The following is a 130,533-nucleotide window of genomic DNA, read 5'->3' as shown; positions in this document are numbered from 1 at the left end:
CTTGCCTTTCACCGTAATAAAAGCTGATGTGTATCACACATCAAAATCCACCTTTAAGCTCCTGAATGGTATTTTTTAAAAGGGCACTTTTCAGATTTGACCACTATGTGGAATATATGGCAAGTCACTAATACATCTTTCCGAGTTATCAACCCCAGAACTTCCTTTCCTATAATCCTCTGCAAGGGAAAAAATCCTTGTGTTTATCCATTGATACTACTTCTAAGGATTTCTCTCTTCCTCTAATAATCACTACCCAAGCATTTGTCTCTAGAATCTTTCCAGCATTCCCCAGGTCCCAGACCGTTCCCGAACTTCCACTAATACCATACTCACTGTCTGCCTGCTGTTGAGTAACAGCAGGTTTTTTATGTCCTTGGAGATTCAAAATGGGTCAAGAATCAGACTGTGAGCCCTTTGAGGGAAAGGACTGTGTCTTGTTTATTGTTAGAACCTCTCAACATTAGGCAGAGTACCTGGCACCCAGGAGGTGCTCAATAAATATTCTTGCCCACAATTAAGCTAATGGCCATTCACACACACACACACACACACACACACACACACACTAGCCAGCAATAGCCAAGTAACCAGATTATTCTTATGCATAACTGTATTTAGGAGAAAGAAGTTGAAGCTCAACTTTCAGTATCGAAGTCCAAATCAGTCTGTCTTCACAATAACTATAAGGTGACTTTAAAACAGATTGTGATGACTGAAGCCCAAAACCTTACAATTGAAAAATCACAGTATCTTTTTTTTCTCTCACAAATTATCTTGGTGGAAAAAAGCAGACCCAAAGTCCAAGAGCAATTTAGTATCCAGTCAGTCTCTAGTGAACCCGCCTACAATTAGGCAGCTCAAGGATGGACTCTTCACCACAGTGAAAGGGGGAGGACCGGCTATACAAAGTAACTAGAAATGTTTACAGATCTTTATCTCTCCATGTGCAAATGACTCTGATACTTCTTAGTAGGCACCTTATTCATACGTTAGAGATCTACAATGCTTAAAGAAAATTACCAGGTTTAGAGACATTCCAGTTCTTAAATCTGGGGCTGGAAAGACAGGGGTCCCAGAAATTGTTTCATGCAAACTCCTCATTTCATGGTTGAAGAAACTGATCATATACCTTATATTTGTAGAGAAAGTCACAAGTTACAAAAAGCTTTCCTATTAAATTCAATCCCCACAATAGCTATAAGAGATGCAGGGCAGGCATAATTAACCCACTTACAGATGAGGAAACTGAAGTACAGAGAGGTTAAAGACTTGCCCAAGGTCACACAGTAAGTGGAAAAGGCCTGGGGCTAGAATCCAGTTCTCTTGTTGGGGGGTCCAGATCTCTTTTCTCTGTAACATGCTGCAATTTGGGCCATGTGCTTACTTGGGTCACATTTGGAAGTAATGATTTTAGAAACCTAAATGGGGATTCTGTTGCAAATGTGAACTTCAAAAGTTAAGGCCATTCTGTTAACTGTAATTAGGAGTAATTAATAGCTGGCAAAACACCTACCTACACATGAGTTACAGTATAAAATGCCATGATTACACATATTAACAAAGGGTACCACATACTGCCCAAGACAAATTTTCAGAACAGTCTTCAAAGGGACAGTTCTCCAAAACATGCCAGTCAGAGATTTCCAGACCCAGAGAATACTGGTGTCAGTATTACAAAGAAAAGGATGCCCCTTCCCGTAAATTAAACCCAGAAGGAAATGGCTCGTCCCAGCGAATGGTGAAGACGTGGAGCCTAACAAGGCTCTAAGGGATTACACGCAGGTTGCAAACTCCCAGCGATAAATGAGTCCGGACCATCCCAACCGGTGAATCAGCTCGCCTTGATCCATCCGGCTGCACCATCCCCAGGGGCTCACCACCCCAGGGCAGCAATCTGAAACCGGGCAGCTAAAGGTGACAATCGGCTGGCGACCGTTTGCAGCATTCCAAATAATCTCACCGAAAGGTTGGCGGGCGGTAGAAGTGGCACCGCATACCAACACGAGACGTTATTTTAAGCGCGCGTTCCCAAGGGAGGGACCATCTGCTCCATCCGAGAAGCATCTCCCATCAGCCAGGATTTTACCTACATAGAGCCAGAGGGCTGGGCAATCCTGACCCAGGCCCACCCTACTCAATCCTCATGGGACCCCTTGCTAGACACACGCTCTGCTCCGAGCCCGAGAAGCCTGGCAGGGCCAGAGAGCCCCCCGAAGCCGGCCTCCCTCCGCCGCCTTCATCATCATCACCGCCCAAAAGAGGAAGGCACCTCTGCGGGCGACAGGCGGGCAGGGCCGGTGATTTGGAAACGCTCGGGAAGGGGGTGGTGCCGCCGGCGCCCTGCGCGCCCCCGCCCCCTCCCTGACAGCCTGACAGCCCTCGGCGCGGCCCCGCGGCCCCTTCCCACTGCCCGCCGGGCGTCCTACCTTTGTGTAGAGCTCGGACGCGGCCATGGCGGGCCCGTGGCGCCGACGCCCCCCGCCCGTGCGGAGGCCGCACCTCGCCTGGGCCGCCGCCCGCGCCGACTAGGAAGCGCCCAGGCTGCCGCGGGCGGGGAGTCGGGCACGACCGGGCGGGGCGGGGCGGGGCGGGGCGGCTCAGGCTCGGGCGGCCCGCGGGGGCCTCGCCATCACTCCCGGGCTCGCCGCGAGCAGCCGCGAGCAATCCGCGTGCCCGGGATCGTAGGAGTCGCCGCCACAGCCCCCTCCGTGGCCGGTGATGCTGCTGCCGCCGCCGCCGCCGCCGCAGCCGCCCTGTGCATTGTGGGAGCGGGAGGAGGCTGCGCTCCAGCGCGGTCACCGCGGCTGCTCGGGGCACTCTCGGGCTCACGCTGCCTCCCATCGGCTGCGGGCTCCGAGCATCAGCAGCCTGCCAGCCCGCGCTGCCCCAGGACCGCCGCCCGTGGCACGCCTGCCCCGGGGGCGCGTCGCACCCTGGACGACCCCTACCCTAAGCGAGCCCTGGACCTTGCAGAATGGCCCAGCCCCCTGGAGGGGCGGCGATGGCTGGTGTCACTGAGGGTGTCCAGGTAAACGATTCGGAGTCTCCAGTCTGCTTCTCCTATCCTAACGAGAATTTCTAGGGAAAAGATGGGTTTGTTTTTTTGGGGGGTGGGGGCGGGAAGAGAGACTTCTTGGAAGGCCATAGAATAACCTAGAATTCCAGAAGAGCCATGTGAGCAGCAGAGGTCTGGGAGTGAGGATCAGGAATCAGAGATAAAGGATCACCAGTCACCCGAACACCTCAGCATCTGCAGCAGGGTTGTTTCCTGATGCCAGAGCATAGCAGCCTGTTTGAAGCTACAAAAACTTCAGTGAACCTTGAAACAAGATGCTTGCAGGGAGCGGCCCAGAAACCTGCCTGGGTACGAGGCCTGTATGTTTGTAGAGGTGTTGCTACCCTTCTGCCCAGCACTCTTCCTCCTCCTGTTCCCCCAGTGATTATCCACACCATATATAATCATGCTGAAGCTGATGCAGATGCCACCTGAGGTCTGGACCTGCAATGTAGCTCTGTATCAGGACAGAGAAATCTCAGCAGCAGCATTTAATCTGCTCACTGTTCTCCTTGCCCATCAAGCACAGGAATGTGGCCTTTGCGCACCCACCCCGTGATGTCTTCACCCTCCTTCCCACTCACTCTTTCACTCCTGGTTAATTATTCTCTGTATTTTTTCATCCCAGCTTCTTTTTAATGTGCTCATCTTTCTTATTTCTTTTAAATCTAAGTGGTGCCCAGTGCCTGTCATGGGAATCTGGGATGGTTTCTATCAAGATCATCTCTCAAGGTTGGAGCCCATGATTGTGTGTATCCTGCATGTATAGCTGAAGACCACTGACCCAGGGGGATATTTGGGTCCAGTCCTCACTCCCTGGAATTCTGGCCTTTCCTGTCCTTGCTCACGGCCCACAGTCTCCTCAGAGATGCCAGAGGTAAAGGCTACCAAATACAAAATCCTGCAGAATTCTATGTTCTTTCCAATTCTCAAACCCAATCTCTTTTCATGTTTTGGGGGCCTACTCTTAGTTGCCCAGACACAAAAAGAGAAAACATGTGCAGTTATGACCAGTACAACAGAAAGGGCACTGGATTGAGATTTAAAAGGCCTGAGTTCTACCCCTTGCAGTTCCTGCCTGCCTCGTGTAAGGTGCTAACCAGTCTATTTTCTTGCCTTTAAGAGAATACCTTCTCCCAGAAATGCTGCGTGTGCTAAAGAACGAGTTTAGGGCACGTCACCCCAGAGTATGCTGCTTTGGCATCGTGTCTATTTCAAGGGGCACTGGAGAAACAGCAAATATAAGAAAAACACTCTGGCCTTCCTTCTTTTTCTTAACAGCAGATGAAATTCCTGTATAAGAGATGTCCTCCCTATACCAGAGGGAATGTTATCATCAAGGATGAGAAGTTGAAACTGAGAGTTCTATACAAACAGACCTTGTTAGCATAACTCTTATCTTCCTTTAGCCCTCCCCACACAATTTAACCACTTTTCCACAAGAGCTTCTCTTTGTTCAGCCTAATATAAAAGCAAGTAGGTTTTGCCGTTTCTTTGGATCTTCGTTTCCTTGTGAAGACTTTCATGCCACGAAAAACTTAATATAAATCTGTATGCCTTTCTGCTGCTCATTTGTCTTTGTCAGTTTATTTTAAATTGATAAAGTTCTCAATTATTCCTTTATAATTGGGAACATATTCATGTAGGTTATTTCCAAATAAAAACAATGTAAAAATTAATATGAAAAACTCCTCTCCTCCAAAACATTCGTGAATGACTTTTTTGAACAAATATTGAGACCACAGACTGTTCTACATGCTAAGGATTCATGAGTGAACAAAACAGACAAAATGGCTGACGTCATGGAGCTTACATTCTAGTCAGGGAGACTGACAATTAGAAAGGTAGACGGAGATCAGTGTATTAGTTTGCTAGGACTGCTGAATAAAGTACCATAAACTGGGGGGCATACAGTACCATACTGTATGAGCTGGAAGCTAGAAGTCCCAGATGAATCTGCTGGCAGAGTTGGTGCCTTCTGCGAGCTGAGGGGAAATCTGTTCCATGCCCCTCTCCTACATCCCAGTGGTTTGCTAGCAATCTTTGGCATTCATTGGCTTCTACTTCATCACCCGTGTCTTCATCTTCACGTGGTGTCCTCCGTGTGTGTGCATGTCTCTGAGTCCAAACTTACCCGTTTTATAAGGACATAGTCATATTGGATTAGGACCCACCCTAATGACCTCATCTGAACTAGATCATATGCAAAGACCGTATTTCCAAATAGGCCTCATTCACAGGTACTGGGAGTTAGGACTTCAACATCGTTTAGGGGGTTGGGGGGGGACACAATTTAACCCATAACAGTGTGCAAAGGTGAAATTAAACAGAGAAGGGAGAATGTGGGAGATCAGCAATTGTAGTAGGGTGGTTGGTCATTGCTTTATTCAAATTTAAAAGCAAATTTTATTGAGGGCCTATTATGTAACAGCTCTTGCAGTTAATAGACATGAATGAAATATGGTTCCTGGCCTGGGGAGCTCACTGCAATAGGTACCCACAGGGGTAGAGGAAGGGGCAGTCCATGCTGCATCGTCATATGAGGTTGGACAATTAAGTCTGCAAACTTGTTGAAATGATGTTGCAAACCTGTTTTTGATGTCAGAGGGATTATTCATTATGAATTAGTATCAATTGGACAGTTAACCAAGTTTACTCTTTGGAAGTGCTGAAAAGACTGCGTGAAAAAGGCGACCTGAACTTTTTGCCAACAATTCACGGCTCTTGCATCACCACAATGCACCAGCTCACACGGCACTGTGAAGGAGTTTTTAGCCAGTGAACAAATTACTGTATTAGAACACCCTCCCCTCCCTACTCACCTGATCTGGCCCCCAGTGACTTCTTTACCCAAAGATAAAATATTGAAAGGAAGACATTTTGATGACATTCAGGCCATCAAGGGTAATATGATGACAGCTCTGATGGCCATTCTAGGAAGTTACAAAATTGCTTTAAAGGGTAGACCAGGCACTGGTATCAGGTACACAGCTTCCTAAGGGGAGTACTTGGAAGATGACCGTAGTGATATTCAGCAATGAGGTATGTAGTAGCACTTTTTCTAGGATGAGTTTCTGAACTTGTCAGACCTCATATAGAGGGTGCCAAAAAAATGTATACACATTTTAAGAAAAACTATATTAAAATTGTAATATTACATACCGATAACAAAAGATGAAGAAGAGTCACGTTTGACTTCTGCAATTATAGGAGGTGCTCAAAGTGGTTCCTATCAGCATCCAGACACTTCTGATTACAGCGAACTACTGCTTGAGCAGTGTTGACCAAATTGTCCCCTTGTATACATTTTTTTGGCGCCCCAGTATATCTATTTCTCTGAATGTAAGCTCATTGTTTCATCCATCTTTCTATTTCTGACAGCACTGTACTAGTGTCTTACCGTGTCATGGAAACTTACAATCTGCAAACGTTTAATGTTATTGTAATCACAAGCCTTTACAAATAATAAAAGTTAATTGCTAGGATCTCATTAACGCACATTAAAACTGAAGACTACAAAATCAAATTACTTCTGCATATAGTAGCAGCCAAAATCTGAAGAGATCAACTTCAGAAAATATTCTGAAAAATACAGCATTTAAATAAAAAAACTGCAAATTAAATCAATACAAATTAAGTAGATCAATTTATTTTTCTGTATATTTCACAAGTATATTTCTGGAAGGGCTACTTGACAAATTTCAGCATTAACTGCCAACTCTATATAGACATGTTCAACAAAAAAGGCATTTACTCTTGGCCCTTTTAATACAGGCAAAGTGTCCTATTGCATCACAAGAGATAGATACGTGGTAACAGATTTGAGGGCAAATTAGAGAAATTAGATGTTTTCTTTCAAATGCTATTTAGTTGATAAATAACATAATACAAACACACATTAATGGTTATCATGACCACCAGTAATATGCAGAATAAAACCCACAGGCCTATTTAAAAGGCTGAAACAAGCCAAACAATGTTGAAATCAGTGTTTTTATTCTTAAGCTTAACAATCCCAGAAAGAGATTTCTTTCATCTCAATTTTACAAGGTATGGTGGGGAAGACTGGCAGTGGATGCTGAGTTGCAGAGTTGGGACAGTGGCTCAAATTAGTCATTGTCCAGATAAGGAGTGAATTTTAGAAAATGAAAAATGTGTCCTTATTTGTCACTTATTGGGACGGATATTAAGGATAGGTAATTCATCAGTCCTAAACACTATTTAATGAATGCCATTGGGCGCTTAAATAAGCCAGGAAGGGGCAATGAATAATTTTTTTTGTAATGTCTTTGTCTGGTTTTGGAATTAGCATAATGAATAAGGAAAATTAAGAGTGAAAATGTGTTTCAATGTTGGGGAATGTGAAAACGCCACCAGAAAAACTGCTTTAGTTGCCACTCAGATGTGCTCTTTCTATGGGCTACCTGCCCCTGATTCACCAAACACCAAGTTTAGACCACAATTTAAGTGGAGATTACATTTCAGCTTTGATAAAATTTCACTAATTTGGATTGAGAAAGAATACATGTCTGATTTAGTAAAAAGTATCAATAAATATTTAGAGGTATAGTCCTGTTACATCAAGTAAAAACAGCAATTCCACCTATTGTAATAACAAGTGGAAGCCTTACTAGGCCTTCCGTGATGAAGAGTTAAGACCTATTGTTAAGTCAGCAGCACAAGAGGATTGAGTAATCTGTAAATAGACTGCAAACAGGCTCCTTCCAGTGTATCAAAACAATCCAAGAATCCTTATTTTCCCAACATGCCAAGAACTAGAACTATTTTAGTCAGCTGTAGCTTTCAAAAATGAAACGTTTCTCTAAACTTGTACTATCAAGTAGGAGCTACATGAAACAGGTTATTTCAGATGTTAGCCAATTTTCATGAAGTATTTGTTATCTCCAACTTCGGTTTTACTTCAGCATTCATTTATAACAAACAGGACAATGATTAAAATTAGTCATTTCTCAAGCCACAACTCTGAAATCATAAAAATTTACGATTAAGCTATCTGGCCAAAATCATCGTTTCAGCAACGGTGAAATAGCCTGCAAATGTGATTTCAATAAACTGAGCTATGAGGCGGAACAAAAAATAGAAAAATTTAAAGCCTCTCTATCCCAAGCACCAATAATGGAGGCTAAGCAATTATACCTACAAATCCTTAATGACAGGTCTTTCCTAATGGAAAAATCCTGAGATTTTTAAGCACTGTAACTTTATAGAAGGCAGATTGGTTTAATGAGGAAATTTACTTTTAACAAAGACAATCAACAATATTTTATTTTGGGCACTTACTCAGTATTTCACAGATCCTCAACAAGTTTTGAGGTAGGTTAAATATTAGCATTGTATTTTACAAACTAAAACTCAGGCAGAGGTTACATCACTTGATGCAAACCACAGCAGGAGTCCTATCACGGTCAACAATAACTGGTTTCTCTTTCAGATCAATCTTCTCTGATGTGCAGATTTAATTTTGATAGCGTGCACATCTTCATTACAAAAGACCAGATATCACAGAAAATTCTACTTTGGGTATTTTCTAATTCTTAAATAGATCCTACAATGATTATACATATTGTGGAATAACCTACTTGCTCCTATGACAAATATATCTATTAACTGATTCTTAAAATTACAAATTAGCACATTACTGATACTGTTGCTTTTCTGCTTTTTGGGGCACGTGGAGCAGAAAGATAATCAACAAGCTTTCCTCAGAATGTTAGGCAGTCTTTAAGTGCAGGTGCTGTGCTCAAGGCACCATCTATGATGATTTGGGTCATAGGAAAGCAGGTATACAAAGAGCCAAGATCCAGCAAAGATGCTTGGATCCCAAAGAAGGGAGGCCCTGTGCAAGTCAAAGATGAAGAGAAAAACAGTATCATCTCCAATTACTGATTCTTATTATCATGCTACAGCATCACAACACCTTACGGGAAGAGCTCCTAAAAGAGCAGTCAATTTGTCCCAATAAAGTGTGTTCAAGTTCTTACTAACCAGATAAAAAACAAGTAAATTAAATTGCTATTTTATTAAAATGACATTTATAGAAGCAAAATACCTAAATATTTTAATATGAGTATGTTCCACTTATGTAAATTACTCTAATTGTCACAAGCCTAATTCACTTAGCTTGTCATAATTACTTAAAATTATTTACCAGAATTTAGCTCATCCTGACATGGTTCCTGGGCCAGTCTTCTCAAGTATTTGTTTCATTATAAAGTTCCTTTTATTTAAATATTTGTAAAGTATTAGTAATACAGGATTAAGAATGGTTAAGAACAGAAATTATAAGGAAAACATCCTTAGTATGTTATAAAATACAGCATTTAGCACAGCAAATTTCAAGGGTAAGGACAGACACCTATGCTTCCGAACAGACTGAACAGCACAGCCCAACATGATTTGAGTCAAAGCAGCAAGAAAAAAAGGAGGGAGGGGCCACAGGAGGCAGAGTATTGAAGCCTTTTATTCTAGTGTCCCCAAAACTGACTGCGGAAGTAAAAAGTTTCTACATTTAAAAAGTTTATATAAATTACATGAATTGTAATTTTCATAAAAGTCAAAATGAAACGTTCTGCATAGGACAAAAGATATGCCCAAGCAACATATCATATTTGCACAAGGCCACTGAATGTCATGGATATTAGTAACAAATGAAAAAGCTTAAGTCTATGGCAGACTGAGCAAAGATTTCAGTTTGGTATTCTGTAAGCCCAAGATTGTAAACTACTCTTACTATACAAAAGCTCTAATGACATACAGAGTTTTGTGTGTGAACTTTGTGCTTCTGGTTGGCACATCATCTACTTAATATGTGAAATTAATACAGACATTTTTGAGAGGTTGTGCAAAACTTGTATTTACAAAAATGGCACAAAAGTGAATTCAACAGTCGATGCACATGCATACTTCATTCACATCTTTAACAACAAAAGGTATTCTAACTATAGAACTGAATGTTAGCATCAAGGGCAGCTGTTAAGCAATAGGGTCACATAAGTTACACCAGAACGGGCAAATATTGCCCAAGTAAACTTCTATTGTTAAAGCTGAAACAGGTTTAAGGCCATTCAAGTTCAAGCACAGAAATACAAATTTTTTTGGAGCCCGATCTTTTTGTGTTTGAAATATGTGACCTTTCTTCCAACTTGTGGTCTTAAACTTCTGTTTTATAAAATCCGAAAGGATAACACAGAAGAAAAACAATATAGTAGAGGTTATATTAAATAAGAGTAACACACAAAGCTATAATTAAGATGAAATAAAGAAAGCCAAAACATTAAAATTGTAAAACTTGCTTGGTAGTTGTTAGGACCAGTTCTACACTAAAGAGTTAGGTAATATATACAATTATTTTCAAGTAGATTACTTTATGTTGCTCTAACATGTTTTCATCAGTGCACTGTAAAACTAATCAAAAACTCTACACATGTATCTTCCCTTACAATAGCAGCACACACTACCGCTACCTGCAAAGCTGTCACTCTCAAATGACTTAGTGAATGAAAGGAAATAAAAAGCGGGGAAGTAACATAGTACAGAAAAATAATGGGAATTAGAAGATTCATGCAGTTCAGCTCTTTTAATCAGCCAGCCAGCTTGCTAGCGACAAGGGATGGTTTCCGCTGGGGAAGGTCCTGTGGAGTGGGAATGTGGTCACCAGTGACCTCTGTCTTATCCGGGGCTGCAGTAGGAAGTTGCTTGTTCTTCATTTTTGCTTTAGCCATGTTGTAATCCCCAGAATCAAAATATTTTTGCTACAAGAAAAATTGAAAAAAAAAAAAAAGAATTCAGATGAGTTTCAAGGCTTTCATATGCAATTACAATGGCTTAAGATGTAGATGTGACCCTATATAGTCAGTACAAAATAAGTTAGTCTAACAAAATTTAAACAAAAACATTAATGAGATGAAAATAGCTATGTCTCTGTAATGAGTTCCAGCACCAGTCAACTATGAGAAGTCAGGCAAAAATCCCCTCCTCTTCAGGCTTACTTGTATCATTCTGGTTTCAGTACGGAACCCTTAAGACCGACATCAGCTTCCTCATCAACCTATCTGAGAATGAACAGTCCTGGACTGAAAGCGTAAAATGCTAAACTTGCATTTACTAACAGAAAAAGCAGGCTGATATTCTTGCTTAAACGATTTTGAAAATAAAAATACGTAATTCACCAACTTGCATTTATAATGTGCCACCCACTTTTAATCAACCTTAGTTATTAAAACTATTATTTATACTTGCTGGTACTGTCATCTAGGACAAGCATTTCTGCGAGGATTTAAATCATTTACTTGAACCTGAGCAGTTCACTAAAATCAAAATTAAGGTTAAAATATAAATGCTAGGGTAACAGAAGAAATAAACTCACTAGAAATTAATCATCACTTAAAAGGCACAATTCTATCCTACACCACCACTTTTCACTTAAGACACTGAATAAGTACAATTATTACTCTTTTTTAGTTTGAGGGATGAATAAGGTAACAATGATCACTAAAACAGAAATTGTGATGAAAGCTAAAGATCAACCTTAATACGATAATCTATGTGAGTTATCTGTTCCAGAGTGAAAATAGATGAACTTGTCTGGGTTCCAACATTACCTATCATGTTTAGTCAAAAGCACAAAATGAGATATTTAACACACAGTGCAAAATTTAGGCAGACTGTCCCAACATAATCAAGTCAGTTTCTAATGATACTTATTTTATACTAAGCGCAAGTTCATCATAAGGAGTTCTCACTTAACTGTAGATTAGGCTACTCTGCTTGGGGAAAAGGAATTTTCCCCACAACATTTATTTTGTGGGGCTACAGACAAAACTAAAATCAATGCTTAACAATTTTAACTGCCCTAGATAGGAGAGTGAACTAGATCAATGTTTCTCATACTGGGACAGATACAGTCTAAGAAGGCAGTGTTAGTTTTTTTTTTTTTTTTAACAATTTTTAAATTTTGTGTGAAGTGAAAATCTTTAAAATTAACAAAACTATCTGGATCATCTGGATGACAATCTTATAAAAGCCTCTTCCTCTCACCCAAATTCAGGGGCTACAGTTACATCAGTATTTATAATTGCACTGACACTAAGTGATCAGCTAAACTGACAATGTTTAACTTTTAAGACCATGTTTCTTAAAACTGGGTCTTCAGTTTTCTTGGGACTTCACAAACTCCACAAATAAGAAAAACAAATAAACAAACAAAACATGGGCTAGAGCACTGCTTGATATCCCTCCCAGCTCTGAGAGTCTATATAGTCACTATGTACACATCATATTTAAAAGCCTAAAGTAGGAGTCAATCCTTGACATCTTATAATGACATTAACAAGTACAGTGAAACAGAATGGGACCTAATATAAATAATATCTAACCAATTCTTTCAAATGAAAAAGAAACTACTTAAAGATGTCAGCTTGCTATTGTGGCAGAGGAAAACTAAAACCCAGTACTCTGATTCAGACTTCTTAAAAAAAAAAAAAATCAAAACTCTTTTAACATAGAGGAAATATATGGTTGAATATTAGGACTTCATTTCCCTAATATCAAGTGCTTATTCAGTAACATTCGGGTATAATATACAGTAATTCAAGAGAACCCTTCTCAAATTCTGTCTACTTATTTCTTGATTCCGTGGCATAGTCTCATTTGGAACTATTTACACCTATAATACCAATACCAGGATACCATTTGCTGACTTACCATAATTTAACTATTTCTCTGCTCTTGAATAGTGGTGCTGCTTCTAATTATAGTTAAAGCTACAAAGTGTATCTTCAAACTTAAAGACTTTTTCCTTATATTGAATTATACCCTTACATCAATTCACAAGAAAGTATTCATTCAAAGAACATGAACATTTTTATAAATCTTGACCAAAACCCCTTTCCAAAGCAATAGCAAAAACTTTAAACGCTACTCACAGCAAAAAGTGTATTAGCAACATTCAACTTCAACCTCACCAATGGGTATTTAAATATTTTCTAATTTAGTTGGGTGTATACTACGGCATGATTGTTCTTATTTACACTTCATTGATTTCTATCATGGGTAAGTATTTTTCTTTGTGTTTAATATCTGTATTTCCTGTTAAAATCCTTTCTGGGAGTGGGGGTCGGGGGGGGTCCTTATTGTTTTTCTTGTATATTTGAAAGATCCCTTTGTGTATTATAGATACATTTTTGTAGTAATTTCCTCAGTGGAAGTTATTACCTCCCATGGAACGGAAGTTTTACATTTTTATATATTTGGTATAATTCTACCTTGACATCCTATTATTTCAATGTATTATTTCATGTAAGATAAGAAAAATACCATTCTGTATTTTGCCACTTTAAAAATTGTTAAAATATTCTTTTGATAGAAAAGACAAATAGTGGATGATTTCACCTATATGTGGAATCTAAAAACATCAAACTCACAGAAACAGAGAATTGTGGTTGCCAGGGGCTATGGGTATGGAAAATGGCGAGATGCTGGTCAAGGGTACTTTGAATTTTAAGTTCCAGGGGTCTAATATGCAGCAATGTGACTATAGTTAACAATACTGGACTGTACACTTGAAAGCTGCTAATAAGAATGGGGCTTTAATGTTCTCACCACAGCAACAAAATGGTAATTATGTGAGGTAAAGAATGTGTTAACTAACCTTCCTGTGGTAATCATTTCACATATGTACGTGTATCAACTCATCTCATTGTACACCTTAAACTTACACCATATTACATGACAATTGTATCTCAATAGAGCTGGAAAAAATATCCTTTTGGAATTTGGTTTGAGAAAATAATCCATATATAACTATAGCTAATATAAACACATATACACACACATTTTTGTAAGCAAGCTGCAATTACAAGTATATTTAAGGTATTCATTTAAGTAAAAACATGATTTGGCCTCTGATTCAATAAACAACTCTCTTCCATAAACAGTATTTCATCCTTCCCTGCTCCCTGTATGGTAAATAATTTAAATGTGCTTAAACTAAAGATGGAGCCCTTAAATTTTTTTATAAAAAAAGGAAGGGGGTAGAAAAGAAAAACCTAAGGAACAACCATGACATCTCAATTCAGATCTCATTATTGAAAAATAATGGTTTCTACCTCACAAAGTATGGTTAAGATTTCAAAAAAATGTTTTCAGTAATTTAAATTACTAAATATACAATGTATAAATTGTATCAGAGTAACTCTGAAATGTATTATGTAAAGGAGATTGTGAGGTATGCCTCTGTAAGTGAGTATTTAGTCCAAATAACAAGTATTTTAAACTTTTGGATATTGTATGGGAATCACCTTTAAAACAGTCAAAAGTTTAAAAGAATAGATATAGACAGAAGAATAAATACTAGCTTCTGGATAGTGGTGGCTTTTGGAAAAAATGGAGAAAGGTGGTAATATATATACAATATGTACACGGTAGGTTTCAACTATATCTACATTTTCTTTCTGACAAAAATACAACTGAAATAAATATGGCAAAATATTTAAACATTAAATCTGGGCGGTGGGAACATGGGTTCTATTATATTATTATCTGCACCTTTCTACATGCTTGAAATACTTTACAGTTGAAGTGATAAAGAATTGATTCTTATCATACATATTTTATAGAATGAACAGTCTAAAATACTGGGAAAAAACATAATATACATATATATCTGGTAAGGTATATATGCAGAGCCATAGACGTAGATATCCATTTTCAATTTCTATTGGCACGCTGAGTTCATAGAGCTTAAGTACTTCAAGATCACACATAAGAACTTACCCCTTTCTGCAATCGTTTCCTTAAGAAATCTGAACCTCCAGGCTTTTGTCCCAGATGAGGATACCTTGCTTTTAATTTTGCTTCTTCAGCTTTCTCTGGACTAGTCACTTTGTCTTCCATTTCCTGAAATATTTTTAAATAAATTACTTCTCTATTACAATTCAGTTATTTAAAATAATTCACCTTTTAATATCTGGATTCTGACTTTAGTTGTCAAATGCCATATAATGCAGCATCTAAGAAATGGAGCACAGGAGCTTTTAAAACATCTCTATCTTGTTTTTCAAATGATCCATGTGATAGTTCTATTATAGCTGTGATGCATGTGTAACACCCCACACACTGGATAAAAATATCAAGATAGCTCAGCTCTGAAGTCTTGCTTGCCATTACTTTCTAGTCACGTATAATACATTTATAGTTAGTCACCTTCTATGGAACTCATCAGCTCTTTGTCTATATTTAGAGAATCATCTTAACATTGTTAAAATACAAAAAATCTTTCTGATTACTTATTTATCCAAAATCATGCATAATTGGAAGCTCCAGATTCTTTAATAGAAATTAACAGCAGCTTGCTTGCCAGCACATTTTCCCTGAATAACTCAATACAGAAGACCTTGCTATTTGTAAAGGAGAAAAACATCATCAATCTTCACGTCTGTGTATATTATTGCCTAATTATCCCCTATATTTAATGATCTTCATGCTAAAGATTCCGTCTTTAATGTATCAAAAACATGTTTTCTAAACAAGGGCTGTCAATGTCTTAAGGCTATTCACTTTTAACACGACAGCCTTGAGACAGTCTACTTTCTTCCCAACAGCCAAATTTTATAGGGAAGCTGGTTATCGCTTTATGGCAAGTACTGCAGAGGAAAGAATGAATCAAGGAAAACAGAGTTGCCCTAATAGGGAAGGCCGGGCAAAGGCAAGGTGCACTTTCTAGCTAATGAACTCATTTGCGCATATCAGCTCAGCAAAATGACACACCTCTCTGCATATCTCAATTCTCCCAGGTTATTTATGAATAGTCAAAAAGCACGAATGTTAAATACATAAATGCCAAGCCTAATGTTTATGTGCGAATGTACAGCAAATAAATCATTTATCAATCTAGGAAATGAAGAAACAACTTCATACAAGTTTTGCACATATTTTCCTCAAAATTATATTGATACGTTTTATAATCAGCTTTATTCACCTTATATAGTCAGTATCTCCTTCATCTTGAACAGCTTCTTGTGTTGTTACACATCTCATTTTTAGTCTTAAAGGATTTTGAGAATAAAGCTGCTACTGCCAAATACACTTGCTCTATGGGGCTTCTTTTATGTGTATGGTCCCTTCTACTTTCCTCCTTTTATGCTGCAGTTTCATTTATCTATTTTGATTTTGTCTCTTTACAGTGGTCATATCATTCACAAAAAATCCAACTACGTGTGCTCAGCCAGAGACAGAGGCTCTAAAAGAGCATCAGTGATTATGCCAGTCATTCCTTCAGGAAGGATATGACCCAGAGAGCTCAAGTGTGAGGTGCGTGATCCAAACTTGCCGTTCCCATGATAGTCTCGATCCCTGGGTATTCTTCAGAGTGTAAGCATATCACTTGACTGTCTATCACTCCAGTGCTGAAAAACTCAGCCCCTCCAACACAAGCTTACTACCTCAGCTGGCAAACACCTGCAGAATTAGCCCAGACATCGGTTCACACACCAGACAACAAAGTGACTACTTGACCTGAGAATTGACAGGGCAGTTGCCAATATGGCCAATATGGACTTCATTGGGATTTTTCAAGGGGGATTTTAGTTATATGTGCTTTGGCCTTACTAACTTTAGAATCTAACTCCCATGTAAGCTATGACTACACTGTACTGATCACAGAAGCTGGAGAAATAAATTTAAGGTTACCAGTTTTCTGTAGGAGGTGGGCTGGGTCACTGCAGTTTTTCTCTGTGGTTCAGGCTTCACGCAAGCTTCTCCTATGGCCCCGGGGTATTTGTGCGCTACAATTCAGAAGTGGAACTGGGAAGAGTGACCTACTCTTGAGCTCCCCTGTAGAGCTGTTTATTGAATTAGCTGACATTAAATTTGGACGTAGGTAGGAAAGGACTCCAACCTGATTACAGCGTTTCAGTCCCAGAACTTTTAAATTAAAGGGTGTTAACTGAGTTCTACATTTCCACTAAAACCACCCAATTTTCTTGGGCCTAGGAAATGAGGGCTTTCCACCACTTCTTCGTTTGATGTGAATTATCAGTTCTCTGTATCTAAGAAATTCCTTAAATTTTCTGGTATAGGGGTAGTATGCAGTGTTTCTTCAGGTTTTCCCCCATTTTATAAATGAGAGGGGAAAAGTTGTACACAGCATGCCATCATATCTGGCATGCACTTGTTTTCTTATTAAGGAATACATTTATGTATATATTTATATAAAATAGTAAGCATGTTCAATTAAATTAGTTTACTGTAGAAAAATGGGGCAAAACAGCAACTACAGCTGAAGATATCATTTAGGTTTATAATGTGTAAAACAAACTAATTCTTGAACTTTCTTGCCAAATACACTGCACAACGGCAAGTCCCTGCTCAATGCAACTTAACTAGCTGAAGTCAGCATTTCAGCTGCATTGAACACTAAAAGGGGAAACTATGACCAAAGTTACATGTTTTAAACATAGTAAATACCATCAAGATGTCCACAATACTTTTCATGGACCATATGAAAACACTCTTAGCCTTCTGCAGATGTAGACAATTCTAGGCAAGTTCTAAGCAAGTTCAAATGCTTGGACATTCACCAATGTTTCGACACAGCTACAGATTTGCTTGTGAAGTATAAATAACACGTCAGGTGGCAGACTATGTCTACTGGCATTCAGTCCAGTTACCCTTCTCTAAACAATCCCCCGAATCACTACGGTTAGAAGCCTGAAGCTACATTTCCCAGACTGAATTCCTTTTAGGTTCTGCCAATGGTACATACACGAGATTACAAGACATGGGAGAAAGAACCCACTGTTTCTGGTGATGCCACCAACAATGTGCAGACAGCAACAGGCCCTGTGAGCTCCTGTAGGAGGCTCGGAGCAGATAATCTGGGGATACTTAGCAGCTACATGAGAGTGGGTGGAGGACACTGGGTTCAGAATAAAGCTCTCTTGCAGGATCAACAGCATTCTGCAATCCCTCGCCTCTGGAAACATTATCTTCCCCCTTTGCTTGTCTATCTCTTTTAATACTTTGTAACATAATTCCCTAAATCACAGCCCTTTCTGTTTGAAATACCCATAATGGTTTCTATCCTCCAGACAGGACCCTGATAAACTCAGGTAAAATAAGCAATTTAGCCCTACAGTTATGCTTAAAAAATGCAACAGGGGACACAGAATTTGGTGTGACTGCTTATTTCTGAACATCCTTCAGAGGAATCGTAAGCATTTATTTCAGCTAGAATGAAAAAAAGTCCCCCAAAAAGTCTGAGATATAGAAGAAAATAGCAAACAAAGAAATTAGTATATGTTCACGTATACAAACAAGTCACTTTTCCAATTTTCCCCCAGCTTTAGTATTAATATTAACATTAACTTAATATATTAATATTAGTATTAATATTAACATTCACTTTTAATATTAATGTCTTAATATGTGAGGTTAAAAACAGAACAAAAATACTATATAACAGTACAGTATTTTTAGTTTAAATGTTCTGCGGTCCTACATTGTTTAGAAAATGGTTTATGATATTAAGTTTACATTTTAAGGATGTATAAAATTTCAAGGAGAACCAATCAAGTAACAGAAACAAAGTATGTAACTTCCAAACTAATAGTGGGGGGTAAAATGGAAGAAAAGAAAATCAATTTGAAAAAAAGAAGAGGGATAAAGGCAAGGAAAAAAAAATTAAGACCAAAGAGAAGCAAAATGAAAGATGGAACTATGTCAATAACCACAGTAAACATAAATGGACTGATAAACTGTCCATTTAAGTCTAGTAGGTGAATTTAAAATAAAATCTAGCCACCTGCTGAGTACCAAAAAAAAAAAAAAATCTAAACATATAAGGACACAGTTGAAACATATAGAAAAACAAAATAACATACCAGGCAAATGCAAACCAAAATAGAACTAGTACTCCTATATTAATATCAGATAACACAGACTTTGAGACAAAAAAGCATTATTAGGGATATAGAAGATCTAAATATTCATGCTTCTAAATAAAAATTCTCAAAATATATAAAGCAAAAATCGACAGAATTACAGGGAGCAACAAGTCTATCAGCATAGATTTCAACACACCCTCCTCAATTATTGATAGGTAAAAAACAAAGCAGTGGAGATACTTGATTTTAAGTCTCTACCACCCGACAATTAGGAAATGCATATTCTTCCCAAGCAAAAATGGAAAAGTTGACTAAATATTAGGTCACAAAGCAAGCTTTAATCATTTGCATCCAGACCACCATCTATGACTAATTCATGAGGTAAAAAGTCAGTAATAATAATTCACGGTTAAAATAGGAATCACGTGAATTAAAAGAAAATACTCAGAACTCACTGATAATAAAAATTCTACAAATAGCAAACTTGTGGGATACAAGTGTCCCTTAGGGCTTATATTAGAGAGAAAAAACCCTAAAACTTAATGAGCTATGTATCTAATTTAAGAAATTAGACAAAGAACGGAACCCAAAGAGATTAAGAGAAAATAAAAAGCAGAAATTAATGAACAGAAAACAAAGACACAATAGAGAGGGCTCAACAAAGGGGGGAAATGACAAACTTAACTAAGAAGTATTTTCTAAAATTCAAACCTGGTTTTGAAATTTTACTCTCCAAGAAGCCTTTGTGTTTGTTATAGAGCAATTTACGACTTTTTAGAAATAAATGCTGGAGCAGATTCATTTAGCTGATAATACCTTTGGAGGGGAGACGATGGGGATAGGAGAAGAAGCATCATTAGAATTCTGGAACTTCTGACTACAGGCTAGAAACTGGGAAAGCAGAAACCCAGGATATCCTAACAGAGATATATGCTTATGATATACAAAAGACATTTTAAACTATATTTTAAATTATATTTATCCTCTTGACAAGTACCTATGCCCCAAAATAATCTTCGTTGTATACTCTGTACCTAGCATAGGGACTAACATTTATTAATGTTAGGCAATTGCATTTTTGTGAACTATTCCATTGACATACATTAGTTATCCTTTCTCTAAGTAGGTAGGGTATAAGGTACAAGTACATACATATAAAAAGGACATTTTATCACATGATTAAGGATTATTTTGTAGTCTGTCATGGACTGGTATTAAGCATGAATTACTGTTATGCCTTTTCAGCATTCAGCAGAGAAATTACACAGCAACAATAGCAATACAAACCTGACCACTCTAAGCAAATTCTCCTCTATCTGCTAAGCAAGCGATACGTTCATGGATGCAGTGGTTGACAAATAAATAGAAGAGATTAATGAAAGCCAACAAATCCTTTCGGAAATTGCCAGGAAGGTATCAATATAGTCAACCACTATGGAAATATACTGTAGTCCTCTTAAGTCCTTGCTTCTTGCCTAATGCCTGGCATTTAGTTGTTCAATGAAAGTCTACTGAATGAATAAATACAATGTACTCCAAATGTTTCAATAAAGCCAAGGGACCTTTCTAAACACCTGATAGTTTCACCATTAGCTTATCTTTGAAATATTTGGACCTTACAGGTTCAAGAACAGAAATTGATATTCAAGTCCTTCACAAACAACAGACAAGCCTAACTGCTGTATAGCAAACTGGTAAGGTAGCAAGAAGAAACATTTAAAAACTCCTAAGGTTTACTTCTAGAGTGCTAAGAATGAATGGTTGCACACAAACCCAACTAGCACCTTGTGCTCTGAACTGAAAGCACTATTTAGCCTTTCGGTTACCAAAGGTAGTGTCAAAACTAGCCCCAGAAAAACTCCAATATTAACTGCACTTTTTTAAAAACTGGGAAACTAGGAAATCAATTTATATCCACTCTTTACTGATGGTGCATGGAGGTAATTTAAATAGTTGTCTTCCTCTCCCATCATTCAAATAAAGCACCAAGCGTATTTTAAACTGACAGAAATATTTGAAACCTCTACTTGAGTTAGCCTCCTCGAAGACAACATCTTACTAATTTGATGAATCTTGTAATAAAATCTTTAGAAAACCCGCTATTGAGATCTTCTTTTAAAAGCTACAATATACCAGGGGCGCCAAAAAAATGTATGCAAGTGGACACTGTGGACAGCGTTGCTCAAGCAGTAGTTCGCCATAATCAGAGGTGTCTGGACGCTGATGGTAACCACTTTGAAGTCTTGTAATTACGGAAGTCAAAGGCGACTTGTATTCATCTTTTGTTGCCGGTGTATATTGAGTATTACAATTTTAATACAGATTTCCTTTCTTAAAATGTGTATACATTTTTTTAACACCCTCTGTATATACACATCCCTCCACTTTTTTAAAATTTATTTTTAATTGTATTCGACATACAGTATTTTATTAGTTTCAGGTGCACAACATACTGATTCAACTTTTGTATACCTTACAAAGTGATCACAGTAAGTCTTGTAACCATCTGTCACTGTAGTTATTAATATTACAATATTGACTATATTCTCTATGTTGTACATTACATCCCCATTACTTATTTTATAACTTATTTTATATACTTCTTAATCCCCTCCCCTTTTCATTCCTCTACTTTCATGCAGACTTAAGTGGGTCTAAGCTAAGTTATTTATATCACCATGGTCTATCCTATCCGTCTTTTTTTTTTTTTAACTGTAGTACTAGCGTTGTCTTTGTATTGGAATAATACTCTGGCAAGTTTCAACTGAAAAGTTCTGAGAAAAATTCATTCAACCAGCATTTCCTGAATAATGCCAGGTACTATGCTAGATGCTATGAGAGAAAAGATAAAGAAGGGTCCCTGGAGAACCATGATTTCATAGAGACACGTGGGATATAAAACTGTAACAACAAACAACACAAAGAAACAAAAACTCATAGACACAGATGATAGTTTAGTGGTTACCAGAGGATAAAGGGGAAGGGAAGTGGTAGAAAAGGGTAAGGGGGATCAAATATATGTGAAAGAACTGACTCTGGGTGGCGAACACACAATGTGATATATAGATGATGTATTACAGAACTGTACACCTGAAACTTATGTAATTTTACTAACCACTGCTACCCCAATACATTTTAATTAAAAAATGAAGGGTCCCTGAACTTAAGATGCTCACAATGAAAACAGAATTATGTATTTTAAATCTCTGCAAACCTCCTCACCCCCAGGACCAAAGTGCATGCCTGTATTAACTTAGTGGTATTCAAAGTGGAATTCACAGATAATAGACCTGAGGTCTCTGCTAAAATTTTTGTTTTGTTTCGACTTCAGTGATAACCTAAAAGCAAAATAGAAGCATATTCTAGGGCGTCTGAACTGCCATCTCGTATCTAAGCAGTGCTGTGCGACTTCCTTGTCTGAGCTTTCATCTACGATGACAGACTCAGCAGTATTATTCCCATACTCCAGGATAAGAAAAGAACAAACCTGAATTACAATTTCAATGATGTACAAGGTTGGACAATTAAGTTTGTGAACTTGTTGCAACGATGTTGCTAACCTGTTTTAATATGAGGGATTATTTATTATGAATTTGTACCAACTGGACAGTTAACCAAGTTTACTATTTGGAAGTGCTGAAAAGGCTGCGTGAAAAAGTTAAGATGACCTGACTTTTCGCCAACTCATGGCTCTTGTATCACAACAATGCACCAGAGTTTTTAGCCAGTAAACAAATAACTGTATTAGAACACCCTCCTCTCCCTACTCTTTTGATCTGGCCCCCAGTGACTTCTGTCTTTACCAAAAGATAAAGGAAACGCTGAAAGGAAGACATTTTGATGACATTCCGGCCATCAAGGGTAATACGACAACAGCTCTGATGACCATTCCAGGAAAAAAAATTCCAAAATTGCTTTGAAGAGTGGACTAGGCACTGGCGTTGGTGCATACCTTTCCAAGGGAAGTACTTCAAAGGCGATGGTAGTGATATTTTAACAATGAGGTATATAGCACTTTTTCTAGGATGAGTTCGCTAACTTAATTGTCAGACCTCGTATCTATGACTCTACAGTTAAATGACTGTAAAGCTTACTTGTAAAAAGGAGAACTGAGTCATCATATGGTCTTGGGGAGTGTGAACTTGCCATATTCAAAAAGCTCCTGCCCTTTACCGACTGCTGTGGTATTCTCAATACATTGGAAAATTTCACCAAAATACCATGTCACTCTGAATTAATAATTTAAACTGGTTTTGCTTGTACTTGATTTATTGTAGTTTTAGAGTCTATAAAAATAGGAGTTTATACTTATCTTTAAGTTTGTATATATTTAATTAACATCCCAATAAAAAATAGTGGTCTATACAGTTTTTTTCTCTTAACAAGAGTGCACACATTACTCAGGTAGAGAAATAGTGGTCTAGCTCTTACTTCTTACTCTACACAGAGCTCATCTCTTCACCTTAATTTTTCAGAGGCAAGAGGCTAACGTACCATGAAACTGTAGAGGTATTTTAGCTAAATATAAATACTTTGACTTTAATTGAAACGTAAACTAGGTACACAGACAATAATCCAATTTTTTAGGTCATATCACCATTCTTCCAAATAGAAGAAACAGGTGATTTGGCCAATAGAAACACAGAAGTGACTGTGCACATTTTCCTCATGTTTAGGGATGGTATCCATGCTACAGGCACTTAACATCTACAGCCAATCTTTAATTCAAGAAGGGACATTACATTACTAACACTCTTTGGTATTAATGACAGCAGCATCTAAAACCAAAGGACCTGAAATAAATTTTTAATAGACACTCAAGAAAACATTCACGATATCCTTAATACTGTTGAGACATACTATTTATTAGGCTCTTCCAAGTCTTTTATACTATAGAATTCAACACTACACTTTGGCAACATACTAACAAATCTCATTTGAAAAAATTACATCGCTATTGTACATCAGAAGTCAAAACTAAGGTTGATTTCAGTGTTTAGGACAAGACAGCATAGACATGGGTTTGTTTTTCTGGATTCTGAAATCCCAAGCAATAATGAGTATCATGATAAATATTTTACAATAAATATTTAAATAGTTTAACATTACTATAAATATTTTAATCTTTAAACTATAGTTTTTGCCCCCAAAATCCATTACGTTACAAAGTGTGAAAAATATCCAACATTGTTTTCATTGGAATATTCCCAAATAATGTGGTACCTTGGCCTATTATTTACGCAATTGCTATTTTCTTTTTTTTCTCCAGTTACTTCACAATATTACAATAGAACCATCCAACCCAGGAAAAGTTAACGTGGTTTAAGAACCTATGGAATAGGTTTAGAACACTTACCAACTGCCAATCTGATGAAGGGCATGGGTGCAACAGTGAGCAGAAACTCTAACAAAGTACAAGCATTAGACCAAATACTATTTAGGATATGCAGTCTGATTCTGTAAAGAACGTGTTGGCAAATCTCCATAAACAATTTAGGAGACAAGGTATCATGGCCTTTTGTGGGCCAGCCACAAGTACCCAGGAGGGCAGGGCAGCAGAACTAATTATGGTGGGAGGGGCTAGCACCAGCCTAGATCAAATATAAACCCTTTTCGTTTGTAATTTGAATCACACCGAATCGTGGCATATTTCCCTACATTAAAAAGATATTTAAAGTGAGTTACAAAATATTCCTGTTTCCACGAAAAACTTGATCAACCAACTTGGTAAAAAAATTTTATATTCCAACCCTCAGATTTTTAGTCAATTGCCAGATGCGAATCCCACTGGCTCACATTTCTGAGCACACACGGCGCTAACTACTGTAAATTACCTACCTCATAAGCCTCATAACCACCGTAGGAACCAAGAACTGTTCTTCTTATTTTACAGATTAGGAGGCTGAAGCCTGAAGAGTTTAACAATAACTAAGATTACACGGCTAACAGGGATTGGAACTGAAATTCCAACCCAGGGCCGCCCGATACCGCCTTTGGAATGAAGAGTACGCAGACAATAGCAGAGTTAGTTTTTCAAGGGTAAAATAAAATTTCCGAAGCAAAGTGAAGCCGCGGAAAAACTCAGCTTCCACGCGTTAAGGACTGAGTCCCGGGCCCTTATGTATACTGAAGTGATTACGGATAAACGCGACCCACCGAGGCGGTAGAACCGGCACGGTTCAGGAAAGCCGTGGAGAAGGTTCAAACTCTCACCACGTTGGCGCTAATTACCAGAGTTACCGCCGACAGCCGCTTCCCGAGGGTTCCGCCTCCACAGCCGAGGCGCACGGGCGCAACCCACTCCGCAGCCAGCGCCACGGGGCCGGCCGGGCGCGCCCCTCCGCACGCGGCGGCAGCAGGCCGCCCGCCAGGCCCGGTCCCCTGTGGGGGCGGCTCGGGGCCTCCCGGGCCTGCTCCCGGCTCCCACTCACCTTCTGCTCCTCCGCTGAGGCTGCCTCGGGGACTTCCGCGGACATACTGCTCCCTCTGCAGACGAGACACTGGGAAAAGATGCGATTATCGGGTGGCCGAGGCCGCCCGGCCACCTCCAACCCTCCCGTCCCCGCTCGCCGAGCCCCCGCCCGGGCCGCCTCCGCCCACGAAGATGGCCGCCGCCTTATGACGACACGGAGCTCCGCAGCGCGCGGCGATTCCGGCCCGCCGGCGACCCGGGCGTCCCTCCCGCGCCGCGCCCCTGCCTACCTTACCCCTCTTCTCCGGCTCAGCGACGCCGAAGCACTTCCTTTCTTTCTTCAAAGGTCGCGGCTCGCGCCTCGCCTCATTTCCGTCCGCCGGCTGCTTTCTGGGACTTGTAGTTTATAGGTGCAGCCGCATCTCCCCGCCTTTTCCGGCCTATTCTGATCTCTTCTGTTCCAGGAGCTTTACTACTGTTTCCACCTTCTCATACTCGCCTAGTCCCATCGCCTCCTCGTCCTCTGCTCTGCAGCCACCCAGATTTTCTTCTGGGCGCTCCAAAGTTCTGTACTCCTTCCCTCCACTGGTCTTTCCTCCTCAGCTTCACCTCCTTAACCCTGTTCATCTTTCAAGCTCGTCCTGAGCCCCATACACTAGGTCAAATCCACCTCTTAAATGCTATCAGATCTCTGTATTCTTCCTCAACAACACACACTGTATCATTAGACAGTAATTGTTGTGATTACTTTATTAATGTCCCCTTTCCTGCTCAGATAAGCTACATCAGGGCAGGGACCTCACTCAGATTGGGTTATATTTCACTCCCAGAACCCAGCATTTCCTAGATATTCTGGGAATATCTGGGAAATAAATATTCTGGGAATAAATCTGACGAAGGTCCGTTCATTTGTCTACTCCTGGGGATCTAGTAGCACAACTTCACTGAAACTGCTAGTGCCATACTCCTCCAATGACTTTCTTAATTGCTGAATTGTTGGCTTTACATTTAATCCTCAATCTACTTGCCATCTGAATACGTAGCTACTGGCAATACTTGGCTGCTCCAATGAAGTGCTCTCAGAAACCAGCAAATAAGATTGCCCTCTAAGAGTTGAACTAGTGAAAAGAAACAGATAATGAAAGCAGTTCTGTGGAAATTTGGAAACCATCAAAACAATCAGGGTGTCCTAATAGAATCTCAGACAAGAAGACTTGTATTAGGATTGCAATTTAAAAAACGAGAGTTATACTACACTCCTTTAGGAGAAAGGAAGGGATTTGTCTGGCGATAAAGTATTTAAAATACAAGGGTTCAAGAGGCCAACTCTTTGACGAGGATATCGCTTGAGCTGGGTCAGTTAAGAAACTTTGTAAGCTCAACTACATTTGTTCTCAGAAAGGAGAATGCACTAGTTAGGCTAACTGGAGCATCTAACAGTTGTGTTTTTATTAATACACTAGCATTCTGGAATACGGGGGCGGGGGTGTCAAAAAAATGTATACAAGGGGACACTTTGGTCAACGTTGCTCAAGCAGTAGTTCGCCATAATCAGAAGTGTCTGGATGCTGATGGTAACCACTTTGAGCACCTCTTGTAATCGCAGAAGTCAAACGTGACTTGTATTCATCTTTTGTTATCAGTATATACTGAGTATTACAATTTTAATAGTTTTCCTTTCTTAAAATGTGTACACTTTTTTTTGGCACCCTCTTTATATCCCATATTAATGTATTTATTAGCTTGGGTTAAAATCTGATAGTCACATACACATTTAAAAAAAATCATTATACGTGGCTTTGTATAAAGAGACTATGTTCCTGAAAGATAATGACACTTGCATGAGGGTAAGGTTAAATTTCTGGGAGGCTGACTTTGGTCAATGGAGAATTCACAAGGGCCCCCAATGTGGGGACCTGAGTGGGAAGCCATCCTTCCCTAATTAACACCCTTCTGCATCATCAACCATGAACCTTAATGTTTAAAATTGCACACTGATCACCAACATCCTGTTTCTTAAAACTTCTCTTGGTCACTAGGATACCAATGTCTTATTCTCTCCTATTTCTCTGGCCAGTCCTTCTTAATCTCCTTTGTTGAGTCTTTATCTACCTCCTAATAGGAGAATTGTAACAATTCTGTCCTTGGCTCCCCTTCTCTTCTAGTTCTACCCTCTCCAAAAGATCATTTCCACCCTCACAGGTTTAACTGCCATCTATGTATTCTAGACCAGTACTGTCCAATAGAACTTTCTGTGATGATGGAAATATTCTGTCTGTGCTGTCTAATATAGTAGTCACAGCCATATAGTACTATTGAGCAGTTTAAATGTAAGTGAGGAACTGAATCTTAAATGTTATTTAAATTTAATTAACTAAATTAGCCACAGGGATTAGAATCAGAGAAAACCTATTGAGATTCTCATTAGGTCTGAAGCAAGGTGCAAACACTGATGTTTAACTAAAGCTCCCCCTGGTGATTCTGATGCACAGTGCATCAAAGAATTTTGGGGCTTAGAACTTGGTAGGTGTTGTAAAATCTTTTAAAAAGATCAGAGGTCTTTTTGAAGTTTAGGTGCCCTTAGCTCAAGAGTTTGTAGGAGTGAGTAGATGAGATAATGTCCCACCACATCCATTCCGCAAACATCTGAGAAAGGAAGTCCACTTACATCATTGCTAATATTGTAGCAAACACCGAGAACAGAAGCCATTTTTAATAAAAGTAAGAGACAGGAAGAGACTGGGAGATCAACTAAGGGAAACCGAGTGAGACACGGAGTGCCAAAAACCCTGAGGATAAATGGTGACTTCTGTGAGCAAAGCCTAGGGAAACTTACCAAATAAGCAGTCCAGATAACTATAAAGAGAGCAGTTTCCGCAACTTGAGTGTTGGAAGTAGAACCTAGAAAGTGGAGGATACCACTTCTTTAGGAATTTAGTGAGATGGGAGACTTTATATAAACTGGGAAGGTTGAAACATAAAAGTGTTGAACGAATTAAAAAGAACGATGAACAGTGGGGTTTGGAAGACTTTAAAAACTTTAAACCTTTAAAATCTCGTAAAATATTTGCCACAGTGTGTTTCTAAAACTTCCCTCAACTGTATTTCCATGTCTCCTGACATTATAAGAAGTTGAATGGCCCCTGAATTGTTTTAGGATATTCCTTTCTAAAGTCTATTGTTTTAATCAGTCTTTTGTTTTTTTGCCCCTAATGATTAACAAGCATTGCCTTATTATATCACACAGCAAATTATAAACTTGGTTGCCAAGAATATTGACGAAAAGTATATTTTAGTGCTAGGCCATAATTACTAGTGGAAAAAAAGGAAAAAGAAAAAAGAGGCAAAATTCCAGTGTAGTAGAATGGAAAAATCGTAAGCTTTAACTTAGATTTGAATCCTGGCTCTTCTACTTACTGTGTGACCTTGGGCAAGCTCTTCAAGCCTCCCTTTCTTTCACTGTAAAATATATTCATACTGTCTCTGAAGTATGGCTTTAAGTGTTACATAAATTGCTTACAGCGCCTGGCACATAGTAGGCATTCATATTATTTTCCTCCTCCCACAGTGTCCAAGTTTAATACACGTATCTCTCACAGATAATCCATGATGGAGTAGAATGGGCTGATGCTAATAGGGATTGAGTGAATTCCTACTATGATGAAAAGACCACTTCCTCTCTAGACCAATACTGTGTTCCTAAGTCTAGTAGACCATACAAGTGACATATACCAAAATTTTAACAGTGACCATCTCTGTAAAGTGGTAGCCAGCAGGGCAGACAGAGGGATTTTCACTTTTAGTTTATATAATTATGTAGTATGAAAAAAAATTTTTATAATAAACATTGCATAAATTTTAAAAATTAAAAAGAATCACTGCTTCACTCACAAAACAAATTAGGGAAGAGTGGGGATCCCAAGGATCAAGTTTTTGAAGGAGAAATTTTTTCCTTTCTTTAACCCTCTGGGAATGACAGATACTGTACCTAGTGGGGAAAATGACAAGAGAGAACCTTCTGTTGGGTGCCTTCCAGCCAACCGCCATTTTATAACTTATTAATATTTTTCCTTCTCATCTGATAAGAAAACTTCCAAAGATATTTTTCCTTCTCATCTGATAAGAAAATTTTCAAAGACTTTCTGCATGTTATTTGTGACCTAGAGTTCCATTTTAAAGGTAGTTATCAGCTATGACTCATTTTGTTAGTCTGTAAAACTGCCAAGTGAACCTGCAGCAAGTGTGGAAATCTCTATTATCTACCATAGGTAGTATCACTGTTGATTGTCTGCTGGTATGTTTACCTGCATGCCAACACTCAATCTAGTGACACAATTTGTGACTACAAAGAGGAGCCACGTAGGAGGTGTGGTAAAGTTTTAGCCTATGAAAAAAAAGGGTGAAAAAAGAATCATTATGATAGAGTACAAGGCAAGCGACAGCAGACAGGTCCTGGGTGACGCTATCTCACTGGGAAAAACAACATGGGTAAAAAAGTTTCTAAGAGGTAGAGGGACAAAATGTTTCTCTTGCACAAACTTGCCAGGAAGAGCACAAGATGCACCCAGATGCTTCAATCATCTTGACATTTTCTTAAAAAAATGCCCAGTAAAGTGGAAAACCATGTGCTAGAAAGAATTCTGGAAAGATTACAATGTGGTAGCCATGTAAAAAGACACCTACATACAATATACATTACTAATTTTTGGATTACTGGAGAGGTCAAAGAAGCAATAACTTTAAAAAAATTTGAAAAGCACAAGTGTTTTAACTACTTGGTGGTTTTCAAGTTTTATATAAAATTACCCATATTGACTTTGCTCAAATATGTAAGTCTAGATACGTGTATTGAAATCCTTATCCCAAGAATTAGATGACAGAATTTAGGAAGAAAAGGCCCATTAATGATACTCTCACCCCATTTCCTTAATCACACAGACCTAGAAAGGTCAGCGGATTCTTGGAGTCAGTCCCATCAGATACCATTAGAGCTAGGACTACAATCCAAAGCTTTTGGGGCCCAATCCCATGTTGTTTTCACACAGCCTGAAGATTGAGAACAATCTTCATAAATTTGTGCCAATCAAAACTTTTCTTTTTCAGTTTTATAAAATATAAATAGCCTTTTCTCTTTTAGCTGGTATTTTAAAATAAATTTGTAAGAGACTTCTTGCTGACCATCCCACAGCCTACAGTCCCACACTCATCACCTGTCCAGATTCTTTTGAATAGTCTACTCATTAGCCAGGCCCCCAAATAAAGACCTTCCCGTCTCCCAAATTCCACATTGCTCATCTGGTTCTAGCTCCCAGGTCTCCCGGGTCTGGCCTACCTGAGTGGTACATGTTTTCTAACCCGCACTTGCAGCTTTGTCCCATTGTTCCCAGTCTCTGTGCCTTGTTACCTGATCTGCTGTTGCCCACTGTCCCTGCACAAACATCTAACACCACTCTTCTTTCTAAGGGGGATGGAGGGAAGGCTTTCGATGCATTCAGTCAAGTTCCCTTGCTCAGTGGTTTTCTCAGGGGCCGAGTGCCTTCCATTGTGACCCAGAATAAGAAAGTAAATTGGGACAAGGCTCAAGACATCTCCCCCACTCCTCCATTCAGTGGTAAAGCTAGAGTGGAAACAGTCTGATGGCTACCAGAAATCTACTCAATCACATAAATGTCTCATTTGAAAATAAAAGCCAAATACACGTTTCTTTGTTTTTTGCATATATTTACAATATAAATACTAATTTGTTTTCAAAGTACATATTCTTTTAACAATTTGCAAAAGTTATCTAGCATGAGACAGCAATTTAATGTAAAGCTTCTGTAGTAGTGATTAAGGAAAAATAGAACTGTTTGGGGCATAAGGGATTCTAGGAGGAATACGAATGGGCATGATGATCTGAACTTGCAAAGGGAACGGGAAGCAGCTGAGCCCGCATTGCACCGCTAATACAGAATGTTCAAGAACTACTGTGTGAGCCAGCAATCTGGAAGGGGTGTTGTAAAAATTAAACTTGAGAGATATAAAAAGTACACATGCTTGCATAGTGCGTTAATCTTAAAGAAGCTCAACATTTCATTCTCATTTTCAATAACTTAAAATGTATAGTACTTAAAACACATCACACAAAATTAAAGACTTGTGCATATATTTCAGATTTCAACATTAATGTCAAAAATACATAGTATGATTTTACATAGGATTTGTGCTACATTAGAACACTAGAGACAAACATTACTTGAGTATTAAGGAAAACATTAAATATTAAATAACTGAGAAATAAAATGTGTAAACACTAATCTAACCGGGGGTTTTGCTATTGCAACATGTCCAATGAAGTGGTTTCAACAGTACAAAAAGGCTTAGGACATGAGTGTTTCCAGTCTACTTGGAATATGTGGATCTCATTCCAGGAATCCTTTAATGAAGACTGGTCCAGGATAACAGGAGAGGATCCACTCTCCTGGTTGTTAATTTGGTACACTCTGTTCTACACTAATTTTTACTTTCAAACTTGGGTACTGAGCAAATACTTTAAAATGTCACTCCTTATCAACATCTTGGTGAATATTGAGGGTTTGTTGGCGATTCAGTGTAAGATTTGAGTTCGTATGCAGCACCGCTATCAACTTCCATTGACTTTCTAGAGAACAGGAGTCGTACATCTCTATGGAGGTAGATCTTTCCAGATTTAGAACTCTGGAACCTAAACAAACAAACAAACAAAAAGATGCATCATTTCAGGGAATGAGTCTTTAAAACAACAACAAAAACACCCCATGAATAATTAAAATTTAAAGGAAGGAAGAATTAGTCTTGCCACAATGTTAATAGTAACTTTTTAACAAGATATTTGAAGCCTTATATTGCCAAAGCACATGCAGCTATTTAAGTGTCTCTCCCTTGCTGTTCCCTAAACACTTCATACTTCTTTTCCCTCTCACAATGCCAGACATGCTTCCTTCTGTAAATCTGGGTTTCACATACAATTCTACTTTTCATCCCTGACACCACAGCACATACACCTTTCCTCATCTACAGTGTCAAGTTTCAGTTCACATGAGCCAATTATACTACATTTGGACTTTGCAAGCCTAGCATCTTCTAGCCACGCAGATTGATCCTTTTCACACAACTCACCCTCCGACAATTGGAGTACATTAAAATAGATTCCACACTTGAAAAGTCACCACAGAAAATAATCAAGTTTTGAGGACAATCACAGAAAGAGAAAGGACTGCTACCAACAGCAGTGGCTAGCTAAATAAAGCCTAATCATCATTAAAAATGAAAAAAGTTAGTAATAAAATAAAATGGTTACCAAAACTGTACATGGAACAGCTTCTATGCCCTGCTAATATCTATAGCGTAATAGAGGGGGCTGGAATCCTGCATCAGATAAACTTTTCTGGCAGATAGTCCAACATACCATTTAGTGCTAATTTCTCTAGTTTTCCCTTTGCATAACAGAAGTACTCTCTGGGTTTGTGGATTTTATTCCTATATTGGCTGGAAATTTTGGCTGTCAGTTGTGTATATTAAAGCAGACCTCTCTGTCTCACCCTTTTCTTCTTTCTGAAATTTTTCACCGTCTCAGTCTGAAGGAGAATATGGTGAGCTTTGGGAATTATGCCATACTTGGCAAAGACGTTTCTTTAGCGCATTTAAAGTATCTAATCATTAGGTGGGGATTAAAAAAGCTGGGGTAGTTGATTTTTACTTTGGTAAATCTTGGTTCCATATGGTTAAGGTTGTTCGACTTGAAGAGAGAGGAATGATATCAAATGGAAGTTTAGAGAGTTGAATCTTTTCCTGGATTAGGCTGGGAGTTATTTTTTCAGCCTGCTATTTTCTACCATTTCTCTTTTAAAAAGTCTTCCTAGTCTGTTTTGGTAGATTGTTTTTTCATTCCCGCAATCTGTGTAACATTTCCCATGAGGCTCATGTCCGGTGTCATAAAACTGGGTTTAAACACACGGTGCTGGTTCAACATGTCCTTAGGTGCAGAGCACCAGGCAGAGACCTCAAGGTAAGAGTACAATGGGGGGAACCAATGAACTTAACAGACTTTTTCAAGTGTGGGACTTCAGTGTACAGCTCACTCCTTCTTCACTCCACGTCACCACAAGGCATATCTATTGAAAGATAGCTGGGGGTCACCCTCAGGAACAGATTAAAGAGGTCCTCTGCCTGGGCCCTGAATAGAAGGTGCCTTCTCCAGAGGAATAGGGCTCCTCGCAGTAAGGAGTTAGGATAAGACAAATTACTCTCACTGACATGATGGATGGCTTACAATGAACGGCATCACAAAATTATTAGGAACAGAGTTACAGGCAAAAGGCTATCGAGCTCTATCTTCTTATCCAACAGACTTGCTCATTGATCATGAGCGCTATACTCGGATTTCAGGTTGGAAAACCTTACCTTAGGGATGCTGGCAACTTGAACCTCAAGGGCATACAAATGGTTTCTCACAACATAGAGCTGTGTGACGTGGGTAGTAAAAGTTAGAGGAAAAAATATTTCTGAACACAGTGCCTTAGACTGCTTGACCATCCTGACTAAGAAAAGATATTGCTAATGGAATCACTAGAATATAAGCTCTGTGAGAACAGAGATTTTTGTCACAGCTGTTTCACAGTGCTTAGAAGGATGCCTACACATTATTTGTGGAATGAAGGAATGAAGTTTAAGAACTTCCCTGTCTCATACAGGAGCCACTAACCACCGTGGCCATTGAGCACTTGAAATGTGGCTAGTTCAAGTTGAGTTGTGCTGTTAATATAAAATACATACTTGATTTTAAGTATTTAGTATAACAAAAGAATGTAAAATGCCATTCATAATTTTTATGTTGATTATATATTCAAATTATAACATTTGGATATATTGGGTTAAATAAAATATATTAATCTTTCCTGTTTGCTATGACTTTTTTAATGTGGCTGCTAGAAAAAAACAGAACTACATATATAACATATATCACATTATAGTTCTATTGGACAGCAGTGGTTTAGAAAATGTGTTTTAGGGCCCCAGATTTATCAGCATTTCTTTTTATATAAAATGCTTTATATTACACAGCTATAAATGAAAAGTCCCCTAATGAACAAGTAATAATGACTGCAGGAAGATATTCCCTGTGTTTGCTGCATCTTGGCATATCATCAGGAGTTTCCAAGTTAAGCAAATTCCAAGGGGCAGTGGTCTAGTTAAAGCGAGTTTTTAAAATAAACTGAAAATTAATTTAGAGTTGTTCTTCTAAAGTAACATATTTTCATATATACTTGAAATATTACCTCAGATGTATGAGGTAGCGTAATAACCGTTCTTCTGTATGTCGGATGTTCTCTTTATGAACACTTCTCTTCATTTCTTGTTTAACCGGCACAGAAAAAGTTCGTTGTCGTAGGAATGTCTGATGATTGGCTGGCATATCTCGTAAGTCATATATCACAACAAACATCTTCACCACCGTCTTATTAGGATTAAATAAGGTCTATAGAAAACAATATAGAAATTATTCTTTAAAAGTGGTGATCTGTTGATTTGATTCAAAATGATTATGCCAATAATAGATTTTTAAAATAATAAATTAATCCTAGTATATATAATTCAGTTTTGAAGACTAAAGTTAATGAAATTTCAGAAGTTTATGAGATAATATTCAGTACTTTTAAAAAATGGTTCAATTTATTTTTATTTCACGATAATGTAAAATCCTGTAACAAATCAAAACTTTTAGTCACAAATTTCATATTAATAGACAATACATAACTTTTGCTCCTTGTTCAGATTTCAAGAAATGGCTCCACTAGATTAAGCAAAATATACCCTCTGGATTAAAACATTCCAGTTCATTTATTTCAAACATTAGCTTCATTAATGTGTACCAACTGCAAATTTCTCAAAACAGAATTTTAATTTTCCTCACATTTTAATAGTAAGTAAATAGAATTTTCAAAAAACAAATTCATGGTAAAACACTTTTTGGTGTGCTAGGTTGATATGGTTATTACAAAACTTAAAATATAAAAATATATTCTCAAAAGGGAGATTATTTTCCTACTTGGAAATGTATCTAAGTTTAAAAAATAAACATTATTATTAGTTACAAAGTAGGCTAAATAATACTTCATGTTCTCACAGTTGGATTGATTTCAAACACTGCAGCAACACTTTTTTTTTAATCATCAATATCATAATATACCAAAATACGTATCCTCAGTGAAGACTGAATTAAATTTAATTGATACTTGGTTATTAATAATCAAACACATATACTTTTAAAAATACTGGTTTATAAACAAAATCCCAAGCTGCTGATCTGACTTTAACCAAATTACCAACACATCAATAGGTAACTTGGTGCCCATGCTTTCAGAAGCTCATCCGTGGCACTGGACATCACTCACTGAATCAAAATGAGAAATATATCAATATTATGATCCAATTTTTTTAAAATCTAGTGAGTCTTAAGATTAAGGCTAATACATTCAACAACCACACAACTAGCAAGCCAGGAGTTCAAACCATGTTTATACATAATTAAACTATATAAGGAACAAAATACCTAAATTTCAGATTTAAAATTAACCATTAAAGCTGGCAGTCCTCAAACAGATGACCTGCTGCCTTTGTGTTTATGCCTCATTATCATGACAACTGATAACTAGCCTTCCAGCAACTCAAACTTTCACCTGAGCTACATAGCCAGAGGCAAGAGAACAGATCACTGTTTTAGAGCAAGAGGTCCACTCAACATAAAAATCTTACTTTAATATGCAGTGCTGCTTCTTCAGTAAAATGTATATATGTATATATTGCAACACACAAACACATAGTGCTGTGTTTCATTCCTGTGTGATATAATATAAGCAAATGTATAGGCTCCTTTGCTGTACTGGAACAAAGGTGATGAGTAAAAGTGGTCTGGTGAAGGAAGTACTGATAGCACTGAGGCCAAAGGTCATACGAAGTCTTGTTGAATTATACCAGATCCTGAGTATGAGGAACTCTGTTCGACTTTTTTTCTCCCCCTCTTTTAATTTCAGCTTTACTGAGGTGTAATTGAGCTAGACAATTTTCAGTCTGCAAGAGCCAACTCTGTAATAGATTTCTGGGCTTTCAATATTATCCTGGATCTGACTTGGAGAAGAACTCAGTGGTAAAGGGGCCTTGATATCAAATTACTCTTCTGAGAACCCTAGACCAAGGATGATGAAGGATTGCTCTGGGCTAGAAGAGTTCTCCTGAACCCAAGCTAGATCGACACAAAAGGAAAGATGGTTTCTCTGCCCTGCCATCTGTCAGACTACATTTCTGCTTTGTGTAACTATTTCATTAGATCAATTTAGAAATTATTACACTAGGGATAATGTAATTTTGTTTCCCAAGTTTTCCTGCTAAAGCAATACTAATATTTAGGGTCTCCTTTTAAATAGGTCAATCTCAATCTGGCAATAGAAGGCACTGGTTATGCTACGTTCTAATTATATTGAAAATTGCTCTATTTAAGTCATGTAAACTGTCATATACTATTTTTCTAAAGCATTCACCTTGATTAGCTTATTAATGCTTCCTTTTATGGAGTCCCCAAATGGTCATTCCTGGGGCAGAGCAGGGAAACTCCAAAGAAAGCTGCAGCCCCACTGTTACTTACCAAAGTTGTTGCAGCAGCAGTAGCAGGAGAAAGGGCTAAGTTCTATATGTATGTGAGAGAATGATTATTGCAATTGTAGGCTATAAAACACATACCACTTGTATTGTTCCTGAAGGAGGTACTCGATAACCCCTTTTACCAAGGGACTCTAAAGTAATCACACCCTTGAAATGAAAGAAGACAAATTGATTACAAACTGATGCATAGGTATATACAAGACTTAAATAATATTAATCATGTAATTACTAAAATTTCAGCATCTATTTGTATGGAAAACCATTCACATCGAATGAATAGAGATACATTCTATGAGTGTGAAACAGTGAGGGTCCCACTGGTATGGAAACAATTAATTTACTGTTTTTCCTGGAGATGTTGCAATAAATAATATATAACTAAGTAATATATAACATCAACTATATAATAAATAACAAATATATCAAATACATGACAAACATATAACACCATATTGCTTGAAATTTCTATTAAGATATAAGATATAGAAGTAAGGACTTCCTTAACTAAAAAGGATAAAGGGAGATGACAGGGTATACCCTTGTGTTATGTGGGAAGAGGGAAATTAACAAGCAAAACAATTTATTGATCTTTGGACATATAAAAAAATCAGGAATGTGGAAGGGTCTAAGTCTTGGCCAAAAATGAAGTCAATTCTCCAGTCAGTCATATATATATGAATATATATATTCATATATATGAATTTGGTCATATATATGGATTTTTGAGTAGAGACGGACTAGCATTATCAGTATCATCTGCGAACTTGTTAGAAATGCAGAACTTCTGGCTTCTCCCCAGACCTACCAAATAAAATCTGCATTTTAACAAAGATTCCCCATATGATATCATACATACATTAAAGTTTGAGAAGCACTGCTGTACAGTAGTTTTCTGAGGAGGACGTTCTAATCACTTCAGGAGCCAAAACAATGGGAAATGAGTATATATTAAAACAAGGGAACCTGAGATTGAATGCGTGAAAATCTTTAGATAACCAGGACGACAAAAGGACTAAAGGCAATGAACGTGATACTTAATTCATAGATAGCTTTAAGAAATAACTGCTGATTCATTTGTTTTAACTGGACTAACGGTTTTCTTTTAAATAGTTAATGCAGTTATTAAGCAGAATACTTGCATGCTCTACATTTCATATCCCATCATTTTATATTGTACGTACCAAAACATGTCAACCTTATGTAAAAGAAAATATAAAACAGGACTGTTCCATCAGGCAACACCGCTGTTGGGTTTGAGAGACAGGCCAGGTTTGTGGGGGTAAAAAGGAATGGACAAAGGTAAAACGGAAGACCAGACTCCAATATGCGAATGCCTCAACTCCAAGTGAACAGCACAAAATCAGATTATTAAATTACCATGTTACTGTTGGGAAATGTTCAGAGAAATGGGCAATGGGAAGACGTTCGTGGCTCTTAACAAATCTGATTTATCACATGGTCATTGAGAATATGAAAATAGCATATCAACAAATTGTACCCCTAACAAAAACAGCAATGAAATTTTAAACAATTTCTCTCTTACAATTTGCTCTAAATTAAAAATGCTATGGTATGTAATGCCCCTCTTCTTCCTAGTTCCAGAAAGCAAAAGTAAAATATATCTAAATAGTAGCTACCTTTATAATCACATTGCTACAGGCAGTATATTACTGTTCTTCCTTGCCACCCCCTAAATAAATAAAGAAAAACTGGGGAGGCAAAAACTACTATCAATTCGATACTTACTTCCTTTAATACATACAATCCTAATAGTTTTTAGAACATGATAATAGTAACTAAATCAATTTATGAAGAAATAGCAGGTTGGTGCAAAAGTAACTGTGGTTTAAAAGGTTAAAAATAATTGCAAAAACCTCAATTACTTTTTGCATTAACCTAATAATACAGATTTTTTTTAAACCTTAAAGATTAAGGCAACACTTTACAACAATTACTAAGCAATGTAAGGTAAGTAATGGCATTGGCAAATTAGGAATTTTAGAAAGGAACTGAGAAATTATTTGGAATTTTATTAATATTATTAACTTCGTTATTTATTATTTTAATAGGTCAGCGTATTAATATTTCTACCTAGAAAAAGTTACTGTATTGAACATAAATAAGAAAAATACACTTTCTTCTGGCCGTTTAGGATGGAATAGAAAGGTTAAGAAACTAAACTGGGTTAAATCATATACAAAAGCTCATCCTCAAATTATTATGGAATAGAGAAAATACAAAGCTAAGTAAAACTGAAAGAAGTTTATCTTAATTTGGTTAATTACAAATAGAAGAAAATAATATATAGCCCTGATAATATGATGTTAATGCAAGTCATTCCATGAATTTGCTGCTGGTATACTTGCTTTAGACCTTTCTGCCTGGTTCCACCATGTTCTAGTTTATAAACCGTGAAATGTTATCATATAACACTTGGAGAACATTTTTACCACTGACAGCCAATTGGAGACAGATATTATGTAGCTTCGAGTTAATCTTCAAGGAATTCTTTAATGAGAAGTCCTTGCCCACTTCTACATCATTAAGACAGAATTTTCTGTGCTAAAATTTTACTTTGGTAAGTTATTTGTATAAGTTGTGATGAGAGGTCCCAAAGTTATTGTTAGAGTAACAGGAGTTTGGTGTCTCAGCTCTGCTGGTCTGTAATATGTATTATCATATCAAATCGTGATCAGTCCTTTGAAAACAGACTAAACTACCAATATATAAATAAGATTCCCTGAAAGAACGTTAATTTTATTAATTTACAGTACGAAAGATCTGTGGTCTAAGATTTGGACAGAGTCATTTGCAAAGGGTACCCATTCCTGAGTAAAACTGACTTAGGAAAAAAATTACACGATGGAAAATTTATTCAAAAATATTATCAGAGAAAAGTAAATCAGGATTCTTACTTAAGGTACAGACTAACTCAACTCAATAACCTGATTTAAATTCTTTCCAGTATCTATTCAAAATCTGTAATCATTTGTGTGTACCTTATGGAGACAGAGTGACAAAATCCTTTATCTCTTAATTCTTTGTTTTTCACATGTCAACCAAGGTCAAGGATTAACACTGTTTTGCTTTTTTAAAGCATAGTTCAAATGACCTCTTGCTCATGAATTTCTCACAAAGATATTTATTTGAGCTGAATTTCAGCGAATTCACTCTTTCACCTTGTTTCTAAGCCATCCTAATGGTCATCAGAACAGAACTCTGTTCACTAATGACAGATTGCAGTATTTTAGATCTTATTTTTCAATTCTCTATCACTATGTGCCAGTAGAATATGTGAACCTGATGAGACTTCTTGACATCCTGGTAAAGCAAAATGGGCATCTTTACAGTTATATCCTAATATTGTCAGCATTCCAACATGATACATTTCTATTCTGACACTGAATTTATACCAATGGTGCTTTCCATTTTATTAATTATCAAAAATCAGCGGTTACTTTTTCAAAATTTTACTGGATAAGTGGATCCATCCTTCTATGGCAAATGAAGAACAGGTGGCTTATGTGATAACTGGGCAGGTTTATGAAGGAGTAGGCCTCTGTTTTTTATAATAACCAATGTTGTGCATCTGTATGATTATGATCCACAAGTGTAAACAGTATTGGAAAAAGAAAACTTTGAGTAAATGAGCAGACACCAGTATGCTTTTTCTATCAAAGTATGAAACACTGATCATGCTCTTGACTAAAATTTTCACCCTTAGAATGGAATAAGGCTTCCTTGAGCAAACTGTGCCAATAATGAGTAGGCTATACTTAGATCCCTATAAAAGATTAACTTCCCTTACTGTTTCTCGATTATGTAGAATTCCCTTTTCATAACTTTTATTAATAACAAAGACACTGTTATTAATGTCCTTGAAAATACAGAAGATAAGGGCAAGGAAGTAATTGTGCCATGTGGTAGCTGGGACATTCAAGTAGCAAGACCAGTGCTGTATATTTCTATACCTATAGCAATATGTATTTCTCAAAGTAAGACCTAACCTGAAAACCCAGATCTGACTCCATATTTGACACTGTCGCTGTAAACTTTTTATAGACTTGCATTGCTACCCACTTCTCCCTCTTTGTCTTTTGCAAAAGGGCTGATACTAATCATACTCCAGGACTTGGTATCATTTTCGCAGTTGAAGGCTTATTTTATCCTCAATCTATTGGAATGAAAAAAAAAAAAGGCAAAGATGAAATCATAGGATCGTAAGGCTCAAAACTGCTCTGATTCCCCTAAGCTATTTTACTCTCCACTAAAACATTAGAATAGAGTCAGAAATACCTAATATTCTAAAAAACCCTAGGATTAGAAAGAAATGGTCCAAAGACAAACCAAACAGGAGAAAGGGGGAAAAAGGGCTCAAAAGGCCTTAGGTTACCAAATCTTTTCCTAATTTCTACTGAGATGAGATCACATGTGAAGGCAACCCTCATGGGACTAGAGTGCACAGTAAGCACTTTAGAATTTGTGGGAACTCAGTAAGATATGGAATTATAGTATCACTAATCAAATGTTTATCATTTTTTTCAAATCACATTGAATAAATTTTCAGCACCATCCTCAAATGCAAGAGGATATCTACCGTGTTTCCCCGAAAATAAGAGCTACCCTGAAAATAAGCCCCAGTTAAGATCGTCAGCCAAACGGATACATTTAGTACGTTATAGCAATGTACCAGAAGACGATAACATGACTATATTTGAATAAATGTAGATTGTTGTACATGAAAAAATAAGACATCCCCTGAAAATACGCCCTAATGAATCTTTGGGAGCAAAAATTAATATAAGATCCAGTCTTATTTTGGGGGAAGTACAGTATAAGACCCGGTCTTATTTTTGGGGAAATATGGTATTGTTAGCTAGCTCAGTTGTGGAGTAATATTTTGGTATATTAGTGTCTATTCAGCTTTCAATTTTCTCTTAGGAAATGCTTTGTATTTTCAAACATTGCACAAAAGCAATCCTCAATCTTTTTAAAGACATTTGTCAGTAAGTTAGTTGGTTGATTTTAGCAGAAAAAGACAATTTAAAAACTACTTGCCATATAAGGAGAGGGAGCATTATCATCGGAAACACTGTAGAATGACACTTCAACTGGAAGAATCAAATGTGTGGGGCAGAAAACACCACTTGCCCCTACCTCGGCAGTAAAACCATCAACAATACCGAGAGGATCTAAACGATAGTTCAAGACAGATTCCTGAAAGACAAAATAATTTTTAAGAAATAAATTTAAAGTTAACACAATCATTTCATTTTCTATTTAAAGAAATACATTACTATGCCTTCTAGCACTAGAAAAGTGGTTGCTACCAATGCCATGCCCTCATTTCAGATGTTATCTGATCTGAAATCAACCCCTCCCCCATCACTCTTCTACCATCCTGTAAAGTTTGGCCTCCTCTCACTATCCCATACTGAACTATCCCTGAACTTCACCATTAGACCTAATCGTTTAATATGTTATTCTTATCTCTGTAAATAAAAATATACTCTACCAGAGCAGGTACAATATCAGAAATTTTCTTATCCTTCACATGGTGCTAGCTACAGAGAAGCACCTGGCAACTTGTTAGCAGGTCATGTACACAAGTTCCATCAAAAAAGAAAACCAAGTACTTACAACTTTAACCAAGAAATAACTGCGTCTTAACAACAACAACAACAAAAATCGGTTGTATGTAACATATGTCTTATTGTCTAACTTAAAAAACAGTTAAATGCTCATTAGGAAAAAACTTAAAAGTCCAGAAATACAAACAGAAGAAAAGACCCTTATCCATCTTTCCCAAGCTCACTCGCTGAGCTAACCACTTTTAACAATTTCGTGTTTAGCTTTGCAGGTATAGAAACGTTTCCGGAAACATTTTAAATCTTTCACAAGCTCTCTTTTATACATATAGTCGTATATCAACACATATATGTATATATCATAAAATATGAGTAGCGTTTCTTTGATTCAGTAATTCTTTGAAAAAGAACTCTGTAAGCTCTTACGAATCTAATAGTCTGTGTACTCTAAAGTTGAAAGACTGAATAAACATTCTAAAGTCCCCTTGTCAAAAAGATAAGAAGACCAAGAGCTCCTGTTCCAGCAGCCTTCTCTGTCTGCCACCTGTCCTGCAATCAATCCAGTCCATAACCTGGTGATTTGACTGCTCAGTCTCATGGCCTCAGCTCTCTCCCCCACCACCGCTAACCTTGCTCAGACCCTCACAGCCTCTTCTCCAAACAAATGCAACATCTTCTAAGTCTTTCCTTCTCTAGTGTATCCTTTGTATTACTGCCAGAGTTGTTTTTCTTTTTTTAAAAAATTATATCACTCACCAGGTTAAAAACTTTTGTGTTTCTGGTATTTATGAGATGAAGTCAAATCTTCACAGCATGGCATGTAAGGCCCCTGTACCTTTCTTGCCTCATTCCTCCCCACTTGCAGAGTCTCATGCTTCAGTTCCAGTTGATGCTTTCCCATAGCTCCATGCTCTTCTATTACTTTGCACATGCGCCTTTGTACACATAGTTCCTTCTGTCTAGAATCCCTTGTTATACCCCATATGGATTTACTTGGCAAATTCCTACTCAACTTTTATAACCAAGCTCAAGTGACAGTTCTTCAGTAAAGCTTTCCCCAATCCCTTTAGCAGAGAGAGTGGATCTATGAGCACTGAGGAAACTTCTATTACAGTACTAATTACTTGGGTTTATAAATTATTTACATTTCCATCTTTTCCAGTAGACCACAAACTTCTCCAAGGCAGGAACTTGATCATTTGGCTTTGTATTCCTAGCATACATCACAACACATAGTAGGTATTCAATAAATGTTTCTTTAAGAAAAATATTGCAGAGATGTATAAAATTTTCATAGGAAGAGCATATGCAAAAATGCTGTGGAAAAGGACAATGACCCATATTGATTTTTTACTTTATTCATATTTTTGTGGCTTTAAATTAATATACTAACCTGGATACTAGGCCATACTCAGTGCAAAACAGCAGGAACAGGAATTAAAAAGCATACAGATAACAAAGGAAGAAATAAAACTGTCCCTGATGATATGTAGAGGATATGAGCGTGTACCTAAAATATCCCTAAGAATCTAAAAAAAAAAATCAATAAAATTAATAAACTAGTTGAGCAAGGTCATAGGTGATTATGTATATGTACACACATATATACACATATATGTATATATACACACATACAAAATCACTTATATTTTAATATACAGCAATGAAAAATTGAGAATTAAAAACTTTTAAAGTATAACTTACAATATCACCAGAAAACATGAAATACTTACATATAAATTTACAAAAATACGTCTAAGATCTATCTGCTGGAAAGTACAAAATACTGATGAAAGAAATCAAAGAATAGCTAAATAAATGTAGAGATATACTGTGTTTGTGTATCAAAAGATTTAATATTCTTAAGATGTCAATTTTCCAAACAAAATCCAGCAAGCTGTTTGGTAAAAATAGACAAGCTAATTCTAAACTCTATATAAAGAAGGGAAGGAACTGTTAAAGTAATTTTTAGAAAGAACAACACATGAAAGGATTCACATTACCTGATTTCAAAACTAGAATAAATGGACATTAATATTCATAAAAATGAACCTTGACCACATACTTCATATCACATATAAAAATTAACTCAAAATAGATCACAGATATAAATTTAAGGGCTAAAATAACAAAACTTTTAGAAGAAAATGCTGAAGAAAATTTTTGTGACCTTAGGTTAAGCCAGTGATTTTCAACTATGGGACATATGTCAATGTTTAGGGATATCTTTGGTTGCTACAAGTGGTAATCCAGCAGGCAGAGGCGAAATATTCTGCTAAACTTCCCACAATGCACGAGACAGATCCTATAACAAAGAATTATCTGGCTCAAATATCCATAGTGCTAAGGTTGAGAAGCTTTGAGTTAGGCAAACATTTTTTAGATGAAACATCAAAGTCAAGATCCAGAAAGGAAAATAATAAATTGGACATGAACAAAATTAAAATATTTTGCTCTTCAAAAGACTGTTATAAAGATGTAAATCTAAGCCTTACACTTGGAGAAAATATTTGGAAAAAGGTGCTTATTTGGGAATCCAATGCTAAATGATAAAGCACAGAAAGGAAGCTCTAACAGTATTAATCATAGGGAAATACAAATTAAAACCACAGTACGATAGCACTACACACCTTCTAGACTGGCTAAAATTAAAAAGACTGACCATTGCCAACACTGGCAAGGATGCAAAGGTACCAGAACGCTCATATACTGCTGGTGGGAATTAAAAATGGTATAACTACTTTGGAAAAAAGAGTTTGGCAGTTTTTTAAAAAGTTAAACATATACCTACCATACTACTTAATATACTAACATGGATGCTAGGCCCTACCCAGACATTGCATTCCTAGGTCATTACCTAACCCAAATGAAAACTTATGTCCACACAAAATCTCATACATGAATATTTATAGGAGCTTTATTTCTAATAGCCCCACACTGGAAACGACCCAAATATCTAGAATCAGGTGAATTAATAAACAACCTTTTATTGCCATATAACAATAAAAAGGAATGAACTCTTGATACACAGGACAACACAGATAACCTCAAAATAATAATGGTACATGAAAGAAGCCCCTGACTCCAAAAAAAGAGTAAATACTGAATGAGTCTACTTATGTAAAATTTTAGAAAATGCAAGCTATTTTATAGTGATAGAAATTACTGTGATTCCCTCATGTAGGAAAAATAACCCACTTCTGAAAGTTGTCTGTATTGTGCTGGACTGAACTGATGGAAGAAGAAAATCACAGGACAGATGAGTGAAATAATGAATGAGAGAAAGGTTTTTGGAATAGAAAACTCTAATTGGATTTTTTTTTGCTATTGAGTTGTATGAGTTCTTTATATATTTTGGATATTAACCCCTTATCAGAGGGAAAGCTCTAATAACTAGCCTTAGAAATCAGATAGACAGCCTTCGACCTGGGTGTTACTCTGTGTCAATGTGTTTCCAGACTTCACCTAAAGCCCCACAAATGATGTCAAAATATCCTGATTCTCCTCAACAAATTTGCAGGGTTGGGCTTTGCTGTTTCATGAAACAAGACCACAATGTCAGTTTAGTAATTCAAGTCTATCCCCTCCCCATTTTCAAATTGCCAAAGAGAGTTATATTCACAAAGCAGAATAAATGTCTTCTGTGATTTACTGGAAAGAGAATCAAATTCATTATAAATTAAAGAGGACAGACTCAGAACTTCTCTATTTTTCTACTTAAGTCACATGGCAATGTACACATATCTGCATGAATAATCATGTGAAGAGAATAATCATGTGAAGAGAACACTATATTGATCTTTTACCTGTCTTCCCTTTCCTACGGTTTTTGCATATCAAAGCTCTTCCCCTCCCCTTATATTAATAGATGTTCTTGTAATACAAAGGTTGCAGAGAATCTGACCCTCACAAAGGCCTTATGTAATTTTAAATCAATGACAAAGAATAGAGAGTTCAACATCTCTGAACTGACAGGTTGACAGTGACATGGAAAAAAGATCAACTTACCATAAAATATATATATTTTTATTTCCACTAAGACTTACAAAGATAGCCTCAATGTTAAAACATTGCCTTAAATAAAGCATACTCGTAACATATCAAACTGTCACAACTCTGATAAAGCTATTTAAGTTAAAAATACAAATTTCAAGTTATTTTCCCATAAATCACCAATTAAAACCACTGCTAAATGTCATCAACAGGTTCATATTTAAGGTTGTTTTCTATTAATAATTAATGACAACTAACCCCATAACAACACACTTGGTCTCAAGCAGAAATAGTCATATTAAATAAAGTAGCACATGCATCAAAGACCTTTAACCATTTGATTTTTTTTAAAAATGATCTTCTTACTTTAGAATAGATTTAGAACTACAGAGAAATTATAAATATAGTACAAAGAACCATTTGATTTTTAAAATCAACCTCCTTGATCATGAAGAGGCTGTTATCAGCATGCCATCATCCTTCCTGGGTGCCAGAGCCAGCTTTACCAGGTAAGAAGGTGAGTCAAGTTTATCCTCTGGCTAGAGTAACAGATACCTTGATCCAGCTTTATTTCATCTAAGTCCTCTGTCTCCTCTATACGCTACCCAATTCTAAGATGTCACCGCCAACAATTCTCCTAATTTCTCTTCTCATGAAAAGGAAAGGAAAAAGGAAAAGGAAACAAAGAAGATGATTTTAAAGCTTTGGAAAAAATACAATCCACTTATTTATTTCCCTTTCATAAATAAATGACACAAATCATACCCTGGATCAAGCTTAAAAAACTTCAACTCTTAAAACAATTTCAAAAAACATTACCTCAAAATTTCCTAGGAGACTAAGACTTGTTATAGGTGGAGCACTAGAACTCAGAAATGGTTTTTCATGAATATCTGGATCATCTTCAATGTTTAAACATGGACGAGGACTAATAAAAAAAACAATCAGTAAATGGACATATTAACCACCATATTTGCTAATTTACTTTTGCAATAAATTAAGATAATCTGATTAATTTTACTTAAACCACCACAATAAAAAATTAACCAAATTTTAAGACATGAAATATCTAGTTTAAAATTCCTGATTAGATTTTATAATACTTGTTATAAAATTTGATAAAGAATATATATAACATCCTAGAAAGTTTCAAGAGGGGAATTTATAACATATCACATAGTGGCATCTACTGGAAACATATAATAATGCAGTCTTTTATGTCTTCATTTTCAGTTAAAAAATGAGAATACAAAGGCAAAATTATGTGACTAAAAAGTATGAAAGTATGTCAACATGGAACAAAATGCCAAGGCTTTTTTGCAAAGGAGTGTAAGGCAAAAGAGCAGGTGAGTGACCAGAAATATACAGACCCACTTAAATGTTAAAACTAAAACTAATGTGTTTGTTTATTATGATGACCAATATATAGAATCTACTCTTCTTAATTTCTCCCTAACTCATCCTTAATAAATTACGCATGTGTGTGTAATCACACTGAAAATGATAACCACCTGGAAAATAAGATTCCTGTTAAATTTCTGATTTTTAGAGCCAACATTATTTATTGTGAAAGATCAGAATTTTGTATAAGAGTTTCAGATAGATAAATGAATTTTAAGATAAATAAATACCTTCTAGATGCTAAGCTTTTCAGATGCAGCAACGAAGAATCCAGATCAAAGCAACCTGATTGTGTCTTTCTTTGAGGAACCTAAAGTGAAAATAATCATTTGTGATATTTATAAAGACTATATTTTTTTTTCTTGAACTGATAGAATACTTTTCAAATGAAAGCTAAGCATATCTTAAAAACAATAAACTTCTCCCATAAGAGCTTCCTTAAAATCGTGCTCTTTATTACACAGTGTTATGTTCCTACTTTATTACGGAAAAACAGATACTAGAAGCACTTTTACTAGGTTTTGGTGGTGTGTTTTTTTAATAGAAGCAGAACCAGGTTTTTTCCTAAAACCAGATCCTACATGGAATCCCAACGTATAATAAGACTTTTTTTACTCTCTATGCTTTTGTATTTTTGAGAGGTGAGTGGGGAATAAAAGATTTATAGCTTTCAAATAAAAAGGAAAAAGAATTAAATGGTGATTGGAGCCTGGGGTCCTGCCAGCTGTGTGGGTTCTTTGCTCATGCCATCACCCTGCACATTTCCAAGAACTCTGGGGCTTCATAGGCAATAGGTTTGAAAAATACTACATTCTGGAGTTTGAAGCACCACTGTAAACCAGATGACATTTAAGACAAACCACCATCTAGCTCAAAATCTCCTGAAAATGAAAGACCCAAGTGTAAATTAAAGGTAAAATCATATACAACATGCAAGTTAGACAGCTTTATTTCTACAATATTAAATATGTATAAGTATCTGAGTGATTAGTCTAATTGGTGACTAAGAAAAAACAGATGATACTGAAAGGCCAAGCATCCTCAATATTTTCTGAGAGTTGCACCAGTGTACCGCGCGATTTTTTTGTAGTCAGTACTTAATGTGAAATTTTCAATCTAAACTCTTAGTCTTCAATTCTGGCAAGTTCTCTACCTTCATTTCTTCTAATATTGCATTTTCCTTACTCCATCTAGTTCTCCTTTTGGAATTTTTACTAGACTTACATTGACCATTGCATTTCACCATCTCTCTTCCTCTCTGTGCTTCATTCTAGGTGCTTTCCTGATGTCTGTCTAATCCATTCACTAAATCTCTATTCGGCTGATTCTAGTCCACTATTTAATCCCACTGTATGTGTACGTACACGTGTGTACTCTTCAATTATAGTATTTTCCATATATAGAATTTCTATTTAGTTCTTTTTCAAATCTGTATGTTCTTTTATCTCAAATCCCCTGCCTTTACCTTCATTTATCTCTTGGCATATTTTAAACAGAATTGTTTTTTTCTCTCTTTCAGGTTGCCCTGATAACAAGATTCCTAAACATGAATTCTCCTACTTCTTGCTCCCGCTGTCTTTTAAGGTGTGCGTATTTTTTTTTCCTCTGAGATAATCTTTAGCAAGAGTTATTTTCCATGAAAAAAATCTTTGGTCATAGATGTGGGATAGTTTCAAGTTTCCTCTGCTGGGACTCCATGTGTTTCACTGGTTCCAATTTAGTTTTACGGTTACCGTATTTCCCCGAAAATAAGACTGGGTCTTATATTAATTTTTGCTCCAAAAGACGCATTAGAGCTTATTTTCAGGGGATGTCTTATTTCTTTCATGTACAAAAATCTACATTTATTCAAATACAGTCATGTCATCTTCTTCTGGAACATTGTCATAACTCTCCAAACCCCAAATTCCGGCTTGAATTTCTTGCGACTCCATTTCCTGTAGAATCATTGGTCCCAATCTCTCATGTCCAGCAATAGAGCTCTCCTTAAATGAGCACTTCTTGTCCATGTAGCCTGTTCATAGTGCATTGGCAACACAGCTGTCAGTGATTTTATCCCATGAATTCTTCACCCAAGTTACGACCTCTTGCAGGCTAGGCTTCACAAAGTTTCCATGCTGATTTCTCTCCATTCTATTTTCAATGTAGTCATTGATTTCCATGCACAAATGGTCCTTGAATGGCTTGTTTATTGCAATATCAAGAGTCTGGAGATAGGCAGTCATTCCTGCGGGAATCATTATTTGATCTATTCTCTCTGCAAGGAAGTTCTTCATGTTTTTAGCACAGTGAGTGCTGGCTGAATCCCAGACTAGCAGACCTCTTTGGCCACCTCGCAAAACAAGTGGCAGCATTAAATCAACCCACTTCCTTATAATTGCTTGTGTGCACCAGGCTTTTTCGGTTTCAAGAACATAAATGCCTGAAACATGTTCAACCTTATCTTTCTTGCCCTTAGTGATGATTAGAGGTGGGGCTTTCTTTCCATCTGGATGGATTGCCAAAATACAGGTAACACATGCACTTGCATAACCAGGAACCCCTCTGATCAATTGTTTGAGATCCTTGGCCCATAAACACTGCAGTTTCATCCATAGCAATCATGTTGGAGAGTTGGTATTTATAAAAGTCGATGCCATCAACAAAGGACTTGAATGCAAGTGCACGTTTAATAACTTCAGTATCATCCAGCGTGAACAGTGTTGTTGATCTTAGAGACAGTTCATATCCTGAAGGAAGCCATCCAGCCAGTGTTGTGAGGCTTTGAATTCTTCTGGGGATATTTCTAACTGTGGTACCATTGCAAGGGCAAATGCTTGAATATCAGCCCTGTGCACAACCAAAGCCTTCGCTCTCCTGTCAGCAATCCGTTCACAGATGATGTCTTCCAGCTCAGGAAATAATGGTTGCTGACCTGATCCACACTTGCGCTTCCTAGCATTTCCCTCGTCCACCTGTTGACCGAGGTTATCGTATTCTGCTCTCCATTTTCAGACCATTAGGAGATTCAACTTCTTCTCTTTGCAGAAAGCCGTAAGATTCTTGCACTGGGAATCCTCCATGATTCTTTTCTTGTACTCGACGGAATAGCTCTTTCTTTTTGCACTCATCTTGTCTGGGGGTCAAAATATTATTCCCTTTAAATCTACCATTAAATCAAGTATTAACTGAAGACTTACGAGACAGGAGTGGCAACAAAAATGATGACAGTTAAGACTGATGGTCCACACAAAAGCGAAGAAAAATTGCAGGCACCAAAATTCAGAAAATGTTTCTTTATTTCACACGAGTGCATTAAGCACATCTGTTACAACACAATGTACTGAATTATGAAGATTCATATTAGACACAACCACATCCGTTCATTATCAAGTGTGCATGTTATTCGTGCGTTGTGTCTGTACTCCAATTGGTCATTCGGCAATAAGTCTCGAGTTCATCTGTTTACATCGGCATTTACCTCTTGTCCAAAGGTGCCCGCTTGGGTATTTACAAATAATTATAATTTATATTATCATTTATTTTAAGTATTAATGTCAATCATATTATTTATATTTAATTATATATTACTATTATTATTTTATAATTCAATACGTCCATTGTGTGTTGCAATGGACATACTAAATGTGTCCATCTGGCTGACGATCTTAACTGGGGTTTATTTTTGGGATAGGGCTTATATTACGAGCATCCTGAAAAATTATGCTAGGGCTTATGTTCTGGTTAGGTCTTATTTTCGGGGAAATACGGTATTTCGTAGCTAGATGTTTCTAAATCTCACATTGCACAAAACCATAAGTGGTTTAAGTTTAGGTCAAAATTCTTTTGGGGGGCTTCTTTTCCCATTCGCTATCCACCTCCCAGTCGTACCCTTAATTAAACAAGTGAATGTTTTCCTCTTCTCCCATCTCTGGTAGGGTAGTCCACCCCTGCTTCTAGTTTTATGAAGAGTTTGGTTTCAGGTCCTAGCTGCAACTGGTGCAGACTTGCAGCCTTGACTCCTGTTCCAGCAGGGGCATTAAACCCTAGAACTATCTTAGGGTCAGGTAGCTTCGAGGGCCATAATTTGCCCAAGTTAATATTAATCGATTTATCTTTCTTGCTCTTACACTATATTATGTATTTATAAGTTGTGTTATATTTTATCCAGGATTTCTGTGTGTGGGAAGGAGGAGGGGGTCTTCCTGTATCAACTAAGTCTACCACAGTGAATAGAAGTTTAGTGCTTTTTATACCAGAATAATACTGATAAATGATTTACAAACATTTTAGGTATTTCAAGTTCTACACATGAAATCAGAGAAAAATACTTACAGGACTTGAAAGAAGAGGCAATCCCGTTCGAGGATGAAAGGCTCTGGTTGAGGTTCCATCCAAGGAATGAAAATTATGTTTCCGCCAGACACTTGACTGTTTCAGTGGTATAGTCCTCTGCTGAGAAAATAATTAGGTTTTAATGGTAATATTTTTTGGTCTTAGACTATCTATATCTCTATACACGCACACGCGCATGCGCGCGCACACACACACACACACACACACACACCAATCAGAAAACAGTACCTAAGACCTTTTTTCTAAGATGCTGAATAAACTCATATTCTAAAGAATGTTCAAATTACTTTATAAACATATGATCATATTTATAAATACTCAGAGTCTTGCATCTATTAATAGTAAGCTAATAGTTGATTCTTTTAATTTATTGAAAAAACTAGTCCAGGTAGAAAAAATTAGCATAATATTCTAAAATATAAAACTGTCAATATCAAAAGGCATTCTCAGAGGACATAATTTGGTGGCACATGATACAGAAACGTAATAAATACGAATTTAAAAATATATCTAATGCAGTCACAGTACCATGCTTTTGAAGCAACACAGGAAATAGGCTAATTCTTAAAAGTTTAGACAAGTTTATACCCAAAGATCAGAAATTCGTAAAAACACATGAATAAAAATCAGGAAAGACTAATTTGGGTTCTGACTCTACCATTTCTAACTTTGTGTCCTTGGGCAAGTTTCTTAATCTCTCCAGTCATAGGGTCCTCATTAGTAAAAACTGGAGTTAATAACAGAACCTAACACCTCGCCGTGTAGTAGTAGGATTAAGTAAGCCAACACACATAAAACACTTAGAAGAGTGCCTGCGCACACAGTAAGTGAAGTATGATTAAATGTATAACAAGTGGATGAAAAAAATGAATCGAAGTGGCTTGAAATAAGTACCATGGCCAAACTAAGCCGCTCTATTAGGTACCAGAAAGGATCGTGAAAAGCTGATATTCTTAAGGCCAGGGTAGGTTTTTGTGACAATTATAGTTTTAAGAAATTGGAAACCACTCTTTGATTAAACCCATATGTCAAAAAGATGAGATTTTTCTGTTAAAAAATAGAAATTGGAAACAAGGCACAATTTTGAAACTCTCATGCCCAGTAAAACTAATCTGAGTGATAAAAAAGATACACCAAGGTCATTCAAATTTGAATCAAGACTGTTAAGAGGTAGTTTTCCATGTATTGGAGATATAAATTTGTAATACTACGTAGAGCTATAAAGAAAAGTTGAGCCTAATAATTTTCTAAGTTAAAAAATGGTTTAGTAGAAAGTTAAATAAAATGGAAATAACTTCAGATATCTTTTCTTTATATAGCGCATTAACGTTTACAAAATATTTTAAAACACTGAGGTAAACAAAAGAGATTTGTCATTTTTATTTTAAAATTGAGGAGACCAAGGGTTTTAGAAATTATGTGACTTATTCAGTGTCACCCAAGGACCAAATGGTGAAGTCAGTACTGACAGCCAGGCATTGTGACCAATGGCCTAATGATATCACTATAGATAGATATTACTAAAATCCTTAGCTGAGCAGGGGCATAACACAGTGGGCACACTGCCATTGTGTGGCACACAGCTAGAGTGACTAATAAACAATACATGACGTTAACATGAGTTTTATTTCTGACTCCTATTTACTCTCCAGCAATTGTTTATACTATTGAAATAAACAAAAATGGCCAACAGGAAGAATTCATCTAGCATTTGCTCTTAAGTGGGTGAGTTATTTGCAAGGATGCTACTACTAGTTCCATAGCAGGTTTATTATACCAGGCTGTGTGTTCTCTAGATAATGGACACAGTGGGCCTTTAGAACTAGATCTCCTGCAAACAAAATTCAAACCATAACGGATGTTTAAGAATTATATTTGAAATATTAGATATTACCTACCAATACCTCTGTATTTTTCAGTCGTTCACACGTAGACACACAGTCTTTTATACTCTTTTTTGGAGAACAATTTTGAGATTTTTCATCAGTTAGATCTTCTTTCTTATCCTGTTCATTTTTTAATTGGTCTGGGTTTTTGCATTTGAAGCCTTCATTATCTTTATTGAGATAATTTTCTATACTATTAAGTTTCATATTTTGCTTACATGTTGGAGGTCTTTTTGAGTCTTTATTTGAGCACTTCTTTTCAAGTTTGTTCAAATATCCAGGCATTTCCAACATAGTAACTTTTACTTTTGAGTCATTTTTTTTTGAATTATCAAATTGGTGATTGTTAAAAGACTCCGGATTACAATTTTCATTTTTTACCATTTTTTCCTTATACTTATTTGTGCAAATCTGTTTGTCGATACCGTTGCAATTTGAGCACCATTTATCAATTCCATTGCTAATTTCTTGCACCTTACATTGACATTCAGAAAGTGTATTTTCCAATCTGATTGTCAAATCCAAGTTATTTTCTTTGCAATGAGACGTATTTGAGAGAGCCAATAAACTAGTGGCTTTGTTCTGTGTCCCTTGAAATGTACTCTGGATGACTTCACTAGGATTGTCCTGATATAGATGTTTCCTTATTTGAGGTTTCAAAGAGGACTTGACTTTACTATTGCATTTAAAAGAACTAAAAGATTTCGTAGGTATTAAGTTTTCCCCTTCACTGACGTCTTCTAACAAAGAAATTTTTGTATTAGAAATGGAAACAGAGGCATCGTTCTTATTTTTCTTCAACAAATTTTTGTCTTCATATGAACTCCTAAACACTTTAGAAGGAACCGAACTGGAGTCATGCATGTTGAATGATTGCCGGGGCACATGTGATGCCGTTGGATCAATATGCTCCAAGTGTTGAGCAATCCTTGCAATAACATCTTGCCGCTCCTGGAGTAAGGAGCCTATTAAAGGATTGGTCTCACCAACAGACTGACGAGAATAAAGACCACTGGAAGTGAAAGTTTCACTTTGAAGAGTTTCTAGTTTTACTTGAATTTTCCCCTCACTGGTGTCTCCTAAAGAGGTAAACTCTGGACTACCAAAAGAAATGGAGAAAGTTTCTTTACATTTTCTCACATTTTCATTTTCTTGTGAAACCCGGAAAACTTTTGAATTAGGTGAACTAGATTCTTGCATATTAAATGCATGTCCAGAAACATGTGAACTGCTCGGATTACAATCAATCAAATGCTGAGCAATCCTTGCAATAACATCTTGTCGCTCCTGAATTAAAGAGCCTATTAAAGGATTAGTCTCACCAGCTGACTGCCAGGAACTCTGGTGGCTAGAGACATCGGAATCAATCATTGAAAATGATTTTAGCGTTCTCACTGATGTTTCATGTGAGTTTTTATTTCCTGGACCACGGAAGCCCAGAATATTGGCTTGACATGTTCCATAGTCAGATTTATTGCCAGTGCCTAGACAGAGTTTGCCATTTTTGACAGCTGCAGTATAGTCTGGAGTTGTGCCATTTTTTGTGTGGAATACGCTTTCAGGTGCCATGGTCCAAGTTTGTTTGCTACACAGACGCTGTGAACTGTTTGTACTACACTGTTCTGCTTCATTAGAAGTGTGGTGCTGATGGGCTTTAAGTTCGTGTTCTTGAATTCTTTTCTCATAAAGGCCAATACTCGTGTGAATACTACAGGTCAAAACTGGGTAATTAGATTGTCTGGGCAAGGACTGAACGCTGACTTTCAAGGCCACGTTGTGAGAAACATTGGGAACAGGAAACACGTGTTCAATTGGAGTCTGTGAAAAATTCCACTGCAGGTCTACGTCAGCAGCGCTGATTCTAGAATCACACAGAAAAATAGGGAATCAATGGGTTAATAAAAAATATACCATGACTGTATATTATTTAAAATTTTTCAAACCGTCATCTAACTGTCTCTGTTTTGCATTAGTTACTATTGAGGTTTTACTATTAGCTACTTTACCGTGAATGTTATTCTAATAAAACCAACATAAGGAGTGTGGTAGGTTATGCTTGGAATAAAGATGATCTTCTTTTTAAGAACACCAAACCACTTAAGCATTCAAGCTCAAGAATATTGTAATTTAAAATATTTGTCAAAACATAAAAAAAGGACTTTGTATTTACCACTAAATAGATGGATTCAGCTAATTCTATTGTGCAAGGGGATTAAGTGGTACTGTCTATCTCATGGCCACCTGCCTAAAGAGACAATTAGACAGTTGTTCAGCAGCCTGCATGTTTCTAGTTTTCAAAATACCAAAAATTAAGTAAGTCTGCCATTATGGAAATTCAGCAGCCCAGAAAGTTCTTCTGTTTTATTTATAATGGCAGCACTAAGTCCATTGTTAGTCTAAAGTAAGCTTAAAAGTTCTCTGAAAACTATTTTGAACCAAATTTAACCCAAGAAATAAAATTCATACTCACTCACATCTACATTTTTCTGAATTGTTTCGAGAAAAACATTAGTAAATTTTATCCACTTATATTTAGAAATGAAGAAAATAACTGAACAATATTTTACCTTTTAAATACCTAACCAATGTCACTGAATACACACTGTATCCTTTTTTTGCCCTGTACATACCTGTAAAGAATATTTCGTGGAATAGCACCGTGAGAAACACTCAGCCAAGCACTTAATTGAGAAAAAAATACAAACGAGCGGACAGCCAACAGAAGAGTCTTCTCTTCTATGAATCGATCACCACTCCTAAGGGAAGTAAGTAAAAAAAGCACCATGTAAATGTCAGCAAGTACAAAATGACTGAATTCAAAGGGATTCAAAGATAGCCTGTCCCCTGGGGATCCAAGGACCCCCTCCACCCCTGGGCCAAGCCAGTCCCACAGATCCCAGCGCAGGGCCAAGCTCAGGATGCATGCTTTCAAAGCATAGGAGTGGATTTACTGGTGTCACTTAAAGTCAATTAAGTACCAAATATCTAAATTTTACTACATAAACAAAGGGATTCAAAGGTAGCTTATATTATTAAAATAATTTATAGAAAGTAGTGGGAACACCTGATTTACCAAAAACAACTTCGAACTCAGTTCTACAACTTACTGTCGAGGAACTGGCTCCAATATCCATCTTTCTAATAATAATGCATCTTGCTTAATTGCAGGATCGTTTAGATCAATTCCTTCTGTGGTGGGCCCATCATCGCTATAGCAGCAGTCTGGCAGTAGCATCACTTCCACCATGATTGGAAGGTTGTTCTTCCACAACAACGCGACCTCAGATCTGGTTCGTCTGGCTTGGCGACACTTAGAGAAAACGAGTATAAGCAAAATGTCTCAGTAACGCACACAGTTTTATATTAAAATTGAAAATTATAATTGCAAAGTTTACATCTGTATGAGAAATGAGTCATCAGTTGTAGAACTTGCTTAGATTTGTCTATTTAGGTTTCCTCATTAAATAATGAATTAACACTCATGAGCTCTAGAGTGCAAGGATTAGTACTGAGCAATATTTATGCTGCAAATTTTCTTGTGGGGGTGGGGGGGATACCTTTGCTCTATCGTGTAGGAAAAGAACTGCCATACACAATGTCTGACAAGCCTCGAGGTGGCCCAGCCTTGCCTAGTTTGTTAATTACATCAGCCTTACAAAGGGAAGATTCATTCTAAGTGAAGACCAAAATATTAAAAACTCATTTTCTTTAAATGCTCAAAATACAAAAGATTTTAAAAGTTTAAAATTTTGGACTACATTTAAGAAACTAACTGGCAGGAAAATCCTTATAGCAAATAATACACTACTTACCAAAATAAATATTTTTAACAGTATTATACAAAAACATTAACAGGACAGTAAAAAGTATACGCCCATTAAAAAGAAAAAGGAATATAAGAGCAAAATTGGTTAATGTGGGAAAATAATCATTAACATCAATCTACTAAATAAATAAGAATATAAAGTCCATGAGCTAGGGCTGATACTCTCAAAAAAGCTGAATCCCAGTAGCAAACATAACCTTAAATGTGGTGTGTGAGAAGGCAGGCCTGAAATTGGCTGCCCCCTTGCCTGCTGACCAGCAAAGTTACCTGCTGTACCTTCAAGAGCCTAAGGTACAGGAGGTAACTGGATCTAAGAGCCACGGTTACTGGCTATGGTGAAGGATTAGGATTTTTTTTTTTATAGTTGTCACCAATTTTATATTTAAATGTGAACATTATAATTGTGATGTGCAAAGGTGATGACCGACTTCAGATAGTTTATATAGGTTATATGAAAAATAAAAATAAAAAACATTCAACACACAATTCTTACCTGGGCCAACTTGTCACTACATTCATGTTTGGTGGTTACTGGGTAACAGGACTGTGCTGGAGGGCAATGGAAACTTTCTGAGCGACCTTTTACAGAACATTCAGGTGTTCGCCCTTCTGTTATTAACAAGGCCAAAGAGACCAGGAATTCCTCTGCATCGTATTCAAAATATTCATCTAGAGTATCTGGTATGAAAAAAAAGAAAGAAAGAAGAGCCCTCGCTTTAATGTACTCTTCATAAGAACTCATCTTTTATGCCTAAAATGACTACTGTCACATTCCATATTCAACAAAATTTAAAAAAAAGAGAAAAAACCCAATCAAACAAAAAAAGGAAAATACAGACATTCCATATTCAAGTATATTCACTAACAAAGAGTGAAAAGAGAATAAAAATGAGGCAATTATAACAGTAAACTTTTGATTCACAAGACACAGCGTCAGGAAACGGTGGATAATTCAACATTCCAGTTAAGAAAAGGCTGGTTAAAATTATGGCATAAAATTGTTTTTATGAAAACTTTAGTTAAAATACCTAAGATTTAGGAATATCTTTTTAATCCTACAGATAACAATGTGTTTGGATGTCAAGTACAATAGTTTTCCCACACAAAACTTCACCAATAGTCAAAGGTTAAAATGTTTCATGTCATACATTTTTAGGTAAGATGTTTTATTACTATTATTAAATAGTAGAAAAAGATAAAGATCCAAATGCATGTTTCTCCTCTTTTTTCCCTTCTCCTTTCCTTAACTTGTTCCTTGTTCTCACAGCCTTAATTCTGTGATGTGGACGTTCCTAGCCACGGGGTCCTCTCTGACTTCCTATACAGTACCAGCAGCTTCAGAGGGAGACAATACTATAGTTACCCAGCAAGAGATGGCAGCCCCAAATTGCAATATATGAAGTGTGGTATTTTTTGGTTACTACACAATTCCAAACAATCCAATCTGCAGGTATTTTCACTTTTCTGTAGTAATTTTTAAATTTCTCACAAGTGCTCTAACGTTTTCAAACACAGTTTTAATCTTCAAAACTGTCAACCTGCTACACACATTGAACGTGCACACACATGCACATGCACAAAATTCAATCCTCTGTGCAGTCCAATTAAGCAACACATATTTGAAGTACCTCCTACACTGTATTAGGTCCCAGGGGGGCACAGTGTTACACTGCACACAGCTCCTAGTCTCAAAGGGTTTATGATTCAGAGATGATAGTAGAAACAAATGGAAGACTGTAGCATTTAACAAATTCCAAAGAAGTTCAGATAACAGTGATAAAATTTTGCAGAAGAGGTAGGTGTTGAGTAGAACCACCATAGAGAACGTGCAACTTGAATGGACAATTTCTATTGAGAAAATGTGAAAAGGGCAGGACTGGAGCTAGACTGTGAACAGTCTTGAAAGGTATGATGAAGAATACCTATTTGTAGCCTCAAGAACACTTATCTGGAAAAGAAGGAGCCCTAAAAGCCAACTTTATTGAGGTGGTATTTTAAGACCATTCAGAAAAGTTTCCCTAAAATGACCATTTGTAATACATAAAATAAGAGCCAACACTTAGTAACATTGCCAATGCATTGCCAGTTTTAAGTACTTCCTATACATCACTCATTCAATCTTCAGAACAGCTCTCGAAGGTGGGGACTATTATCACCATTTTACAGATAACTGAAGCACAGAGAAGGTTAAGTAACCTGAGCAAGATCACTCAGCTAAGGAAGAATTAGCAAAGTTGGAATTTGAACCTACGAAGTCTGGCTCCAGAATCTGGGTTCTTAACTACCCCATACATGCTTTCTTTCATCATGGCTATAAATTTTGCTTTTACATACTTTAATGTATGTTTGTAAAAATGTAAATGAAAAGAACATACATTTAACATATATTTTAATAACATTTTGGAATATTTATGGCATAGAATTAGTTTCCAGGAATAGGACTCTAATTTACAAGAATGTGCCAACTAGGGAAAAAAAAGAGAAGTCCCAACTTTCAACTAACGTTTCTCCAGAAACCAATGAGGTCATAAATCAAGGGTCTCCTGAGACTCATTGAGTTAAATTATGGTGTCCTTCGGAAGTAAGCAAAAGATGTAAAAAGGATTCCATTCAGTCTTTCTCTGGTGGTTCTGCAGGTTTTCAAGGCTAGCTCGGGCTTGCCATGGGCTGCATGGCAAGATTTTAGCTCCCGGGATCCTTCTCTGAGCTCATCCGGTTTCCTCACTCAGTTTGTGAGGTAATCCTGGAGAGCTAAGAATTGTGGCAGAGCAGTGCCTCCGAATCTATGGAATCTGAGGGATGCCAAGATGTCAGCTACTCCATGTGAGAACCAAGGATGGCCCACAGCCTAAGTCATGTCTCCAGGGGTGTATTTCTATTTTAAAAAAACCATCTACAGTATTTCCACTACTGAGAGAAAACTACCAGATCAGATTAGGAAAGGGGGACGGGCATGAGGAGGTGGGAGAGCATTTTTTAGAGTGTTTTTCTTTTGGGTTCCCAGGAGTCCCTGACTTATTATCTTTATGCCCGCAAAACTATAATTCATCTCCAAAGCCCTAGGAGGCAATGGTTTACTTACGCACTAGGAATCATCAAGTTTAATGTGATAAAAACTGAACTGTTATGAAAAAACCCTTTTGAATAATATAACATTTGACTAAAATTTGGGTGCTTTGGTCATTATCTCTTCAGGTAGTAAACTAAAAAAAATTCCAAAACCATGATCTGCAATCCTTTGGATGACTTATTGAACTTAGCCAGAATTATGACTATTTATATGAAAAATTTGAAACAAAGATTAGAGATGACAGTAGTTATCTATGTAACTATTACATAAGCATTGCAGGGAATAGCATGAATTATACAATGGCATTATGAAACACATAAAATACTGTCTAAGTGCATGTGACTATGTGATAACAACCTTTAGGAATTTGTCAGGAAAAAATTTATGGGTAATCTAAATTTTCATAAATGAGAATACTAAATTCCAGTAGTCATTAGAAAAGAGGCAGTTAAAATTTTGATAATGTCACCCTCTAAAACACCAGGGAGCAGAGTTTACTGTCATAAAGAATATGAATAGTAACTAGGAACTTCACGTCATGCTGAAGAAAATTCAACAGATATAACTTGATATTTTGATACATAGCTTACTCCAGAAATAAGTTATGATCTTAGGGCCTCTAAAGACAATTCACCATTACAAAAACAAATAGTCTTGGACTGGACTGGTTGCTTCTTTAGTGGCAGCTGTTCTGGCTTGGGAGTTTAGCCATTTTCTTAAAGTTCCCTATCTATTCCGTCCAACAAAAGAGGTGTACAATTTGGCCATTGGGAAAACTTTGAACAATCAGATTGATCCACAGATGAAATGGACTAACTTGGGAAGTAAATTCTTCATCAGCAGGGGTGTTTAAGGACAGACTGATAACACTTGCCAGGGGTGTCTTTGAAGGGATTTAGACATCCAGTGGTGGCTGGATTAGACTTGCAAGGGTTCTTTCAACCCTGAGAGTCTCTGAATGTCTGCTCTTCAGAAGTAGCTCCGAAAAAACCCAGAGGGAGAAACCAGAACCACTAACCTCCTTCTTGGGAGGCCCTAACGTGGAGCCTCTTAAACCAACACACTTCCTGATTTAGAGCCACACCCAGGATAATGCAGAATTACTTCAAAGCTCTGTCTAAAAGGAATGGAATAAGAATGTCTTACCCATTACTGGGTTGCTGTATGTGCTGTCCAGTTTACTTCTAAAACCTGCCAAGGTAGTAAAAGATTCCACGCCGCTCATGCAATGGAATAAGCAGGAGAACAATCTGGGGAATTGCTAGTAAGAAAGTTTCTCTAAAAATATTGTCCATTTGGAGGATAATCCGGAATATGAATCAAAATTCTCCTTCTATGAATTTATCCCAAGAAAATAACAGAACAAGCACACCAAGCTGAATGTTCGAGGATATTTATTAAAATGTTCATACCAGTTAAAAAAATTGAAATAAACCCAAATGTACAACAATGTGGGACTGGCTAAATACATTGTGTTACAGTTATACCTAAAATAATGATATAGATCTACTTCTAACAAGTATAGGTATTTACAGTGTAAGTGAAAGCACAATGTTTCAAAAGAAAGATGTTATGATTATATGTTTGTGGGGCCTGCATGCGTAGAAAAGTATACGCACAACAAAATATTATCGGTCTTAGAAAGCAAACACACAAACTAAATTTTAAATAAATTACTATTCTCTGACTGGTATTAGATAAATAAGGCCTATTAACTAAAAAACTAACATGTAAATAAAAGCATTACCTAGTGTCAAATATTTTAATTAAATAAGTATTTAATTAAGTATTTTAATTAAATAAATATTTTAATTATTGTTTTGTAGAACCTCTAGTAGGTACATCACAGTTTGGTTATTTAATATAGGAATTTGTGAAGCCACACATATGTAACAGCATACTGACTGGTTCTAGTGTTTTCCTTTCTCTTTCTTTCTCCCTTCCTCCCTTCCATTTTAAAAATAAACTTTAAAATATTAGGTAAAAACTAGAATCTCATACTGATATGAGAAACATATATGTATGGATCTAAGAATGGGTGTCAAGATCAACAGAAGAGGTTACGCAAAAGAATTGGACTCTCAGTTGAGATAGCCAGCATGTAGGTATTAAGACTTCATTTATTCAAAAAATATTTATTATACACCTACTGTGTGCTAGGCACTTTCCTAGTCACTAAGACTTGGAGTTTATATTCTAGTGGTGGCAGAGAAAAACAAAAACAAATTAATAAGAAAAGTATCAGCTGGTGCTAAGAGCTATGCCATAATTATAAAAAGGGTGATGTGAGAGCTACTATGTGAATGCTTTATACCAAGTATTCAGGGAAGGATTTTCTGAGCAGATGATATATAAACTGAGATCTGAGGAACAAGCCATTCGGAAATTAGGGGAAAGAGCATTCTGAGCAGGGGGTCTAAGGAGAGAATGAATGGGTAATGTCCCTGGAACTAAAAGAAGGTAAGTGAGGCTGAAAGGCAGTGGGAGAGAAGGGAAAGTGGTAGATGAAGTTCAGAATGGTGATCAAAGACTAGATTATAAAAAAATTTTGAAACAGTGCGTGGACTTTAAATTTTATCCTAAATGCAATGGGAAGCCATTGGAGGTTTTAACTAGAGAAATGACATCACCTGATTTACATTTTAAAATGATTACCCTGGCTGCTATGTTGATAATAGAACAGGAAAAAGAATCAAAGTATGTATAGTTAGTTTATTGCAGTTGTGCAGGGTTGGGGATACAGTTTTGAGAATCACTGGCATTTGGAGAGTATTTAGGGTCAAGCGTTACCTAGAGGAATTATGTAGGACACTCGTGACAGAGCCCTAGGGCACTCCAATAAGTAGCAATCTGATAGAAGATGACGAACCAGTAAAAGGAGCTGTCATGTAGGGTATCATGGAAGCCACAAGGAAAAAAAATGTTTCAAGGAGGGCGTAGTTAATGGTCTCAAACACTGGTGAGGTTTAATAAAATATAAACAAAGAAGTGACCACTGCATTTGATACTAAGAAGCCATTGGTGACCTTGACAATGATAATCTCAGTTGATGGTGATGATGGAAGATTGGACAGATATGACATACACTGTCAGTTATTCTGAAGGGTATAGATGACAAATACAAAAGTGTACTTTCCTAGTCCTCTCTTAATACAAAAACCATTCATGTTTCACAATAGCCCTTTCTATAAAAGCAAGGTAAGTATTAAATACGCAGTATCATCATTCATATAAAATTGTCTCCAAATCCCCAAAATGAGAAGAAGTTCCCTTCTAAGTCTATGGAACAGGGGCAGGAGATTTTCCTTCTCTTTGGTCCTGAAATCCAGTCACTAAATCTTACTAATTTGTTGTTTTAAATTTGTCTTGCAATGAAACACTTCGTTTCTAACCTCAAGAAAATTACCTAAAATTGAAAAAAAAAAAAAAGGAAATTCTCTAGTTAGGTTCTTATTACTTCATACCTGAATTACCACAACAATCTCCTAGCTATTGATTCCAGTGTAAACTCTCAAGCCTGTCATTAGGGCCAGGGCCACCACACAGAGCATTGCAAGATTCTGAGGTGAATGCTGCCTTTTGGAGCTGTACACTCAGGTGACCCTGCTTTGAAGTCTCAACTGTCTCCACCTTTGCTTCTTCATCTCATCTTTTATTAATCCCTACATGGCCTCTCTGTTTCAGCCAAACTGTTCTCTATACCATGCTCTACTTATTTCGCACCTTGTGCCATTGCTCATTCTTTTTTAGCTAATAAACATCATTGCTTGTCTCCTTTCCACCAATCCTGAGCTTTCTTTCTGAAGAGCTTTCCCGACTCCATTTTCATTCACAAAAGACCCTTTCCTAACTCATTTTCATACTGGTCTTTCACACTTACTGTGTACCCTTCCCCAGAACTTAGCCATCTTAGGCTATGAATGGTTACTTCAAGGTGCTAGCACACAATCTTAAGGGCATGAATTACACCTCCGCATGGGTAAGTTTCACTCTGTTCCACCGACATATTGTACTACTAACCTCCGCCAACCTTCTCCCAAACTTGGGGCACTGATCACAAATGTGACCATGAAAAAGCAAAGGGCAGATCAGTGTAAATCAACCGTCATTTCAGGAAAAACTCAACATTATCTTACCAGCTTCATAGTGACAGCAACCCATCCATGTCTTTATAGTAATATTCTTAATATTTCACAGATGTATACTTCCTAATGGGTTAAATTCTATACACACTGAAATATTTTTGGTTTCTAACCTATACATTCCAATCTCAAAGGTATGTGTTGTGTTTCTGTTTTGAGTGAGAAAAGGATCTTAGAAATCATGTAGTCTCATCTACCTTACTTATAAATGAAGAAAATCAGGTACAAAGACATCTCTTTCTGGCTTACTGTTGTATATTGTTGCAAACTAGAATCTAGTTTTCTTTATTTCTACTACAACTTGACTTATATACCATGAGAAGTCTTTAAGGGGAGAATAAAAGGCAAAGTTGATGTTAGTGACAAGTATAAAAAAATAGTGGCCATGTCTGTAAACAAAAGAGCAATTTTATTTTCCTTTTTTTTAAGGAGGGCACAGCTCACAGTGGCCCATACGGGGATCGAACCGGCAACCTTGGTGTAATTAGCACCACGTTCTAACCAACTAAGCTTAACCGGCCACCCCAAAGAAGCAATTTTATATGTGCACTATTATTTTATGGGTATTAGTTACACATAAATATTTTCGCTTACAGAAGAGTATCTCCAAATACAAAAATATTCTTTAGTTGTTAAGCAACAATAAAATTTAAACTGAATTTTAAAAGGTCCTCGCAGCACCTGTTATGAGAAAAGCAAGTCATCTGTAAACAAACTGATTATGGAAGGACTTTTAAAAGCAACTTTCTGGGTTTGCATGTGGTTTGTGGAATTCAACCAAATATTTCTGTTGTACATTTACATTTTATAATAACCACTGAAGTTAAAACTGTGATTAAAGCATTATAATATTCTGAGGTGCCATCTGAAAAACTAAGTCATATATATGCTTTTTATAATAATCTAGCTCTTTGAAAATTGGCTATACATTTTAATTGCTATATAATCCAAACATTCAATTAAACAAAGATGATCACCATCGTTTTAAGTTGTGAAGTGTTTTATCAAGTGCTTCCTCATTTTAATTCTCATGATGTAACACAGAGTAATAGTTAAGAGCATGAACTCTGAGGTCAGGCAACCAGTTCTTCTACTTGCTAGTTTTCTGGCTTTGTACAGTCACACAACCTCCCTTTGCCTCAGTTTTTCAATCTAGTAAATGGGAATAATAATAGTATCAAGCTTCAGAGGATAGTTACCAGGATGCAGTTATTATTTGTAAAGTTTTTGGAATATTGCCTGGCACTTGGTGGGCACCACATAACTGTTTGTTAAATTTAAAATAAAAATAAATGCAATGATGTAGGTCTTTCTCTCATTTTATAGATGAGAAAACTAAATTTATAAAATCATTTGCCCAAGGTCACATACATTACCAGTAAGTAGAAAATCATCTCTAAGGAACAGTTCTTAACAATTCTCAATTACAGAAGCTCATACTTATTTTTCATTTCACATAAAAATGATTCAAGAGCCTACTTTACCAACTCAGGGCATAGATTCTAGAAAGCTCCTCAGACAGAGGTGTCTTCAAGGATTCTTGGTATTAAAAGAATTTGGACAGCTACTCCTTTCTTTTTTTACATGTCCTCTGTTTAAAGCTCTCCCAATTTAGATATCACGGAAAAGGCCTAGATCAGACAGTTCCAGAAAGAGCAAGAGGATATTTCATTTAGAAACATTATCCTTATAATGCTTAGAAAAGATGTACAATTATATTTCCTTATAAATAAAGTATTTCAATGTTCTGTTTTGTGCATAAAAACACTTAGAGTTAATTAAAATCAAGCCTGGTCCCTTTATCACCAAAGAAAAACAAGTGGCTTCTGTAGGCAAAAAGACATGGAGTAAGATTTAAAAAAGAAAAAAAGAAAAAAGGCCAAGTCCTGACTTTTGTGTAGAATTCATGAATTAAAGAACTCAAAGGAACTTTCAAGAGCATGTATTTTTATTAATTTATAGATGAGAAAATTGGACTACAGAGAGATAAAGTGTTCAGCCACACACAGAAATATAATGGTAAAAGTAAGGCCGAAACCAAGATCTGTGTGTGCAAAATGTTAGAAATTTGAGGACTGATTTACAAATCTCATCCAGTCTGCCTAAATTCTACCACCCTACTAAGTCCAATTCCAATTCTGACTCAGGGGAGAATCATGGAGGGAGAATGATTCTTAGGTATTTGCTGGCTTAGTATCCAGGTCGTTCTTGTTGCTCATCCTGTGTCAGTTAACCAGCCTCTGGACATCAGTTCTGGTCCTTACTGTAAAACATCTCAGTGTCTAATTCCCAATCCCTGTGAATTCTAACTGGGTTTTCCAGTTTACATGGCTACCATGTAATTTAATTCCTAATTAAATTAGCATTCCTACCAGAATGCTCTTTGTCTTTCTGCCCATGCAACCACTCAGGACCCTATTGATGCCTCTGAGAAATAAAGTGCTTACCTACCTAAGGTGTGTTTCTTCAATATCTATTATATCTGGTATGGATTCCTGCATTACATGGGCACCCAAACTAAAATCTCACACTTTGAAAGTTGCAAAAGAAGAGCTGTGAGTTAGAAAACACCAAATAGAGAAGGGAAGCAGGAGTTCAAGTGTGTTAAAAGGAATTAAAGAGTACACTGTTATAAACTCCATATTTTCCAATGGAGGAATTGAAAATCTTCTAACTTCTTTCTAGTTCCCAGTTTCAGTTAAATTTCAAGTCAGGTGGGAAGCAGATGCAAAAAGAAATCCTCTCATAAGCTTTGGTGTTCCCACCGCAATGATCACAGGGCTGTAACGACTGTTAGTCTCAAATCAGACTATAAACTCTAGGCGTGCAGGAGCCAGGTCTAACATATTTATCATTCTATTACCAGTGCCAGGACACTACCTGGCATATACAAGGTGCTCAGTGAATACATAAGCAAATGAATGAGTGCTTATGTGTAGCTATGTAGCTCATGAAAAGACTTTGGCACTTGTATATCAACTTGGAGAATTCAGATATAAAACAAGTAAACTCAGATTATTAGCTCTACAACAAATGGCAGGTTGAAGGTGGTGAGGACCTCAGGCAACGTACAAGAAGTCTTTTTACCTTCTATTTTACTGTTTTTGAAAAAACACAATTTAACTTATTCACACTGATATTTTAATAAAGAGTTGTTAACACACACACATACACACATACACACACACACACCCCACTAAAATGATATTATGTATGTTCCTCGGCCTTAGTCAACAGTACTTCAAGATAATTTATATCATTAATTCCAACTTGATAGCCAGTTCTGCTATCTGACAGTATCTTCTCCAAAATACTAAAAGCTAGTAATTTTGAGGGGCAGGTCTCGTAGATTTCATCACATTAAATAAATCTCACAGAAATCAAAGGAAAAGCCTTGGCCAATTCCCTAATCACTAATTCTCTATCCTTAATAATTAGCACCACTAGTATAACCAATGGAAATAAATGAAGAAAGGCAGGCTTAGTGATTTGACACGTGGGAATTAGGAATTGAAATTATTTTTGATGCTTTGAAATGTTTCTTAAAGTTTTCTATGCTGCTGTTTATGTTTGAAGGCATTCTGACTATCAAGTTCAGAACTAGTATTTTGAGAACTTTTTACATATGCAAAAATTAAGATGATTGTTAGTAAAATCAATATAAGATATTCATTCAATCATTCTTAGATATTTTAAGATTAATAGTATTTTATAAAGCACTTTGAACTTCTTGAAACAAAAAATCTAAATAATGTTAAAAGCCAAACATTTCTAGTCCTAAGACTAAAAACAACCTAAGAGAATTCTGGCAGAATAGAAGGTGTTCCTTTGATAGGAGATATGACAGGCTTGTGTGCTCAGAACTCAGGCCACACTGAGTTCCTATGTATTTCTAAGTTACTTACAGCCAAGTAATAACATAAGTACTAACCCTTTATCCACCTTCACAATTACCCACCAATTTCAATTTGTTTACCATCACTATTTACTATAATGATAAAAAAATACAATGCTATGTAGTTTTTAAAGCACTATTGTAGATTATAGCAAATCTTTTGAAAAAGTATGTATTTTATGTCATTTAAACTGGTTGGGTGATTATATTATAGATTAGAAGCTTGTATGACAAAGAAATATGGCATTTATGATTAATATTTACATATCTTCCATTAAAATAATTTTAACTAAAAATGTTACACAGGCATAACATAAAAAACTCTTTTATAGTAGTAAAACAATTGGTGAGTTCATAAAACAATTTCAATCTAATTAACTTATCGTTGGATTTTTTTCCCACCCAATTCATCTGACATTTTCTAGGTCACAAAAGAGCAGAAAGAGTTCATCAAAGGCTAAGGAAGGTAAAGCGCGTCCTTCATGCAATTCTGAAAGGCGACTCTCTTCCCAGAGGACTGTAATTGGCTGCCATAACAGACATCTCCTTTTCCTCTCCTAACCAGATTCCCAATAACACAAAGCCTTTTAATATATACGTGCCATCCACATTCCTCCAATGGCTCCTTCACAACTCAACCACAGTCATTTCTGTGGAGGTAAGGGTATTTTTTAAGAAAACAACCAGTTAAGATTAAAAGGATAAGTAACTAAGAATTGGAATCAAAGAGAGAAAATGGGAGAAAAAGGGCAGGGAGAAATAAAACAAATGAAGAGGAAAGAACAAACAGCAGGAAACTAAGAAGGGGGTAAATATAAAAGGAAGAAGAGAAAACAGAGTAAGAGTAGAGCTTGAAAAGTTGATCAGATGGGGGGGAACGGGGGGGGGACTTTTAAGAAAAGCCCTGTGTTCCCTAATTGTTTCTCACACCCCAAAGTAGGCCTCCCTGTCTTCTCACACATGGTCTACGAGCACCTCTACAAAAGGAGCCCTAAACTTCTAAAAGGGTTGTGTTCTAAAACTTTGTCCAAGCTGGTTATTGAGCATTTAGAACAGCTGTCTTTTTTTTTTACCCCCTTCTTCTGCCTCCCCCCACACCCCACTGTGGTTCAAGCCGTTGTTTCTCAGTCTAGTTGTGTAGGACACAGCTCCCTGGCCCATGCTGGTGTTATGGGCCTTGCGCCTAGGAGCAGGGCGCTCCAACCACCTGAGCCACCCGGCCGGCCCCCAGCTGTCTTTATTATAGTTCCTGTGCACCAACGGAGCGAAGCTACACCAACGGCACCATGGAGACTGAAACAAACAGAAAAACCACCGAAACAAGGAGAAAGTATTTGCAATCCTAATAACCAACAAAAGATGAATATCCAGAGTATTTCACCTAAGAACCCAGAGGGGCTAAAGAACGTAAGTTGCTGAACTCCTCTAATCATCACAAAATACAAATTGGAGACACCATGACATACCATGTCACAATTACCAGATTTGGGTTGGAAAAATTAGTCTAACCAACTAAGTATTGGTAAATGTGTAGGTCAAAAAAGTATTCATACCTGCTAGTAAAAGTATACACTGATGCAACCAAATTGAAAAATAATCAGGCATTATTTATCAAAGAACTGCATGTCCTATAACTCAATAATTACTCCCCTAGGTAAAGAACCCAGAGAAAATTTTGTGCGTGTGTACTAGGAGACCAATATAACAATATTCAAAGAAGCAATGTCTGTAAGAACAACAAAAATTCTGGAAACAATAACAAATATCTATCATCTAGAGAAGGGATAAATTATGGTACATTCATATAATGGTATACAATACAACAGTGGACATAAATACAAGAATAAGTGAGAGCTGCATGTGGATTATAGCAGACTATAACTAGCATGATTCTATTTATACAAAAGTTTAAAAAACAAGCGAAATTAAACACCATACTTGATGGTGACATACATATGGAGTAGAAGTATAAAAATAAAGCACGAGGGAATAATTAACCCAAAATTCCAAACCGTGGATAGTTCGCGTGTGACTGGTGGGGCTGTGACTGAGGTGAGGCACACAGGAGCCAGCAAACAAGGGACTGATGATGTCCGTGGACAGCAGCTGCATGAGGGATCGTTCTTACTATTACTCTCCGAACTGTCAGTAATGCCCACATTCTTTGTATGTACAATGTGTTCCATAATTTAAAAAAAAAACACATTACTACATTGTCTTACATACATGACAAAAATAAACTTTTGAAAATTTCAGCACACACATGGAAAACCAACACCTGGAAATTGCGCACTAATGTAAAACAGTATTATCTCGTGAAAAATAAGCACTGTGCTGGGATTAACCTCTTTTGTTCTACCCTGTTTCCCCAAAAATAAAACCGAGCCGGACAATCAGCTCTAATGCATCTTTTGAAGCAAAAATTAATATAAGACCGGGTATTATATTTATTATATTATATTACATTATATTATATTATTATATAAGACTATAAGAACTGATGCATTAATTTTTTTTTTTTGCTCCAAAAGACACATTAGAGCTGATTGTCCGGCTAGGTCTTATTTTCGGGGAAACATGGTAGGTTTGACTCTTGTCAGATTATGCCACCTCTAAAAAAATCCCTGCCAGCTTTAAGATTCTAGAAATTATTAAGGTGAAGAATCATTGTATAAAATAAAGAGGAAAGACAATACTCAATTTATAGTATTGCTTAACTTTCTACAGGATACAAAGCTGATAAATTCAAATAATGAGAAAACACCTATGCCTAATTTGCCACATATATATTATTTCTAGAATGAATTTTACTTTTTTACTTTTTTTCATGTAAGAATCAGGCTTTCAAGCAAGACTTACTTTGAATTGAACACCAAAATTGAAAACTACTATTAGCAAAAAGTTAGAAGATTCCCTTGTTGGTTGGACAGATAACTAAAATGTTCTAAAACACAATAATAATGACCTAAGTAATTGTATGGCTCAAAAAGTTTTCTTTTGAAATTGAATAGGCAGTCCTTCGCTTTCACATGAGTACAGTATTTGCTTTTGGGGTAAATAAATGTCACTAAATGTACAATAGACCTACAACAAAGTTGCTTCCCTAGGGTGTTTGCATCTTGTAATGCAGTCTGCTAGAAGTCATGGACTCTTCTGTTTGTGGCAGAACTTAAAGTACCTCTATTAGTCTAGTCTTTACAAACTATATGACTCAATTATTTATAGGGTTACTACATGTCTGCCTCCTATAAACTGTACAAGGGCAGGGATTTGGGTCAGTTCTGTTGACTAACATAGCTTCAATACCAGAAACTATGACTGGTACATAATAGCACTCAAAAATATTTGTGAACAAAATTATTTATTTCTACATTGTGAAGAAGCTAATTATATAAATCAATACTACATCCAGCTGCTAACAGTGTTATTATTTCCTAAATAACTTTCCCTTCATTATAAGAAGTTAGCTGTATATCCACTGACTAAAAACATTTTAAAGTAGAAAAAAACCAATTCAATCTGAATTTTAGTTGATGATAGTATTCAAAAGGTACAGTACTTCAACTTAATGAGGACAATATATTGACTGTAACTTAAGCAAGAAGCTCTCTTAATGATTTCTCTGGTATCTAAGAGATAATTTATTGTTTGATAACCACATTGCTTATAATAATTTCTTTTGTTGGTTTCAAATGATCTTAATTTTGTTAACAGTTAAGAGGTTTTAAAAACGTCAAATTATAACTCATCTAAACCTTTGGAAATTTTGAGATTTGATACTCTTATTGCACTGTGATGGTTCTATAATATAGCCTGAGAGAAAAAACAAAACAGGGCTTTATGATTGAATAGATGTCAATTCAAATACCAAGTGACTCTAGGCAAGTTAAAATAATAATTCTTACCTCTGAGAAATTTCTGAGAAAAAAAGACGGCCCTTTGAGTTTTGTCATATCTTGCTATGATAGGAAGTATCAGATTAGATTTCAGTTATTATTTAACCTTAAACAGTAAACCCATTGTAGTCAACAAGTATTTAAAAACTTCTTCACAGCCAGAAGCCATTCTTGGTGAAGTTTTCATATAAAGGACCAGAATGTAATTTAAGAAACTATTAATTTCATGAGGTATTTCCTTTATAATGTAATTTATTCAAGGCATGCCATGATGCATAACCTCTTCCCATCTTCAGAAATGAAATGATATTATACAACATAACTGATGGCCAAAGAAAAGTAAAAATTAAAATTCACATACAGATTTGAAAACAAAATTGACCTTTAATAACTATTTTGTAACTGCAATAAGTAAAATACTCACTGTAGAATTCAAGTTTATTATTTCACAAAGATAGCAGTAAGACCCAGCAAATTCAATCCTGGGCAAGTTCAGGCATGTTACTTAATTTCTTCATTTATAAAGTGGTAATGATAAGAGTTAGGGGAGAAAGGAACTTCTTCCCTTTCCTCAGATTGGACTTCTGTACACAGGGAGAGCAGGACTTTACCACAAGTCTTATCTCCCCACCAGGGTGTATATTTAAGGTAAAACAGTTGATTTCTATATTCACCACTTTTATGAATTTTTCCACAAATCCGGTGGGGTCGCTAACCTGGCTGGTTTGATTTTGGGAGTCAGTGGGCTATTTCCAGTCACTATGGAGTAACAAGGACCTGATTTATCCACACACCTTAAACCACAAAAAATACACAAACAACTGTTTTCAGGTGTTGGACAACAGACATTGCAGGACAGTGATCCCTGAGAGGGAAATAAACAGGTGAGCCCTACAATTGCCCAACCTTACTGCCTGGAGTAAGTTTCTAGGCTGAGTGTAGGAAAGAGGAAGCCAGACAGAACCCAACAGTCTCTGAATTGAGGACAAAAGAATTAGGGGGAAGGGAGGTCAAGGTGGCTAAAGTTGCAGGGCAGAGTACCAGACAGGAGAGAGTAGCCCACAGAAAGAGAGCTCTTGAATAACAGAGAAGTAGTGAAAGAAAAAAAAAAAAACTTGTCAACCTACAATTCCTTAAAAAGCTAAGCAGAATGCTGTTTTAAACACAGAAAAGCTGAAAAAAAATTCATCACCAACAAACCTGCACTATCAAAAATGTTAAGTGAAGTCCTTCTGTCATAAGGAAAATATCATTTAGAAATCTGAAGCTACACAAAGAGCACTGGAAATCATAAACATGTAGGCAAACATAAAATAATTTATTCTTAGTTTTTACATCACTTTTAAATAGAATTGACTAAAAGAAACATAGGAATGTATTGTGTGATTTAGAACTATAGAAGCAAAATGCATGGTAGCAGTAGCATAAAGGACAATGAGGGTAAAATGGAAGTATATCATTGTGAGGTTCTTGCATTATACACAAAGCGATATGATATACTTGAAGGTAAACTGTGACAAGTTAAAGATTATTATCACATACCTTAAAGTAACTAGTAAAACACAAAACCAAAAAAATCCCACAAACCTAATTATAATTAATAGGTTAATGAAAGAAATACAAAGAATTATTTTAAAATTCACTCTAAAAGAATGAAAAAGGAACAAACACCAGAGGGGACACATAGAAAACAGTAAGATGGTAAATTTAATCCCATCCATGTTAATAATAATCTTCAATGTGAATGGTCTAATAAAAAAAGCAGAGATTTTCAGATGGGATTAAAAAGCAAGACACAATTATATACTATCTATAAGAAACCCCCATTGAATATATACAGATATGAATCAGTTGAAAGTTAAACACTAGAAAGATATACCACGCTAACATTAATCAAAAGAAAGCTGGAATGGCTATATTTATATCAGAGAGGTAGACTGCAGAACAAATAAAATTGCAAGTGATAATAATAGCTATTTCATAGTGACAATGAGGCCAATTCATAAAGACAGCATAACAAGCCCTAAACATTCATGCAACTAATAAAATAATAGCTTCAAAATGTATAAAGTAAAAACTAATAGAACTGTAAGGAGAAACAGATGCATCCACAATTATATTTGGAGATTTCAACACTCACTTTCCCAATAATCAATAGAACAAGGAACAGAAAATCAATAAGAATGTAAAAACAGTACTACTATCATCTTGACCATATTGGCATTTACAGAACACTCAACAAAAGCAGAATACACACCTTTAGGTTGGTACACACAAAACATTAATCCAAATAGACCATTATTCTGGGCCATAAAACAAGTCTCAATAATTTGAAAGGATTTAAATCATGAAAAGTATATTCTCCAACCACAAAGGAATGAAATTAGAATATAGTAAGAGCAAGATAACTAGAAAATCTCTAAGTATTTGGAAACTAAATGACCGGTGTGGTTTTAATAGTCATTGGAGCACCCCTTTACTCTCAAGTGAGGTTACCAAATGCTATGGGCTGAATTGTGTCCCCCTAAAATTCAATGTTGAAGCCCTAACCCCCAATGAGATTGTTATTTATATTTGGAGACAGGACTTACAGGAAGTAATTAAGGTTAAATGAGGTCATTAGGGTGGGGTCCTAATCCAATAGAAATGGTGGCCTCATAGGAAGAGGAAGAGAGAGAGCGCTCTCTGTGCAGACACAGGCACCAAGGAAGGCCCATGTCTGCACACAACAAGAAGGTTCCGGTCTGCAAGCCAATAACAGAACACTTACTGGAAACCAAATCAACAAGGCACTTTTTTTAATATTGTAATTTTTCTGAGTCATAAATACTTCTGTGTAGTTTACTTCAGTTATTGTCACAAATTCTCTCTGGTTACAGATTAAAGAAGTATCAGAAAAAGTCTAGACAGGTTACGTAACCTTCCTAAAAATACATAGAAAATCTCTAAAATGAACAAATCTTAGTCCCGTTTCAGTATTTAGTTCCCTAGTCAACACTGTCTCTGCTAAGTCCAATGCAGATATCATTACAAATTTTCTGGCTTTTTGTTTCTAAAAAGTTTTTTAAACTACTTGTTTTTAACAACTGAAACAGAGTTGGCCTAGATGAAGTCTCTGTGTCTTAAGGATTTAGAAATGGTCTAATCCTAAATGTCATTATTATATTTGATTACAACTTGAATCCATTGAAAATATTTTACTCAGCATTTAAAAACAAAGAAATTTCTTTCCCACAATTTTTCTACTTTCTAATAAAAATTTTTAATTGATTATACTGCTAAATGTGGTACAAAAGCTTTTTAATATTGCTGATATGAACTAATATGAAAAACTGCCAAGATATACCAAGTGAAAAAAAGAAGTTGTAGAACACTGCATATAAAAATGCATATAACATTTTTGCATATATCAGTTGTACAGTTATACAACTGGTATCAATTTTTACAGGAAAAAAACCACAGAAATACATACCAAACTGCTTGTTACAGTTAACCCTAGGACTGTGGGATAGGATGATAGGGAGTCATTTACTTTCTATGTTTATGGTTGCTCAATTTAACAAATAATAATACAGGATGCCCAGTTAAAACTGAATTTTAGTATAGGCCATACTTATCTTAAAAAATTATTCTTTTATCTGAAACTCATTTATCTGGGCATCTTGTATTTTATTAGAAAAATGGCTGAACCTCTTCCAGTAAGCGCCTGAGGTGACCTCTGAAAATTCGCTATTCGCTTGACCCAGAGAACCCCATAAAATCATGTAAATTGAGAGGTTCAAATCTACGTGTTCATTTTAAGAACACTTGTAAAACTGCCCGGGGCCATCAAGGGTATGCCTACCCAAAAAGCCACCAAGTATTTAAAGGATGTCATGTTACAAAAGCAATGTGTACCGTTCCATCGTCGTTTCGATGGAGTTGGTAGGCGTGCCCAGGCCAAACAGTGGGGTTGGACGCAGGGTCGGTGGCCCCAAAAGAGTGTAGAAATTTTACTGCACATGCTTAAAATGCAGAGAATAATGCTGAACTTAAAGGTTTAGATATAGACTCTCCGGTCATTGAGCAGAGCCAGGTAAACAAAGCTCCCAAGATGCGGCGCAGAACTTACAGAGCTCGTGGGTGAATTAACCCATAGATGAGCTCTCCCTGCCACACTGACGGGATCCTTACTGAGAGAGAGCAGATTGTTCCTAAACCAGAAGAGGAGGATGCACAGAAGACAAAGGTCTCCCAGAAGAAACTGAAGAAACAAAAACTGAGAGTAAATTCAGCATGAAATAAATGCTAATAAAAGTAAAAAAAAAAAAAAAAGCTGAGCAAGCTTATGCTTTACATGTCTAATGTCTGAATTTAGATGTTTACACATGTTGCATACAGGTTTGTTATGTGTATATAACAACCAAAAACCCTCTGATATAAATGATTTATATATTAAATCCCTATAATAAACAAATTGAACGATCAAAACTTTAAAAGATCAAGTTATGGATGATACATAGAGAAAAATTCCATTTCAGTTTTATGAGGCTAGGGGAGAGTGGAGATAGATACAGGCACCAAAACTGCAGACACTGCTTATCCCTGGGAAAGTCAGCACAGCAGGAGGTGAGGAAGAATCGGCAGTTTTCCCAATTTGTTTATACATTTGTTTGTTTGTTTAAATTTTGTTTCAAACACCAGGTACTACTTCTATAATTTTTTAAATCAAATTTTTCAAAACTGGGAAGGTGGGACTCAAAGACACATACAAGGTACATGTGTCTTGAACAGCTTTTAAAATCACAGATAAGAAACACAAAAACACTAGAGGAGGATTACCAACTTTTTACTTTGCTAGATATTTTTTAAAAGACTTCTGACATAAAAACTGACATAAAATGACTAATTATATATGAAACTTTAAGGCCTCTATCTCATATAAGCTTTTTAAGACAGAACAGAGTATTTTTTAAGAGTTTTGAGTATACACAGTGACTGAGGGAAAAATATTAAGTATCTACCATACACCAAATGGTTCTCACATTTTAATTTGTCTGAATTTTGTGAGAGACCAAATAAGAGCCTCCCAAACATGTCCATGTTCCAACCTCTGGAAACTGTAAATATGTACCTTGACATTAGCACTGAGAAAGAATACCCACTGGTTCCTGCAGTAACTCGACCACTTGAAGAAGGCAAACAATGCCACCCTTGTAACCATTTGTTCAAGTGAATTCATTCATTAACCTCTGCACTAACGTGGGAAGATCAATTATTCAGAATGGAAAATTACAGTTTAATTGTTCCAATCTCTGGAAACTATAAATATGTACCTTGACATTCAAAAGGAACTTGACAGATGTGACTAAGTTAAGGCTCTTAAGATAGGGTTTTTGTCCTGGATTATCCTGGTGGGCCCTACACAATCACAAATCCTTATAAAAGAGAGGCAGGAGATCAGAGAGGAGAGAAGACTGCTATCTCTGAAGATGAAGAAAGGAGCCATTAGCCAAGGAATACAGGAGGCCTCTAGAAGCTAAAAAAGTCAGGGAAACAGACTTTCCCCAAGAGACTCCAGAAGAAACACAGACCTTTGGACCCATTTTAAATCTCTGACCTCCAAAACTGGGAGACCATAAATTTGTGTTGTGTTAAGCCAAAAATTGTGGTAATTTCTCACAGCAGCAATAGGATCCTAATACAAGTGTCATCTCAGAAGCTTGTAGCAAATGTATATGCCCAGGTCCTGCTCCCAGAGATTCTGACTGAGGTGGTCTGCATGCTTAACAGGAAAGCTCTATACCTCTGACGTAGGTGATCTCTGTATCACACTTTGAGAAATAGCACTTTATATCATACATCAAAATAAATACCTCAGGTAAAATAGTCACATCTAAAACATAATTTTAATGGGGAAAACTAGCAGAATATGCAGTATGTATTTATTTGACCTATGGAATAGGTATCTCAGTTTGATAATAACAGAAAAATGCACACAAAGGAAAGTACTGGCAGATTAAAATGTATAAAAATCTAAATATTCCTGAAAGATAAAAAAAACAGAAGGGGAAATAGTTCTATAATATCTGGTTAACAAAGTATTCCTAGGTTTATTATATTATTCTATATGTTATTTTAATTAAATTATTGCTACTTCAAAAGTTAATTGAAAAGAGAAATAAAGAATTTATTCACGTAATGTGAAATAGAAAAGTAAATACATTGAGAGAAATTATTTCATCTCTCTGGAGAGGATGTTTAATCAGAAACGTAGAAAAATGTATAATAAAGTCCATTACGTTAAACAACAACACAACTTTATATTTCTTATGATTTTTTAAATAATGCATAATATATATAAAGATGACCTGTATCAATGACAACAAAAAAATTGAAATAAGCTTGTGAAAGTTTGTTTGCTTGCTAAAATAAGCTTTCTAAAGCTCCTTGCTGAGGAGCTTTACTACTAAAAAATTTTAACATTTCACTTTAAAAGCAAAATTAGAAGAAAATATAAAGTGCTACCTGTCTACCTCTTACTTTCACCATCATTTCAAAAAAGAAAAGGGATTTAATAATAAAAAATTGGAAGGTGCTATCACAGAAAAAGGACAGTCCCTGTTGAGAAAGGCTGCCATCTTTGCCATGACAAAGGAAAAGCAGATGTTAGACTAGCACTGGGCTGACGACTAGCCTTTGGGAACCATCACCGGAAGGTACTAAGCGGAAAGCTGTTTGACTTCAGCCTCTGTGTGACTAGTAACCAAGAGTCCAGTTCCAGTTCTGTGGGGTCCTTCCCCACTGCTCCCACCTCAATCAGCCTGAGAACCTAATCATTTAAAGGAGCAATGATCGGCAGGGTAGAGGTCATGTTCCACAAAAGTGGAAAACTGCCAATTCTCAAAAAGGGGGCAATGGACCAGAAGTCTATGAGAATGATAGCTTGCCAAAAAGAAAATAAGATGATGTAATAGCACTGAGAAAGAATAGCCACTGGTTCCTTCAGTGACTCGACCACTTGAAGAAGGCAAACAATGCCACCCTTGTCGCCATTTGTTCAAGTAGATTCATTCATTAATCTTTGCACAAATGTGGGGAGATCAATTATTCCGAATGGAAAGTTACACTTTAATTGTAAATGGCTATTGTAATGATATCATCTTGCTATATATATAAGGTGGGTGAAAACAGAAACAATATTTTTTTCTCTAATTTATTTTCCTCCAAGGCAGTTTCATATTCCTCTATTTCCCCTTTAAAATGGTAACTCAGTATTCCTTTCATAAAGGTAATGATCAAGCAGTGGGATTTAATGCTAGTGTACTACTTTTAATTAATGTTTTATTAGACAACTCTGTGGCCATTATCATCAACTTCAGTCAGCCAAGTATAGACTATTTCCTAGAACCAGATTACACTCATTTTAGTTCAGCCAATTCACACAATACAACTATACTTAATTTAGTTATTATGATCAAGCAATTATTTATTGTTGTATTATTCAAAATCATCTATTTAGAAAATAAATGTGCCAATCTGCTTTCATAATAAACTAACCTCAAGGCCTTGGGAAAGGTCAATTAAACTCGGTGACCCTCAGCAAACTCACTTGTAAAATGAAGGTGTGTGAAACCAGTGGCCTCTTCCAATTTAACTAATATCTTGCACCAATTTTTGGAGTCATAAAATAATACGGTCCCATTTATTGTTAGTATCACTTTGGCCAAACACAGACTGGTGGTGGTATATCTAGCCTCCCGCAAACTAAAAATAATAATGGGTGCTGATCACAGTATAAAAGTTGTCCAAACCACAACTATTTTTACTTTCTGTGACTCAAAATCTTAGAATCATCTGTAGTCCTCCTCCCTTTTGCTCATCCCCAGTAAGCCATCCCTGGTGAAGTCTGACTGCTTCTATTAACAACCTTCCCCATACCTGATCCCTAACCAGTTCTAGTTTGCCCAGAGTACTGGATACATAAAGGGCAGTCATGAGAGAAGCAGTGAAAAAAGGTAGATAGGGTCCTTTTCCACCTCATCTCTCAATACTCTTCTTTATGCCTCCAAAGCTCTGGCTAAACTGATTTACTCATTTTCTCCTAGAGCCACCTCAAGATGATCCACCCTCTGTATTCCACTGAATCACTAGAATTCCTCCTATTTCCACCACGCCCCTCCTGGCAGGCCTCATGGCACTCTCAGTTGTTCTAATCCTTCTCTCCAACCATGCCAGCCACGCCATGGAAAAACCTTGTGGTAAGGAGGTGACTTATCCTTTTGTGTATCAGGAGAGCACTCCAACTCTCTTAACCCTCTTACTGCTTTTCTGGTCTGCACATACTTCACTGATTTATCAATGATTTCCCAAAATTATAGTTAGTGAATCAAACATCATTTCAACTAATTTTTTCAAAACTGCATCTCGAAGGCTCAAATCTCACCATTTATACAAATCTTTTAAAACATTCTTTGGAAGTGTTTTAAAATTTTCTTAATAGTGGTCCTGAATATTTCTATTACGTTCATTCAAAATTAGATTTGTGTGTTGCTCTTGTGCATGGGGATTTTTTTATTACATTTTTCACAGAGTTTCTACTTTTGTGGAATTAAAACTTTAACTTTACTACTTGATTAAAGTTTTGACAGATTTAAAAAATTAAGGTATAAAATAAAGAGATGACCTCTATTTCAGCTTAAATACACAATTCTTCAATAGGTTTTATTCCATCTCATCCGGTCCCATTACACTCTTCCATGGCTTTTTACAGTTTTTAGAAGAGCTCAATGCAACTTACATTTTTCCTTCCTAAAACTTAGCACAACTCAAATTACGTCAGTATTTGCATCTCTCCTCTATCTAACCCATTAAGCTCCATGAGCAAGTTGATCTTGTTGCCCAGCACAGGGCTTAGCATGAACAAGCACCTGAACACTTGTTGAAATAATGAATGGTCAATATTCCATCATATGTTGTTTTCTTCTATTTCAGCGTATTTCTGTTTAAAGTGATAAAATCTTGCTGTTATCCTTTCCAGATAACTATTGTTTTATTCTTCTCTTGGATTTAATATTTTAATTGCCAATTGTTTTTCTATTTTTTTCAAATTAAAAAAAAATCAAAATTGGGAATAAAATTCTACAAATGTATCATCTAAAACAATGCGATAAACCTAATTAGAATTTCCTGATCTTTCTTTGCTTCCTAAAGCAGGTCTTGGTTTAGTCAAAAGGAGTTTATTTCTCTTTCGCACTCAAATTGTTTTTTTTTTTTTTTTTAAGATTTTATTGGGGAAGGGGAACAAGACTTTATTGGGGGAACAGTTTGTACTTCCAGGACTTTTTTTTTTTCCAAGTCAAGTTGTTGTCCCTTCAGTCTTAGTTGTGGAGGGCGCAGCTCAGCTCCAGGTCCAGTTGCCATTGCTAGTTGCAGGGGGCGCAGCCCACCATCCCTTTCAGGAGTCGAACTGGCAACCTTGTGGTTGAGAGGACACCTTCCAACCAATTGAGCCATCCGGGAGTCAGCTCAGCTCAAGGTGCCGTGTTCAATCTTAGTTGCAGGGGGCGCTGCCCACCATCCCTTGCGGGACTCGAGGAATTGAACTGGCAACCTTGTGGTTGAGAGTCCACTGGCCCATGTGGGAATCGAACCGGCAGCCTTTGGAGTTAGGAGAATGGAGCTCTAACGGCCTGAGCCACCAGCCGGCCCCTCAAATTGTTTTGTGAGTTGTTTTTAATGTCCTTTATCAATACAATTCTCTTAAATGGGACAAGGAAATATTTGTTCTTAAAATAATGAAACTGCATTAGGTAATCACCAAATCTCTAGCCCAGGGCAAAATCACTTAAGATGTCAAAAATAAAAAAGAAAGTGAGCAGTTTCTGAATTCTAATTTCCAAATTGATTATTGGAATTTTAGGCTTCAACCGTTTTTTAAGGGATTATAGAGAAAATTCATCATAGCAACCTACTGGCTGCTTATGTGATGACTTGAGGGCAACATAAGCTATAGAAAGAGAACTGAATTTTAAGTAATTTTAAAGATCAGCTCAGATTTCCTGTTTCTCCTACCAACAAAATTGAATCAGTAATCAAAAAAACTCCCAACAAACAAAATTCCTGAACTGGGTGGCTTCACAGGTGAATTTTACCAAACATTCAAAGAAGAATTAACATCTGTCCTTCCCAAACTATTCCAAAAAATTCAAGGGGAGGGAAAGTTCCCAAGCTCATTTTATGAGGCCACCATTACACTGATTCCAAAACCAGACAAAAAACATTATTGAAAAAAAAGAAAATAATTATAGGCCGATATTCGTGATGAACATAAATGCAAAAATCCTCAACAAAATATTAGCAAGCTAAATTCAGCAATACATTAGGAAGATCATACACCATAATCAAGCGGGAAATATTCCTGGGATGAAAGGTTGGTTCAATATCTGCAAATCAATTAACGTGATACATCACATCAACAAAATCAAAGGTAAAAATCATATGATCATACAACAGATGCAGAAAAAGCATTTGACAAAATCTAGCATCCATTTATGATAAAAACTCTCAGCAAAGTGGGAATAGAGGGAATATACCTCAACATAACAAAGGCCATATATGACAAACCCACAGCTAACATCATACTCAATGGGGATAAGCTAAAAGCGTTCTCCTTAAGATCAGGACCAAGACAAGGGTGCCCACCTTCACCATTTTTATTCAACATCCTATTTGAAGTCCTAGCCACAGAAATCATACATGAAAAAGAAATAAAAGGCATCCAAATTGAAAAGGAAGAAGAAAAACAGTTATTATTTGCAGATGGTATGATATTACATATACAACACCTGAAAAATTCCACCATAATACTATTAGAACTGATGAATAAATTTAGTAAAGTAGCAGGATATAAAACTAATATTCAGAAATCAGTTGCCTTTTTATACACCAATAATGAACTGTCAGAAAGAGAATTTTAAAAAATAATCCCATTTACAATTGCATCGAAAAAAAATACCTAGGAATAAATTTAACAAAGGAGGTAAAAGACCTGTACTTGGAAAACTGTAAGACACTGAAGAAAGAACTTGAAAAAAATACAAATAAATGAAAGCATACACTGTGCTCATGGATGGGAAGAATTCACATTGTTAAAATGTCCATACTACCCAAAGCAATCTACAGATTCAATACAATCCCTATCAAAATACCAATGGCATTTTTCACAGAACTAGAACAAATAATCCTAAAATGTATACAGAACCACAAAAGACCACAAATAGCCACGGCAATCTTGAGAAAGAAGAACAAAGCTGGATGTATCATTTTACCTCATATCAAACTATACTACAAGAGCATAGTAATCAAAACAGCATGGTACTGTCATAAAAACAGACACACAGATCAATGGAACGGAATAGAGAGCCCAAAATAAATCCATGCCTATATGGTCACTTAATCTATGACAAAAGAAGCAAGATTATACATTGGGGTGAAGAGAGTCTATTTGATAAATGTTGCTGGGAAATTTGGACAGGTACATGCGAAAAATAAAATGAAAGTGAACCACCTTCTTAATCTACATACTTAAAGAATAAACTCAAAATGGATTAAAGACTTAAATGTAAGACCCAAAACCATAAAACTCCTAGAAGAAAACATAGGCAGAAATTACTAATATTTTTACTGATGTATCACTAATATTTTTACTGATGTATCTTCTCAAGCAAGTGAAATAAAAGAAAAAATAAACAAATGGGACTACATCAAATTAAAAAGTTTTTGCACAGCAAAGGAAACCATCAACTAAACAAAAAGACATCCTACTGAATGGGAGTAGATATTCGCCAATGATACATCTGATAAGGGGTCAATATCCAAAATTTATATTAAAAAAAACCTCATACAGCTCAACACCAAAAAACCAAACAACCCAATTAAGAAATGGGCAGAGGACCTGAATAGACATTTCTCCAAAGAGGACATACAGATGGCCAATAGACATATGAAAAGATGCTCAATATCACTAATCATCAGAGAAATGCAAATTAAAACCACAATGAGATACCACCTCACCCCAGTCAGAATGGCCATCATTAATAAATCAACAAACAATAAGTGATGGTGAAGATGTAGAGAAAAGGGAAACCTCATACACTATTGGTGGGATTGCAAATTGGTGCAGCCACTATGAAAAACAGTATGGAGGTTCCTCAAAAAACTAAAAATAGAGCTACCTCATGACCCATCAATTCCACTTCTGGGTATTTATCCAAAGAAATCCAAAACACTAATATGAAAAAAATATATGTACCCTATGTTTACTGCAGTTCTATTCACAATAGCCAACATATGAAAACAACCAGAATGCTCATCAATAGACAATTGGATAAAGAAATTGTGGTACATTTATACGATGGAATATTACTCTGGCCATAAAAAAATGAAATATTACCATTTGTGACAACATATATGGACCTAGAGGGTATTATGCTAAATGAAATAAGTCAGACTGACAAAGACAAATACCATATGATCTCACTTATATGTGGAATCTAAAGAACAAAATAAATGAACACACAAAACAGAAACAGACCCATAAATACAGAGAACAAACTGATGGTTATTAGATGGGAGGGAGTTTGAGGGGCTGGGTGACAAAGGTGAAATGATTAAGAAATACTGATTGATAGTTACAGGTGAGTCACGGGGATGTAAAGTACAGTATGGGGAATATAGTCAATAGTATTGCAAACACTATGTATGGTGTCAAATAGGTGGTAGATATATTGGGGGGATCATTTCATAAGCTAAATAAAAGTCTAACCACTATGCTGTACACCTGAAACTAATATAAAATAACACTGAATGTCAATAATTTTAAAAAAACAGTCACGGGGATGAGTAGTGCAGCATGGGGAATACAGTCAATAATGTTCTAATAACTATATTCAGTGTCGGGTGGGGTTAGACTTGTTGGGGTGACCACTCTGTGAGTTATGTAACTGTCTGATTACTATGTTGTTCCGTACACCAGAAACTAAAAAAAGAAAAAAGAACTGCAAATTGGTAGTTACAAAATAGTCATGGTACATAAAATACAACATAGAGAGTATAGTTAATAATCTCGCAACAATTATGTATAGTGCCAGGTGGATACTAATTGGGGGGATCACTGAATAAATTATATAAATGTCTAACCACTACGCTATACACCCGAAATTAATATGGAATAGTACTGAACGTCAACTGTAACTGAATAAAGGAAGGAATGTAGGAAGGTAGGAAGGAAAGAAGGAAGGAAGGAAGGAGGGAAGGAGAGAGGGAAGGAAGGAAGGAAGGAAGGAAGGAAGGAAGGAAGGAAGGAAGGAAGGAAGGAAGGAAGGAGGAAGAAAGGAAGGGGGAAGAAAGGGGGGAAGGAAAGGTGGGAGGAAAGAAGGAAGGAAGGAAGGAAGAAAGGAAGGGGGAAGGAAAGGGGGACGGAAAGGTGGAAGGAAGGAAGGAAGGAAGGAAGGAGGAAAGGAAGGAAGGAAGGAAGGGAGGGAGGGAAGGAGGGAGGCAGGCAGGCTAAAACTGTCAGTGAAGTTCAGCTCTTCTCCAGACAGCAATGGGAAAACAAGCTGCTGTGCTGCCTTCAAGTTGAAGACAGTATTATGGAGAGGATACAGAGAAGTCTAATCCATGGTGATATGATAAATGATAACAGGGGAAGATCAGGGTATTATGGGAATGCTTAGATGGGAACTCAGTCTTGGACATCAGAAAAGGCTCCCAGAGGACTTGATATTTAAAATGTAAGAATTAGAACTAGTCAGTGTTATTGAGGAAATTTATTGATATCCATTTGTTCTATCTCATTCAAGTTCAGGCTGCCAGACTTTGCTTTTAGCCATGCCATCATAAATTCACGGGCACAAACTGAGAGCTACACAGATTTTATTCACTTTTTTCGCACCTCACTAACCCTATTTAATTTCATTGTTCTGGGTTCTGCATAAACCATAGACCTAATCCATCACTGTTTCAGGGCCTGAAAATCCTCAAGTAGGATATATATTGTCCTTTTCACTGTCCTTTGTGGGAATATTCCTGATTATATATGGTCTTATCACTCCACACTCCATGCAGAAAGAAGCATGGGACAAAAAGCTGAGAAAACACTGTCACAGAAGAAAACAAAATCCTCTCTCAAAACCACAAATTGTAGATTTAGCTTATACACTCAGAAGACAACCCTGTGCTAAAATAACTACAATCCACTATTCTAGTGCTGTTTTGTTTTGTTCCAGCTTTACTAATCCCAGATAACTGGCACATAACTTTCCAAAATTATCCTCAAGCTTTACCTAATTTAGTCTTACATTTTTATCTCATGGGAATATGGTTACAACATAGGCTGGTCCCAAAAAATACACTCTGTCCTTTCAATCTCCTTCCCTCTACCACATGTGTGACCCCTACATCTAAGTACTCTCAGCATTCATATTTTCCACTGAGTGTGTGTTTGTATGTGTGAAACCCAAAACTCCTACAAAAATAAAAAGTGGATGGAATAGAGTTGTTTTTCATTAAGAGTTGAGAAACTTGAGCACACATAGTAAGATCAGTGCTGCTCAGTTCTCTCCAAGATGGGACTCAGTGACGTCGATAGCAGTGGACCTGTCATCTCTACTGCAGAGTGATTTCTGGAAGAGATTCCAGGTGGTAGCCTAAGGCCAAAGGAGTCCTTCCAGGCCTCCTGTCATCGCAGTCTACAACTCAGAGATGGCATATAGATCCTGAGTACCTGAACACTGCATTCCAGGCCTGGTTCTCTATCAGCAGCCCATCCAGGGGACAGGGCCAACGCAGGAATATGGGGCCCTGCCCAGGGCAAACCTGTCTGCAAGAATCATAATGTAGGGAGTACCTGTGGGAACATTTTACTATCTCCCTAGAAGCTATAAAACAGGTTTTCGGGCTCACTACTTAACACTTCTGTTGATACATACCCTTGAAGTCCTTATCCAGTCTGCTTTAAGCCTCGATTTTAAAAAAGTGTTTATTCTCTGACTTGGTTTATTCTCATTAACAAGATTTCTCAACCTAAGAGAATTTATGGGCCTCTGGATATTTTTCACAAATTATGTGTGTATATACTAGATGCATTTTTTTCTCCATAGCAAGGGGGCTGATAGTTCCCCAGTGTCTCAAAAGAGTCAGTACACTACACTGAGAAACACTAACATACTCGTAGTGACATCTGTTCTTTTCTGTGTGGATTTTTTGACTTAAGGTAAATATGCATTACCCAAAACAAAAACACCAATGCAATGCAATCAGGTAAAACCAGGATACTTATCTCTAAAAAGGTTCTTCTACCCTTTTTGTAGTTGCAAAATAGTCTATGGACCCAATGCAGAAGCCACTTGGGCAGCCCTACTGGATGCATTGACAGTGATAAAATGGAGTATACTTGGAAGAGATAGTCTCTTCTTTACATTTGTTAGTTCTCATTCTCAGTAAGTTAAACTGTATATTCCGCAAATTAGAGGGCCAAGTAACATAAATTTATGTAGGAATCACAAAATCCTAGCACTTGAAAATAGGAAAACCAGGATGGGAGCCCAGATTAAACCTCTCTCCCAAAATAACATAAAATTATGACTGCTCAAAGCAATGAAAATTCTGTGGTCAGTTGAAATTCTGTGTACTTATTAAAATGACAAGTGAAAGAGCATTTTCTGAACATTTGGCTTAGAAGGTTGAATTTTCAAAATGTAGCCCTACACCACCAAATTTTTATTCTGGAAGTTCTTGTATTTCAAGACAGGTACATTCATCATGTATGAGAAATTTAATTTTTGGCTCCCAGGCAGCTGGCTCGTCCCTTGACATTAATATGGGTGGCAAATGCAAGGTCACCCTTAGCCCAATGCTTACTGAGGAATTCAAAAGAAAAGTCAGAAACAAGTTACTTCCCAGTAAACAAATCCTCAAAGGACTGAGCAACGCTAGTCAGTCAGCCCAGCATTTGTGGGCACTCGCATGTGCTCACACCCCACACCCCCAAAATCACAATGCATCAAACAGCACACATTTTTTTTTGCTTTTTGCTTTCACTTCTTTATTTATCTTCCATTTCACTCATTATTTCCTTACCATTACTGACCATCGCCTTTCTTCAGAGATTCAGTCACGTATTTCCCTACATACCGTGTCCTTTCTTCGGCCCAAATCCCTGTATTTCCATGACTGTCCAGATCATGAAGTGCCTACCTTAGAAAACTGAGAAACCTAAAAGCACACTTGCATATATAAAGCCCATGAGGGAAGTCCAAAAACTGTACTGAAAATTCTCCAAAATTTAAAAAGTATAATAATTTCAAAGAAAAGTTTATTATAAGAAAGTATCAGGTATGATTGAGTCTTAACACTGAATCACTAATCTAAGGAGTTTTCATACATTCTTTCAATTTAAATTCCACAATTACCCTAAGGCCTCATTATATTGATGGGGAAACTAAGACTCAAAGGGGGAAACCATGCCCACTATCATACAGTTAAATATTAATAAATCATACAGGACAGATAAGACAAGCTACCCCAAATTCGAACCTAAAACAAAACAAAACAAAACAACACCTCAAAATATTAAGAAAATAGAAGAAACCTATTTAAATTTTAATGGGCAAATTTAGCAAACCAAATGTTAAAAAACAGGGACACAGACAACTGATTGGTAGAGTTTCCCTTTCATATTATGGATGACAAGAATCTTATAGCAAAATCTGAGGCCCAATTACATATGAGCCTTATTTTTCCTTCCCTATCTTGACTGCTTATTGTAATTTATCATTTTAATGTCCCTGGGCTTATCACAAACCTTATAATTCAAATCCTTTGATGTTCAGAAGTCTTTGAATGAAGAAAATTGAGGAGATAAGTAAAGAACAAGAAGATATTTCCAGTTTCTCAATTAATAGTCATCATGCTACCACTTGTAACTTGGCCTGATCACAAAGGATTATATAATCAGATTCAAGCAATACTGCAAACAGCTATATTTTTAAAACTTGGTCAGGTCTTTGATTTTAGATACAGTGACATCTGAAAATAATAAAAAAAAGGATTTACTATACTCTTGCAAAAACAACCTAGTTTATGCAATAGCACCGTTGCCATGTGAAAATGCCTGACAAAAAGTTGTCAAGACTAAATTTCCCTGCCCAGTTGACTCTGAGAATCAAATAATTTTTGGATTCAGAATACGAACAAGAAATGGAATTTCTGCAAGGAAGAGTCAAAGAAACATTGTGTCACACAGCATACGTACAGGAATCAAACATTAGGGATAATACTTGAAGTAGCAATGATTAAAAAGATTTCACAGATTTCTAGAGAAAAATGAAAACTCAGATTGCTACCCCTTCCCAACCTGAGATTTTGAATTAAGAACAGTAAATAAGATACTATTTACATAATACTGCATGGTGATTGCAAAATAAACAAAAATAATTTATTTTATTTAAAATAAAATCAGTTATAGCAATCACTGCATCTGATAAACATGAGCTTTTCTACTTGCTATTCTTTAAGAGGCCAAGACAAAAAAGATATCATTATTTTTGAGAACTAAAGTATTTTTCTACTTGTAAGTACACAAAGCTATAGCCAATTTAAAGGTTTGACATAGACTAATACAAAATTCTATTGTCAAATAATAGACAAATTCAAAAAGTTGGAATAGTCTAGCAATTTTACTATATTTGACCAAATTATAAATATCAGTTATTATCCTGCTGTTTTGATACTGAACCGGAACTTTCATATGTTTCAGTATGAAAAAACATCTTTCGGTGCTGAGCCCAGGAATAAAATCTGGGATTCCGTCAAGATTATTCTTCCTGTAACACAATGGCAAAGCTTTTGTGTGACACAGCAATAGACCCAACTTTCCTGCCAATATCACGTTCCTTTATCGTTGGCAGCTGTATGAATGAAATCAGCCCACTTTTGTAAATCTATTAATTCTTTAAAAATAAATCAAGGGGAAAAGAGTAGCAAGCCAATTCAAGCAAAACTTTAGTTTTCGTGGTTCTATAATTTATAAAAGGGAATTGATAAAAAAGTAGTTGATGAGAGTGATAGCTCAAAAAATGGAAATGACTAGATTTACCTGCATACAGTTAATTAATGAGTTTGGGTCCTCTCGACATAACTCTGCCTCCCATCTTTGCCTCCCTCATAGCTCATCTTCTGCAAATGAGTGCTTTATAGTGTGGAGGCTCCCAAGTCCAAAATATAATAGCTTTCTTCGTTTTGCTATAATTTGTGTAACACCTATGAAGTTCAAGTTTTGGGCTACACCTAACAAACTGGAAAAACTGAGAAATGCCAGTCTTTTAAAGTTTATCAGCATATAGGTTCATGTGTAGCACGTTTTTAATGTTTAAGCACAATTTATTTTGTAAATTTGCATCTACTATTTGAATTCTTTAACTTAATATAAGTATTATACATATATGTATCATTAAAAATGATCAGTAATAGCAGGAGATATATTTTGAGTTCTTTGCAAAGAAAAGAAATATTTCACCTCACTTATTAAATAATGCTGGCACTGATTGCTAAGCCTTCCTAATGACAGGTACTTCTTGAAAAGAACATCAAAATCAATCCCATTCCAAAATATATCATTTGTAGAGATAAGAAATAAAGTTTGAATAGTAACTTTGAATTTATATTAACACTCATTTTATTCATCAGACATAAATCACTGAGTGAATTAAAAAGGAGCCACTTACATAACCAGGTGAAACTGAATGAGCAAAAGAAAATTGTTCATAAATGGGCAATATGCTAATTAGCCTTCTGTATTGCTTTAATTAATTTAAAAGAATCACTAGCTAAATCAACTATGTAAACTATAATTTCACAGTATTTGAGAACATGTAAAAAACTTTTGTTTATCTAAGATATTTTAAAACTTTCCTATAATCAGTTGGATAAACTGGTTTTTCTAAATCCCATAAAAACAAACTGTAACCCATATTCTGTTCAATTATTATAAATATTGAATTAAGGAGGTTTAATTTAATAAGATTCTACTATATTGCAGTATTAACTAAGTCAGATATTACAGTTAAGAGGCCTACTTTAATTTTAAAATATGACCTTAACCATTTGTAGTATGTTGTCTTCAAAATCCTTTATTTTTCAATTTTCTATATGGACATTTAATAGAACACGCCACTGACTCTGCGGTTGGATTATACTACTATCCTTTATCTGAACTGCACAGAACTAGTCAACGGATCAAATAATTAAGAGATTCTACAATTTGAGGTAGCATCTTCAGAAATCCTTTATAGAAAGATAGAACATCAATTCCTTACACTATGTCAAAATTCTCACTATGCTAGAGTCTGACAATCTCTTGTCAAATTCATAAACAATAAATTTCAGTTAAAAATACATAACTTACTTTAAATACATTCTCTTTAACAGCTTTTGTTTTAAAAAACACCTCCTGCCTCCAAATACAGTTAGTGCTTCTGGCTAACCTATTTTCTTCCCAGTACTCTCATTTTTATCTTATTTCCTCCCCATTAAAATGAGCACATTGTATTTTGGTTTCTTTTTTTCCTACTCATTGTTCAGATCAGAATTTTAATAATCTTTAAAGCAATGCTGTTCAAAGAAAACAGGCTATCTGAAGCTAGAGAAAAATCCTTAAGTTCAGTGTTTTTCAAAGTGAGATCATTTTTCTAGACCGATTTATTAAAAATCCATGCAAAGCAAACACCACAACTGGTAAACAGCTACAGAAAATTGGAAGCTTTAAAAAAAAGCCATTAAAAACACTTCATTACACACCTTCTCTGTGAAGCCCTTTGTTTCCACTGAAAACCATACTGGAATCTTTGTATAAAAGAAGTTGCCTTCTGGCTGTCAATTGCTATACAGTCAGTAACTGAGGGATCCAGATGTCTGCAGTGGTTAAAACAAATGTTCAGTGGTGGGTGCTGATTCGGCTTCCCTCTGTGTAAGGTTTCTCACAAAGGCAGCAGAGTAAGAGCGCACATAGCAACAGCACTCACAGCTGATTGGACAGAGTGTGCTCAGCCGCCCTGCTTGCTGGGTCCACTACGGCTTCCTGTCTACTTGGCAGCACTATTCTGTTGTTGTCTTTGCTCCTCTTACCAACTCAGCTGTGTTTAGGCAACTTGAAAGGAAAGAACAGTAGAGCGATAATGAGAGTATTCTAGCATGAGCCCCTAGCATGTGTGTCTCTAGGTGCTTTAAAAAAAAAGAAATTCATAAGGCAAACATTTTTGTCAGTGTTTCACATAAAACTGAGGACAAAGGGGGTGGTGGTGCAGAGAATCAATTTATTATTTCGCATTTAAAGTAAATCAGTTACTGTCAAATGAAACCCCCTGAAAATACAGAAATACACATTTTACAACAATTAGAATGAAGCACCAACATCCATCTACGGAGAACTATGAACTACTCCACAATAAACTTCACAAATTCCTACAAAAGCACAAACAGTTAATAAAAATGGGTGAGGGCCTAAAACAGTCCCCCCCCAATTTATGCAGTGCTTTTTAAGAGGGCAACAAAAACTGAGGTTAACAGATTGATTAGAAAGATTTAAAAAGGAAAAATAATCAGCTACTTAGAAACTGACAACACTAAACGATTTAACTAGGTATTTGCATTAAAATCTCTTCTTACATAAAACAGCAATGACATTTAGCCTGGAATCATTTCTTTTCTCTATCATAAAATCACCTAAGATACAAAGGCATAGGAGATTTTTTTCAGATTTCAACTACTGGGCTCCAATACACTAGTTAGCACTATCCACAAGCTTTAAAAACAACAACAAAAATCCCTCCCCAACTTACAAAGATGTTTGGGGGAGTCGATGCAGGCAGTAGGAGATAAACAGATATGAAGGATCAGGAAAAAACTCTCATTTAGGAAATACTTTCCCCGGACATCACATAAACTAGGGTAGTGTTTTTTAAACTTTTCAAGCAATGGAACCATTTTTACTTGCAGTTTTCCAATAAAATGCATTATTAGTGGTGGTCTTGGGATTTTTATACAGGGGATGTCTGTGGGAGTAGGCAGAGGCTACAGCAGAAGCACACTGTTTATTACTCAGATCTTTGTTTATGTGGAGTGTCTTGGGGGTAGAGAGCAGAGGCTGATGGAAATGTTGGCTCTATTAAAGCACCCCATGAGCACCACGAGGCTATTTTTAAATGAGAGGCCACTAACAACACTGCAGTTTCCTATCAGCCCCAGAATCCACAAGATTCCTACCCCTGTAAAGGCTCTTAGGATCCCTGGAGTTCTACAGTATACAAATAAGAGTACACAGTCTAAATCTGTAAGAGTTAAATCTCATTATTACCGTAACGTAAAGAAAGAATCTGTAAAGAAAGAATCTGTAAAGAAAGAATCTGATCGCTGGCTCCACAATTAGCCAGAGGGACAGCTGCTAAGCCCTCTGAGAAGTAACGTGAAGGAAGATGTGGTTGGGAACACAGTAAGCCTGTGAGGTAAGGGACTCAAAGAATGGCCTAGTAGACAGAATAAGGATTTTGGAGTTAGGCCAACCAGCCTGGATTCAGAACATGAACCTGCCATTTACAAACAGTAAGACCCTACCTAGAAAAATTACAGAACCACTCGGAGCTTCAGTTTTCTTATCTATAAAATAGTTAATTCACAGGGCTACTGTGAAGGCTAAATAAAGGGTGCTCTCTGCCAGCCACACTGGACTTCTGCTTACTAAGGACCCTTAAGCGTCTTCACAACTTGGAGTCTTTGCAAATACCATTCCTCTTCCATTAGGAGTGGTCTTCCTCAACCCCCTCGATTGATGTCTTGGCTTACATTTCTCTTCTCCAGGGCAGCTTTCCTTGACCCAAGACTAGTCTCAGGCTCTCTGTACTTTCTTCTTAGTATTTAGCTCATAGAATGTTAAATAATTATTTGCAAAATGACTGGTTTAATAACATTTCTTCCACCACACTGCAAGTGCTTTAAAGGGAGGTACTATGTTTGTCTACGTTATTGCATACCTAGCACCATGCCAGGTTTACATACATATACTATTTGATATCACAACCATGGGAGGTAAATAGGACAAGTATCATTATTTGCACTTGTTAAGTAAGAAAATCAGCTCTAAAAGTCTGTTTACTCAAGTCATACAATTGGAAGTCAAAGGAAATAAATTTTTTAAAATTTTTGGATAAATAACTTTAAAATTCAAAATTAACCTCTTCCTATGTCTTTCCAAAAAGGATAATATATAATCCCTAAATTGTTTGGGGATATTTTCTTTCAGTATTAATTCTTAAACTTTTCAGTTAAAGCCTAATGATAGCCTATATCTATAATCTAAAACTATTTGCTAACGTCATATACAAAGAGAACTTACAGAAAAAAATATTCAATTTAGTCAGAAACATGTAATCATAAGTGAATAAAATGCACTCCAAGAGATGTGCTTCTACCTTCAAAAAAGCAAAATCTAATGAAGAGATTTATTTAGTGAAATGCTTCTTCTGTACTGCCAGTTTGCCAATAAATTTCAAAAAGGCACTTTATGTAATTCTGAAGTATGCTTGCTTTTCTCTGATTTGTTCATCTTGGCATACAAAGCTATAAATGAGTATGCTGTAACATAATGGCACATTATCTACTTTGTAGATCTCAAGAGTCTACAAGTTAAGAATCTGAATACTATGAAATTCTATACTAAATGTTAGTCTCAGGTTCTCAATTCTCAACTGCCAACCATGAAAACACTCTATCCCCCGGCATGGTCAAAATCGGGTTCTCCAAATGGACTAGTTCAGAAATATCAATTACTTCTATTACCCTAATACAAGGAAATAAATAGGAAAGCAGATCTTCCGTACGTTTTCTTTAAAGTACATATTCCAAATATAAAATGGAATCATTTCAAGTATCAATTGTTTCAAATTATCTATGCTCTCTATTAGCTGAAATAATTGAGAAGTACCTACTTTTTAAGATACTTTAGAGCTAATCATGCTGGCTTGGACACTTTCTAAACAAAAGGAAATACTGCTAGAAAAAAACAAAAAACTCGTCAAAAGTTAATGATTAAATAGCTACCGTATTATATACACGTAAGGCCTATCAGCTTGGCATGCTGCTCATCCCTCTACATACCCATCTCCTCTGACCCTGTGGTTACTATGCCCACGGATGAGGAAACTGGCTTGCTCCTTGCCCAAGTAACCAGAACAAAGTGGGCAAGGCCAGGATTCAAATTTGGTCTTCCTGATCTAAGAACTTAAACACTGTCATCTTTTCCTTAACAATTCCTCTCTTATATACACTTCCGTAAGGCGAATGTGGCATGACGTAAGAATAAAGTTTAAATGCAGTAATCTCAAATTAACATTTTTCATTTATTACTCATTCAATAACCAGCACGACAGCCCCATTACACCCCAAAACTCTGTCAATGGCACACTACATATAATACAGGAAAACAGGATTTGACTGCCTAACAGGGAGCCAGGCTGTAGCTTAGTGTGATCACTACATGAGGACACGATAAGATTCATCCTGTAGAACTTCACTATTTCATGATCACAGATCACATACCTAAACCAAGAAGATAAAGGAAGCAGGAAAGAACACTGAACCAAGAACCACGGGTCTGAGTTCTAATCTAAACTCTACCTCTAATCAGCTTTGTGATCTTCAGCAATTCTCTAAAATTGCTCGTTTTTAAATCAGGAATCCTCCTCTCTTCCCCCCAACCCCCGCAACGTTGGTATGTTGTAATGATCAAATAACATAGGCTCAAATGGTTGTGAAAATAGCAACATGCTATACTAATAGGACATCGTCATCCCTGGTGGTCTTCTAGGAGATAGCACTGTAAATCTGCACAAAATCCAACCTCATTACTGGAAAGATCCCTTAAAGCAGCACAATATAATAGAGAAGAGTCAGGGGCTCAAGTTCTTTCCTCTGAACAAGCTGTGCTGTCAAATTAGTTAACCTGTCTCAATCTATTTCTTCATCTGTAAAGTGGGAATAACAATTTCTCTAAGAGTTATAAACAACCTAGCTCAGTACTTTGCTCTCGAGCAATTTAGGTTTCCTCTTTTCTTCTGCAAACAGCAGGTCACCAGGATGTTAATAAAGGGTGAATGTGCATGCATACACACACTCACACAGACACACACACCCTGACAAATACAGGGCAATACATTAACAGTATCCCATATTAATAATGAAGGGGGTGAAATTTAAACCTTGACTAGCAAAGAAAGATTTTTATGACACTGATATTTTTTAAGTTTCTTAATTATGTCACATTTCACAACACATTTCACAGCTCAATCACTAATTTGCAAGAAAGACTAAACAACAGCTAAAATGTAACATCATTACCAGTTTTGGAAATTTAGGGTTTTTCTCATTAAATCAGTTTTTATTCAAAAACCAAATGTTATGCTGTTAGGTCAGTTCTGGGACAAATTAAGCCATAATAAATTACATTAATTTCCACTTGCATGGAGAGTCCTAGCAATCATTATTGCTGAAATGATTACCCAGTGATTTGTATTTATTATGACACAGTACAAATAAGGCAAGTAGCCAAACAGCGATCCAAGAATACTGTGCTTTTAAGAGCTAAAATACTTCTTAACTTTAAAATATTAAAAAGTACCAAAGAGTCTTAATTGGGGTTCTCATCTTTCAAAAGATTTTGGGTTATGATGACCTAAATTAGTTCCAGGAGCAGAGCTCTGTTTACAAAATCTAAGATCTTGGAGAGAAGAAAATGTTCTAGCCTGTTTTTTTTGGCATCATTTATACTACATTGTTTAAAATGAGCTAGAACAGGGGTTATTTATAATCTAAGCTACCGGACACACACTTTGTCTAATAATATCTTGTACACACAAGTCAAATTTAATAAGTATCAAGATCAGGTGTAAGAATTCACTTTCAATATCCTATATAGTTAGTCTTTATAAATTAGTATCACCATTACTTCATAAAATGTGTGCCAAGATGCAGGGTTCCCCTTTACCTATACCCATACTTCTTTAAAGACATGTTCTGGGATGTTGTTCATCTCCTGCTATTATTTTATAAAGAATGGTATGTTTGATTCACTCTTAAAAATCTAGAACTTGGTCAGAGCATGGTGCTAACACCACCAAGGTTGCCGGTTCGATCCCCGCATGGCCACTTTGAGCTGCGCCCTCCTTAAAAACAACAACAAAAATCTGGAACCAGTAATGAAATTTTTTATTCTGATAAAATGATGTCTTCCTAAAAGTATTTCCATGGATATAATGTATGTTACATTTACCTGTCCCTTTGACAACTGTAATTTTGTGAAATAAGAACATTTTGTAGATGAAGAAATTAAATCATAAGAGATTAAGGCAGCTGATGGGTTATCTAGTTGAATCACCTAACCCAGGTTTAATTCCAAGTCCTGTTTTGTTTTTTTTCCACAACTACCTATCACTGGTAGGTGTCACTACCTCTACTAATTATGCCAATGGTTATACAAATGACAACTTCTGCATTTTAAACTTTGGAGAATGTTAGCTGAAATCTGATAAAGTAAACCAGTTGTGTAGAAATAAGGAAAGCTTATGTAGCTTTACGAAAGAATCAATTGTTAAGTCCCCAAAGTTTTAATATTGTTTGTTTGCATTTTTTAAAATTTGCTAATTTCAGACTATTTCATATAGTCGTATTTCCAAATGATGATTAAACTCTTCTGGCTACCTATAACCCCTCAAACTCTGATGTACCTAAAACTGAATTAATTTTTCCCTGAAGAAGATTCACTATTATTATCATTCCCAATGCCCTAAGCTAACAAACTTTGGAGAGAATTAAAATAGCCATTGATTATGTGTTTATTAAGTGCCTGGCACAACCACTTTACTCAGGTTATGTCATTATAAGAAAAAAACAAAAACCTGTAAAATGAATACCATTATTATCTCAATTTTAACCAATGAGAAAACTGAAACCCAAAGAAGTCAGGTAATTTGATCAAGCTTACATAAAGCAGGTGACAAAACCAGAATTTGAACCCAGGTCTTTCTAGTTTTTCTAAATGCTAAATAAAATAATCTGTAGGACTAAATGTGTTGGACCATGAATTTAAGGTGTTGGGACTATCATTTTATTTTTAAATAAAATAGGGAAAAGAAAAGATCAGCCACCATTTCATGAGCAAGACTGAGTAAAGGCTATTCTTATTTGGGAAAAGGGTGTGTTGTTATGGGGCAGCAACATTAATTGCCTTTGCAATTGTGGACAATCAAAAAAAATTAAAGCCACTGCTTCATGTGATAATCTCTCAATTACCACTATCACGTACATTGTCCCCAAATAGGTATTTGGTTCTACCATAACACATTCAACCCACGTGGACTCCGGAAGTATATATATTAAAGGTTGATACTACATTTTATTTCACTAAATAGAGTTTGAGAAAGAAGTACTTGCTAGAGATTTACAACCAGAATTCACACGCCTCCCAGGCTGCCGTAACTCAGTTCTACAAACCCTTCTTTACTACAGGTGACATTACACTACTAGAGACACCGATGTAGAGAGATCCCAAAGGATTCAGAATATAACTATTGAAACTACTGAGTATAGCTTTTGTGTAGAGGGAGACAGTTTTCTTTTTCCTCACACAAATGCAATAGTCAATTTGTCTATGAAAGCTCTCCATTTTCAACACAATGTTAGTTTATACAATTATTTTACCCAGCAAGCCAGTGGAGAGTACTTATCATTTGAATACCTCAATAGTTTCTAACCTTTTATACCAGGAATGTTTCAGCTGCATTGCATAGAGGAAGTCAGTGAGGCCTCATGAACTAAGCACCTCATTTGAATCCTGCACTTACTGAGAATAAATTTCCACTGCTCACTCAAAAACAAAACAAAACAGAACATCCAACACACACACACACACACACACACACACACACACACACACACTCAAATTAAAAATATCTGAGACCACCACAGGTAGAAAAGAATAGAGGAATAGTGAAATGTAGGAATTCTCTAAGTCTGTACCAGCCATCTGATACTCTTTTCCTCTTGGGTTACTTCCCAAGCCTCGTCCATAACAGCACATGGTAACCACCAGTCTGGACTTGTCTGTTGACTCAGGAAGAAAAGTCAGGAAAAACTACAGTTGAATACAAGTTCCAGAGGCCTGAGGCCATGTTACTTTTTGTTCATCATTTGATTTCCAGCACATATGTGCCAGGCACATAGCAGGTGCTCAATGAATATTTGTTTCAGAGAAGAGAGGGAAAGGAATACAAATGTCTCAATTTTACTATATTTAACAGTAAATTCTAAAAATATTAAGTCATTTTATACCCGTATACGATGTAATCACTAATTTAATATAATATTTATCGCAAAAGGCCCTGTTCATTAGAATTCAGATGACTTTGAATAAAAGAACATTTTGTCAATATATGTGCGTTTCGGTAAAAACATTTTAGAAATCAAGCACATTTCTGAAACAAAATCCAAGTGTTTTGTACTAAATCAAAGCAAGCAGTCCATGCTGTCAATCCCTTGATTTAGGACAAGAGTCCACATAAATCATAAAATATGAGATGCACTAGCTTCAGAACACAGCTGGAGCAAATTGTCTACATCAAACTATACTTAAGCTATCTAAATACAGAATGAAGTACAGTTGACTGTTGAACAACATGGGTTTGAACTGCATGGGTCCACCTATACACACATTTTTTTCATAAATACGTAGAGTACTATAAATGTATTTTCTCTTCCTTCCAGTTTTTCTTAATAACATTTTCTTTTCTCTAGCTTACTTTATTGAAAGAATACAGTACATAATACATGTAACATGCAAAATATGTTGATCAACTATTTATGCTGTTGGTAAGTTTTCAGTGAACAGTAGGCTATTAGTAGTTTGGGGGAAGACAAAAGTTACACACATATTTTCAAATGTATGGGGGGCAGTCAGCACCCCTAATCCCTGCAGTGTACACGTTAATGGAAAACAAGATTTGAGTGCACTAGCAGGACAGCAAAATGGCTAATAATTAGAGTGACCACAAAATTCTTCGTCCAAACAGTGACATATTTAGAGTGAATGGAGACAATTGTGAAATAGGATTGAACACAGGACAACAGGCATAAACCAGGACCATCTCAGGCAGCATTTAATCCATCCCACTCTCCAAGAAAATATGAACTTCATGGTACAGTCAAATACAGATATAAAACAGTTAACTCAAACCACTTTAATTTTTTTAACGATTTTGCTTCATGAAACTCATTGATGAGTCAAAATACAAAATTTGTGATATTTTCTATTTGAAATGCTTCATAACTGTGTGTCAGTTTGTTTTTTCAAATGTCCTTTAAAAAAAGTTACCGTATGCAACTCACTGCATCTAGCTTACTCTTGTCTGAAGGGAGGGGAAAGATCAAATCCTTCCCCAGGAGGTACTGACAATGATTAAGCACACAACAGGCGCTTAAATGTTTTTTCAAGCATCTAATAAATGTCAACTCCGTGCCAAGCACCATGACAGATGTGAGGGATACAGCAGGGAAGAAGTGAGATGTCCCTGCTCTTGAAGAACTAATAACAACAACAACAACAAAAGGTGGAAGAGACAGTCTCAAATGAGAAAAGGAAGGATGCACAAATTGTGTTGTGTGTCCTGGTTTTCCTTCAGTTCCTGGTGCATGCCAGGCTCTTTCTAAATTCAGGACCTTGGCACATACTATTCCCTTGGTCTGAAATGTTCTTCCCCTCACTCCTTACACAGCTGGCCCCTTCTAGTCCTCGCCTCACTTTCTCAGACTGGCTTTACCTAATCATCCTAACCAAAGGGGGTTGATCCTGCCCTCAGTCACCCTCTTAACTTCTGTGTGTTTCCTTCAGAGCACTCAGAATGTGTTCTTACCATACTCGTTGAAGAAAAGGTAATATATTCACATTAGTAGGTAACATTTATTGAATATTTCCTCAGAATCAAATACAATTCTAAGCACTTTACATTGATTACCTCATTTAATCATTATGTCAGTAATAGGTATTATTACTAGCCCTGTTTTTCACATGATAAAACTAAAAACAAGATTTCTTCTAGACTTCTAAATAATAAGCTTACACTGATATTTCTTGATTTTTAAATTTTAGATATTATCTCTACATTCTAATTTCTTTATACTGTATTCCTTTCTCTTTTTAGCATCTTAGTTTCAAGGATGAAATATGTCTTTCATTACTGAGTCTATTTCCACTTGACTTTCTTATACAAGTACGTATATATTAACTGCAGAACAATGTTAAAATATAATCACCTAGCCATTGTTTTTTTCAAGTTCCTTGAAGAAGGCCGGAAGGCAATTACGTCATTTCTGGCGCCAGAACCTAGAGGTAATTGTGTTCTTGCTATAGGCAGCGTAGTATAGAAAATACTCAACTGGCTAGGAGGAAGTTTTGAGTTTTACTTTTGTAATTGGACAGATTACTTCTTCTTCTCTGGATTTTTTGTTTTCCCAACTGTAAAAATGAAAGAGACACATGCTCTCTAAAGGGGACACTAATCCCTCATGTAGTACAAAGAATGGTGGCAAAGCGAAAACAGAAATAACCACTCCAATTCACCGTAGTCTATATGCTACCCCTTAAACACCTTAATTGTTCAGAATGTCCTCTAGTGTCCTCTCCCTCTCAATCTCTGTAAAGTTCCATCTTTCCAAATCATACCTGCCTTTTTTTTTCCTTCTAATTTTAAGTGTGCTTTTCCAGGACCCATCAGCTCCAAGTCAAGTAGTTGTTTCCATCTGGTTGAGGAGGGCACAGCTCGCACACTGGGGATCGAACTGGCAACCCTGGTGTTACAAGCATCACACTCTAACCAATTGAGCTAACTGGCCACCCCTCCTACCTGTCTCTTAAGGCTCAGTACAGCTGCTGTCTCTGCCAAAGGACACCCTCTGCCCTGGAATTAATCATGCCAGCTGAAATTAATCATTCCCTATGAACTCTGATGATAGACATGACTGTTACCATTTATTCAGTTATCAAATGTCTTGCATTATATTTGTGTAGTTATCTCATTTGATCCCCCAATAACCTTGAGAAATGGTCATAAGTATCCCTGTTTAGAAACAAAAGCTGACATTGGGGAATTAATTCTTAGGGTTACCAAACTAACAAATCACAGAAAAAGAACACACAACATTCTCCAGTAATAATAAGTTTCATGCTACAACACAATGACACTAACATGCACGCAAGCCTTCATTCGACATTCAATATTTATTGAGCAGCTACTAAATGCCAGGCACCAGTCCACACGTGGGGAAACAGCAGTGAACAAACGTCACTAAGTCCCTGCCCTCATGAAGCTTACATTCTGACTGGGGAGAAAAACAAAAAAAAGCACATAAACAAACAGAACATCAGGGTAAGCATGGATAAGGACTATGAAGAAGGGTCACGCAGAGTAGAGAGAATAAAAGAGCTGCACTGTTTCTGATAGGATGACCAGGGAGGTCTTCTTTGAGGAGGTGACAACCGAGCAGAAAGTCAAATGAAGTAAAGGACAGTCATTGAGACTTGTATTCCTACAGGGGACAGCAAATGCAAAGGCCCCCAGTGACAGTTTGCTTGTGGTGACTGAAGAACAGCAAGATCAGTGTGCCCAGAGTGCAGGGAACCTTAGAAGGGTACTAAGAAAATGAGGTCACAGAGGTAGCCTGAAGCTTTAGCTGAAAAATATAATTCTTCCCAATTCAAATATAATTTTCTTTCAATTGGAAAAAATCTTGAAATTTCAATTATTTTACCCTTAAATCCACTTTGTCTAAGTCATGTTTTTTTAAGCTAAATAAGGAAAAACTGCTAAAATCTTAACTACTGAATTTACATGACCTATTTTTTTTTTCCAAAAGCCAATAATTTTATTCACTTCTTTTATAAATTCTTACGGGGTATTCTAAAACCTTTCTAAATGTCCAATATCAGGGTCTAACTCCCTTTCTGTAACAGGAAGCAACTTACTTCCTTAAAAGGCAGAGTGTGATATATATATAAAGATAATATTAGGATGACTAGGGGAATATGAATGTAAACTGCATACTGGATATTAGTACCATGTCAATGTTAGATTTGAGTGTGATAACAGAATTGCAGATATGTAGGAGAACGTTATTTTTTAGGAGATATATGAAGTGGCGTGATGATAAATGTTTAACAACTGGCTCTCCAGAGGAAAAAAGCCTTGTTTGTAGCAACATCAATTTCCATTGCTGATTTTATTAAGCAACCAACTTGACGCAGACTTGGGGAGAAATGTACAAAATCAGCTTTTACATTGCTGATACCAGCCAGCTCCATGTATACAGGGTTGAAGTATCATGATGTCTGCAACTTACTCTCAAATTATAAAAACAAAAAAAATTAAAAAAATTTTTTTAAAAAGGGGCCGGCCCAGTGGCTCAGCTGTGCGCCTAACGCTGAGGTCGCAGGTTCGATTCCCACATGGGCCAGTGAGCTGCGCCCTCTACAGCAAAGATTGCGAACAACAACTCTCCCTGGAGCTGGGCCACCGTGAGAAGCTAGAGGTTGGCGAGAGCAGCCGGTGAGTGGCCCACCAACTACTGGCAACTGACTGCCTCAGCCGGGGGAGCGCAAGGCTCATAATACCAGCATGGTCCAGGGAGCTATGTCCTACACAACCAGATTGAGAAACAACGGCTTGTACTGGCTTGCACCGGAGTGGAGGGATGGGGGTGTGTGCGGGGTGGAGGGTCAGGGAGGCGGAAGAAGGGGGAAAAATAAAAAATAAAAAACGACAGAAATCCCTATGTCTTTCTATCTAATAAATCTACCTATCCACCTATCTATCGAATGAGAGATAAAAACAAAAGAGGTAAAATGTTCACAATCTATGAAAAGTTATTTGGATGTTATTTGTAAGATTCCATTTTTCTGTGGCTTCGAAATTTTAAAAACCTAAGATGTAAATTAAATTACAGAGCAAACAAAGTAGGGAAGTTTAAAGAAATCCTATGGCTAATTCTTCTGTAAAATAAATAAATCAGAATTTATTGTGTATCAGTATCCTTCCATCGAGTATACCAAATATGATATAGAGGTCTAACCTAAAGTTAGTTTTAAGACCAAACCTCAGAAACAAAAAGCAATTTGCCAATATTAATGCTAAAGTTACATATTCTCTTATTATAAATTTAAGTAGAAATGACCCACTAAATAATGTGACAAACCACGTTATCTCTTTTTTTTTTTTTTTTTTTTTTTTTTTTTGTGTTTCAAAAAGATTTCTAATATATTTAATAATGGATAAAAAATTTAACTCTAGAAAGCTAAAACGCACAACTGTAGGTATCAACACATACACTTTAAAATTATTTTAGAACACATAAGAACAAACTGGAAAATACAGCACTATTTAGTAGCAAAATGTTGAGGCCAAACTATCATGTTACATGTAATAAATTTTGACATTTTAACTTAGATAAGCAAGTGTTTAGAAAAATAACAACAAAGGTCTATTTCCAGTCAAAGACATTCTGTGCTTAGTTATAGATGAACTAGAAAGTAGAATGAATAAATTAGTGCAATGCCTTGTTTAAATTAATCTGATGTGTTATGTCTGCCTTTTTCCCTTCCTTAAAAGCCTTAAAGCTGGCATCTTCCCACAGTCAAAATACACAGTAGGGTTCCTCACTCTACAAATACATCTAGATGCTATATGCTCTACCAGTTGTGCTATCAGCCTGATATTTTTTTTATTTTTTTTATTTTTTTAATTTATTGGGGTGACAATTGTTAGTAGAATTACATAGATTTCAGTTGCGCAATTCCGAATCACATCATCCATAAATCACACTGTGTGTTCACCACCCAGAGACAGCTCCCCTTCCATCACCGTACATTTGATCCCCCTCACCCTCATCCCCCACCCCCCAACCCCCTTACGCTCTGGTAACCACCAAATTACGTTCCCCAGATTAATTTTCAAACCCCGTGGCCATCCTGTGGTCACCGACTGCCCTCCAATCCCCTCACCCTCCCCCCCACCCTCCACTCCCCCCGCCCATCTAGCAACCCTCAGTTTTTCCTCATTGTCTCCCAGTTTCTGATTAGTTCATTCACTTATTCTTTTCTTTAGAATCCGCAAATAAGTGAGATCATATGGAACTTATCTTTCTCTGTCTGACTTATTTCACTTAACATAATGTTCTCTAGATCCATCCATGTTGTTGCAAATGGTAAGATTTCTTTCTTCCTTATGGCTGCATAATACTCCATTGTATAAATGTACCACAGTTTCTTAATCCAATCATCTACCGATGGGCATTTTGGTTGTTTCCATGTCTTAGCTATTGTGTATAGTGCTGCAATAAACATAGGAGTGCATAGAGATTTTTGAATTGAAGTTCTGGATTTCTCCGGATAGATACCTAGGAGTGGAATTACTGGATCATAAGGTAGTTCCATTTTCAGAATTTTGAGATACCTCCATACTGTTTTCCATAGCGGCTGCACCAGTCTGCAATCCCACCAACAGTGCACAAGCGTTCCCTTTTCTCCACATCCGCGCCAGCACTTGTTGTTTGTTGATTTATTGATGATAGCCATTCTGACTGGGGTGAGGTGGTATCTCATTGTGGTTTTTATTTGCATTTCTCTGATGGTTAGTGAGGTTGAGCATTTCTTCATATGTCTGTTTGCCATCTGAATGTCCTTTTCAGAAAAATGTCTCTTCAAGTCCTCTGCCCATTTTTTAATTGGATCGTTTGTTTTTTTGGAGTTGGGTTGAGTAAGTTTTCCATAGATTTGTGATATTAATCCCTTATCAGATATATCACTGGCAAATATCTTTTCCCATTCAGTAGGATCCCTTCTTGTTTTATTGATGGTTTCCTTTGCTGTGAAAAAACTTTTTAGTTTGATATAATCCCACATGTTTATTCTTTCTCTTAGTTCCCTCGCGCGAGGGTGTATATCAGTAAAAATCTTACTCCGGGTAATGTCTGAGAAGTTTCTTCCTATATTTTCTTCTAGGTATTTTATGGTTTCAGACCTTACATTTAAGTCTTTAAGCCATTTTGAATTTATTTTTGTATATGGTGTAAGGAGGTGGTCCAACTTCATTTTTTTGCATGTGTCTGTCCAGGTTTCCCAGCACCATTTATTGAATAGACTGTCATTACTCCATCGTACATTCTTGCTTCCATTGTCGTAGATTAAATGGCCATATAGGCGTGGATTTATTTCTGGACTCTCTATTCTGTTCCATTGATCTATGTGTCTGTTTTTATGCCAGTACCATGCTGTTTTGATTACTGTAGCCTTGTAGTATAATTTGAAGTCAGGTATTGTTATACCTCCCACTTTGTTCTTATTTCTCAAGATTGCCTTTGCTATTCGGGGTCTTTTATGGTCCCATATAAATTTTAGGATTATATGTTCTATTTCTGTGAAAAACGACGTTGGCAGTTTGATAGGAATTGCATTGAATATGTATATTGCCTTAGGCAGTATGGACATTTTAATTATATTAATTCTTCCTATCCATGAACATGATATGTGTTTCCATCTATTTATATCTTCCTTCATTCCTTTCATCAGTGTCTTATAATTTTCTGAGTATAGATCTTTTACTTCTTTGGTTAAATTTATTCCCAGGTATTTTATAGTCTTTGGAGCGATTGTAAATGGGATTGTTTTTTTAATTTCTCCTTCTGATGTTTTATTATTGGTATATACAAATGCAACTGATTTCTGAATATTAATTTTGTATCCTGCCACTTTACTAAATTCATCTATCAGCTCTAATAGCTTCTTGGTGGAGTCTTTAGGGTTCTCTATATATAGTATCATATCATCTGCATACAATGATAACTTTACTTCCTCCTTACCAATCTGGATGCCTTTTATTTCTTTTTCTTGTCTGATTGCTGTGGCAAGAACTTCCAGAACTATGTTGAATAGAAGCGGAGATAATGGGCATCCTTGCCTTGTTCCTGATCTTAGGGGGAATGGTTTTAGCTTTTCCCCATTGAGTATGATGTTAGCTGTGGGTTTGTCATATATGGCCTTTATTATGTTGAGATAAGATCCCTCTATTCCCACTTTCTTAAGGGTTTTTATCATAAATGGCTGTTGAATTTTATCAAATGCTTTTTCTGCATCTATTGATATGATCATGTGATTTTTATTTTTCATTTTGTTAATGTGGTGTATCACATTAATAGATTTGCGGATGTTGAACCACCCCTGCATACCAGGAATGAATCCCACTTGATCGTGGTGAATGATCTTTTTAATGTATTGCTGAATTCTGTTTGCTAATATTTTGTTGAGGATTTTTGCATCTATGTTCATTAAAGATATCGGCCTGTAGTTTTCTTTTTTTGTGGTGTCTTTGTCTAATTTTGGGATCAGGGTGATAGTGGCTTCGTAAAAAGTGTTTGGGAGTCTTCCCTCCTTCTGGATTTTTTGGAAGAGCTTGAGGAGAATTGGTGATAATTCTTTTTTGAACGCTTTGTAAAATTCACCTGTAAAGCCATCTGGTCCAGGGCTTTTGTTTGTTGGGAGACTGTTGATTACTGATTCAATTTCCGTGGTGGTAATCAGTCTATTCAGGTTTTCTGTTTCTTCTTGAGTTAGCCTTGGAAGGTTGTACGCCTCTAGAAAATTGTCCATTTCTTCCAAATTGTCAAATTTGTTGGCATATAGTTGCTCATAGTAACTTCTTAAAACTCTTTGTATTTCTGCAGTGTCCGTTGTCACTTCTCCTCTTTCGTTTCTGATTTTATTAATTTGGGTCCTCTCTCTCTTTTTTTTAATGAGTCTGGCTAATGGTTTGTCGATTTTGTTTATCTTCTCTAAGAACCAACTCTTGGATTCATTGATCTTTTGTATTGTTTTTCTGGTTTCTATTTCATTTAATTCTGCTCTGATCTTTATTATCTCCTTCCTTGTGTTCCCTTTGGGCTTATTTTGCTGTTCTTTTTCCAGATCCCTTAAATGTGAAGATAAACCACGTTATCTCTTCACAAAAGAAAACTGGTGATTTGGTTAAAAAGTATAAAGAATTTTCTAAATGGCGGGATAAAGTTTTATAAATGGCCTGATTTCAGATATTAATAGCAAATTTTAATTCCATTCAAAAATATATGAACTCGGTAAGTGGGAAAATAAAAAAATGGAAACTTTATGTTAATTTGAAATGTTAATCCCCAACTATAAATTGGTTGTGCTTCCAAAAGGGGTAAGCTTTTAAGCTGAAATAACGGTCATATTTGGAATAATTATTATTATTTATAAATAATGTGAGTTATGATTAGATTCCCAGGCTAGCCTACCAAAGTTTAACCTAAAATGACCACTCCTTGCAGCATCACGGAACAAATCTAAATTCTGAGTCACAGTAGTAGAAGGACCGTGTTCCAAGCACTGAATCAATCCTAAGTAATATTCTGAAATAAAGAAAAAAGCAATTTGGGGCAGTATCTCACCACTCTAATATTTTCCATCAACCTCCTTCTAGTGTCCACCTCTGCCCCAATCTCTGCCCTAGTGATGCTCTAAGTGCTCATAGTATGTTATCACCCAGAAATAGTTGGGGTGCTCCAATTACCTACTTTCCTTCTCCCGTTGCATATGCATTACAGATGTATAGTTCAATGCCAGCTTTGAGTTCCTCTGGTTGTGTATTGCAGCATACAAATTTCAGAGTGACACAATAAGTGTCTTTGATCTCTTATGCCTATTTTGATTAGCTTTTACAACCGAGCATTGGAACACTCATCTTCTCAGTGCAGCTGATCCAAGTTGTGTATTCTTGGAAGAAAAACACTTACCAATCCCTACCAGGCATATGCTACCTAGGTGCTGAGCCACCGGTTCTCAGTTCATCTTTCCCATAATCCTGAAAGTTGATGGTGTTAGAACAAAAAAACTGAAGTTCAGACAGGCTGTGTAATTTGCTCAAGGTAATTTGGTAAGTGCTAAAGTTAGAATTTCTAAGTTTGACTGTAAAGCCTTAGCATTAACTCTTTCTGCTTTACAACATGATGGTAAGAAGGGCCCTATGGAGTTAATTTTATACCAAAACATGACCATCATTTCAACAGTCCCTAAAATGTATAACTAAGTATACATGTATTAGTGAAAATGAACTTCTAGTTGGTATAATGTCAAGACAACAAAGAGGAACTTTAAAAATAATAAAAATCAGGCACTGTGTGAATGGGTATTTTCAGACAGAGTAGCCCCGACTAAGACGCAGCTGGCGGTGCTTGGGAGCACCTGGCCCTCTGCTCACCTGTGTAAACTACCTGCCCATAAGGTAAACTAGTCGACCTAATATATACATGTACGTAGCACTTCCCAGCTTACAAAGTTCTCTGACACATCATCTGACCTGAAGTTCAGAAGTAACACTTTGAGCCCGGGACATTTCACAGATAAGAAAACAGGTTTAGGACTTAAGTCATAAAACCTGTGACCATGGATCACAAATCTAAACTTTAAATCCTTTGAGTCTTTTTCCTGTTAACCTATCCTACCTACTTGTGCTTGTAAACCTGAAGCTCTCCAACCAATTTAATCTCTCTTGCTCAGAAACAGCAACAGGAGCAAATTCGGCCTGGTGGATGGAGGGCAGAGAGCTTCCAACAAATGTGTGTGTGTGGATCCTCTGTTAATCAGATGTATATAAACAGGGACCACCTATACCAAATAGCTTTTGCCTACTCCTTAGTTATTTTACAGTGTTTTATTTCAATTCAGTGAGAGTTAATCAGTTTAAAAATATGTCGTTCCTATAAGTAAATTACAGGCAAGTATATTTTAAGTCTACTTTTTTTTAATTGTGTATAAAGTTGTGATAATATCCTAACAGTCCATAATGCAAACAAATCCCTTAACTAGCAGAACTTGGTGTGAGTAAAACTTGGTATGAGTAAAACAATGATTGCTAATGACCTGCTTCTACTCCTATTTGATCCACAAACGTTGAGACATACTAGTCATTCATTCTTTCCACAAATATATATTTAGTACCTCCTCTGCACCTACAATGCATCTACCATGCATAAAGAACAAAGATGCTGGCCTCCGGGAACTTAAGAGTCTAGTTTTGGAGACAGGCAATAAGCAAAGCGGGGTGGTGGGGAGTACAAGATGTGGTAAATGGTATAAAGGAAACAAGACTGCTGAAACAAAGAACAACAAAGACCATTTAATAAATAATAATAGCTAACATTAATTGAGCACTTTAGATAGGGTAGTCAGAGAAAGCATCTCTGAAAAGTGACATTTAAGCCAAGACCAGCAGAATGTCAAGGAGTTACCAATGTGATGACTGGACAGAAAGGCTTTTCAGAAGAAATAGTGCATGTAAGGCCCTGAATGACAATCAAAAACCTAAAAGGTGGCCAGTGGGCCTAGGCATGGTGACCAAGGGGAGGAGATGCCAAAGGCCTTCCTATAATTTTACTGAATGAGTATCTTTTACATGGATAGGAAAATAAGAGAAAGCTCAGCTCATATTATTGCTAGGTGTCTTTGGTATTACATGTGGACTGCTATCCAAATATTTTTACTAGCTACTGGCATTTTTACCCAGTCCATCCTATTTCAGTTTAATAAAGAAAGTCTGACATAATCAAGAAACTATTCTGATTTTTCACCCACTTGAGCAAAGGCAGAATTAATGACTAACAAACTGACCTCAGTTTACCGACTCAGAAAAAAATGCTGTTTCCAGGTAACAATTTTGATCTTTCATGACAATAAAAGAGTCCGTATTAAGTTATTCTAAGTTTAATATTCTCTCCATTTTTGAAATCCTTAGCCTCACACGGGGAGAAAACATTAGCATAATTAGGTACAAAGTTGAGAAGGGCAAAAGAAGAAATATAAATGTTCTTCATTTAACAACTAATTTTTTATCTATATTTGTTCACAATGCAGAATGCTCAGGCCTCATGGGTTTCTTCACTCACTTTTTGAAAAGGCAATCAACTTTTAATTTACTCTGCCTATATATACATTTGTTGCTCAATTCTGCCTTTCGATTAATCTTTGTTCTCATCCTTCAAAGAAACGACAGTGTTCCATCCACTGAATCATTTTCTTCATACTGGACGACAGGCGGAAGCATAGACAGGGAACCTCTATGTCAATCCCTTTAGTATCTGATTCTCAGAAGTTGTATCAAGCTAGCATTATTTGACAGCTACTGATGTGTCAAGATCATAAGTGTAAATGGATGAGAGACCAAGACCGGCCAGTTTTTGACTTGAGATTACCGTGAGTATACAAAACATGTACAGCTGAATTAGCCCCTTTTTTTTGTCCTCCCCAGCTTTCCCTAAATGATTGATTTAATTTAGAAAATGTCCAATAACAATAGCAGTTCACATTTGAATGTTTACTACGTGCCAGCCACTATTCTAAGCATACGTATTACATACATTAACTTATTTAATCTTTAGCATAACCCTATTACTAACCCTATTAAAGCACTGCTATTTCCCCCATGGTGAAGATGAAGAAGCTGTGACACAGAGAAGGTAAGGAGCTTCCCAAGGTCGTAATACTTACCAAATCGGTTTTGAGTTGCCCTCAAACCTACTTTTAAGCCAGTTTGGTCCCAATATTTTTTTCCACATTTTAACAAAACTTACTGCTACTAGTCAGAGAGTTAAGAGCATGTACTCAAATTTACATCAAATCTGGGCTAGCCCTCTTACTAGCTGCGTACCAATGGGCAAGTTATCAAACTTCCCTCCATGACTCAGTTTCATTTATCTATAAAATGGAGATGACAACAGCCTCTACTTTCTTGAGCAACTGTGAGGATTAAATGAGTTATATATGCAAACTACTTGGAACAGTGCATAGCACGAAGTATGTACGGGTATTAGCTGTTATTACTAATACTACCACCGCCACCTCCATCTGGGAATATAGCAAAAGGTGCTCTATTTAATCTGGTCAACATTTCTTTTCTGCCAACACCTGTCATTTATATTATTTGATTTACATTGGCTAACAATGTACTATTCTTAACAACTAACCTATGCAGCTAATTCCCTTGCTATTCTTTTCTAGTCCTCCTATTTCAGTTGCCTAGGAAGAAACTGTTTGAGGTTAACAGGGTAGCATTAAACTCTAAGTAAATTCATCAGCCACTGGGACACTAAGGCTAAAGCCTAAATTAGTAATATACTCAGAAAGGGGGTGTCTTAGTCCCTTTGGACTGCTATAACAAAGCACCATAAACTAGGTGGCTTATGAACAACAGAAATTTATTTCTCACAGTTCTGGAGGCTGGAAAGTTCAAGATCGAGGAGCCAGCAGACTCAGTGTCTGGTGAGAGCTGGCTTCCTCATAGATGGCTGTCCTTTCACTATAACCTCATAGATGGTGGAAGGAGTGAGGGAGCTTTCTTGGGCCTTTTTTATGCGCGCACTAATGCCATTCATGAGGGCTTCACACTCATGACTTTATCACCTCCCAAAGCCTCCACCTCCTCCTACCATCACCTTGAGGGTTAGGATTTCAACGTATGAAGTTTGGGGGAAAAGAAACATTCAATTTTTACCAAGAGGAAGAACTAAGGCAGCACTCCTTTCAATTTTAACCTCAAAAAATCAAATTGTTTGGTATTTTGCTTGTGGAACAAGTTTTGCATTAATAGTTTTTACTTAAGAATCATAAATGGCCTACAATGTGTTTAAATATGAATTGAAACCCAGTATGTTTAAATTATTAATTTATCGGTGATTTACTAGATTTTATAGGCCTTAATCTTCCATAAGTTAATAAACTCAGATAACATTCGTAGAAATACCGGATGAAAAACTGTTTCTAACCAAAGCATAAAGCACAGCAATTGACATTTATCTTTTAAATTAAAATGATTTTGATTCTACTCAGACTGTTGTACACCATAAACTTAAGACTTTGAAATTTTGGGAACTTTTGAGATCAAAACATAAGGTTATATTCCATTATTCTGAAATATGTTTTCATAGGGGGGAAAACACCACACATTCAAAAGTAAATAAAATTAGAAATAGCACACATTTATAACATAATGTTTTAATTACTTCTACACGAAGATCATACTTTAGACTTCGCTTGAAACACTGGACAGTTAATACACATCTAGAGCCAGGTCCAAACTTTACATACATCCTTGAATACAAGGAAGGTTATTTAACCTTCGCAGCTGCCCAGCTCTACTCAGCCGTTAACATCATTTAAAAATCCATTCCCAGGAAGCTTAGTTGACCTATGTCACCCCTTACATAGAGAAATTAAGCTGTAATTGTAATAACAAATGACAGTATAAAGACATAAATTACACATAAATGGCAAGCATCCTTTTGTAGTTTTTGTATTTTTCTCAGATAACTATATATTAAAAACCGATTAAATCTGCTTGAGCCCTAGCAGGGTGAACACTATGAATATAAAATAAAACAAAATACTGTTAGGTTATTGCACATTTGATTATTTCCTTACCTTTGTTGAACATATTTTGTAATTAACCAACATATAAGCTTCTGTAACATCTTGTTTAACATGTTCAAAGTTATCACTTAATTTATATCTACTCTGTGGCAAACACTGTCATATTTCATTATAACAACCATGAAAAGTTGGAATTATCCCCATTTTAGCCAGACAAAGAACCTGAGACTCTCAGGGATTAAGTAATTTCATGAGGACGACATAGCTAGCCAGTAATGGAACAAGGATACAATGACAGTTCTGATTCCACAGCATGTGCTAATGATAACATCAAAAGTCATCTTTGGCAGCACTGCCCAAGTAATGTTATGTAACTGCTTTAAAATTTTAAAAATAATAAAGGTTTACCTCACGCAATGCTACAATACGATTGGCAATTGTGAAATGGAGCCATCACCCTATAGAGTTAACGTCTTGGTTATCTGACAGTACAGTACACACTCTCCTGATATTCACTTAACCAACTAGCAAGATTGACCAGTGCTTTCCGTACCTTCCATAAAAGCAAACTAACAGACACTAGCAGCTAATAGGGCATAGCAGGCCCTCAACTGTCGTTTTGTTATAACGTTGATGAGAAAAAGATTGATTCACAGATGGATGTCTGTGTGGAGTTAGCACGTTCTCCTCATGTCTTCCTGGGTTTTCTCCAGTTTCCTCCCACATTCCAAAGATACCCATGTGAGGTGAACGGCATGTCTAAATTGTCCCAGTCTGAGTGAGTGTGAGTGTGTGATGAACCCAGTGATGGAAGGGCATCCTGTCCAGGGTGGTTTTCCCTACTTTGTGCCCTGAGCGGCTGGGAAAGGCTCCGGCCACCTGCAACCCTGAACTGGAATAAGTGGGTTGAAAAACAATTAATTCCTTGTTTTTATTAATCTTTCTTAAATGCATGTATAGCTCACATTTCAATGTTTAATATTAGAAGCACTTGGGGTCTTTATTTAGAAGTTTGGTGATGTTTTTATGACCAGAAATATGCCATAGGAACTTAACTCTTGTTTATATCAATTAGCCTATGGGAGAATTGATTTCGTTATATGTTGTTTTGCTTAAAGTCGCAGTTTCCACACGACATTAAGTGGGGACTGACTGTACTTTTAGTTGCCTGCATACTTTTACTTCAACTAGTTAAGTTGTATGCTTTACTAGTATCTGGTGTTAGTTTAGAAACCTGTTTATTCCAATAGATAATAACTAATTTATTTGAATATTATATAAACCAATGAAATGAGCGCAAAAAAAGTTATTTCTGTGAAAACTATGTTGAATGCTTTGGAAAGAGCATATTTTGATGAACATAATTTTGATGAACCTACATTCCCTCTCCCACCAAAACAAATTCCTGTAGACTATCACCTATAAAATTGTGTGAAACATTAACAAATAATTTAAAAACTTTTTAAATGTAGAAGATTCCACGCTCAGATTGCTCTGCAAAGTCCTACTCCACATTAAACAAAACTAGAAATCTAAGGTATACATTACTGGTGTAGTTTATAAAAAAAAAAAATATATCTAACTGAAAAACAGACCCCATTTCACCCCCCAAAATGGCCTTGATCCTACATCAAAAGACAGGCAAAATAATTAAGGCTGTTATTTTTTATAATTTCCCACTTACACTGACTTTTTCAACTAGCCAACCATCACACTTAATCATGTATGTAAGAGGCTCCTATTGTACTTATTTAGAAACACTCTGAAGCACAGCTGGATCTCACTAAGTAAATATCTCAAAGTTTCTACACTAGATTTCATACACTTGACTGAGATTCTGAATGAATATCTGAAAGGTTCTCCTATTTACTTTCACTTTATAGAGAACTTAGTGTTAAGCATGGTTATCAAGTTCTTTAGCCCAGAGACTAGAAGTGATAAAATTAAAAGAAGGCAAGAATAAGCATATTAGCAACAAAAATGTTGACAGCATGGGAAGTTAAAAGTCAAATACAAAATAAAACCAACCAAATCGGCTGAAGTGGTTTAAGTTAGAGGCAAAAAAACCAAACCTTATAAATCTAAGTATCTCTTCAGGGCATTTGTATATTACGACAAGAGTACAAACTTTACATTTATAATAATGTCTTGTTATCGTTACATAAAGATTAAACTACATCGATTCTATAATATCCTTTTTTTTAAAGGGCAAAGAAGCATTACTATTTAGAGGTCTGTCCATATAGCATGATTACAATTGAAAATATTTTGGGGATTTAAAGGGTAAAGTTTCAGTTATCCAGAAAATTCACTCATAGAACAGTTTCTTAGACACCAATGTAGAAAAGGGAAGTATTGCTGTCATCTAGCTAAGTGCTGCCCATAACGATGCGGAACAACAAAAAAACCTAAAACAAATAGCGACTTTGATTTTATTTGCTTGTTTATTCTGAGATGCAATTACTGACCTTGGTGCCACTTTTCCAAAGTCACTGATGTAATCTAAAAGTCTAAACTTGGCATTCTACACAACCAACCTGCTTAGTAGCAATACACTTGCAAATACTTCATGCATAAATTACCTGATTTTAAGAAATAGCCAAACACTTAAAACTAATTTAAGCCACTAAATTTCAGTATGGCTTTATCCACTTCTTTCTGGTGAATTTTAAAAGACATTAGTACCAAAGATATAGTTTAACAAGAAAAGAAAATCTGTCTTTCTAATCCACTTTGGAAAAAGTATATGGAAAAAAATAACCAGTTTAATATATATCTTTTTAACAATGAGCATCTAATTCATATGAGGATAAATTAACATTTTCACTCCTAAAGTCTCAGATTTGGAAGGAACTTTGTCATCTAGTCCAACTCTCTACCAAATATAATAATCTTCTTCCAGCTATCTTCCTTGGAATCAAATCTCCATTTGACTGAGAAGACTTTACTCCTAACTACTACTATATTAAAATCTTCTAATCTTGGTCCATGCCATTAATCAAAAGAAAACTGATTATAAATGAATTTTCAATTCCTTTAAAGTCCTTTAAAAACACTGTGTATGCATTATTCTCAGAAGTCTTGAAAATACAGGTTTGGAAAGGAAATAACATACTTACTTATCACTAGGGATTTCAACAGCCCTAACTGTCAATATATTGATACACTGAATAAGGCCCTGGAGTATTTTGCAAAGTTTTAGAGTTTGCCCAAAGTGCAAAAATCAGCTAATGAAAGCAATACTAACAATGAAATAATATTTGTCAACTTAAACAATCTTTACATTTTCTCAACTTATCAAGTTCAAATTCTTAAGTTGGAAAAGCTTATAAACTTCTTTAAAACTGAAGTTAGATGGACTTTCCCTAAAAATGAGTAATGCAAGTCTAAAATGACACCAAGTATTGTGGCAATACACAAATGCTGTTCTTGACAATTTCATTTTGAGTTCCGCTAGAATCTTTCTTGAAACTACTACTTCACAAACAGTTTTGAAGAATGTATCCTCCACTCTAGATCCTAACTCTTCCATGTACACTTCTTTATCTTACCAGATGGAATCTGTAACAGAAACAAGTAATGCTACGTAATACACAGATTTGATCCTGCCACAAAATTAGGTTAGCGTTTCTAAAATGGGGAACGGGGAAAAAAAATAATAAAATAAATAAGTAAATACACAAATAAATAAATACTTAAATAAATCATTTACCTCGGTCTGGCTTCATTTTCACATCCAATTTCAACCCAGGGTGCTGTGAAATACACGTATGGGTTCTTTCAACAGGCTCGCCGCTGATTCTGTGGCTACTGCTGTTTGCAAAATGCTAAAAGAGACCAAAATAAAATTAATCAGGTCCTGCTCTAACACTCAGTCAGACCTTGCAAGAAAACTACTGTTAAGTTAGGCCTCTTCCTGGCACTAACTGAGGTGACAGCACCATCGGCAGGTTTGAAAAAAGCAACTCTTTTTGCACCACCTCCCCCATCTCCTCCGGACCGAGCACCCCTCTTCCCCGCCCCTGTGGTTTCCAGGCCAAAGTGTCCTTCTTTGACACAGTGTCTCAGAACCAAAAGGAAGATCTATTTATAACCTAGAGGTACAGGCAAGGAAGAAAAAAAAAAGATTCAAGCAACACAAGCTAACTAACCCCTTTGTAAAAAACGCCGCTGAGAACAGTGGCACCTCCGCAGTGGCAGGTATAGAAATTCTCCGACCTGGTGCCTGGACGCAGGACACTCTTTAAGACCCCCTGGCGCCTTCCCAATCGCTCCCCTCGCCCCGCAGAGCCTCACCTGTGTAATTACCCTCTGGCTAGCCTTCTTGCAGCTACCGCGGCCAAGTTTACACAATAAGAGGATCAGAAAGCTACGCGAGTCATCTCCTTGCGCCCAGCCCCCAGCCCCCAGCCCCAAACGAACTCTACGGGGCTGTCCCGGGTCGCCCCCTACCACCCCTAGATCTGCGTGGCCAGGCCAGAGGTCTGCCCCAGGCCAAGGTTCCCGGCTGAGCCGCTCAGCCAGCCCGCTGCGGGCCCCTTCCGTCCCGTGCGGCCCGGGACTTCCTTCAGCCCCGTCGCACGGAGCGCCGCGCCTGCCCCTTTCCCCGCCGGAGAGTTGTTTTCATGGCTCCCTCCGCCGACCTCTGTCTGCTGCCTAACTCGCTCTCTTCTCCCGTCCCGATCCCTCCTCCTCTTGGCACTTCTCTCCGCCGCTCGCCCGGCGACTCACATCACACTCCCACCTTAGACCCGAGGCTCCGAGAGGCGCAGGGCGGGCAAGAACGGAGCGTGGCGCGCAGCGCCCCCCGAGGCTGCGTTAAGGGACCATCGGGGCCCGAGACTACCAGCCCGACGCGGCTCCCCTGCGCCCCTGTGGCCATCCACCCCCGCCTCAGCTGCCGCCTCGCTCTGCTCCCAGCGCTCAGCCCTAGCCCCGCCCGCCTCGCACCCAAGCCCTGCGGCCCCCGGCCGGCCCGCCTGCCCCGTGCCTCTGCCAGCTCCTCGCCCGCCCGCTGTCTCTAGCTCTGGCGCCTCAGCTGGGGTCCCCCTCGCTTGCCCAGTTCTTTCTCTGCTGTTTGCCCTGTCAAAACACTGCCCGGATCACGTGTCCTAACAACAGCCAACCCACCGCTCGTCACTTCCTCCCTGGCGGCCTCTGCGGCGGGCGCCCGGTTGTTATGGCAACGCCCGGCGCGCCCCGGGGCGCTAGCTGCGGGGTCTGGGCTTCCGTGCAGGTGCGGGTCGGCTGCCCGAGCGCGGGGCATGCGGGCTGCGTGCGGCCCCGGGAGCCGGGAGGCCGGAGAGGCGCAGAGCGCTCGGGCGCGCGCCCTTGCCTGCGCTCTGAGCCGGCTGCGGCGCGTCTGGGACCAGGAATCCGAGCTGCGCTATTAGAGCACAGGGTAACTGGGGAGATGTCATCCGAGGGCCTGCCCCAGACGTGAAGGATAATTATAGTCTCCTCCTCCACACGGGATGCTGGCGCAGAGTTGTTATCGAGCCTCAAGTGGATTGCGGCGCACAGTGGAACCGGGTCTAACGTAACGTGGTCGGAACAGGAGAGTGGGTAGCCATGCGCGTCAGGGTTTGAGGCGTTTAAGAACAAGCCCCCTCACCCTAGATTTCCCAAATCACTAGGGAGTTTAGTAGGATTCGGAACCCAAGCTCCTGAGGCACTGGCTGTGCTAAAAATAACTTTTATAACATCTAAAACACTGACTCATGCCAGAAGGACACTTCTGACACCGTGTTATTGTTGGGGAGCTGTAATTTTCTTGTTGTGCTGTAACAATGTGACATTACATTCTGTGTTGTGATGTTGTGTCATCCCTCAAACACAAACAGATGACAAGGATCTGCTGTAATTTAAAAAAGCAATCCTAACAAGCACTAAAGCTATTAGCTACTCAGTTTATAGGCAAAGTACATATGGGGTTGTGAGCTCAAAACAGAGGCAAGGAGAAGTACTAAATTTGCCATGCTCTTTGGTTTCATTAGAAAAAGCCTTTTTTTTAGAAATAATTTTGCATACAAGAATCACAACAGGAAGGTATTAAGATAAATCTAAAGGTTATTTACTTTGGTCTTTGTATTCTTCTGTGGTTTCCAAGGTTTTACCATATGTATTATTTTTACATCAGAAAATATTTTGTAAAGTACAAGATTGGAAATTGCATTTTTTTGTTTACCTCACAGCCATCAAATACCTGAAATTTCTATTATGAAAAATTAATAATATTTTCCAGGTGTGTTGATATGTACTATAAAATTACATTCTCAACTGCCTTAAGATTGTATCTAATCGAAACAGGACAAAACATACAGGAAGGTATCATTTTATTTTCAAAGAAATGTTCTGGTGTTATTAAGATAAAACTTCTGACAAATGGCAACAATTCCTTAATCTATGTAATGGCTACAAATGTTAACTCTTGGAAGATTTGACTTTGATATTATTGAATATTGTATTATGTAGTTTCTTTTATGAACTGACATTTTACTTGTTTTACAATCACTTCTCAATTAACCTTCGTAATGGGAGACAGAAAGAACAGTTCCAGATAATCCAAAATCCTAAATTTAGCACAACAGCTGGGACCAGATAACAGCTATTGTAAAAGGCTTACTGGGTGAACTAGGCAGCAGGATCTGTAGTTTAGTTCCTCTTCCTCTGCTTAATTTGCAAGAGGTACAAAGACCAGAAAAAATATTGAGAGTAGAAGCTGCGAATATTGGATAATTTGGAGCACAAACTAAAGAATTCTCTTTTGAATAATTAACAGCCCATGGATAAATGATGCTGTCTGAACATTTGTTAGACTACCTGGAAGCTTTTCATTGAGAATTGTAAGTCTGTTTAAAAATTGGAGATCATTATGTCAGTGGAAAAAGTATTTAGAAGAGGTGTGTTTTCAGTTATTCCTGTTATTGTTTCATTCACTCAACACACATTTACTGAGCACTCACTATCTGCTAGGTGCATGCTAGTCCCTGAGAATACAAAAGTCACCTAAAACAGGGTCACTAGTCTCATGGAGCTTCTAGTACCACTATAGTTGCAAGGCCTTGGTCAAGGCACACTCTTCAGCCTTCTTTCACCTATAAAGGTGAGGTGTTTGGACTCTGACAGTAATCTCTTTCCTTTCTAATTCTAAAACAATCCTGTAATTGCATACAACATATCCAGAGTGTGTGGAAATAAAAACCTACATACAATGGCAATTCTCAATGTTGGTGACAACTATGTTTGTACCTTGGGGCACCCAAGCAAACAAACATCTCTGGTTCATATTTGGAAAGGAGTGAGGGTGGGTGAAGCAAGGAAGTCAAAGCAGCTGGCAGGACCGTACCCCTCTTCCATGTGATTTGTTCTCCATTTTGTTTTCCCCTAGTAGTCCAAAGACTTATGAGTAATTAAATTCAAAAAAGTGAACTCATCTTCAGCAAAGAGGTAATCCCCTCAATGTTGATAGGCTTTGTTGAAATGGGCATTGTATCACAAAACTGTATATTTAATGGTCTCTATAAATTCTCTTACTGATGAAGGTAACTGGTTTGCTCACTTATGTAATACAAGGCTATTACCATACCCAGGGCCTTGGAAGCAGTCCAGGCTGTGAGAATGAGCTCCACTAAAGTAGGGACTGGTGCCTTTTTCTTCTTGTATCTCTAGCACCAAGCAAATGACCTGGCACAGAGTGGAAGCTCAATACTGATAAAATTTTCTTGTACATGCCCACAAACTGGACCTCTAATACTGATGGGCATTTTCTCCGCAGTGAGATCAAGCTAGAGTGTTGGGAAATCATTGGGTGGCACAAACTTCGTAAGTGAAGGATACATTTTCAGTACACTTTTGGTGTTTTCTCATAATAATAGGAACATGTTGTGGGTTGAATTGTGTCCCCCCAAAATGATACGTTGAAGTTCTAACCCCTGTACCTGTGAATGTGAACTGATTTGGAAATAGGGCCTTTGCAGATATAATAAAGTTAAGATGAAGTCATGCTGGGTTGGGATGAACCCAAAATCCAATTACTACTGTCCTTATAAAGTGAGAGAGATTTGAAGACAGAGGACATACAGGGAAGATGGCCATGTGACAATGCAACAGAGACTGGAATGATGCTGCTGCAAGCCAAAGAACACAAAAGATTGCTGGGAGACACCAGAATCAGTAAGAGCAAGTGAGGATTCCCCCCGCAGAGACTTCAGGGGGAGGATGGCCCTGCTGATACCCTGATGTTGTTCTTTTTTGCCTTCAGAACTGTGAGGGCATCAATTTCTGTTTTTAGCCACTCAGGTTTGTTGCATTTTGTTCCTGTAGCCCTAGGAAAGTAATATAGAACTTTAACAAAGAATACTGCCATAATTTTTTCTTGGCCTATAAATTGTGTTGCTGATGTTGCAAGTTTTCTAAAAGTTCCAGGTTCTGAATGGTCACCAAACTGTGGAGATCTTTAATTCTGTAAAAATTACAGTACATCAGTTGCAAATGTGAAGAAAATCTCTCAAGTGTCACAAAGGAACAACCTCATGACCTACAGTTAAGGAAATGATCATGAATAAGTGGTTGAAAATCATCAAGTGAAAATAGGCTATTTTAAACATGGTGGTTGGTAGATCTGTTTCATCATAAACTATTGTGGAAATAAAGAATAGTACAACTAATTAAAATGTATAAATAAATCTAGTCTTGCATAGTAAGTAGAAAAATAAATCAACCTGTGTACTTTTGTTCTTGAAGCAATGAGATGAAAGGCAAACTATCCTTTCCATAGCTAAATCGTTTCCAGTGATTCACTTTAAATTTATTGCAGGTGAATTTTTTTCTAAGGGGGAAAGATTGGGGAGTCATTGCTAAGGTATTGCTTCATGTGAACAACCCTCCACCTTCCCTTAAATTGGTTGGCTGGTTTGTCCTCTCCTGTTTGTCTACCTTCTGTAACCACAGGTATAAGGAAGTGAAAAATGATTCTGGTTCCTGCCTGCAGAAGCGACTGTAGTACTAAGAAATACAAAAGCCTGTAAACTTCAAACCATGGAAACCTTTAATCTGAACGTTTGCTGAGCTACTGAAGTTCTCTGAACTGTCAAGACTTAAGATCTTTTCAAAACTTAATAATAATTGCTCACTTTTGTGACAGTAATTGTGCTTGGCACTTCACGTATATTATATATTTGATCATATCACCCTCTCATCTTGTGGATTAGGAAACTGAGGCTCAGAGAGATGAATAACTTTCCCAAGGCTACAGTTAATAAGTGGAAGGAGACTGCTTCCTAAATGGACTCATTTTAATTTCCATTACAACATTATGAAGTAGGTTAAATTATTCCAAGATTTTCAAATGGGGACACTAGGCTCAGAAACATGGAGAATGGTTGCACATTTAGAGTGTAAATTGGTTTATATAAACTTAGGCTCAATGCTTTGAGATACAAGTTCTAAACAGAATGGCTCTGGTTTATTTTATGTAAACTCCAAAGAGCAAATAGTCACACTTAGTTGATCATAGCAGCTCACATTTCTTGAGCACTTTAGTAAGCATTATACCGAGCGCTTCATAGGTATTCGTGTAATCTTGACAACATCCCTATGAAGTATTGTTATCCCTATTTTATAATCAAAGAAACAGGAAAAGGGAAGTGAAAAAGTCAAGCAATTAGGAAGTGGCAGAGCCAGGATTCATACCTAAAGAGCATTACTGTGGAGTATAGATTCTTAACCACTACCTGACATTGGTCCCATTTAGTTTGATTTTCCACCCAAAACCTGCACCTTCCTGCTACTGAGCCTTTGTCATTTCCTCCACATAATATCCCTCCCCAATTCCTCTCGAAACCCTTCTGGACTTTTAGGAACCCCAAGTCTTACCCCACAATGCTTTCTAGAGCCTACACTCACACATACACACACATCTGTTTTTTCTCAGAACACATATTTTATTAATGATCTTAAAACCACATATTCATTTCATCTCCTTAAGGGCAGAGATGACCTGTGGTCTCAAGTTCCTTTGCATTTTTTGTGTTGAGTGGCACTATCCTGGCAAAGACTCAAATGATTATTGAAGACCTGAAGCCATCACTATTCTGCAGAACTGCTCCAGCTAATACAGTAGCCACTGACCACATCTGGCTGTTGAGCACTTGAAACGGAACTACTGAAACAGAGAGAACTTTTCATTTTCTTTTTTTTTTAATTGGGGAATATTGGGGAATAGTGCACCTCCCCAGGGCCCATCAGCTCCAAGTTGCCGTCCCTCAACCTAGCCGTGGAGGGCCCAGCTCAGCTCCAAGTCCAGTCACCATCCCCAATCTTTAGTTGCAGGGGGTGCAGCCTACCACCCCATGCAGGAACCGAACCAGCAACCCTGCTGCCGAGAGCTCTCGCTCCAACCAGCAAAGCCATCTGCCCCCGCAACACCCCCACCAACCCCAAGACCAGCAGGGGCTCTCCATCCCCAATCCAGCTGTGGAGGGCACAGCTCACTGGCCCATGTGGGAATTCAACCAGCAACCCTGTTGCTCAGAGCTCACGCTCCAACCAACTGAGCCATCGGGCCGCCCTATTTTAATTATTTTAAATATAAATTTAATGACTGGTTCTTGGTTCCATTATTAGAAAACCAAGTATATTTGGAACAAGTTGGATATATGAGTCTACTTTTTCCAACTGCAAATTTTAGAAATTCTAAATATAAATCAATTATTTCTAATGAAAATTTAGCATCCAATTTGAAATGTGCTGCAAGTGTAAAATATAAACCAGATTTCGAAGATTTAGTATGAAAAAAACAGAATGTAAAATATCTGTATTAATATTTTTGAAATATTGATTACATTTGAAATTATCATACTTTAGATATATTGAGTTTCTTTTCATTTTTTTAAGTACTCCAATTGGAAAGTGTAAAGTTACATATGTAATTCACTTAGTATTTCTATTTCACAGGACTGCTCTAGGGCTTAGTAGCTTAGCAGCAACAAGACAAAAGACATTTGAAAATCAGCTATGCTCTTTAGCCAAATGATGTCTTCTAGCAGAGCACATTCTGGGCTAAGGGAACTTGCTGCTTTCCCTTACTTTTCCTGTCAAGAGTTCCATGCATCCTAATGAGACTTGAATGTACCACAGCAGTGAATGATCCTTCAAAATACACACTTTAAACCCAGCAGAGTTTTCCCAGAAGTTATTTTTATCTTCATGCCTGTTAAAGAATCACACACAGAACTAACTACCTTACTCCAAACACTGAGCTATTTTCAGAAGCAGCGATGGGTGGACTTCACCAAACAGTTAAATTCTTCATGATCTGATAGAGACATTAAGTCTGTTATAAATCAAGTTACTGATCCTTTAAATCTTGTCATCAGAATATATCAGTTCATAGCATCCTAATGAGAATTCTATGATGGTGATTTACATGGTAAAAAAAAAAATAGAATTCATACTATTTGACTTGAAAAGTAGATATAAACAATAGCAGTGACCTCTGTTTCAAAATTTACATAATAAACTAAATGATCAGATATTTCAGAAAAATAGTTTTTGAGTTTTCATCTTCAAAATGGTTCGGAAGAAGAATCTTTCCTTAGGTTATTATGTTACTATGTTAGGTTTTGGAAAAGAAACAAAAGGTTTGTAAAACTGCACAAAAATAATGCAGAAAATCCCCAACTCCTTTTCACAAATGGGAATACTCTTAATTGAAACTAAATTCTTCACATGTACCAGATAGAGTACGATAAAGTAATCTGTAATTTTTTAAAATAAATCAAATTTCTGCTGCTTCTATCAGAACCCAAATGCTCAGTGCAGCATAAAGAGAATTCTAGAAGTGATTCCTTTATTTGCCTGCAGTATATATCTCAATAATTCCATACTGCCATGCTTTTGAGAGAACGAACATCAGCCACCTTCTCATTCCAAATAGCACATGCAAAATTCTGTATTTGCAACTCAATGTAAATGGTCTTTATTTCCAAAATGTTATTTCTGTCTAACATAGTTTAATTCAATTCAGCATTCATTGAACTTTGTATGCCAAATAGTTTGCTGGGCCCTAGAGAGACAGAAACCAGAAAAGCAAAGACCTTCAAAAATTTTGTTAAACCAAAAGGATACAGCCATGTAACTTAACAACTACAATTTAGTATGATGAAGCAAAAAAAAAAAAAAAACCACAACCAAAATCATGCATAAAGAAAATAAGTGACACAAAGAAGAAAAAGTTGTTTCTGTCTAGGAGAGAGAGTTGCTAAAAAAGGAAAAGAGAACATATTGGCTATGTGTTTTGAAGGATGAAGAGGAGGTCATCAGACAGGCAAATGGGATGGCACGGAGATGGGGAAACTTGCTCCTAAGAGACAAAACAGCATGTCCCCGAGGCACGGTAGAACATATTTTGTTCAAGATGCCAGATTACAAGGTCAGATTCAAGGAAGTTAAACGCAAGCAATAGGTACAATATTAGACAGAGGTTTTTTTGTTTTGTTTTTGCCTTTGGCACCAGTTCTTCATCCGCCCCCGTATCCATGCCTTTCCCATGTAACTTGCAGTCCCTCCCAGTAATATGTCAGAATACATTTCCCAGCTCCAGGTTCAGCCACATGAGTTGCTTTAATGAACAGAATGAGGCTGAAGTGACAGTTTTGAGCTAGATCTTAAGAGGTCTAGGCTGTTTGCTCTATTGTGACTCTGCCATTACCATGAAAAACAAATAGGTGCCTCAGCTAACCTGCTGGTCCCTAGAAGATTAGCCACCTCAGCTGACCCACAGATAAGCTCAGCTTTGATTAGCAGAACCACCATAGCCAACACATGCAGCTATGAATATAAATTGTAGTTTTAAGTCACTACATTTTGGACTGGGTTTTTGCACGGCATTATTGCAGCAATAGCAAACTCATTCAGCCATAGTATTGAATTGGAATTTTATCTTGTGGATGACAGAAAACTATAAAGGATTTTAATAAATAAACAATTAGATTATTTCACAAAGATGGCTTCAGCAGCAAAGTGGAAGATAGAGATGGAAAGAGGATGGTGGGAGAGGCGGTGGCACAGAAGCTATTCCAACGGTAAACTACAAAAGAAAGATCACAGAGGCCACTGAGGGCTGGGGTGGTGGTGCGGACTAGGGGGTATAAAGTATTTCATTTTAGACACATTAATTTTGAAAATCCTATAAGCATCTAGACAGACATTCTGAAGGCAAAGAAAGCTTCTGCTCTGGAGCTTGGAGATGAAGTCCATCCAGATCAGATACATATTACTCAGAAATCATCAGCATACAAATGGTACTTACTCATGGGTGTAGATGAAGATATCACGGGATTCAAGAAGGACGGGTGCTTAGCAATGTTGGCTGTTGCAGAATAAGTCAAATGAGGTAAGGACTGAGAAATATTCTTTTGATTTGGCAATCGTGTCACCCATAAGAGAGGGAACAATTTTGAAACTCTTTTACAAATGGACAGCGGTAGCCTGGGCCCAATTGAATTCACTGTGTATTCATAAAATAACTCACAATTGGGAAATTCACAGTGTCATTGCTTTGAATCTGATCACTACTTCACACCAGATCAATGTGACATAATTCGGAGAATAGTTGATAGATTTACCCTGCACACAAGATTTGTGAATTCAACATCATTTGTACTATTCCCCAGAAAGACCATTATCCATGACCTCACGAAGTGTTCTAGCTAAATCCAACATGCAGAGATTTCACAAAGAGTAATGTACCTCAGAAATATTTTCTGATTTATAGGAATGTCACATACGAAAAAAACAAAAAACCCTCTCCAGTTCGTATTCCTAAGTGTCCATGTATTGAATTTCTCTTCAGGGTGCTATAATCATGACATACTTTCCTCTCAATAAATCACGACTCATTTCTGACTCTTCATCAGGATACACCACAATGACTCTAGGAAACATAACTAGATAGTGACGGCTTGTCCAGCAAATGAAATCCACAGCAAACAGTGAACATAAAATAAAATCACTATGGCTGTTTGGATTGCTAGATATTGATACAGGACAGACCCTCATTACTGCTTTTAAAAGTAAGGTAGCACTAGGCCATGCAAGGTGCCTCAGGGTACCTGCCTCATTTGTAGCCCCCCGCCCCTTTTGCCATGTGACCCTACTGCTCTGGCCACAGGTGATGGAACTTGGGATCCATCCCTGACCTATAGGTAACCCTTTATAGGCCGGCAAGCTCTTAAGCCAAGAACTACAATTAGACTGCTGGAGGTGCTGCTGGCCCCAAATGCTGGGAATGATGGTCCATTTTTCTGTGAAGCTTGGTTGTACACTTGCTGAGGTTTTTTGGTCTTCCTTGTATGGCTTCATGAATCCTTCCTATAAACCCCTACAACAAAGGCAACCTGAGCATCTCTGATACTTGAAGCTGGAAAGAATCTAACACAATTTTACACTGCTTTTAAATCATGAGTAAAAATGTTAAGATACATTATTGCATTAGATTCCCTATACATGTCAATTAATTATTCAATCACCAGTATGTACTGATTATCTATTATGTGGCAGACATGTACTAGCATTAGGAATTTAGTAGTGAACAAGACTGACATGACTCCTTCCTGTATGGTGCTGTGGTCTAGCCTGGAATATTTAGATTACTTGGGTCTTAATATGAACTATATGGACAAACCTAAACTTAATATGTCTTAGAACCTTGTGATCTACATTTGTTTGTTTTCTTTTGTTTTAAATATTCATGGTTTTCCCAATATATTACATTGATAAAGGTATAGTATTAAAATGCATGTCTTAATACTTTAAGGATACTTACATTTATATCAAATAAAGTTTAGTTCAAAGCTTTCTGAGTTTTACCACATCTGAAACAAAGCAAATAGCAGGAATAACCAAATTATAAACTATTAACTAGAACATAGTCCTTGAGCAGAGTCAGAAGCAAAGTAACAAATGAAGCTTGCAGAAATCAGTCATAGAAGAGAATAAACTGATGACACTTACATGCCAGGATTTTGCAATTGTGGTAATGTGCCATCTATAAATGAAAGTGAGTCCTAAAGAAAGAAAGCTGAACATTTTCCTTTATCCTAAGTAAAAGATAAACTGAAAATTAATGGCATGGTTTTTCCAAGATAACAAGGCCGAAAATAAAGATACAGGTGATTCATTAAACTAGATTGAAGAAAAATGGAGAAGATGGAATCTGGTGCTTGGTGAAATTGAAATGTCAAGGAAATGACATTGATGCCTCATGCTTGTAACTCAATAGTCAAGCAAAAAATTTTAATGCTATATTTCTTAGACCGACTAAAATTAAGAGTGAATGTCTTTCTCAGTGGAGATAAGATGGTCCAATGGGAGTAAAAAGTTGGGGGAACACTATTAAGCTCTTCAGAGTTTCTCAGACTAGCTATTTACTTGGAGCACCAAGGGACTGATATGCTCTGACAATATGCTCTGACAATATCCCCGAAAATAAGACCTAGCCGGACCATCAGCTCTAAGGCGTCTTTTGGAGCAAAAATTAATATAAGACCTGGTCTTATTTTAATGTAATATAAGACTGGGTCTTATATAATGTAATATAATAATAAGACCTGGTTCTATTTTAATATAAGACTGGGTATAATATAATATAATATACTACTGGGTCTTGTATTAATTTTTGCTCTGAAAGATGCATGAGAGCTAATGGTCCAGCTAGGTTTTATTTTCAGGGAAACATGGTAGTTATATTCTACCATTCAATTTTTTTCAGGCTTTCCTTCCAAGATACACAAATGCCTCAACACCTGAATTTTTAATTGCTGTATGAGATTTAGTCTGGTTACTATAGTACTGCCATAGAAATTATCTCTCATTGTCTTCAATTCAATAGG

General features: G+C 36.9%; 3 protein-coding genes across 20 annotated transcripts in view; all 3 read right to left on the bottom strand.

The window, feature by feature from the left end:
• Positions 1–2,676, bottom strand: part of MYO5A (myosin VA) — a 163,496-nt gene extending 160,820 nt beyond the window's left edge. For 6 of the 8 annotated variants that reach the window (XM_033107343.1, XM_033107347.1, XM_033107350.1 and 3 more), the window contains exon 1: positions 2,430–2,524. In XM_033107343.1, the coding sequence (XP_032963234.1) occupies positions 2,430–2,456 (27 nt within the window). In that variant the 5' untranslated portion in view covers positions 2,457–2,524. Of the gene's footprint in view, positions 1–2,429 lie in introns of all 8 variants that reach the window. The other 2 variants (XM_033107344.1, XM_033107342.1) reach the window with 2 other exon arrangements.
• Positions 2,677–9,905: 7,229 nt separating this feature from the next.
• On the bottom strand, positions 9,906–25,741 carry ARPP19 (cAMP regulated phosphoprotein 19). 5 transcript variants are annotated; one of them, XM_033108312.1, is made up of 5 exons: positions 25,663–25,679; positions 25,392–25,460; positions 24,799–24,869; positions 14,852–14,974; positions 10,637–10,830 (listed from the first exon to the last, which is right to left on the bottom strand). In XM_033108312.1, the coding sequence occupies exons 4-5, from the start codon at positions 14,969–14,971 to the stop codon at positions 10,660–10,662; spliced, it is 291 nt and encodes a 96-aa protein (XP_032964203.1). In that variant the 5' UTR covers positions 14,972–14,974; positions 24,799–24,869; positions 25,392–25,460; positions 25,663–25,679; the 3' UTR covers positions 10,637–10,659. The 5 variants fall into 5 exon arrangements, with proteins under 5 accessions (XP_032964200.1, XP_032964203.1, XP_032964201.1 ...); XM_033108310.1 differs by lacking the exon at positions 24,799–24,869 and having other exon boundaries at positions 25,663–25,741; XM_033108311.1 differs by lacking the exon at positions 24,799–24,869 and having other exon boundaries at positions 25,668–25,738.
• A 5,331-nt stretch (positions 25,742–31,072) lies between these two features.
• Positions 31,073–119,906, bottom strand: ATOSA (atos homolog A). 7 transcript variants are annotated; one of them, XM_033107327.1, is made up of 13 exons: positions 119,385–119,565; positions 118,353–118,467; positions 58,571–58,755; positions 57,359–57,561; positions 56,882–57,007; positions 54,264–56,112; positions 52,345–52,461; positions 48,261–48,340; positions 47,449–47,557; positions 42,107–42,265; positions 37,127–37,195; positions 34,669–34,868; positions 31,073–32,075 (listed from the first exon to the last, which is right to left on the bottom strand). In XM_033107327.1, the coding sequence occupies exons 1-13, from the start codon at positions 119,520–119,522 to the stop codon at positions 31,922–31,924; spliced, it is 3,504 nt and encodes a 1,167-aa protein (XP_032963218.1). In that variant the 5' UTR covers positions 119,523–119,565; the 3' UTR covers positions 31,073–31,921. The 7 variants fall into 7 exon arrangements, with proteins under 7 accessions (XP_032963218.1, XP_032963222.1, XP_032963217.1 ...); XM_033107331.1 differs by lacking the exon at positions 119,385–119,565 and adding an exon at positions 119,771–119,906 and having other exon boundaries at positions 31,501–32,075; positions 52,345–52,464; XM_033107326.1 differs by having other exon boundaries at positions 31,501–32,075; positions 52,345–52,464; positions 119,385–119,564.
• Positions 119,907–130,533: the final 10,627 nt, after the last annotated feature.

The sequence above is a fragment of the Rhinolophus ferrumequinum genome, chromosome 6, assembly GCF_004115265.2.
Source record: "Rhinolophus ferrumequinum isolate MPI-CBG mRhiFer1 chromosome 6, mRhiFer1_v1.p, whole genome shotgun sequence".
Taxonomy (NCBI): domain Eukaryota; kingdom Metazoa; phylum Chordata; class Mammalia; order Chiroptera; family Rhinolophidae; genus Rhinolophus; species Rhinolophus ferrumequinum.
Note: the sequence above shows the minus strand (reverse complement) of the source record. Positions and strands in the feature narration are given on the sequence as shown.

Coding starts and splice junctions, on each gene's coding strand:
- ARPP19 (XM_033108310.1), bottom strand. CDS start 25,436: ATGTCCGCGGAAGTCCCCGAGGCAGCCTCAGCGGAGGAGCAGAAG. Junction 14,975..25,391: donor CCTCAGCGGAGGAGCAGAAG/GTGAGTGGGAGC, acceptor AAAATATTTCAG/GAAATGGAAGACAAAGTGAC. Junction 10,831..14,851: donor GGAAACGATTGCAGAAAGGG/GTAAGTTCTTAT, acceptor TTTTTCTTGTAG/CAAAAATATTTTGATTCTGG.
- ATOSA (XM_033107326.1), bottom strand. CDS start 119,522: ATGGCCACAGGGGCGCAGGGGAGCCGCGTCGGGCTGGTAGTCTCGGGC. Junction 56,113..56,881: donor CCACGAAATATTCTTTACAG/GTATGTACAGGG, acceptor GTGTGATTCTAG/AATCAGCGCTGCTGACGTAG. Junction 34,869..37,126: donor CTTCAGGAACAATACAAGTG/GTATGTGTTTTA, acceptor TGTTTTCTATAG/ACCTTATTTAATCCTAATAA.